Source organism: Caenorhabditis briggsae (assembly GCF_000004555.2).
Source record: "Caenorhabditis briggsae complete genome, chrX, whole genome shotgun sequence".
Taxonomy (NCBI): domain Eukaryota; kingdom Metazoa; phylum Nematoda; class Chromadorea; order Rhabditida; family Rhabditidae; genus Caenorhabditis; species Caenorhabditis briggsae.
In genome coordinates, this window is record NC_013491.2 from 790,743 (window position 1) to 926,942 (window position 136,200).

The 136,200-nt window shown below is 37.6% G+C and overlaps 22 protein-coding genes and 2 non-coding genes across 24 annotated transcripts; 10 read left to right on the forward strand and 14 right to left on the reverse strand.

Moving 5' to 3' along the window:
- Window positions 1-83: 83 nt before the first annotated feature.
- On the reverse strand, window positions 84-1,960 carry CBG27399 (the record flags this gene model as incomplete). The annotated part of the gene is made up of 8 exons (XM_045238754.1): window positions 84-196; window positions 241-337; window positions 389-509; window positions 559-717; window positions 777-919; window positions 1,266-1,421; window positions 1,478-1,628; window positions 1,878-1,960. The coding sequence occupies 8 exons, from the start codon at window positions 1,958-1,960 to the stop codon at window positions 84-86; spliced, it is 1,023 nt and encodes a 340-aa protein (XP_045099766.1).
- Window positions 1,961-2,560: 600 nt separating this feature from the next.
- Cbr-nhx-1 lies at window positions 2,561-5,108 on the forward strand (the record flags this gene model as incomplete). Its single annotated transcript, XM_002643612.2, has 14 exons — window positions 2,561-2,651; window positions 2,761-2,883; window positions 3,022-3,159; window positions 3,211-3,321; window positions 3,370-3,449; window positions 3,515-3,669; window positions 3,732-3,833; window positions 3,898-3,999; window positions 4,045-4,160; window positions 4,204-4,329; window positions 4,379-4,455; window positions 4,506-4,595; window positions 4,794-4,853; window positions 4,944-5,108. The coding sequence occupies 14 exons, from the start codon at window positions 2,561-2,563 to the stop codon at window positions 5,106-5,108; spliced, it is 1,536 nt and encodes a 511-aa protein (XP_002643658.2).
- A 5,021-nt stretch (window positions 5,109-10,129) lies between these two features.
- Window positions 10,130-11,967, forward strand: CBG16409 (the record flags this gene model as incomplete). Its single annotated transcript, XM_002643611.1, has 8 exons — window positions 10,130-10,263; window positions 10,367-10,631; window positions 10,681-10,797; window positions 10,857-10,934; window positions 11,013-11,092; window positions 11,140-11,413; window positions 11,472-11,787; window positions 11,837-11,967. The coding sequence occupies 8 exons, from the start codon at window positions 10,130-10,132 to the stop codon at window positions 11,965-11,967; spliced, it is 1,395 nt and encodes a 464-aa protein (XP_002643657.1).
- Window positions 11,968-13,229: 1,262 nt separating this feature from the next.
- On the reverse strand, window positions 13,230-15,734 carry CBG16408 (the record flags this gene model as incomplete). The annotated part of the gene is made up of 11 exons (XM_002643610.1): window positions 13,230-13,676; window positions 13,724-13,824; window positions 13,872-14,128; window positions 14,221-14,321; window positions 14,391-14,572; window positions 14,615-14,786; window positions 14,837-15,002; window positions 15,078-15,250; window positions 15,397-15,477; window positions 15,523-15,626; window positions 15,674-15,734. 11 exons carry the CDS (start codon window positions 15,732-15,734, stop codon window positions 13,230-13,232), a joined length of 1,845 nt encoding a protein of 614 aa, XP_002643656.1.
- Window positions 15,735-22,035: 6,301 nt separating this feature from the next.
- On the forward strand, window positions 22,036-23,985 carry CBG16407 (the record flags this gene model as incomplete). Its single annotated transcript, XM_002643609.1, has 8 exons — window positions 22,036-22,113; window positions 22,288-22,419; window positions 22,463-22,621; window positions 22,669-23,002; window positions 23,062-23,263; window positions 23,310-23,474; window positions 23,526-23,667; window positions 23,719-23,985. 8 exons carry the CDS (start codon window positions 22,036-22,038, stop codon window positions 23,983-23,985), a joined length of 1,479 nt encoding a protein of 492 aa, XP_002643655.1.
- A 511-nt stretch (window positions 23,986-24,496) lies between these two features.
- Window positions 24,497-28,650, forward strand: Cbr-col-187 (the record flags this gene model as incomplete). The annotated part of the gene is made up of 4 exons (XM_002643608.2): window positions 24,497-24,694; window positions 24,743-25,205; window positions 28,295-28,399; window positions 28,448-28,650. The coding sequence occupies 4 exons, from the start codon at window positions 24,497-24,499 to the stop codon at window positions 28,648-28,650; spliced, it is 969 nt and encodes a 322-aa protein (XP_002643654.2).
- A 305-nt stretch (window positions 28,651-28,955) lies between these two features.
- CBG16405 lies at window positions 28,956-29,240 on the reverse strand (the record flags this gene model as incomplete). Its single annotated transcript, XM_002643607.1, has 2 exons — window positions 28,956-29,054; window positions 29,127-29,240. 2 exons carry the CDS (start codon window positions 29,238-29,240, stop codon window positions 28,956-28,958), a joined length of 213 nt encoding a protein of 70 aa, XP_002643653.1.
- Window positions 29,241-29,827: 587 nt separating this feature from the next.
- On the reverse strand, window positions 29,828-31,195 carry CBG16404 (the record flags this gene model as incomplete). The annotated part of the gene is made up of 8 exons (XM_045238755.1): window positions 29,828-29,899; window positions 29,977-30,038; window positions 30,093-30,182; window positions 30,260-30,329; window positions 30,599-30,729; window positions 30,776-30,840; window positions 30,885-30,957; window positions 31,144-31,195. The coding sequence occupies 8 exons, from the start codon at window positions 31,193-31,195 to the stop codon at window positions 29,828-29,830; spliced, it is 615 nt and encodes a 204-aa protein (XP_045095852.1).
- A 1,665-nt stretch (window positions 31,196-32,860) lies between these two features.
- Window positions 32,861-34,889, forward strand: CBG16402 (the record flags this gene model as incomplete). The annotated part of the gene is made up of 7 exons (XM_002643605.1): window positions 32,861-32,882; window positions 32,933-33,127; window positions 33,184-33,435; window positions 33,571-34,048; window positions 34,226-34,344; window positions 34,657-34,748; window positions 34,800-34,889. 7 exons carry the CDS (start codon window positions 32,861-32,863, stop codon window positions 34,887-34,889), a joined length of 1,248 nt encoding a protein of 415 aa, XP_002643651.1.
- Window positions 34,890-39,934: 5,045 nt separating this feature from the next.
- On the forward strand, window positions 39,935-41,129 carry CBG16401 (the record flags this gene model as incomplete). The annotated part of the gene is made up of 3 exons (XM_002643604.2): window positions 39,935-40,171; window positions 40,633-40,920; window positions 40,971-41,129. The coding sequence occupies 3 exons, from the start codon at window positions 39,935-39,937 to the stop codon at window positions 41,127-41,129; spliced, it is 684 nt and encodes a 227-aa protein (XP_002643650.2).
- A 9,407-nt stretch (window positions 41,130-50,536) lies between these two features.
- On the forward strand, window positions 50,537-52,820 carry CBG16398 (the record flags this gene model as incomplete). The annotated part of the gene is made up of 4 exons (XM_002643603.2): window positions 50,537-50,635; window positions 51,167-51,376; window positions 52,459-52,561; window positions 52,672-52,820. The coding sequence occupies 4 exons, from the start codon at window positions 50,537-50,539 to the stop codon at window positions 52,818-52,820; spliced, it is 561 nt and encodes a 186-aa protein (XP_002643649.2).
- A 552-nt stretch (window positions 52,821-53,372) lies between these two features.
- CBG16397 lies at window positions 53,373-55,551 on the reverse strand (the record flags this gene model as incomplete). Its single annotated transcript, XM_002643602.1, has 7 exons — window positions 53,373-53,549; window positions 53,873-54,005; window positions 54,051-54,181; window positions 54,470-54,547; window positions 54,987-55,073; window positions 55,120-55,355; window positions 55,416-55,551. The coding sequence occupies 7 exons, from the start codon at window positions 55,549-55,551 to the stop codon at window positions 53,373-53,375; spliced, it is 978 nt and encodes a 325-aa protein (XP_002643648.1).
- A 5,788-nt stretch (window positions 55,552-61,339) lies between these two features.
- On the reverse strand, window positions 61,340-65,514 carry CBG16396 (the record flags this gene model as incomplete). The annotated part of the gene is made up of 8 exons (XM_045238757.1): window positions 61,340-61,493; window positions 61,615-62,404; window positions 62,460-62,693; window positions 62,944-63,157; window positions 63,815-63,934; window positions 64,494-64,741; window positions 64,789-65,189; window positions 65,456-65,514. The coding sequence occupies 8 exons, from the start codon at window positions 65,512-65,514 to the stop codon at window positions 61,340-61,342; spliced, it is 2,220 nt and encodes a 739-aa protein (XP_045095853.1).
- An 8,662-nt stretch (window positions 65,515-74,176) lies between these two features.
- On the reverse strand, window positions 74,177-76,033 carry CBG16394 (the record flags this gene model as incomplete). The annotated part of the gene is made up of 9 exons (XM_045238758.1): window positions 74,177-74,245; window positions 74,293-74,463; window positions 74,518-74,637; window positions 74,788-74,842; window positions 74,923-75,080; window positions 75,129-75,212; window positions 75,260-75,426; window positions 75,510-75,621; window positions 75,875-76,033. 9 exons carry the CDS (start codon window positions 76,031-76,033, stop codon window positions 74,177-74,179), a joined length of 1,095 nt encoding a protein of 364 aa, XP_045095854.1.
- An 11,691-nt stretch (window positions 76,034-87,724) lies between these two features.
- Window positions 87,725-88,350, forward strand: CBG16393 (the record flags this gene model as incomplete). Its single annotated transcript, XM_002643599.1, has 2 exons — window positions 87,725-87,822; window positions 88,173-88,350. The coding sequence occupies 2 exons, from the start codon at window positions 87,725-87,727 to the stop codon at window positions 88,348-88,350; spliced, it is 276 nt and encodes a 91-aa protein (XP_002643645.1).
- Window positions 88,351-90,706: 2,356 nt separating this feature from the next.
- On the forward strand, window positions 90,707-93,750 carry CBG16392 (the record flags this gene model as incomplete). Its single annotated transcript, XM_045238759.1, has 7 exons — window positions 90,707-90,767; window positions 91,652-91,785; window positions 91,829-91,936; window positions 92,317-92,427; window positions 92,537-92,701; window positions 92,750-92,933; window positions 93,656-93,750. The coding sequence occupies 7 exons, from the start codon at window positions 90,707-90,709 to the stop codon at window positions 93,748-93,750; spliced, it is 858 nt and encodes a 285-aa protein (XP_045095855.1).
- A 792-nt stretch (window positions 93,751-94,542) lies between these two features.
- On the reverse strand, window positions 94,543-97,448 carry CBG16391 (the record flags this gene model as incomplete). Its single annotated transcript, XM_002643597.1, has 4 exons — window positions 94,543-94,619; window positions 94,904-95,269; window positions 95,319-95,417; window positions 96,647-97,448. The coding sequence occupies 4 exons, from the start codon at window positions 97,446-97,448 to the stop codon at window positions 94,543-94,545; spliced, it is 1,344 nt and encodes a 447-aa protein (XP_002643643.1).
- Window positions 97,449-104,361: 6,913 nt separating this feature from the next.
- CBG28967 lies at window positions 104,362-104,445 on the reverse strand. The gene is given in 2 exon segments: window positions 104,362-104,398; window positions 104,408-104,445. It is a non-coding gene (tRNA).
- Window positions 104,446-104,959: 514 nt separating this feature from the next.
- CBG27400 lies at window positions 104,960-105,163 on the reverse strand (the record flags this gene model as incomplete). The annotated part of the gene is made up of 1 exon (XM_045238760.1): window positions 104,960-105,163. The coding sequence occupies one exon, from the start codon at window positions 105,161-105,163 to the stop codon at window positions 104,960-104,962; it is 204 nt and encodes a 67-aa protein (XP_045099767.1).
- Window positions 105,164-113,411: 8,248 nt separating this feature from the next.
- Window positions 113,412-116,807, reverse strand: Cbr-sgk-1 (the record flags this gene model as incomplete). Its single annotated transcript, XM_002643596.2, has 11 exons — window positions 113,412-113,503; window positions 113,882-114,188; window positions 114,485-114,704; window positions 114,787-114,899; window positions 115,164-115,295; window positions 115,344-115,485; window positions 115,534-115,617; window positions 115,660-115,799; window positions 115,845-115,919; window positions 115,979-116,044; window positions 116,784-116,807. 11 exons carry the CDS (start codon window positions 116,805-116,807, stop codon window positions 113,412-113,414), a joined length of 1,395 nt encoding a protein of 464 aa, XP_002643642.2.
- A 431-nt stretch (window positions 116,808-117,238) lies between these two features.
- On the reverse strand, window positions 117,239-119,867 carry Cbr-ifa-3 (the record flags this gene model as incomplete). Its single annotated transcript, XM_002643595.1, has 6 exons — window positions 117,239-117,289; window positions 117,335-117,451; window positions 117,900-118,061; window positions 118,126-118,878; window positions 118,969-119,143; window positions 119,395-119,867. The coding sequence occupies 6 exons, from the start codon at window positions 119,865-119,867 to the stop codon at window positions 117,239-117,241; spliced, it is 1,731 nt and encodes a 576-aa protein (XP_002643641.1).
- A 2,607-nt stretch (window positions 119,868-122,474) lies between these two features.
- CBG16384 lies at window positions 122,475-125,040 on the reverse strand (the record flags this gene model as incomplete). The annotated part of the gene is made up of 6 exons (XM_002643594.1): window positions 122,475-122,531; window positions 122,580-122,696; window positions 123,160-123,321; window positions 123,364-124,113; window positions 124,191-124,377; window positions 124,568-125,040. The coding sequence occupies 6 exons, from the start codon at window positions 125,038-125,040 to the stop codon at window positions 122,475-122,477; spliced, it is 1,746 nt and encodes a 581-aa protein (XP_002643640.1).
- A 1,725-nt stretch (window positions 125,041-126,765) lies between these two features.
- On the reverse strand, window positions 126,766-127,216 carry CBG27401 (the record flags this gene model as incomplete). Its single annotated transcript, XM_045238762.1, has 2 exons — window positions 126,766-126,823; window positions 127,065-127,216. The coding sequence occupies 2 exons, from the start codon at window positions 127,214-127,216 to the stop codon at window positions 126,766-126,768; spliced, it is 210 nt and encodes a 69-aa protein (XP_045099768.1).
- A 6,735-nt stretch (window positions 127,217-133,951) lies between these two features.
- CBG28889 lies at window positions 133,952-134,024 on the forward strand. Its single transcript has one exon. It is a non-coding gene (tRNA).
- The last annotated feature ends 2,176 nt before the right edge of the window (window positions 134,025-136,200 follow it).

Sequence of the window (136,200 nt, forward strand, 5' to 3'; positions counted from 1 at the left end):
AAAAAGAATATTTCTGAATACCAAAAAACTTTAATTTAAAAATATTTAATTTCACAAAATCCTTTTATAAATAATAAATATGATCAAATCGGACCAATTGATCCCAAGTCCACATTTTCTCTGATCACATCGTTCTCATTGTAAAAAGTTATTCCAGGTTGCTGCGTTGCTGATAGCAAAGGCAGTGCTAGCACATCTGAAAGTGTAAAAAGTAAAAACCATATTAACCAATCAACTTACCAACTTTCCCAATTAATTCAGATCTTGCTGCCATAAATTGGATGATTCGCTCAGTTGAAATAGTGTTTACTACATTTCTTCGGTAGTATTTGTTAATCTGAAATTTCATGTTTTGCGCGTACAGAACCGTTCGAATTATCAAGTTTACTGTCAAACCGCTCTGTTGAACTGTCGTTGGCATCAATTGAATATCAATCAAGGCAAGCGCCACTTGCGATGGATCCATGGCAAAGCTCGCATTGAATATGGTTGCCGTGTGCAATATAGACCTGAAAGAGTAGTTTGTGTTTTTGTTCTAATACTAAAGTATATACTTACTGTTGAGTTTGTCCAGGAAAATTGGAGACAACTCGATACCTGGGCGAATGACGAATATTGAAATTAAAAACTGCAGAAAAGTCGGGCGCATCAAGACAAGGCATCAAATATCGAAGGCCTGAGGAAGCGGTCACCGAGTTTCCAAATGCTATCGAGTATCTGAATAGATGAACTTTCACGTGCTTTTTTTTAAGTGTATGGGGTTCCGAAAACGCTACTTCGTTGTCCCATTTTCCAGAGTGTATTCTAAATGCTCGGGACCACCGTTTTGAAAATCCAGTTCACCCTTAAAATCGATTCGAAGGATATAGTTTTCTTTAGATGTCAGGTTCGAAATTGGAATATATGCTTGAACTCCGGTCTGAAACAAATATAATTAGAATTGCCAATCAACGTGTTGTACTGAAATAAAAAATTGAACGTGGCTGATAGTCTCACAATTACAACTACAGTAGTAACCTCAACAGATGCTTTCATTTTCAGAGTTATTTTCGTTCTTTTACAACTGCTTTTCGTCTATTTACTAGCTCTTTCTCCCCAAAAACTCAAATGATGGAATGTTTGAATGGTGAAACAATTGAGAGAAAAAAAATTCTGAAATCTAAATAATTTTTAGATTGCGTTTTGTTTTAATTTTAGATAGAAAACGTTTCTCTTCCACACTTCCATCTTTTGGTATCGGGATAATATGAAAAATGAGAACTCACCGATTTATCATAAGCTCCTGCAGTGGGACTACTTGTTGTTCCATTTGAGTCTTCCAGGGTTATGGAAGATATTTTGATTTTTTCACCTCGATGAAAGAAAAGTTGCTGCGTTACATCCCGAGCGACAAAATTCATTCGGATGCTTCCTGTGTATTCCTGGAAGATGTACTTTCGGAATATTTCAAGTTATCCGTGAATACAGAAGTTATTACCCGACTCATTGCACTTGGTGTTGAATTGAATTCCAAGAACACGTTATAATCAGATGGTACTGTGATATATGGGATTGTGCTGGGAACATTGTTGCTGGGAAGCACCGTTTTGTTCAAAAGTGAGCCAAAAACGACAAAGACATAAATGATGCTGCAAGCTGGTTGTTTCATGTGTTGGGAAATTCATTTTTTTTAATTGTCAATATGAAACTGGTTCGGAACTTTTGCCACATACATTATTGTATATCAATTTTTTGAATAAAAAAAATCAGAAATGTCTCGATCACAAGTAACAAAAACAAACTGAATTTATCTCTAACCTCGGAATTATCAAAAAAGAAAGTTAAAAATGATCCATTTAAAAACTAAAAAATTTTACAGTATCAAATGTTGAACTCACCAAGCAACTGCTGATAAAATCAGCCAGGTTAGCAAAAAACGTAGATTACATTCAAATCTGTGCCTTATTTTCTGCACTCGCATTTAAAAAGCTAAACATTTTTTATTTTTTCTGGCTTGCTAATTCTTTTCTATTTTTGTTGACAATGCTCTCGAGTTTGAAAAATATAATGACAATTTTCTTATCTTCACTTAGAATGAGAGGAATAGGGAAACAAATAAAAATAAACAAGGGCGCGGACAAGGGACGCGAACACGGGTATGAAAACTCGATTGATTAGTTTTGGTTGATTACTCTTCTCAAAACTGATGACCATACTCTGATACTCTATGTATCTCACCGCCTCGCCATTCATTGATATAACAACACTAATTTCTGAAAACAAAAACTATTAGTATATTGCATGCCTTGTAAAAGATAGTTTATCGCAGTGATCATATCATTTATGATTACCTTGAACTTATTGAAAGAAGAGAAGAAGAGGCAAAGCGATGACTATTTGATTGAATCTGCCGACACTCTTTTTGTCACTTTTACGAACAAAATCTAAACAAGAAAAAGAATAAGCAGCAGACATCAGAAGGTAAGAAACACGGAAGGTACGTCATCTTCATATCTTTATCACTTCCTAATTTTTGTTCATTGAAAGTTTCTATTATATTATAGTTTTCACGTCGTAAATCATGAGGTCCCTATCGGTTATGCAATGGAACAGACCGGAAACCCCGACACTTCTTGGATTATGGCTATTACTAATTGTTGGTGCAAAAATTGGTGGGTTTTGTTTCTGAACTAAATGTTTCAAAAGTTTGTGTAGTTTGGTTTGAATACAAAATGTTAGTTATTTACTCTTCAAAATAGAAAGTTCTAGAATTTTTTTCAGGTTTTCACCGAATGCCAAGAGCTAGACATTTCTTTCCTGAATCTGCAGTTTTGATTGTGTTAGGACTATTTGCTGGTTTCACAATATATGAGATGTGGACGGTTGATCTTTATTTGCATCCCGGTAAGCTTCAATTGATCTACAACTGAAAAAATCGTCACAAGCTTCTGAAAAGCTGCATGACAATACATTCAAATTACATTCAAATTACATTTACATTCAAAGTTACACGATATATTTTCTGATAATTCAAATTTCCAGATCTTTTCTTTCTTTATCTTCTACCTCCTATTGTACTCGAGGCTGGATATTTCATGCCGAACAAGGCGTTTATCAGCAATATTACAACGATTTCTCTTTTCGCCGTTGCCGGAACGGTGATTAATATCTTTTTGACAAGTATCGTTAATCTCTCTTTATCAATAGATAGTTAATATAATTATTTTGAAGGTTGTTTCATTTTTGCCTGTCAAAACTTCTATGACTTCAATATCACTATTGTGGACACTTTGTTATTTTCAACAGTAATTTCTGCAGTGGATCCGGTTGCTGTTCTATCAGGTTTGAAGCAATATCAAGAAATTATAAAGAATTCAATTTTTTTTTCAGTTTTCGAAGAAATTCATGTGAACAAACTTTTATATATCACAGTTTTCGGAGAATCATTACTTAATGATGCAGTTACAGTGGTAAGTTTTTTTTTTTGAATTGAGATTGTCCACAGTTATTTTCAGCTATGTTTTTATTTTTCCAGGTCCTTTATCACTCGTTCCATTCCATGGTCCGTATCGGACAAGCTCACTTAATCTATCAAGATTATACAATGTCCATGATGAATTTTTTCCTTGTCTCAGGAGGTGGTATTCTTGTTGGAGTAGTTTTCGCAGTTCTAGCAGCGCTTGGAGTGAAGTAAGTGGCTCTCTGCTGTAGTTAGTCTTCATTTACAGGGACCTAACTGTGCGAAATTTAAGATGGAGTGCCAATGTGTCAGTTTTGCAGCCTATCATTTGTATTACAGTGCCATACATGGCTTATCTGTGCTCTGAAATTGTGCATGTTTCTGGAATTTTGGGGTAAGATATTTTTCAAAATACTGAAAATGCAAAATAGACTTGAGTTATAAAACAAGGATTACAGAATCGTTGTATGTGGTATCTGTATGAAATCCTATGTAACAGGGAGTATGGAGGAAAGGGCAGATATTACTGTGAAATACACATTGAAAACTTTATCGTCATGGTGAGAAATTGACAGGTAATTTTTCAGAAGCAATTATTTTTTCAGTTGTGAAGCAGTCATTTTTGTTTTCTTGGGATTCTCCATATTTTCCAAAGATCACACGTGGGATATTGGGTTTGCGATAGTAACGGTCATCACTTGTTTTGCTGCTCGTTTCTTAGGTTAGCACGTTAACGGTTCCGAAATTCATGATTTTGATTCCAGTAGTATTCATTCTCTCCTGGATTGCCAATAAATGGAGAATGCAAAAAATCTCACTCAGGGATCAGACAATTATGGCTTTTGGTGGGCTCCGTGGGGCGATTTGTTTTGGTTTGGTATTAACAATAGGTGAAAATGGAACCTCGGCCAAAAAAAAACTTTGTTGTAAAACTTTCAGATGGTGAAGTGGTCCCCGCAAAGCCAATCATGATCTCCACAACTTTAATTGTGATAGTTTTCACTGTATTCATTCAGGTAGACTGGTAAACTTTGAGAATTTGCAAGAATTTGGTATTTTTTCACAGGGAACAATGATTAAACCACTGGTTTCTTTTTTGAATGTCAAGATAGATAGTGCATATGACAAATCATTGTTTGAGAGCTGTATGGAACATGTGAGTACTTGGGGGAAAACAGAAACTTCGATTTCAATGGTGTCAAAAGAGCGATTTTTGGCATGCATGAAAATCTACCTCACATTAAAAAAATCGAATTGTTCTGCTGAGGCTTGTTAACCCGCGTTTATCATATTTTAATATTTTAAATATTCTTTTTATTGACCAAACCATTTCCAAAAAAAAAATATTTTACAGTGTTTTGAAGACGCTATGTGTGGTGTCGAGGCAATCATTGGAACCCATGGGCAATACTATGTAAGTTTGTTTTTTTCCACCTGTTTCAAAACGCTCTGCCTTTTATGTCGTTCCCAATGTATCTTTCAAGTTATAATAGATTCTTTTCAGTGGAAGAACAAAGTTGACAAATGGAACACACAATTTCTTGAACCCGCACTGACTAGACAAGACATGAATCGAGGGAGGAGGTTGGTGAAAAAGCTGACGGATATGACAACTGACGAGCAGCGAGTTGCACTGTTGCATGATGACGTGGTGGAGCTGGATCCGTAGGTGGAGAAGGGGCTTTAGGTGGTTTGTTTTTTAATAACGTTTTATTGTTAATAAAGTTCATAAAATCGTTTGTTGGACTGTCTGGGGGAAACATATAACAAAAGAAAAAGGTTACGAAATTGAATCGAATTTCCAACTCTGCAAAAATTATTTGGTTTTTTTAAACTCACCTTTCAGATCTAGAACACAAATTCTAGAACATTCCTTTAAAATGTCTAGCCTTTTGAACAGCCGAGGAAGTTGGAATGATGTTGACTTTTCAGTTACGTCGACAGCATTGCAAACTACCTCAGATGTTATTTTCAGACAGTACGGCTGAATATATAGCAAGGGGAAGAAAGGAAATAGCATTCAAGGGAGAAATGAACGAGCTAAAAGATCAGAAGAAGAAGAAGGCTCCGCCCACAAATTCTCTCCTCCTTCTTTTTTCTTCTTTTTTTTCTAGACTGATGCATTGTGTGTCACGGCCCTATCTCAAAACCAGACAGTCTGCACTTTCTCTCGCAAATATTAGAACGCCTCGAGAGAACGAACGAACGCGCAGCTATTTTTTATCTGTGTTTTTCGTCTCTTTCTCGGCCCTTCGTACAATTCTTCGATGAATCAGACATGAGAAACAGGGAAATGGATTGTACATCAAAATGAGAATCGAGAGAAACAGAATAATGGAAGGGATGACTGATTGTACTATACTAGTCGCTGCGTCAGTAATAGAGAAAAAAACTTGTTCGAAATAACCTTTCTTGAGAGGAAGTAGTAAAAAGTGCAAGTTGAGGGTTCTTGCACTGTTTCAATGACCAACGGGGTCTTTGGTCTTGTCAGAGGTATTTATACTACTACTAGAAGATCGTCAACTTATACTCGGAGTCAGTAAGTTGGAAAATCGGGGTGTTGGATGGTTCTGAGCTCGAATGAGGAGCTCCGACCAATCTAGCTATCTTCAGCCTCCTTCTCCAAGCTCCGCCTTTTCTAATTCTGCATCGCTCCACCCCCTCCCTCATCACTCTCAAAAGCCACGCCTTTTTTTCTGAAGATTAAGCCAATTTCAGACCGCATAAAATCAGACAGAAGATGTTTGCACAGTTTTCTTAAGTTTATCTAAACTTTTGAGAAAGTGCAAAAGGGCTAGCCCAGTAAAAGCAAGAGGAGGATTCGGAAAAGGTTATTCAAACGAAAACACAATGGGTGGTCACCATCGAAATTTTAAATATATAGAAGAAACTATATACTTGAACCAATTAGGTTTTTTAATACGGGAAAATTGGATTCGGTGGTAAAGAAACGCAATATCAACGTTCGGAGATAAATTATCATGCCGGTGGTTTTGTTTAATATTTTCAAGTCATAAAAGGTATAACAATCAAAAAGGTAGTAAGATGTTTAGTACGGAATTTGGAGATTAAAAACAAAAAAATTTGGCTTGTATTTTTGGTGCCAGGCACTATAATTTTTGTTATAGGACAGAAAAATGCACCTGTAGCCTTTGAAACAGCACACATGTACATGTTTTGTTGAATGTGTCACTTAAAACTGGATCAGCGTATCATATTTGATGATTTAAAAAACATCAGCTTCAGTGAGAAATTAAATCTCATATCTGGATAATTCGAGCCATTTTATCCACTTGTTGTTTTTCATTTCAGATGCACTTCCACTTCCTCTAAATCTTCTTTTTTCATCATCATCTATCTTCTCATTCAGAGCGCCAGGATGCACTTTGGAACGCACACACGGCGGTGGTGCCAGTCTCCAATCATACCAAATGTTCAACGAAGAGAGAAGAGAGGACTTGCGGCTCCGCGAGCCCAAAGTGCAACTGAGGAAGAAAGAAAGAGAGAGAGAGAGAGAGAGAGAGAGAGAGAGAGAGAGAGAGAGAGAGAGACAAGGGAGTGAAGGAATTTTCGAGGAGCAAAATGGTCGGCGCGGCGACACGCACGTCAGCGCCCCCGGCCAGGCGTGCTAGGCGGTAACATGAAAAGTGAAAGTGCACTCTGTTTCTCTGCGTCTAATGAAGAGTGCGTGCATGGCTGTAACTGGTATTCTGAGCAAGACCTCATCCATGTGCACTCATTTCGGAAGTGGCTTTCGCCTCCGGCCTCTAAAATAGCACTGGGGGTGGCTTAAAAAACAAAGAACAACACATTTCAGCTGTCTGAGCCGTATATCTGAATTTGTAGTTGAGAAAGCAATATTCAGAAAAAACACCAGCCAATCGCTCTGAAGTTTGGTTTCTTTGAAGTACTACAAAACTTGTAACAGAACGCCACCCGGTTCTTGAACTTCAAGTTCAATTATCTTGATTCCCATGAAAAATATCAAAATTTCGTCTACAGACGAACTTTTTATCATATGTGCTTACATTTTTGTAGTTCACATATTTTTGATTTCTCTTACAGAAGTTCAGATAGTCGAGCTCGAAATACAAGTCTAGGATTCCGTTCTGTTGTAATTCTTATGGTAATTTGATAATGTGTTTCATTTTATGGAAAATAAATTCAAAATGGAAGGGAAAATTAAAGTTTTTTTTTGAAAATGAGCATAAATACACGTGTAAATGAAACTCAGTCCGGATTTTTGTGAATATCAAATGCTATAGCTTTTAAGAATAAGTAGTAAACTACGGTTTCAATTTGTGAAATTCGTAAAAATTACTAGCACAACTATTGTTCTTACAATTCCGTTATCAATTTTTTGCTGAGCATTTTGTAGTCAATTACGACTTGAGTTTGATTACAAGAAACAAAATGTTTCGTGTAAACATAATGTAGTAGAAGAGGTAAACAGCCAAACTGATAATTCAGGTTTAAAATGTAGTAGTTTATTGCTAAATCTAAAATTGCACCTGGGCTGTAATAGGATGTCTCAAGTTGCACAATAATTTTTCGAAGAGGAATACTTGATTTTTATAAAATCATATTTGGAACTATTTAAAACTCTGAAAAGTTCTCTGAGGTTTCAAATTTTTTTAGATCATAGCTTTGGGAAAAAAGGTTTCAATGAATTCAATATTCAGAACAACACTAGCCAATCGCTCTGAAGTTTGGTTTCTTTGAAGTACTACAAAACTTGTAACAGAACGCCACCCGTTTCTTGAACTTCAAGTTCAATTATCTTGATTCCCATGAAAAATATCAAATTTTCGTCTACAGACGAACTTTTTATCATATGTGGTTACATTTTTGTAGTTCACATATTTTTGATTTCTCTTACAAAAGTTCAGATAATCGAGCTCGAAATTCAAGTCTAGGATTCCGTTCTGTTGTAATTCTTATGGTAATTTGATGATGTGTTTCATTTTTCCAGACTTCTGAAAATGTTGGTTAAAGTCTGCTTTTTGCTCATTTTTTCGTCATTCAACAGATCTGTTTGATCTCGATTTGAAAGTTCAAGGAATCAAGTACACTTTGAGATGTGCTGCTTCATAATCAAACATCATCTGTACTTGCTGCTCTTTTTTCCAAAAATTCTCTTGAGATCATAAGCTTTTATCAGGAACCAATTCGTAAATTTTCCTAATTTTGGAAGTGCAGCTGAATCCAGATCTTGAAGATTATGAAAATCCACGTAAGTCCATATACACTATTTCGAAGTACACAGGTTTTGGACTGGAAAAAAGATTTCAGCCGTCTTGATGTTTGATGTTTGATTAAAAGATGGGAAAAGAAATCAGGTGGATGAAATTGTGTGTTATTTTCAGAAAATGGGAAAAATGTACAGATGAGTATTGTTTTTAAGGTTGTTGTTCAAATGGATGAGGATCGATCTATTAGTTAACCACAAAGAGAAGAATTTAGAATTGTGTGGACGATTTTTTTTTGTCCGAAAAGAGTCAGAAAGTTTTTCAAAGACTAGTAAAGAAATGTGATTGAAGTTACAGCATTGCAGAAGGATTAGTGAGAGTGTTTTCCATAAAAGTGAAGGTTAAAATAGAGAACATTTTTCTCTACCAGATGATATTGTTTTTCTCTACAATCGACGTGATTTAATTTAACAATTAGGGTGGTGATGTATAAAATAATGAGGTGGAAGTGGATTTTAATCATTTCAAATTGTTTTTTTTTGTTTCGGAATATTAAAGTACTTCTGGTCGTCCAAGATGAAAAGAAACAGTTGGTTTGGATTGTTTCATGAACATGTAAGTTCTAAAAACTCAAAAACAAAAATTGACTAGAGCGAGATTCTGGAAAAAGTAATAAAAACAATATAATAGTATACCAAAAGATTTTTAAAAAATTCTGTGATTTTCCCCTGACACCTCTTTAGATATTCTAACTTGTTCAGTGTTTGATCTCACCAGAAAGCTTTCTTGTAGGCTACACAGTTCAAAGCATACCAAAGACACCGAGCGGGGATTTAAAACCCGGGTTAAATTAGATTAGAATCTTTTTTGTTTTCACTTCTAGCACCGAATAGTCGATTCGTCCTGTTGTTCTTCGTTCCGGAGTATTCAGTTGTCAGGATTGGGGATGCGTCTTCACGTTCTCCAAAGAAGTAAAAGAAGCAGCAGAAGAAGAATTGGTGGCCTAAATGTAACTGCCGCTTCCTCACCTCCCTCGTTTTCATCCGAATCGCCACAGTACGGGGAGGGATATGCTTGTTTCTGTATGCCCATCTCGCCCATTTCACCTCTTTTCCCTCATCTAGTCTTCCTTCCTCCCACCTCAATGACCCATTTCACTCGGATTCGACCACTTGGATTCTCCCTCACTTTTTTCCTTCCGTACACCTCGGAAACTTTCGCCTCTCCCGAATTCTCCAGAATCCTCCTCTACTAAAGACTGGAAAAACACTGAATAGACTGGAAACAGTCGAAATTAAGTAGCAAGACATCAAATCCTATGCCATGATCCTCCCCTATCCTGCCATTCTCCTCTCCTTTCATTTCCTAGGAAACCCGTTTGATAACGAGAACCTCCGTGTGTCTCTGTGTGTATTCGAATTCGGCGGCAGTCACTCACTTTGGCATCTCAACCCTCCTATCGTTACTTTCCCATACTTTTGACATTTTACAGATTTCAATCATGGGTTCCATTGACCTGAAAGAGGAGAACAATAATAATGTGATTCTGAAAGAGCATCAGGAGGGTGTTGCGGTGAAGACGAAGCACAAAGGATTCAAGGAGAAAACTTTTGTAGTTCGAGAGTCGTTATTAACGTGAGTTGTATTCAATTTCGGAAGATTCCAATCTTTGATTCTCAGCATCACTTTATTTTTACTATATATCCTTAACACAAGTATTCTATTATTTCTTCTCCAGAACCGAGTTCCGAAATGGTAACATGAAAATCGTATACAACTGTTTCACTGCAGTATTCTTGCTTTTTTTCCTTCGAGCCCTAGTTGATGACATCCTCGTGCAAAAAATGCCATTACACCATACCTGGTTGATCTGGTGGAACTTTGAAAAGTTTTTCTCAACAATGGCAGTCTGGACCGGTATGTTTTTGAGCACTATCGGCGTTTACTTCGCCTACCAACACTGGTCCACAATCCCTTCAAAAAACACCAATTTGCCTTCGAATGTGAGTCTTTAAAATTTTTGGCATTTCTCTAGAATTATGGTTTTTTCAGATGCCATTTGTCGCCACATATCTTACTTACCTAACTGCATTTTTCTATTTTCCACTTAAGTTTCTTTACGAATCAAATCTTAATTGCGCATGCTCTTTCATCATCACATGTGAGACGGTAAGTGGAAAGGAACTATGGCAATTAGAGAGGAATAAGGCTAATTAATTTGTTTCCAGACAAGGATCGCAATGAAAGTACATTCTTTTATTAGAGAGAACTGGTCGAGAGCAATGATAAGGAAGAGTGGGGGAACGGTGAGGGAATGAGGATTTGGATCTGGAATTTTTTATCAAAACGTTTGAAAAGCATTTCCGACCATGATTCATTTTTAGATCAATGCTTGGCCAACTCTTGAGCAATTCCTTTACTACCAATTTTGCCCATCTTTCATCTACAGAGATAGCTACCCCAGGTAATTGCTTTCTCTTCAAGTTTAATCTTATTTTCAAAAACTTCCAGAACCGAAAAACGAGACATGAAAGCTGCCGGTCTCTATTTCTTAGAGTGCCTAGCTATCATTGAATTTGTTAACCTTACCTACACACAATGGGTTTTCCCTTGGCTTCATGTCCAGGATTATACTTCTCTTAGCCTGTCCACCATTGCACTGTCTCTATTTACGGGAATCATTCCTGGAATCATTTGCCTCATCACTCTTTTTTATGGACTTTTACATTGTTGGCTGAACTGTTTTTCCGAGATGATGCAGTTTGCTGATAGACAGTTTTATTTGGTAAATTTTTCTAGTACAAGTTGCTAAAGTAGTTCAATAAAATCATAAACTATTTCAGAACTGGTGGAACTCTTCTAACATGGCCGAGTACTATAGAAACTGGAACCTAGTAGTCCACGATTGGCTTTACGCATACGTTTTTCGTGATTTGGCTGCATATTATCCGGGACGAAAAGGACAGAAGGCCGCTCAAATGGCTGTATTCTTTCTTTCCGCTGTATTTCACGAATACTGGTTTGGTGTGGCTTTCAGATGTTTCTACCCTGTTATGTTTGTACTTTACTTTATCTTTGGTGGCATCTTTTTCGCAGTTTCACGTCTTATTACAAACCGTTCCGCTTGGAACACAGCGCTCTGGTTCAACCTCTTGATTGGTAAGTGAACAATCTTTTTGCCTTTTATCCAAAACATGTCGATTTTCAGGAACCGGAATGTTCATCGCATTCTACGGACAAGAATGGTACGCTCGACGTGGACATTGTGCCCCATATTCCAATGCAGTTGTTGATTTGTTGTTCCCAAGACATTGGAATTGTCAACCGCCAATCTCATAAATTATACTAAAACAAATTTGAAACGGGAATCGTGCATTTTTAAAATGTTTTGTATTCAGCATCAACGAATTAGTTTTCACATAACTTGTTTTTTTTGTAAATAAATGTTAGAATAAATCAACCTTCTCGACTCTTCCAATTATACCGGACAACTCTAAATTGACTTGATGTTCTAATAGCCAAATGAAACTAGAATCTGAATTCGTCATATTTTCCCACTTAATAGCTAGTCAATACTATTAATTGACTTCCAAAGAAATCTGGATCCGGTAGAAAACTAATTGAAGGTGGAGAAGATGTTCCGATCCCAGTAAACACATCGTTTTTTTTTCTTGTGAAAAATAACGAATTGGAAGGGAGTTTTAAAGGAAAACTTAAAATTTATTAACGTCCACCAATAATCATTTAATTCATTAGTAGCAAGCAAAACTTGCGCTTAATCCCATCATTTTTGTTTCCATTTATTTTTAATTTAGTTCTACGATTTTCGCAAACGTCTAATATTAAATAAAAACATCGTTTCCAAAAAACTCAGTGTCACAATTCGTTTTTTTTCCACATCAAGCGAAACTAGCAGAAAATTGTGTCGATTGTTTCATAAGTGGAATTTTTCAGATATTGGACGAGTCCCAACAGGTTTTTCAAAGTTAAACGTTTCTCGACACTGGCTATGTGCATTTCAAAATTTTTCCCGTTCTTGAATCATTATTTCTCTTTCTTCTCTTTGAAAACTAGTGGAAACAACAAAAAATTGGTTTTCTACAACTTCATTGGCTTTTTGTTAGTTCTGCTGCTTTGAAAGATCTGTAAATACAAAATATAACAATTTTCGGATTAATTTCCCAATAAAACAGAAAAATGTTCTACTTTGAAGTCGAGAAAGGCTCGTGAAAACGCAAATCAGTGTTTTTATAATTCCCACACGTCCCCAATGCACGTCAAGTGCGCACTGGCGCGTTCGCGGATGCTTTGCGCGTTTTGCGCACACGTGGTATCGAAGAAAGCAGTTTTATGAATTTCAGACTCACTTGAAACTATTCGGAGCAATAACCACGGAATAGACCGAAAACTCTTGAAATCAGAGGAAATTACTTATGAGAGCAAGAATCCTGACAAAAATAGAATTTCTTTATCGAATTTGAACATATCTACAAGCAAATTATTACATAAACATTGGGATCTGAACACGTAAAAAGCACTAGTTATGGCGGGTGAACTCAAAAAACTTCACAAAGATACAATCATAAGTTTCGTATAGTTTCCTAAAGCTTTGAAGACTGTTTCTGAGCTTTGTTGATGACCGACTTCATATCAATCAATGCTTTTTGCAGCTCTTTGGCAAACTTTTTCGAGCTAGTCGATCCATAGCTTTTGAACGTAGAGATCATGAAATGTAGTTCAGTTTCTTGTGGATTGTAGCAGATTCCATAACAGTCTAGAGCAGAAGGTCCAAAGCACATTTGGATGAAATGGCGAGTTGGGACTTGACTGGTGGACACTTGGAAATGGTTCAGTTGTTGATAGATGTTCGATCCAAAAATTTCCGGAGTTGGGAGATTATTTTCAGATGCGATCAACTTCCAAGCCAACAAGTGTCTATCCATTCCAGATGCATTCATACAGTCCAATGTATACTTTTTGTGGGTGTTTGTAGCATGAATGAGGGCATCGTGGATTTCATTGACCGGTCGCGGAGGCTTAGATACCATCTGGAAGCAGAAATTTGAATTTTTACGCAGAGAAAATCAGGTCATACCTGTCTGACAAATAAGGCTGCGGCGCTGCTTGGAGATCGAATGTTTTCCGTTCGGCCCTCGGTGAACTTTCGAAGTGTTGCTGTTTCATAAGTGGGAGGAACTGAAAGAAAATTACTTTAAAAAACCATGGAACGAAATGAAATTTACGGGAAGAATGAATTCTATAAAATGCTAGCTGATAAGCCATCTGAATGAAAGAATCTGGAGAAATTTTCGCAGATTTCGGGAAATTCTTTCCATATGGCTTGAAAGTGAATGCAACGATGTCCAAGTCATTGGCAGTGTGATCCATGTTTTTGGAGCTTTTTGCGATTCTCTGGTTGATTTCTGCTGTGGTAGTGAGAGGCAAATGTTGAACTTTGGAGCTAGAGGATGGTCCGTCTTTATAGAAAGCGTTAGCGTCGCTGAAAAAACAAAAAGATAAGGGATTCGATGAACAAATATTCGAGCATTTTTTCATAAGAGTGTAGAGCAATAAATCGTAAGCTTCACTTACAATTGATCACAAATATAATCCATAAGAGCTCCAACCGGTGGTCCTTCAGCAGGAGTGTGCTCGTAGGTCATTCCTGTGTATCCATTGGTTCCAATAACAAACTGAAATTGAAGTTATGTGTTTTGGATAGTTTCTCACATCATTCAGTTGTAAATGCAAAGATGTTTTACCTGTATAGTTTTATCGAACCATCTATTACACGAATTGACCTTTGAGCCACCTCCATGAAGTGCCTGTCGGCTCTGTTCGTCTTTTTCAGTATACCCCACTGGTGGATCACTGGACTTGTCCAGACAAACAACAAATAGCGCTTTCTCGACAGCTTCCAGGGATTCAGCATTCTTGTTGTCTTCTGAAGTAAACTATCAATTCTGGAAGAATATGTTGAACTAACTTTTCAAAGATGAATACACTATGGCCCATTTGTCACGTCCATCGGAAGACACTATTCCCACTGGGTGCGGATTTGGAGTTTCACTCTCTGAGACAACTTCTCGCAGTTGTTCAGTGATAGCTGAGATCGACAGTGGTTTTTCATTGCTGTCAAGAATTTGGACACGGAAAAGCTGAAAATTTCAGTATTCATACATTTGTAATCAAACAATTGTTTTCTCACATGTCCATTTCTGATCACCACAATGTGTTGCAACTTTTCTTTGTAGTCACATCCATATTTGATCTCATCAACTCCAATTTTCGGTACTCTGGTGGTTCCAAACAGAAATTTGTACTGACTCATATCTAGTGGAGATTTTCCAGACATGTCAGGCTTCAGTTGATCGCTGAAATACGAATTTCTGAGATTGAAAGCACAGAAAAAATATTGATTGAAAGCACAGAAAAAAAAAAGAACTAACTTTTTAGCAAGAAGGTAAAATTTGATAGCCGCTTGACTGATTTTCGCAGCATATTCCAATTGTCCTTCCGGAGTGTTAAAATCGAATTTCGGGAACATGACTCCTGGAGATGTGACAACGGGCAGAGGGGTGCGAGCAGCAAGGTAAGCAATGTTAAGCCACCAAGGAGTGAGCTGTAAGATTAAAATTTTAGGATTTTTTTGAAGTAACATGACCGGAACATCATATAGAAAACAGGTTTCAAAATTTGGGATATGATTTTGAGATATGTTTAATTATTTTTCGATTATCAACTGAATTAGTTTTATTTTTGACTTACCCAGTTTGGAAGCTCGTTCGCTCTCTTTTCCAAAAGTGCCTGAAGTTTTGACAGATCCTTAACCACGAAGTCGTGTACAATCTGAATTTTTTCTCGATTTTTCATCGCATTTATTTAAAAACTAACATGTTTGGTTTCCTCGAATTCCTTTTTCGACTGTAATGCTTCTGCGAAATCCAAAAAATGCGTAAGTGTCTTTTCTGGCTTTGGTGCGGGGAGTTTGGGCAAATCTGAATCATAATTTATATAATTTGGAAAACGTATTGAAAGTGGTTACCAGAAGATTGCCGAATAGTCGCATGACTACTTGCAAGCGCGTTGACGCTCTGCTTCATCATTTGCTGAAAATAGGTTTGGTTGATTGTGAACGGAAAAGAAAGAGGTTTGAGATTTTCTGCAGAATTTTCGAAACTAAATATATACATTTGGTGATAAGAAGATGGTGAATGGAAAGAAAATATTGATGGGGGAAGACCGAAATTCTTATCACTTCGTGTATACAGAAAAGAGAGACTACACTACAAAGTAGTCCTTTTTTATTTCAATGGTCATTTTTTGTTTGGTACAGTGTAACCAAACTTACTGAAAACTGAGGCCGCATGATTGTGCCGCATTTCAGCATCCTTACTTGAGTCTTCTTACTGTAATATACATTTTTGAGATATTTATAGGTAAGCGGTGTTCAAGGAAAAAGGACCAAAGTGTTTAGGAAACCGAGCGCCTAGCAATTGGCACGAGGTCATATGGAAAGCGAAATGTTGGTGTGTTTCGGGGAGAGTAGGGTCTCGCAAACAGCAGACCGAGAAGACCAGGCGGGAACGGGAGGAAAACAGGGAAAAGAAAGTTAACTTATTTTCTACTGGTGTCGTTTGTATTGTGGTATCCGAAGAAACAAGAGAAAGAAAGAGTGGACGCGGACGGGGAAAGAGAAAGGCGAGAAGAAGGACACAAACAATGTTTCCGCTCGTAGCCAAATGGTTTCGGGTTAATGAGGAAGCGGCATGGCAAAAATAGATAGATGGACAAGTGGTGTAGAATGGCAGCAAGCGCTTTTCAACAATTCTGTTTTAACAGTTGAATCGGGTAATCAAATTCTCGAATTTCGTTCGGTTTTTTGAAACTCTGAAAAATATTTGAAATAGAGAACAGGAAACAATTTAAAACAGACAGATTTTTGACATGAAAGTGACTACTGGTTTCAAGTTATTATTTTTTTTTAATCAAGAAAGTAATTAAAACTACAACCCACAAAAGTTAGGAAAGTTCCGACCTCGATTTCTAAAATAAAAGATTTTTTCTCAAAATGTATGATTTTTTTATATATCTTTATAGTAAATTTTTGATTTTTGAAATCAGCATGTCAAAATCATCTAGAGGGAGAAGCTCACCTATTTGAAGGTCCCTTGTCATATAGAAGTTTGAATGAAATCTCCCTAAAAGATTCGAGTTGAAAATTCGCAAAAAATCTAACTTGCTGCCACGCGAGAACCCAAACATGGCTCGAAGACTCACTCATATGGAAATTCATAGAAGAAAAACGGAAACTCGACATGCATTTATTGAGCTCGACCGCAAAATGCTCAAAAAAGAATTCGCCAAAAAATTGAAGCTTTTTTTCTTGTGTCGAAGGAAACAAGAAGAAAACCAATTTCCTCCGACAACTGCGGGGTTTATATCTTATTGGGAACTTTTTAAAATTTGAAGCAATCAAAAGTGCAAGAGTGTGTACTATAAACAAAGAGAGATAAGATAATTGAAAAAAAAGACTATTCTGCAAGTTATAAATAACATTTCGAAAATGCCGGAGAAATCATCGTGTCATAAGAATTGGTCATGTTTGATAAGATAAGTGTGTCTACATAGTAGCGTATTATTACTTTTCATCGTTGTGAAAAAAGACAGACTTCAGACGATACGACGTAAACAAGACCATTGTGGTGTACTTGCATGTTGGTGAGTGTGCATTGATAGAAGCTAATTCGAATTTAGTGTGCTCTTCTTTGGGAACAGAAAAGGAAGAGGAAAAAAGTGAAGCGGGGGCTGAGAGTTTCGTGGAATGATAGATGGAAGGTGAAAGCTATTACGGAAGTTTAGGAAATGAATTTTTAAGCAGCATAGAAAACTTAGGAGAAAACAATTTTCTGTTTTTTTTTATTGATGACTCATGGGGTGTTGTGGAAAAAGATATGGTTTTTGAGATTTAATTTTTCACTCGCTCTGAAAAATTTCGGAGGCTTTTCAGTTGTTTTTCGAATCAATGTTCTATAGGTTCTATAAAACTGCTGAAAGCAAAACAAATATGTGTAAAAAATTTGAATCAGTTTCATCCAGGTGAATGTACTAACTGAAAATATCATGATGATATCATGAAATTCGGATTAAGAGGCACTTGTCAAAAATTTTAGTTTCATGGTGTGAAGACTCTAAGACATTCTGACATTAGGACACATTAAGACATTCTGATATAATAATGATCCTGTCAGAATTAGAGAAGAAAAAATGGCAACCTCGAAAAAAGGAAAAAAAAATTAATCCCACCTATAATTTCAAAACCCAATTGAAATTATGAAAAGTCAACAATATATTGGTTTTTCTAACCTTCAATTTCTTGCGACCGAGTTTTCTAATTGGTTTTTTCCCCCGAGGTTACACCAATATATTTTCTCTTTTTTCATGTTGCATTTGACGTCTTCTGACTTGAAGGAAACATTTATTTTTTGACCTTTTACCTATTTTTGAGAATTTCATCTACTTCCACTAGGCTAGTTTTCCTCTAAATCTTCTTATCAAGCTTCACCTGATTGATAGCACTTAGCAGATTTTATAGCTTGACCCATCCGACAAAGAACAACAAATGTGAAATGGAGAAAAGAGCATCATCATATCACTCTCTTTCCCACCTCTGTTATTTTACACACCAATTCGACACATATCTAACTCCGAGTGCCTAATGTTTCTTCTTCCTGGTGAGATTTGACCTCCAACTTGCGCAACTCGTAGCTCCGTTTTTTGTTACAAAAAGTCATTTATTGCAATACGGGGTGGTGTAGTGATGGAGTTGATCCATTTATCCCCCCGCTGCGCATACCCTGAGTCAAATTCCACCACTCTCAACAGCCGGTGACAGATCCCACCACCATTTGCTCACCAGACTTTCACCACTACCACCCTTACTTTTCTAGGACAATCCATCCCACCAATTTCTCGTTTATTACCGCGAAGAGTCAGTTCCTCTTTTCGTGTCTGCTCATTCTACTCGTTCTATCTTCCTAAATGGTGAAACTGGACAATTAAGCAATTTGTAACCTCTTGGGCCAATCTAGATTCTATTCATTTTGTTCCTCTCTCTTTTTCATTTGACAAAACGAATTGGTTCGTGAAAACGAGACTTCTGAACGCAAAATTAAATTTTTGAAAAAAGTAAAAAATTTTAATTTGGAGTCATGTTTAATTTTTTGCATTCACCGGTTCCAAACGTTGCTCTAAAAAGATAATTCGTTCTCTCATATGATCTCAAACCAATCAAACAACAGCTCACGTGTTCGAATAAAAAAAAATGATTCAATCGAAAAATAAAAGATTCTTATCGTGATCGCATACTTTACACATATCCATTCAATATTACTCACTTCTATCCAAGTGTAACATTGGTGTCGGGTGTTGGCAATCAGTTGAAATAGAGGTTGTGAATTTTTGAGAAACAATGTTGTGATAATTTTCAGTTCGATGTTTTCATACTTAAACGTGAAAAAACAGGTGTCTTGCAGGAATCGGCAAAAAGCTGAAAATAGAAACTTTCAACAAATTCAGTGAACGCAACATTTTCAATTTAGGTCTGATTCACACTCTCTAAAGTTTTCAAAGTAATACAATTTTATATATTTCATTGACCGGATTGACTGTATATCTTAGTTTTTGGATTTCGAAACGTCAGAAGCTTTATGATTTCTAAAGCTTTCTGTGCAAACAATTTCAAAAATATTCCCTGACCAGTAGGCAAGGTAATTTTTCTTTCTGTCCCATCGTTCTGTCAGTGACAAACTAAGAAACATTTTTCTCATCTCATTGGCTTTTTGAACTACTGTAGTTCAGTTTTGCGTAGTTTTTGCAAAGATCATTTGAGTTCCAACGAATTTTTTAATTTTCAAGTTTGCAAGAATGTATTTTGATTAGAACATATCAGTCTGATTTATCAATGTCAATTTTTTTAAAAAATTTAATTGGGGTTACAATTCATATCTTATATTCGAGTGGGTGGAGTCTACAAACGTCATTGGACCACATTTTCTACAACTGATACTACATTATTCAAGTTCCCGAAACACATTTCTTCCCGTCTTAAAATGGGACAAAAAAAGTAGTCACCCACACTTTTCTCCAGGTAAATTACAATTTTTCGAGATATGCACGTAGAGCCCCGCCTCCTCAAGCCCGCTCAGTCTGGCTCCCCCAAATCCGGAATTCTAATTTCATTATCCTTTTTTCTCGTCGCCTTTACTTGTGCATTTTTTCAGCTCAACATGGTCCCTACTTGATTTTCCTCTTCATTGAATTTTCGCGTTGCTTTCTTCCGTTTTTCTTATGCGAATTTTCTAAAAATGGGCGGTAAAAAAAAATAAGTTGTGTCAGAAGTTCATTGAGCCGTCTCAAGATTTCACTTCTTTCCTTCACCCTTCTCGACTCGGAGGATGAATTTTTGACTCATTCATCACCAAGAGACGAACCCTCGGAACAGTCTTCTTTTTCTATTTTTGGTTTCTCTTTTATCGTTTCATCTTTTAGTTCAATTTTTTCACTATCCTTTTTTCGGCTCTATTCTAGTTTAGAGGTCCCAAAAAAGAATAGAGGTCCCAAAAAAGAATAGAGGTCCGAAAAAAAATTAGAGGTCCCAAAATAAAATAGAGGTCCCAAAAAAAAATTAGAGGTCCCAAAAAAGTTTAGTGGTCCCAAGAAAAAATAGTGGTCCAAAACTTAAAAATGCACAGATACCGGAATAATGTACTAAAATTTGAATTGTGTAAGAATTTAAAGTTTTGAGGTCTTATAGCAAAATAATTGTTGATGATATATTTTATACTTCTAATAGGCTTAGGAATGCATATTTTTTGACAATTATCTAAGCCTGAGAGACAGCATAATCACGGTGTGATTACTGTATTGCCCAAATTTTCCTCATATGTAAATTGGGGTTCATCGGCAAGATGCGAGAGAATTGGAGCTAAAATTGTTAGGAGTAGTCTTGTCATCCTATAAGACCCTAAAACTCAAACTACTCGCACAGTTCAAATACTAGTACCATATTCCAACATCTGCGCGTTTTTCGTATTTTGGACCTCTATTTTTTCTTGGGACCTCTAAACTTTTTTGAGACCTCTAATTTTTTTTCGGACCTCTATTTTATTTTGAGACCTCTAATTTTTTTTCGGACCTCTAAATTTTTTTGGGACCTCTAAACTAGAAAAGAGCCCTTTTTTCTTCTCCTCGGCTCTGCTCCACCTTGTTGTAAATTAAAACTGAAATGTGCAATTGCACCATTTTTCTCATTTTGCGCACATGTGTGCCATTTTAAGAGTCCTCTACCCATCTCTTCCTCTTTGAACTCGCGTCGGCACTACGCCATCAGAGATGAGAATAGGTTCCTCTTCGCTTTCTATGACACTCAATACGTACTTTTATGATGGCACCTATTCCTCAACCCATCGTCACCAGCGCCGTCGGGGTTGTTCTCGAGTTTCCACAGACTTTCCTCTTTTACCCCATATCCTCTTTTTGACGCCTGGTATTTGTATTTGAAGCGATGGATATATCCCCAGAAGCATAATCGGAGAAAATAATGTATGTTCTTGTTATTCTTTGTTGCGCCGAAATAAAACGCGCTTTTTAGCTCTTTTTAAAAACATACTTGATTTGTATTGCATCGATGCGTAGAGATTTTATATTTGAAAAACAAGACAAGGTTTTTGAATTTTAACATTATATTTATTTTATTACAGTAACCAAAATGCTCAATTCTCTAGAATAGATGTATTTCGGGACATATTTTTTGAATACCAAAAAAAGACATGCTTCTGATTGAGGCTAAGAGTCGAATAACACGCATGAGTTAAAATGATCAGGATAAAAAATCTTCTGTTCAATTGTTAAGTCATTTCAAAACAACTGTTAAGTCATTTCAAACTATCCTAATTGCTTGCTCTTCCCTTCCATTCCATGTTGCACTTTTAACAATAAGTGCGTTTCAATGGGTAATTGGGTCATATCCGTAACTAATACTTGTCGACAAAACTACTTCTATTATTCGCGTAACGCCTTCTTCTACGTCTTGTTCAACTTTTCTTCTACCCGTCTTCTATTTCTTACGGGCTCCCCAGAGACCAATGGGGTTCTTCTTCTATGTCATCGTCCTTTTGGAGTTTGCAACAAAGTGGAAACAAGATAGATGAAGGCAATGTCAAAGTTTGGTTTTTCATCAAAGTGACACATCATGGAGAAACAATTTTTCCTATTGAAACTTGAAATGAGGAATCTTGATAACACGGTTTTTTGTTCATGTTCCCACATTCTTCTTCTTGCTTCCACATTTTTATATTTTGAAAACAGAAACTATTATTCGAAGTAATTTTCAGGTAACTCCATGCGATGAGAAAGACGGTTATCTGGTTACTGTTGTTGTGTGCTTTTGCACACGGGTCACGGCATGCTGAGGAAGATGAACAGGTACTGTAGGCCATTATATTTTTTTGTTATAGTTGCCGAAAAATTGTTCAGAATTTATTCAGAATGCTACTGTAATGACGAATTGAAAAAAAAATGTGAAAAAATTCTCGATTTTCAAGAGTACAGAAACCACTCTAGCTTAACTTTGCCGAAAAACTTCTTATCTCTCTTCAGATGCTAATCCGCCACTTCACCAAAGAGGGAGAAATCGCGACGATGAACCAGTTGCGCGAGACCATCGGTCCGTTTCGTGACCCACTTCACTTCAGGCACATGAACTACTCAACATTGACGGATCACATTCATGTAAGCTCTCTTTGGAGTCTTAGAGTACACGGTTTTGTTTCAGAACCTTCACAGAAAATATCCAAATCTGACACATATTTATTCGGCTGGTCAGTCAGTAGAAGGAAGAGAGTTGTGGGTTTTTGTGGTGTCCAGGTATCCGAAAGAGCACAGAAAGTTGATTCCGGAATTCAAGTATGTGGCAAATATGCATGGAAATGAGGTTAGCCTACATTTTCGTGTTAATCTATGATTTATTTTCCTTAATAGGTCACTGGACGTGTCTTCCTTGTCTCCCTAGCTGAAACTTTGCTTCAAAACTATAACACCAATTTATGGATCCACCAACTTGTTGACAGCACTAGAATTCATTTGATGCCATCCATGAATCCAGACGGGTATGAGCATGCGTCAGAAGGAGATTCATCTGGAATCACCGGACGTCAAAATGCTAATGGAAAGGATTTGAATCGAAACTTTCCAAGTCGTTTTCCCAATTATTTTCCGACAAGTGATATTCAACCCGAAACAATCGCTGTAATGAATTGGACTCGCCAAATTCCTTTCGTTCTATCAGCTAATCTGCACGGTGGCACGACTCTTGGTTAGTTGTTTTTTCCAGTTATCACAACTTGCAGTTATTCTAACCAAACATAATTTCAGTGAATTACCCATTCGATGACTATCCAACACGTACTAGACAAGCACATTACGCTCCATCACCCGACAATGCACTTTTCGTCCGGTTGGCTTACTCGTATGCACGAGGTCACGAGCGTATGTGGAAAGAGGGGCCGAGGTGTTTGGATGACGATTTGAATGTTGCTGTGGATCCTCAAAATGGTATCATCAATGGAGCGGACTGGTAAAAAATTAATTACAAGATATTACTGTATTCAAGTTTTTTTCAGGTACATTGTTTCTGGAGGAATGCAAGACTGGAACTATTTGAACACTAATTGCTTTGAGCTGACTGTTGAGATGAACTGTGAGAAATTTCCAAAAACTGCAAAGTTGGTAAAGCTGTGGGAAGAGAACAAATACGCATTGCTCAAGTTTATTTCACTAGTTCATGAGTATGTCTTGAAATCGCTTTAGATTTGAATGAAACAATATGAATGTTACAGAGCTATCCACGGTCTTGTCATTGACGCTGAAACTGGAGAAGGGATTGTAAATGCCACTGTTAGTATTGATGAGAAGGCCAAGATTGTTGTGAGTTACGGAGATGGAGAATTTTGGCGCCTTGCAAATCGAGGTACTTATGAGGTGAGTTGAAATGAAAATTCCATGTTTCCGGCCTCATTCGAATATTTCTAGTTAACTTTCGACCACAGTGACTACTATCCAATCACCCGTACCGTCCACGTCACACCACAAAACCGATCTCCGTACATTGAAGTCCCTCTCCAACGCATCGTTCCGCGTGCCAAGCCAACACGCATCCCAATCAAGCCCGCTAACAAAGACGAGTACAATGTGGACCCCTACAGTAACAAGGATCTCCGTATTATCACAATGTCTGCAGTGTGCCACCAATTCTCATCACTTGTAATTCTTGCCGTCATTCTGAACCGTGTTTTGTAAACTTTTTCATTTCTAAACTAAACTTTCTTTTCTTGCTTTTCTATGACCCCTTTTTTCCGATTTTCCAAATATTTAACATCATCCATGATGTTTTCTTTTTCGTCTAAATTCTCATTCCCTCAGCTTCAAAATTGTGAGCAGCTCTTTTGCTTGTTTTTCTATCAATATCATGTTACTTTGATGATGATGTGTCTGACGCAATAATGGACACTTTCAAAGTTTCATTTCGATTTGATATGATTTCTGAAATAAAGTTTGGTATTCAAAAAGCTACAAAAACATAGATAGGCAGAATTTCCATGTAAAGAAATTCCAAACAGGCTGTTGCGTAAAATACAAATCTCACAAATTTTCCCTTTTTAACTTAGGAAGATCAACTAAACAAAAAGAGTAATAAGCTGCCAAAATCTCAAAAAAGACACGAAAAAAGAAATAATGACGTAATGGCAGGAAAACTATGCCAAGTCGTATATAGTAAATCTGCAGCGGATTACAAAGAAAAAAATCTTCGATGACAGTGTTTGCCAGTGTGAAACAATTTTGTCATACCGTGGAAATGCCATCTTCTCTCACAAATTCCCTATACTTCGTGTTTTTCCCATTTTTCGCACTAGTCGTTGTTTTATATGGACTGTTTTATTCTATAACAATATATCGAGAACTGAATGACCTATCTGTGATAGTGAGAAAAAATGTAGCTGAGTTTACGGTATATTTTATAGACATTTCCGGCAAAAAAAAAACAGCTTTTTGTTAGGTTACTACGAACATTGCCTGGGACCAAATTATGGAGGTCAGTGAAGAACATTTTTCAAGCATCAGGAAGAGAAGTGTCACAAAAAAGTCGGTTTTCATAGAAAGGATCTTTAGAAACACACTCCAATCAAATTTACCGCCCTGGTGCGTTTGTGAACCTCTTGTTCCAAGATGTCCACCAGGCCCACCAGGACCTCCTGGGTGTAGAGGAGACGTTGGAATGCCAGGACAGCCAGGACGACGTGGAATCAACAACTTTGAAACGCTTCCCGCCAAGAAATGCGTTTTCAGAGAACGCTTAGCCTGTATAATGTGTCCAAGAGGGCCTCCAGGACGGAGAGGAATAATGGGGCTGGAAGGAGAAAAGGGGTTGCCTGGAAAACGAGGACTGCCCGGATCTATACTAGGAACCATCAAAATATTGCGTGGCTTACCAGGAGAACCAGGAGAACCAGGAAGACCAGGTTGGTATTTTCTTTGAACAGTTTTTGTGACTCTGAAATTAAATTCACAAAGTTTCTTGATGTTTAAACTTTTTTGTGGAGAATTCTATCATTTTGTTTTTAAGAAGTTCAGTATTTTCTTAGTTTCGTCTGAGAAAAACGTCGGTATACAGTGCGTTGCAAATTTATACGGCCACTCATGTCTTGGATCATAACTTTTGAACCGTTGAAGTTATCTATCTAATTTTTTGATAATTGGATTTGGAATTACAAATTACATTTCGTGGCCAATTTTTGTGATGAAAACTTGAAAATTATTCGAGTTATCTGAAAAAGTCTGAAAATACGCCATTTGCAACCGTTGCAAATTTATACGGCCACTCCAAAGATCGGGTAGATCATGACCTCCAGGAAAGACATATGGGTCTGCTTTTGATTATGTATCATTATAAGCACTGTGAAAAACTGTTTTCATCATGTATGTTTTTTTTCTGTTACCTTGACATTATGCCCGTGGTCGTTTGCTGATTGATGCTGGAAAAGCTTCAATCCGTGCGTTTAGATAAGCTGGAAGGATCGAAAAAAACCAATTTAAAGTAACTAAATTATTCAAACTGTTTATTTATCCAATTCTCCCTGATCTGGAAGCCAGAAAACCAGCAAAAAACGGCTGAATCAGTTCAAACCTTGAACTCAAGAGATCCATTCTAGTCCCTCCGAACGCTTTGAAGCCGTGTCTTGATATGATACGGTAGTTGAACCTTGGTGCCTGCATTTAAAAAGTTTGGACAGTTGATGAAGATTATAAAAACATCAAAAGAACAGCCGTGCGCCCTGATCCGAGGCTTTCCAACGGTCACAAAGTACGTCATCTCGACATCTCCCGTGAAAATATGGGAACGGACTGGAAGAAAAAGAAAAAAAAGAAAGCTAAAGCTTTAAATCGATTTCCAAAATCATTCACCTCGCTTTTTTTTTCATCAGAGAAAACAATTTGAGAATGGTAAGAGCTTCTTATCTTCTCACAGTCGGTTCCGATATTCTATCGGGAGTTGTCGAGACGACGTACTTTGTGACCGTCGGAAAGCCTTGGATCAGAGCGCACGGCTGTTCTTTTGATGTTTTTATCATCTTCACGAACTGTCCAAACTTTATACATGCAGGCACCAAGGTTGAACTACCGTATCATATCAAGACGCGGCTTCAAAGCGCCTGGAGGGACAAGAATGGATCTCTTGAGTTCAACATTTGAACTGATCCAGCCGTTTTTCGCTGGTTTTTTGGCTTCCAGATCAGGAAAAATAGGATAAATAAACAGTTTGAATATTTAGGTTACTTTTAATTGGCTTTTTCGATCCTTCCAGCTTATCTGAACGCGCCAATTGAAGCTTTTTCAGCATCAATCAGCAAACAATCAATGGAATAATGCCAAGGTTACAGAAAAAAGAACATACATGATGAAAACAGTTTTTCACAGTGCTTATAATGATACATAATCAAAATCAGACCCATATGTCTTTCCTGGAGGTCATGATCTACCCGATCTTTGGAGTGGCCGTATAAATTTGCAACGGTTGCAAATGGCGTATCTTCAGAATTTTTCAGATAACTCGAACAGTTTTCAGGTTTCCTCACAAAAATTGGCCAATAGATGTAATTTCTGATTGGCCAATAGATGTAATTCTTCGTTTTTTTCCTCCCAATTTTCCTCAAATTTTCTCTTTTTCTCAATTTTCGTGGTAATTGAAATTTTTCTCATTTCTTTTCATAATTTTCTAGATCATTGATTGAAGGAAACAATCAAATTAGCGATTTACCAACGAAATTCGAAAATCCCAAAAATTGGCCCAAAATGAGCTATTTTCTATCGAAAATTGTTTGAACAGGCAATAAAACATTACAGAAACTATAAAACTAATTTTTTTTCAATTAGTTACCACGAAAATTTGAGCAAAAACGATGAGAAACGAAGGAAAACTAAGAAAATCCTAAAAATAAAATTTGCGAGCAATGACGTCATTAGTCCATGTACGTGGCCGAGGTGGGGGGTTTTCTCATCTATGGGAAAATTTCGCAAATTTCACAGCTTTTCGCAAATCCCATTTTTCTCCTTTTTCCTTCGTTTTTCGTCATTTTTGCTCAAATGTTTGTGGTAATTAATCGAAACAATTAATTTTATAATATTTGTAATGTTTTATTGTCTGTTCAAACAATTTTCGAATGAAAATAGCTCATTTTGGGCCAATTTTTGGGATTTTCGAATTTCGTTGGTAAATCGCTAATTTGTGATTGTTTCCTTCAATCAATGATCTAGAAAATTATGGAAAGAAATAAGAAAAGTTTCAATTACCACGAAAATTGAGGAAAATTAAGAAAAATTGGAAAATTGAGGAAAATTGGGGAAAAAGGAATATTGAGCAACAAAGGGAAATGAAATAGAATTGAGGAAAATTGGTATTGAGGAAAGTATCGGCTGGGTTTTAATCCTAAATTAAGCATTAAGAACCTGAGTTTGTAAAACTTGTCAAGCTTATTTTACAGTTCTCCATTTTCAAAAAGAACTATGTACCAATGAGAAGTGAACAATTTCTGTCGTCCGAAATTCTCAGATGCCGAAACACTGAAATTCTGAGATTTCGAAGTTCTGAAATTGGCAATTTTCAGATTCTCCGATTCTGAAGTTCCGAAATTTTCAGATCCCGCTCTGAAATTCAGGAATTCAGAAACTCCCTCAAAAAAAAATTGTACCCCCGAATCACAAGCGTTGTACCCCCAAATGAAGTGGGTTGTACCTCCGAATCATCGATAGCTTGTACCCTCGAATCGTTGTACCCCCAAATTATAGTACCTACGAATTTTGTACCCCCGAATCACCAATTTTGTACCCCTAAATTAGTTGTACCCCCTTGTACCCCCGAATCATTGTACCCCCCGAATTTTTTGCCCTGTATTTTAAGTTCACTAGAAAATGTGGACCACTAAAGTAAATTACTTGCACTTTTTTGAACAAACGTAAATTGATTCAAATTCCAATCGGCTCGAAAATACCGCAGTGTTTTGACTAATGAAAATCCCTCCATTTTTTTGAACCAATACGTCAATAATTTCAGGAGAACCTGGAACGCCTGGGGAAGACGGAAAGGATGGTAGAAATGGATACAAATTGAAACCGGAACGAATTTTCCCCGGACCACCAGGACCAACAGGTCCCAGAGGTGCGCCATCTTCTCTGCAGAACTTTTCTCCAAATAAGATTTGTTAAGGTCCACCCGGAAGACAAGGACTACCCGGAGACAATGGATTACCAGGTCCTATGGGACCTCCGGGCTTCCGAGGCGAGAACGGACGGAGAGGACGTCCAGGAGAGCCTGGAAGACCTGGTAGACACGGAAGACCGGGTGGAGATTCTTCATACTGTCCGTGTCCGGCGCGATCTATGACTATCCGTGATTTTAAGAAGGTTTAAGTTAATTAGATGTTTAAAAAGTTATCTCAATTTTTTTAATGATTCTCCCATTTTATATAAATAAATTGTATATCTCCAGAAGTTTACTTTGAGACTAGTCTGTTTTTTTTTCTGAATCATTCAGGCAAGAAAAAAAATAATCTCAGAATTAGAATGCAAGATTTTTTTTGAATGGGAAGATATTCTAGGAATATCATCCAAATTTGAATTTTTTCCTTTCTGATTTGAATCATTTCAATATGTGCAAATTAATGTTAACAGAAAACATTTATCATATGATCAAGAAAAACGATTCATCCGAAGATTTATTTGCTACGGTAGAATTCCGATAATGGCAGATCATAGTTCTCCTCAAATACTCCAGCTCGTCGTTTTGCTTGCCGTGCGCTGGCCAAGGCTTGGAACTAAAAAATCGAATGTCAATGAATTTCTGCTTCAGTTTTTTTTTCGAAAGAACTTTCTAATCCTCCACTTACCAAATCAACCGGTTTCCGCTCCTTGTAAAGACTGTAGACTGGAAAATGGGCATTGACAGCGGAGGTGAGAGCGATGAGGATGGCAAGCATGGCGACCAGCACAGAAAACTGCATCTTGAAGTTAAGATGTGGAGAAGCTCAACTGGGCTGAATTGTGCCTTTTTGTTTTTTGCGTGATGCTTATATACTTTTTTTCAAGGGGGCTATTAGGAATTCGTAAAAAAACGCCAACCAAAATATACAACAAAGACGGATGCATAATTTCTAGAATCAGACTGAGAAAAAAGAAAAAATCAGACTAAAAATAATTGTGAATTCAGTTACGAAGAAAGTAGAATTTGGAATAAAAACCTGAAAAACAGAATGGCTTACTCAGAAAATCAAATTCGGGCTGTGAATGTCTGGTTTCAGACAATGAGGTCGTTTAGGGGCGTTAGTTCACATCTAGGATTGTTTGAAGACGAAACCCCAAGATCAGATTACCACTCAGGCTTTCTAGGAGCGACTGACGTGGGAAACCGTGGGAAATATGGTTCTGAGTTCATGGATAGCTTATTTCGCTCTGAGCTTTTTTTTCCTCGCACTGATTTGAATCAAACTCGTGATTTCAAAAGTTGGATGATGCAAAAAACGTTTTATTCGAAAAAAAATTAAATACAGTCACAGACAAGCGAGAAATAAAATGGAAGAAGACGAAAAACTCAAATCTCAAAACATGAACGCCCGAAGAACATTCGGTTGAAGGCGGACGGAATTCCCTGGGCGGCAAAGTTCTGAATAATTCAATTTCTTGTTAGTGAGCCCATTTTCTTTTCTTCCCCCTTTTCCAGACTTTTTAAGTCCCACCTACCTCGGGAGGCGGAATTGTATAGATGGTTCTGTAGCACACGGCTGGAATGTTATCAGGACCAACTGGAAAAATTTATGAAATGATTATTGGTCAGAATTCGGTTATTTTCTACAAACCCATTCTCTCTGAAAGTCGTCTCAATGATCGGTCTCGTCGGCGAGACTCTGGGGCTGGAATGTGCTGTGAAATCCAATTGTTCTCAATTTCTATAGAAGCAATTATTTTTCCAGTAATTCAAGGTTTTTTCTTTAGTTGTTGTTTTTTTTCGGCGAGCATAACGTACCTCTTTGCTGGGTTTTGTCAACAGTTGTCTCCAAAGCGGTCCTTCGACTTCTACGCGTTGCGTTCACAACCTGGAATTTTGTTACGAATTGAACTGAGTACTGGAAACCCTCAATTGTTATTTAGTTCTCACTACATTGCTGCCTAGTGTTCCATGGACTACAAAAACGACTAAAAATATTTTGGGCTTTCCACGAAGTACACAATTCCACGAGTCTCACTTTCGTGTTTACACTTTTTCGATTTATAAAATGAAGCCCTACAAAAACAGTTCATTGGTGTGAGAAATGTGTGGGGAAACCTACGAAATTTCAAAAATCTATGATTACAAATGACGCACCTGTTGCGATATATTCGGAGTTTCTGTCATCCGTTTTTGGCTTGGAGCTCTGATGCGGTTTGGTGACTTGGCACCAGCAGTTGGGCTCTTTGGACTTTCGTTTAGTAGCTGACGGATGGCAAGACATGAGTCTATGAAAATTGAGAAAAATCACTATAGAGAAGGAATGGGATTTACCGAGTAATTGATAGTTGATAACTGTGCCAAAGAATGAGTTTTTGCGTTTGCATAGAGGACAGTTTCTGGAATATGAAAATTCTCTGAAAATTGTTGAATGGGGGCTTACACAAGTTTAGTTTGGCACTTCAAGCAAATTGAGTGACCACAAAATCCGACACACGGACGATGAGAGTTATCATCTGGAAAAAAAATGGAAAAAAAAACATCAAAAAATTTTAAATTTAACCCTCGTTCTCAGTATTCGAGGAGCTGTACATTATACAAAAGTTCATTTCCTGGATCATGAAATAACTCTATCCTGAGTTGAGTCACTGCTTATTCACTTTCAGTAGTCGATAAACATCATAATAGAGAAAAAAACTTACCATAATCCTCCAAACAAGTGGGACATCTTGAGAAGTCAACATTCGACAGCATCTCTATCCGGGTGGAAATGAATATATCTTCTCTTCTCGCTTAGCCACGGAGCCCCTAAAATCACCAATAGCAACACGAGCTCAACAAAACATTTGTGTGTCTGTGGCTTTGACAGAAACGACACGTCATGAGAAACCTCACAAAGGAGGAATCCCTGTCAAACAGCTGATTCTTTGATCGATCGCATGGATATAGAAATTTTTCGTTGTATTATTTCGATTTTGCAAGTACGCCGAATGGTCGCGCAAGGGATTAAAATTGGGATTTAGAGGATAAGATTTGGTTATTTTTGTGTTTTCCCAAATTTCGAGCTTGTCTTTTTTTGGCTTGGAGTGGAACTAGGCATCGTAGACTACTGATGTCATAAAAAATTCTGTATAATGATGGGAAGTAGGATGAGGAACTGGAAATAAAACTTAAAAGCAGGAACAATTTTATAGCGGAACTCGTATAGGTATTCAGTGGTCTCCACAGTCTATCAAAACAACGAATTGCGTCACGTAATCTGACAAGAGATAAAGCTTCATCTGTTCCGGGAAAACCTTTCTAGGTTAACGACCATTCGATGCCTGAAGGTTTTAAAAAAAGCATTTAAGAGTTATTAAAATTGTATTAGTCATTATTCACACATAACAATTCTGGTCTATTAATTTTTTGTTTCAGATGGCACAAACTAGTCTTTAGACATGCCGAGATGTATAACTCGTGGCTTTGAAATGATTCATAAGTTTTCATTCTAAATTTGGCGTAAAATGCTTGATAATTCAAACAACCATTCCCGTAATTTTGGAATAGTTTTCTCAGTCTATCTGTAAGGCTTGAACAAAAAAAATTCAGAAAATTCGACAACTGCTAATTTTCATTTTGAAAAACTTCTCAATAAATGTATTGGAAGACTAGCTCTCAATGAGGAGTTGATACAAGAACGAATTAAAAAAATCTAGATGCATTCTAAGAAAACAGGATGAATGGATTATTAAAATTCTCTATACCACAAACTTTGACTATGCAAAAAATAGTTTTGCTAAAAATTTTGAAAACTGCAATCTCTTCCAAAAATGGCAGACGAATATTCCTTTGGGACTGATAGAATTGGTAGCAATCGAACTGATCAGGTTTCTATATTATATGTTTCGATGCTCATCCTAGTCAGTTTTTGATCGGAACACCCTAGACACTTTCTGCTAACATGTTTTACGGGTGGTCTATCCCTGCATGTTTCAATGATCATGGAACCAAGTTGTTTGCATGTCAAGGATGTTTTAACACCAAACTCTCACAGTTCCCTTTGGAAAACTCAAAACCATTTCTCGAATGAAAAATCTTCATCTTTTACCACCAATATTTCTATTTCAGTCTTTTGGTGAACTGCCATAGACACTTGGCAGCGGGCATTGACATGCCTTTGTTGACTCGTCGACGAAGAGAAAAAAGAAAGGAGATGGGCATTGCAAACAACAAATAATAGTGAAGTTTGTTAGGATCATCTCATGGCTTACCTTTAACTTTACCTTTGAGTTTTTTCTGAAGAGTCATCCACTCCCCGCCCATTTTCTAAATATATGTTGTAGAAGAGATCTCACTCAAAATCTAGTTTTACGAAATAGTTTGGTACCACTATAAAAGCAAAATTTCATTTCGGAGTAGCTCATATCTTGGCTGACAATGTTCACTACTCTACTCTTAGGTAACATGCAGCTTTTCAGTTTCAAAATTTAATCGGCTTCTGATTTTCAGTTTGTCTTTCTGCATTCTCCGTTCACTGTCAGAACGCCTACGGTAACATATATGGCTATGACACTAGTAACACTGGAAACTCAAACAATGGTCCTTTCTTGGTACAAAATCCGAATTATCAATTTTTGAACGATCAACTTGCCAACGAATACTCGCAAACCTATCTAGAAGAGCTTAGAAATTACGAGCAATCTTGTAAGTGCATTTTTTCATTAGCGTTTTTAAGAACAAAAATTTATTGATTTTTCCAGCTGGATCATCAGCGAACGGAGGAATTGTCACTAGCTCCTCTAGTGTTCCAGCTAATGGTTACTACACCGGACCAGCACTATCCAACGATCAGCAAAATCAAGTGAACTATCAACAAATTGTGCAAAGAAACCCATCCAGCAGTGGATCGTACTCGTCTAGTGGAAATATTTATGGTTACAACTATAACTCCGGCAGCAACGCGGGAAGAACATCAGGGTCAACCCAGTACAATAATAATGTGCAGTACTCAGGTAGATAATTACCAAAGATTTCTACTGATTTGAATTAAAAAATGTTTGTGAAATATTGAATCAATTTTCAATTTTTAAACGTTCTTCCGGGAAATCAATAAAAATGAAAAATATTCATAATTCGTGTACTTCCAGCCCCCAGCACCGCTCAACCATACGTGTATCCATTCGGACAGTACGCTCCAGCCGGCTCTTCCAGCTCGAACCCAGTGCTTCGTGATCAGGCTTCCAACACATTCAGCTCCACAGCTTCCCCATACACTTCCACATCTGTGACCAACAACCTTGGAACTGGTAACATTCCGACCGGAAGAACATATACCCTTTTCGATCAGCCACAAAATTCTCAAGTAGGATATACCAGTGCTTCCGACCTGAAAACCACCAGACTTCGTGACCAGCCTCCACCAGCCACATTGAACCTCCGCGGAACCGGACCACTCCCAGGACCAACTCTCAACGGTCAAAATGCCAACACTCAATTGTTCCGTGATGCTGGATCGAATGATATTTACTATGGCAATGCTAACCGCAACGGACAGACAACCTACAGGTTCTCTAGCAGATTTTTTGATGTTGCTGGAAATAACACTGAAATGTATTATCCATATCGGTGAGTGGCAGAAAAATGCACTCACCGTAAACCCATATTTTTGATTTCAAGTTTTCTAAAAAATTTTGGAACACATCCCGTCCAAAAAAGTTCAACCTTTGTTCATTAGATTTGGTCAAATCCGACAACTATATTTCGATGTGAAATTTCCAAAAGATTACTTTATTTTAATTATAGTACCTCTACTCAATGGCAAACTGGATCATATGGAACACCATCCGGGACCAACGTCGGCTTATCTGGAAATGGTGTCCAATTCGATCAACGAGTATCTTCTACCACAATGAGCCCAAACGGTAGATAAAGAACATCTGGTCACCGATTAACTTTTGAGTAATTTTTGACACCCACAACAGTTATTGCCACGTGTTTGCCATTGCTTTCCTCCCATCACATCATAAATCTCTCACCGCCTACACCTCTTTTTTTATCTCCTCTAAAATCTTTTCCCTTATACACTGTGCTACACGTTTATTTGTCTTTTCAACTTTCCGCTTTTCGTTGTCCTCGTCTGTTTTGTAAATAAACTCCGTCGCCCTCCTACCCGAATTAACAAGAGAGTAAACACCTCTTCAAACATGTCAGAAAAAACTGTAAGCTTTTTTTAGCGAGATGCGCCCTTTCCGATCCCTACTGGTGCCAAGAATATGTGCAAATCTATTTAAGTTCCCGTCAACAATATGAGGGAGTTTCCACACAGGTACCGAAAAATTTTCGAGAACCAGAATATCCATAATATTTTTGTCTCCAGGCCGCATGCCCATCTCTGATCGCATCTCTTGCTGAAAGCTACAACGGTTGTTGCACTGCTGTTCGAGCTGCTGGATGCCAAATGTCATAAATATGTGGAATAATTGGTTTTGAGTCCTCAATATTACTTTTCAAATTTTTGTGGTTGCCGGTCTTTTTTATTATGTGTGCGTGTGTGTGTACGAAAACGTTGTGATGTATATAACGGAATAATGGAGAATGAATCATTCCATTTTTTGAACTCATCTTCAGTATAAATATTTGGATTTCAAAGTTTGGGAGGCATTTCGAAATTCCTACTGAACAGTTTTATTTCAAATTTGTCACTTGGATTACTTTAATGTAGTTTTTAATCGCAGATTTTTCAGATTTTCCAGAAAAATCTAAAAAACGCCAATTTCAATAACTTCTTTCCATTTCTATAAATCTCATATAATTTTGAGAAGAAAACTTATTGCCAACTTATTTAACTTCGGAATACGTTTTCTCGGTTCATTTTATATTTCAAAAAACGGATGAAATTGATTTTTGTTCGACAAACGTTTTCCAATTTTCATTTCAATTCTTGTTTTCCTTTTGTTGTTTGGTTACTGTTCCCATGTTATTGTTTCCAGGTTACTGTTTCCATGTCGTCTTTTCAGTTTTCACTTCATTTTGCCACTTTTCTCCACTTCAACCAACTTTCACACAATCCACGTCATTTCCGTTTCACGTGTAAAGAATAGTTCACCTCCCACTTTTCCCCGTAAATCATCGGATTATCCGTTTTCTCCTCATCATGCAACAAATTATGGTCATCACAACCTTTTCTTGTGTCTTTCAGAGTTTGTGACTGTTACTTTCGAAGACAACTGATTTCCATTATACCCTACACTTCTAGCCAATTTGCCCAAAAATGAAGACCATCTGAAAAGTGTTTTGCATAGGATGAGTCACGTTTGTTCTCTGTAAATTGTACGTGTTTAGTCTGTCACTGCCCTTTTCGCGCAGCAGACATTTGATTTCGGTCACCATACAAATACCCGCTTCTTCGGCCGGGTCTTTCTTCCAAAACTTTGTACACTGTCGCCTTATTCACACTTATTTCATACTGTCCAGTCAGTGTTTGCCCAAGTAGCCAGTGGGATTCTTATCAAAAGCGACTGAAACTTCTAACCAGTCAAAGAAATAAAAATAAATTAGAATAGTTCAGTTGCACCTGTCTGGAATACTAACGCACTTTGGAAAAATTCAAAGTTTTTACGTTTTTAGTACAAGAATTGTTCAAGCCCTAGGAAATTTCTCTCATTTGTTTTTCAACTTATTCAATGTTTTGGTTTGAGGAATGTCTTCCTGACTGTTTTTCAAAAATTTTTTATAGTAGCTTTCAAAAAGTATTGCATGCTGAAATGTGTACGTTACCTTTCTTCAACACGATTCATCTGCTAAGATATTCTTATCCAAAATAACCTTATCAGCTAAATAAACGCATAGAAACTAAATGTTTGATTTATTCTACCTGTAATCAGCGTATTGTAAAAACTTTTTGTATCCTATAGTATTCAGAGTTTATGGAAACCTGTAGTTTGTGCTCTCTAAACTCGCAAAAAACCTATTCTGACCTTTTGTGCCAGTTCGAATAAATTTTCAGCGTAATCTCAAATTGCACCATGCTCTGACATTTTGTGTTTTCTGTGTGTCTGTCACAGAGTGACATATAAAACATTTCTCATTTCTTATCAGCTCCTTCCCACCCCAGAGTTGTACCACCCGTGGTCAATCAGAATGTGCACATTCCGATTCATATCTCTACTTTTCTCTCTGCACCTCATTTTAACAATTGTGTGTACTGCGTGTGTTCACTGAGGTCCTTGTGTGACAGTTGCTCTGGTCCGTGCATCTTCTTTCTAATGTTCGCCAATTCACGTCAATTTCATCTTACGCAATTTGACTTCTTCTTCCTCTTCTATTTGTCCTATCCGTTTCTTCAATGTTCATATCATCGAAGTAACATGAAACTTAGGTTGCTTGACTGTCTTACACAACCTTTAGTCTTTTTGCCAACTCGATTTTTCTTTTTTCCAAAATTTCTTCTTATTTTCCTCATCTTCTTTCTCTGTTAAGTCTATTGTGAGAAATCCAACACCTTTAGAAATGTTTTCTTTTTTCGTCCTTCTACAAAATTTCTAACGAATCCTGTTGTCCTTCTGACTATATGTATAGCCGATGATCTTTAATTTCACGCAACACTGACACCGTACAGGAAGCGTAACAGTGGAGAAGATCACTTTGTTAGCCAGAAAACTTTTTAAATTCAATTTTTTTCTCAGTTCAGCTGCAGGTATAAAAGAAATATCTTGTAGCAGAATGATGTACAAAATCACTGGAGGCCAATTGACCCTCAATCATGTTGGGATCAGTGTAAAAATGACAACATTTTTGCGTTTATTTATCTCTTTGGCCTCACCTCGCCGCCCGGATAGACGAAAGAATCTTCCAATGGCTTCTTTTTCATTCACTACTAATTTTTTTACTAAATTTTCCTCTGAAGGAATTCGGCAGATTTCAAAGAACCACTATATCAAGTCAGAATTGGTTGCTCCGGTTGGTTTTGATTTTTTGTTTCGGATTTTCGAAATTTTTGTTCTTTCGGTTTCTTTGTTTATGTTTAGTCAAATTTGGAACAGTAGAGCACGTAATCATAATTCAAAATAATGTGCTAGAATGTCTAAAATTTGATGAGTTTTGAAATCTAGCTACAAAGTTTTCGATAAAGTCTCATTCTATTTTCGCCACACAATTTCAAATTAAGATACTAGAACATTTCAAAAACATAATATTACTTTTTAAAATTCGAAAAGTGCATAAACAACAGAAAGGGTCGTTTTCCAATTCGCCTTCTCCTTCCGCTTCCGTCTCAAATTACTTAGTTCCTACCTACAACTGTGAATTGAGGTAAAGTAGCCGGAACCCTCCGAAGGGCTCTCTCGCGCCGCTCGCGGTCTCACTGTGTTGACGTGAGTGGTAGATCTAAATGAAAATAGATTGTGGAGCCAGAAAGAGAAGTAGAGACGAGAGAGTGCACACGATTTGATGATGAATTGACCTCCAATTATTATTTGCTAAACTGTCATTTTGGGGGAGACATCATGAACGACGAAGATGGCAGAGGCGGAAAAGAAGGAAAACCAGGTTTCTCGGTTTCTTTTCACATCTTCTCAGTATTTATAACGTTCTCGGTTTTCATATCATTTTCAATTTTATTTTTCATTTTTTACTTCCTCCCCCTTTTTCTTTTTCTCGTTTTTGTTTTTCTTTCAATTCGCGGTTTTTTTCATTGTCAGTCACCACTGCTGGGAGTCGATGAGGCAGAGGCGGACCAAGACAACATATGCATTTTATTGTTTGCTCTATATTCATGCAGTGGAACACAACAAAATTATTGCGAAACGAGAATTTTGTTCATAACCACAAAAACAAGCTCTCCCAGACTTTTTGACATGTTTCAAACCACGAAATGACGAGAGTTGACGATTGTTATGACAACCATTGGCACCCCTTTCTCCTTTTTTCCCTTTTTTTTCGTTTCTCATATCCATTTTTCTCGGTGCTCTCAATTTCCACCTCTTGGAACGAGCACAAATAAACAAACATTATCAGGGCAAGAAGATTGAGAAAATCCATGAGATGTATCACACACTCAGTCTCAATCACTTGAAAAATTTCTCACTCAAATCATTTTTTTCCCGAACACTATTTGAATTTATTTTCTTCCATCGACTTATCACTAAAGCTCTTTGATCAAGGTTGAAGTTGAAGTACTAACAGGTTCTATTTGACATTTTGACAAACAGCCTCGGAGTTATGGACTTACTAACTATGTACGTTGAAGAGAAACTTTATCAATTTTTTGATCAGAGAGTGAAGTAGTGAGTTTTCCATTTGCTTCATAATGTTTCAACAGATGTAAATAGTTCCGAAATTTTCTCCAGATTCCAAGGTCGGTGATTTTTAGGTTTTCGGTTGTTTATACTTTTGATATTCTCAAGTTCTCATACTCCGAGAATTGACTCTAAAACTTAAGAGTTATTAATTTCAGGAGTTTTCAATTTTTCAATCGACTGAAAAGTATAAAAGATTTTGCGTCATACCATTAGAAATTATTCCGAACAACTCTTTCCCTCATGAATCTTGTCATCACCATATCTGTGAAAGTTATGACGCAATATGAGAAATTTAGCAAGTTTTTTCTTCTCTATATTATCATCAATGATTTCCAAACGTTCGCTATCTTTGATAGCTAGCCAATTTTCATCTTCTCATCTTCTCAGTTTTACTGTGTCCTTCTGATTCCTCCAATTAATTTGGTTTTCCGATTCAACAAGGACATATCAATTGATAATTGGCTTTTTTGCCTTGATAGATAGTTTTCTGGAGTGTCAGAAATGTCAAAAAAGTGGTGTTCTATGAATTGGAATGAAATGCACTCTTTGGCACCTTCCGGTCATGTGACGAAAGTTGGTCAAAGGTTAAGCGTAGTTTTTTGGCATTTTTGAAGCACACAAGACTTTCGACTTCTTCAGAATTTCTTCATAGTACGCATGAAACGTAGAACCAAGTATCGTTCGCTTTTTGTCTGAACAAACACAAAACATATCCAAGTTTTGGTTTCTTCTGGTCCACTCTCATCCTCAAACACACAAATGCATCTCCTTTTGTGATTGATATCCTTTTTGCTTTTTCTCAAAAAAAAAACTTTCACCCCACAAACATTTTGCGTCCATTTTGTTCCGCCGGTCTCATCCCCTCGCTCTCGTATCAATTCTATTCCACCACACCGCTAATTTCCCTTCCCGTACGCTCCACTCCTAATTAATCGCATCTTTCGCTTCCTCCTCCCAAAAAATTTTTGTCTGTCCCGAATCTGAATACATTTATTTTAATTTCTTCCCTGATCTCAAATTTCCAATCTATTTTTTTTTGAGCTGGAATGAAAAATGAAACAAAAAGAAGAAAAATGAGGCAACTTTTTCACAGAACTTTATATCTTCCACGACATATAAACCAGACATAAACCATACCACTCCTCTTCCTTTTGTTTCTGTTTCTTCTTTCTGTTGTTATCCAGAATTTTCAATTCAAATGGATTAATTTCAGATGATGGATACCATTGACTACAAATCTAAAATGTCTGAACTCGAAACGCAACTTCACATCTCTCACGAAAAACTGTTGGTCCGCGAAAACGTGATTTCACAGTTGGAAGAGGAGATCAAAGGCAAAGAACGGTTGATTTTCGAGCAAAGTCATCTCATCAACATTCTTGAAAATGAATCAGCATCTCAAACGCAGTTACAGGCAATTCGATGTGACAACAACAATAAATATGATACGGTGAGAAATTTTAGTCGCTTTGTTAAGTTTAGAGATCTTTGTACGAACTCAAAATTTTAACTTCAAGTTTTAATTTTCAGAAATATTTTTCTAGTCGAAGATATTACTGAATACCATAAACTTTTTTTTTCAATATTCTCCTGTATTCTGCCGATTCCCTTAATTCTTATTAAGAGTTTTCTATAACAGAGTTACAGAATACAGCAAACATTTAGAAAACAGCATTCGAAAAATTATGTAAACTCTCATTTGAAATTCATGAAAGCAATGGATTTCAACATATTCTTTTCACCAAACACGCATTTTTTCAAACACATCCCTACATTAGAGTAGCGCATCTAATACAGATTTCGCTGAAATCGTGTAATCTCTAGGCTGCCGTATGTATTTATTTGAAAACAAAACTTCTGAATAACCCCGATATCCACATACTTCTTTATCTTCACAAAAACTTTTTCTAGGACTCCATCAACAGCGAGAGCGAGATCACAGTAATTGAGCGCGAAATCGTTGCGTCCAGCAGTTCGACATCACCGTGTTCCTCAGAAAAAAGCGGAAGCAGCGGTGGCGGCATCATGACTTCATCTTCCCTCTTCCGCACCTCGGATCGTGACCTTTTCCGATGCGACAAATCATCGTGCAAATGCGAATCGAAACTCGAGCAAGCAATGGTTGATCGAGAAAGACTCGAGCTTCAAAATGAGCAGCTCTTGAAGCAATGGGAAGAAGCGTTGGAGTACGTTTCAAGTGTAAGTCATTTGTCGCTCATTATTCATTCTGCGATTTCTTCATTTTTCAGGTTCAGCGTCAATTGCAAGAAGAATTGAAACGAAATGGACAATTGAAAAACGAGATGAATCAGAGAGCCAAAGAAGAAGTTTTTGAAATTCCAAGAAATGTACTTCATCTCATGTCATTCATCATTTTGGTATTTGGTTACTTGCTTTACCGTCTTTAAAGAGGCCCATCTGGAATCTAGGAGTTCTTTTAGCTGTCCGAGAAAAGTTTACAATGCCATATTAGGAAGGAAATAATCCTTTTTTATGTACAAAGAAATATTATATTGACTAAAATATGACTATAATTACGAGTGGTATGTTGAATGACAATGATTTGATGAAACATGAGGAACCGATTTTTTTTCTAATTTTGTTTTGTGTAATTTGCTATTGGTGTCATTTGCTTCATTTTCAATTCAATAAAATTTGGGAGAAACAGATGTTTTCAATTTCAAACGAGAAACGAATTATATCTTTTTTCTTTTCCCGGGATCTTTTAAAAACTCTATGGGGGTGGAAACAAGAGAAAAATAGATAACTTGCTCCTGTTCGCTGCTCCATTTATCATGAGTCCTATTGATGAGTTGGTGGGAAATGACAGAATTTATTGTGTCGTGTTTTTTTTTCTTGTTCATTATTTTTTCGATCCTTCCATTTTTTGTGCTTCTCTCTAGACCTAGACTATAGGTCAAACGACAAATGTCAGGGAGGGGAATCCGGGTAAAGAGAGAAAGGAAGAGCAGAAGACAAAACGGAAAGGCAACGAAGAAGAGGAGCATCGGGGCATATGTTTTATAACAATTCGTGTTTCTCCCCGCCAGGTCGTGGGACGCTTCGCTTACCTGCCCAGGTTTCACATTCGTCGGGGTTTGCATGTCTTCTTCTTCTTCTTTTTTTTTTCCTCATTCTTCTCTTCTTTTTTCACGAGCTGCTCCTGTCCGTGTTAAGTGTGAAGAGTTGTGTGCCATCATTTTGATAACTTCTTGACGAGAGGACAGACGAACCCTCACAAGGATGTGAAGGAGTTCAAGGATATCCTTTTTTGGGTATTAACGAGTGACAAAACGGTCAAAAATAAACCCGCTAGAAACATAGGATCCTTTTTTAGAATGGGGCGGTACAATATACTTCGTAGAGATTCACATCTCTAGATTTCTTTTTTACAAAACCTGCTTTCATTCCCAACACGTTCAACAGCAATACGTTTGCTATTACAGTAGGCTATCTTCAAAACTCTTTGTCTCGTATTTTCAAATCACATATTTTTTCTGTTTTTTAAACTACGGTAGCCAAGCTCCGTAAAAATTTTCGATAACTTTCATTTCCAAGATTTCTCTATTCTTTCCGAAACAACGCAGAAACTACCGATTTTTGGCTCCTGAAAATATCATAATTTCCAGGAGTACATTCCTTTCCAATATATCATCAATTTTTCATGTCCACCTTTTTTCCGTTTTCAAGTTTTGCTCGTAGAAAGTTATGAAAGAGATGTTTTCGAATCCTCCAGAACTCTGAATTCTGGACCACGGATCAAAAAACTTCTAAGATATTTCCAGATTCATTGGGAAAAAATTTCGAAAAAAAAGGATACATTTTGTTTGTTCTGAATATTTACTCTGCCCTTCCAATAAGAACTCTCTAGGCATTTTTTGTGGTTAGCTTCCCCACCTTCTTCTGAAGTGTTTCGTCCCCTCACCTATCTTGTCAAGAGGTCCCTATTTCATTTCATCTTCTTCTTGCGAAAGGGCGATAAAATAACGTCATGCATCACAAATCGGGGTGTTGATATATTTTTGGGATCAGGCTTATTTTTAGTTTTCAAAGGTATGGAGCAAACGACACCTTTGTGAAAAATTAGAAGTCTCAGCGGTTATAGTATTTGGTTTCTGATTTTCTCCAACGCACAAGGTGAAATTGTGCAGTTCCGTTCTTTCACCCCCTTCTCACATTCCTTCTGAAAGCTATCCGAACGCGACCCGAGAGCAGCTCAAAAAAGAGAGAGGTCTTGTCTTCTTCCCTTCGATCGCGGGTGGCATGACTTCCACTTGTTCTTCTCTCTGTCAAACTTTCCTTCTTCACTCTTGGATTTATTTCATCACTAGTTCTTACTCTTGATTTCTCGGTTTGATTGAAAAGACTGTGTTGAGACAAGAAGCTATTAGGCAAATTGGACAAATTTGGGGGATTCGGAGGCCGATAGTAAAAAAACCAAGTAAAGGGCCAACGGAAATGTATGATGGTGGGATGGAGGGAGAAAGAGAAGGCGTGTTCTAGATAAGGCCTGGGGGGTCAAGATTTGTGTTCTTGATGAAATGAAAAACTAACTAAAAGAGAAAGAGGACATGAGAGGACATGAGAATCTTTTTCTTCCTTTTTTCCAATAAATCTTTTTTCTACAGTATGCCCTCAATTAATCTGATTGAATGAAGCTTCACGAGCACTTCCTCTGCTTTTCATCGACTTTTCACTATAGTGGAATAGTGGTGGTGTTGAAAACCCAATTTCCGTTTTTTAGCGCCTCCTGACATTTTGCCTTCCTCCGGCACAGATGACAATTATTGGTTTCAAATGACCTATAAAATATCATATGCTGTTCTCGAAGCACTAATGTGCACGGGTGGAGAATATACACCAATTATGGGGTTTTTTCTATTTTCCTCTTCTTTTTGCTTTTTCTTTCAAGTTTCAAAATAACTATACCTATATTTTCTAAATGTACGCTTTTGAACTTTTGAAACTGATTAAAAATTTCTATTTCCCCCAATATAAATTACATTTCAGTATTCATTTGAAACAAACTCAAGAAGACTCCATGGCTACTTTAACAGCTGTCTAACAAACCAATCTTAAGGAAAAAATGTTGTTTGGGTGAGTTATGAAATTTTAACGTGCAATCTATAGGTTACTGTATTTCAAATTGACCACAACTCGTTTTGCTGAATGCTTTACTATTCTATTCGCTTGTAGTTCCTACTTGAACTCTTTCTTTTTTCCGTAGCTAGTGCACTCCACTTTTCAACTAGCCATTTATTTATTATTCATTTTTCAATTTAGACGGGCCACTGAATAGACCGAGAAATAGGGACAAAGCTTAAACAATAACAACAAGGCCGCTGAAGGAAAAATCATTCCACTCTCACATTGGTTTTCGCAACTTTATTTTCTACCCCTAGACCACTCACCATACGTTCTAATTAGGAAAGCTTCAAGAGAGTATTGTATGAAAAAGTTAGTGAAAAATCCAATGTAATCCTAAAACTTAAACATTTCAATTTTTTTTGAGCTGAAAAAGAACATAAATATTTCCGTGACAAATTCCAAGTCTCTTCTGGTTGGTCCCTGACATTCAAAGTTTTGAGAACCCCAACAAATGTTCAGTTCATTCTTTTTCTTCAGCATTTGTCATTGTTAAAAACGCAGAAAAAGAAGAAATACTCAAAACTTCTATTTTACTTCCACTTGCTCTTTCGAATATTTGGTCTTCTTCCTTTTTCTCCCTCAGTTTTGTCGGAAAAAAAAAACTTAAAAAATTCTATTGCCCTCCAAGAGGGCGTGAGCAAGGAACCAACAAAAAAACCAAAAAGATAACCGAACAGAACAAAATGGACCGAAAATTTTACTCCAGGGGGAAGTTTCTGAAACTTCTAGCAATTTTCATGTATTTTCATATTTTCATGCTTTCCTCGTCATTCTCACATGCTTTTTCTTACAATGGTCTATTCATATAGTGATGGTGGTGTCCACCCTCCCCGAATTTTTTTGTGTTGATGGGAGGGGTTCGGGGTTTTTCTTTCTCATCAACGACATATTTTTCCATCTCATCCATCCTTCATACTTCTTTTTTCTTTTGTGCTCCGCCTTCTTTTTTCAATTGTTTACGTGTTCTTCTTTTTTTTTCTTTTTTCTCCAGATGGGCTTTCACTTACCGACGTCGTCGTCACCATTTGTTAAGTTTGTTACATCGAGTCCTGTGTTACTTCGCTTTCCTTCACGTTTCCCATTTTTCCTCAAATTTCTAGAACTCGTAGCCACGTGGTTTTGAATTCATCATTCTATTGGTAGAGTTTCTGGGTTAGAATGATATTATGCTGAGCTTTATCAATAAGACTCATCAATCATAAAAGCTTGCACTAAACAGTTGGAGCATAAATGCCCCTTCCTTTGATATTTTTGAAAATACTTCTGTGCTTTCAATTCCCCATCCGTTCTCTGTTGAGATCTTGATAGTCGGAATGTTGCAAAATTTCGAATTCCTTTATCCAAGTTGCCGCATCCACTTCAAATTCCAATTTTTCAAACCAAGTTTCAAAGTTTTCTAACTCAAAAAGCTTCGCTCGGAAACTGAAAAATGGACTACACTACTCGGTTTCCGTCTCAATAAGTGGGTCCCTAGTCACTATTTGTCAGAAGTTGAGAAGACATTGGAATTCATTTCTCTTCTTTGGTGGTGTCGTCCCATTTTCGTGTGTATTCCTTTTTCATTTTCTTCTCTAGTCACTCAAACATTTCAAACTTCAAAGTTCAACAGGGCCAGCTTCAGTGATTGCGATCATTGCGCATAATGAGTCTATTGGTTTTCTACTACTTTCTTCTTCTTTCAATCTTTTTTGTTTATCAGACAGAGTGAAGATTTATGACAATTTGATAGAAACACATGTTTTTATCATATCAGCTGTCAGGAGAGACTAGGTCTTGGTTTTTTACATAAGATTCTCGGTTTTCAAAACCGATTGAAACTACACACTCCGAAAAAATCTGTGATTTTTGGCTTTAAGAAATAGGGATTTAGGAAAAATGTAACATTTTCGACTGTACTGCTCAAGCAAGTGAAAGCTGTTTTCCCTATTCGGCGTTTAATAAAACCCCGAAAATGATTCAGCAAAGAAATCTCAACAGTTTTATAGTTTGACTATTTTTGGTGTCTAATAGCTTGAATTAAATTGGGAGCCGGAAAATTTGGTGTTTTTGGTGGAGCGAGAATTTGAATTTTAACGTTTTTCTAACTTCTCGAGGGACTTGATTGAATTTTTTAAAGATATAGATACGTATCTTTAAAGACGGTGTCCATATTCTGTTGAAGTTTATGAAGAAAGGTGAACTTCCGGACATTTTTTTGGGCAGTTCCACTCCCACTAAACCAGTAAACCGAGAAAATTTATGTTCAACACTTTTCAAGTATTTCAAAAGTTTTCACATTTAGAATCAGGTAATAAAATCCAATGTTCTGACCTTATATTTTTGGTACCTCAAAATTGAAGCACAGCTATTACTTCCTGACTCAATTAACTGCAAAGAACTTTAATCAGACTTTTTTGTTAAACTCGTTATGTTGCATCACTATGATTTTTGAATTCTAGTGTTTCAGGGTTTAATGATGTGTGTCCTGTAAAACTCCTTCTCAATTTCTCGTTCATATTTTTTGAAAGCAAACAATATCACAAGATTTCCTTTGATCCACGTCATTGGAGAAGGGGAGTGACTTCCGGAGCAGCAATCTTTCCCACTATTATCCTTCTGTGCTCTTCGTGAAACAAGCATCCCGTGTATTCTCAAAATATGATCTGCTTCTATCTCTGTTGTATTGGGTTTGCTGCGATGCTGAGAAGAGAGTGGTTGGATGGACTCCATATGTTTCTACTTTATCTCAGTTTTTCAATTCCATGTTCCAATTTCAATTTACTACGTGTCCATTGACGTCAATTCAATTCATCTATTTGCTTCTTTTTTCTATTTTCTCTTATCCAAACCTTCTCATCTTCTTCTTCTTCTTCTGTGACTGACATCAAGTTGGATATAGATAGGCGATCTAGACACTTAATTTTCAAACTAGTCATCCTGTTTTCTTGAAACAAGAACAAAATCCATGTCAACGTGTCGCGTGTTCAAAGGTCCGCTCCTTACGTAAACAAGTTTAATAGTTTTGGTTTTTTGTGACAATTTTCTCGTAGAGCCCGCCCGTTTGGCTCTCTTGTCAAGATGTTTTCGGCGTTGTAGATCTTATCGACCAACTTTTCTGTTAAATCTTATTTTCAAAAAAGATGCATTTCTCTAAAAAGCTCTTTTTTCCAAAATGTTATATCATGCCCAAATGTCAAAAATACAGCAGATGTGTTTTAGACTCTCGAGTTTTTTATTAGCAACGTGTAATCTCTAACTTTAAGTTAAAAAATGCTTTGTTACAGCTTGCTTTCCAGTTTTCCCCAATTTCACGTAAACAAAACCTACAAAACCTCCACGCAAAAAAGCAAAGCGCAGTAAATCCGATTGTCATCCCCGATCTTTTCAAAAACTTTAAATAAATTTTCCAATTTTCCCACTCTTCATTTTATTTCATATACCATAGCTAGAATGATGTATCTCAATATTTTTTTTCTTGGTTAAACCCATTATTCAACACTCTCACTAATTCATATCATCTTTCAGAGCTCGAATTTACGTAATTCTACCCGTCTTTGTCTCTTTATTTCAAGATCGCATGTCTTTTTGACCTGTTGCTGTCTATGGGTGTCGGATTAATAAACTAGATCGGATAGTCGGGTGAGAGTGACTTGAGCTTTTTGAGATTTTCATAAGGCGCAGATGAATTTCTATCGAAAAAGGCCTTGCAATTATGATTTTGAAACGATGTTCTACAGAAACCAGAAAAAAACGGGATGAAACTATTTCAACCACCAGACTGATAGTTCAATCCAGATCACTTTTTCTACTACTTTGCTCTTTTTTCTTCAATTCTTCCTCCTCTTTTCTTTCTTTTAGCCTTCTCAATTCCCCCTCCTTCCTCCCACCAAATCAGATTAGTTGATCGAATGTTTCTCCATTATACCTACTATTTTCCTGTGTTTTTTCCTCCTGATCCTAATTGCATTGAAAGCCCGCATTCAATCTACTGTGTCCTTCGCTTCTTGTAGAGCACACATGCATTCTTGTGTTTTTTCTTTGCTTTTTCAGCCACTTTTCTGGGGTCCCCAATTTCTTTCCATTGTTTTTTGTTTCTCGATCCCCAGGAAGTCAAGAAGTCAAGAATAGAGAGCCTCTTTTTTCTCAGTCCTATTTTATCCTCGATTGACAGCTCATTTTCATCACTTCTCTTCTTCTTCTTTTTCCTTTGCCCAACTGGAAAAAACCCAACTATCTTGCGGAGCCATCTGAAGGAGATTGAGTATGGTTTTGGCAGTAGCGCGTGAGCAAAAAAAATGAGGTGATCTCATGGTGGACAATCAAGACGCGAACCACTTTATATTCATGACGGGGGAACCGCTTCACGGGCGGGTTTAGCGCCCACATCCCCCTTCGATTCTTCTTAAATACACTCCTAATTTTTTGGAGCTCCCTTTCCTTTCCATTCTTCCTCAGGTCTCATTCCCACCACCCGAACCAAAAATACCCGCAAAAATGTATTCAACTGGAAATCGCATTTTTCCTGTTATGATTGATTTCAGCTACTATTCAAACACAAAATATAGCTTTGATTCTGACACGAGCAGGTAATGTTACATCGTGAGAAGTTTTGAGAGATTGTACAAATAACTATACGTCTACTGAACACTCTAGATTTCTGAATTTCTCTTGTTGTTTAATTTCTTGTTAGAAATGAAAAACCAAGAATGACCATACACCAAATCTCAGGATGAAACCTTGACCTTGCTTCCCCTAATTTTAGTAATTCAATTTTCTCTCTTCTTTTCCGTGTGTTTCTTTTTTGTGTCTACAAACACGTCAACTAATTGTTAGATTTGTACTACTAAGAAACTCTATGTCAGCGGTTTTTCGCTGATGTGTTTTGCTCAGAACTCGATTCTCTGTTTTATTACAGGTTGACTGTAGAAATATGATCAGTTATAGCTTGCTGCTGAAAGATCAAAATTCTATTTTGAGATAGGAATAGTAAAATGCGCAGGTGGTAATTAAATCTATACACTTTTTCAGATAAAAATGATTTCGAAGAAAAATCGTTTTTTTTTTGGTTTCAGCCTTCTCATATGAATCTAAGTTTTATTCGAAACAGTTTATAAATTATAAACGGTTTTCTGCTGGAAAAATGAGAATCAGCGATGAAAAATAAAACAAATACTCTCATAAGTTTGTTTCAAGTTTGATTTGCATGGAAACTTTTTTAACAGTGACGCAAATCAATTCAAATACTGTACATCACTGAAAGAAGAGTTTAATAGTTTTATTTTCCAAATAGAAAATCCGCTACGGTTTGATTCATAATAATTTTTAAGGTAGACTAATAGTGAAGATTGTCAACTTAAACAAAAACCCTGCACAAAAACTTCTAACAGGAACTATCTTTGTCTGAACCCAATGGGGTTATTCAGTGAAGAAGCAAGTCAGCAAAATTGATTCTTTCCGAATAACCCCATAAGTTACTATACAGAAGTAGTGAAAATTCATTGGCTTAGGTCACCCCGTATTTTGACGTGGACAACCACTACTCAAAAAAACTTTGACGCACATAAATTTGCTCCGCTTATTTTTTATTTCTATATAAGGTCATCGAAATAATTCTGATATTAAGCTCAGTTTTTTTTTACAGAGGAACGAACATTTACAGAAACGTAATATCTTACATTTTCTCGTATATTGAAATCAAATAATTTCAAACTATGGTCCCTCTTTCCACATTTTTGTCACAAAATTTGTCACCACTAATATTATGAGAACATCCAGAGGCAATTCATTAAGATCTCTTCTGGAAGCTGATCGTAAAACATACAACACTTCGTGGTTTTCATCACAGAATAGGATGCATATGTGTCCCTCAGCTAGTCTTCATCATCATGTTTCATCTTCTTTTTTTCTAGTTCTTTTTCTTCTTCTTTTTCTTCTTTTTTCTTCCATTCGCTGCTCCTTCTCATATTATTTGCACCGCCACTTTCCAATTCCACCTTCAGCTTCTGAAACCTAGATATCCTCCTCGCAATATGCTGCATTCCCTTCTTCATGTTTTCTGTCTTCTTCGATGTTTTTGCATCTGTCAAACTCACTCAGTTTGCTCTTGTTTTCCAACCATTGAATCTAGATTGATTCTAGCTTCAGATGTCAAGGAACAAGTAATATAGAATCTGGAGTTTTCTGATACTATTTTGGTTTTATAAGGACAAACCGGGCCAAAGGTTCCAAAATCTTAATCTCTGCTTTCACCTCCAAGAACTTATAGAACCTTCCAAACATTGAGCTAAATGTATTCCTTGGTCTTTTTATACCACCTGCCTAACTAAACAATGAAATGGAATCCCTAATGAAAAAATCTGAAATAAAGAAGAATGATGGGTGCGGCTCCATATCCCCACACGCCTTCTGCCCAAGCAAAACAAATAGAATGATTGCGACGAAAAGTCGCACTTGGTCAAAAACTAGGGAGGTCCCTCACACCCTCGCTCTTGCTCCACCCTCCCCTTGCTTCTCTTTTTCTAATATAGGTAATTAAGTAATGAGGTCTAACTTTTCTAATCTATTCAAACTTATTTGCTGGTTAGTTTCCCGTTTGTTTTCTTGTACTTACCAAAGTATATCCTAGTTTTGAAGTATACATTCTCAAGATTTCATTAAACGTTTGCCAATTTTCAGTGAATGTCAGTCAATGCCCTGCGTGCCTAAGCCCCAACAACGGTCGCCAAATGCTTCCTTCAATCCGGCACATGCACAGTATGCATGCTGCTTCCAACAATTGCACTCGAATGTAAGTTTAATATATGCCTCAGACATATTCTTACTATTTTTAAATTCAACAAACCCACAGCTAAAAATGCTGCAATTCGAATTTCCTTTAATGAGAAAATTTTGAATTTGAAACATTTTATATTATAAATCAAACTCATTCTTTCTTTGTTGACTTCTCCTCGCTGATATTCACTGGAAAAAGTCATGTTTGTTTTTCCGTCCTCTGTTTCTTCCTCTTCTCTTTTCCTTGCTTCCTTTCTAGCAAAATTAAAGTTCTCGCCTCTTTTTCCACCCTCTTCCGACCTGTCTTTTACGTAGTCAAGATCAGGAAGTATGACACGATGCTCTTTGTATAAATTCTAAAAGGAAGAAGGAAGAGAGAATAGATACAGCGAATTTTGTGACGTTGACAAGATCTTCCTAAATAATTCCTAATTGCATGTCCGATTGTTTTTGTGCCGGGATCTTCTCGAATGAAAAAAAAACACCGAGACGAAGCAACTCAATCCTTCACGAACAACTTTCTTCAATGGCACCTAACAAATTTCAGACGGGAGCTGTGCTCATCGCCATTTTCCACATTATTCTATGCAGCGGTATTTTCACGTGGCTTGTAAAATGCATTGGAACAGAAAAATCAAAGATCGAGCTTGCCGCTGAACTCTTCCTCGCTACACTGTGCCTTATTGCTGCCATTATTCTTCTCCTCGGACTGAAACTTGAAAGTCGCAAACTTCTCACTGGTTATGTTCTTGCTCAGGTAAGTCCAAACTCCAATAAACTAAAAATTATTCAATCTTAGAGAACTTAAAGTAATGAAATTCCAGAAAAATTGAACGAGTTGTTAGTTGCTTCCTCGTGAGAAATAATCATGTTAATAAAGTTTTATTAATTTGTTAAGGGTGTTTCCCGAAGTTGCCTGATCAGAAGTTCAGGATTGGACTAGACACTGAAAAAAAAGTTGCTATATTCTAGAATAGGACAATTTTTAAAGAAAAAACCAGCTTCAATCATCTATATAATTTTAATTGGGCACCTTTGGGAAAAGTAATTGATAGGTTTTTCCTTTTCGGTCTGTAAATTCCCCAGTATACTAAACAGAAACAGAGCTTAATTTATGTATTCAGAAACGTTGAGACAAACTTTTTTCAACGTTATTGAATCTACATGCACCCGGTTAAGCATAATAAAAAAGCTGTCTAAAACTAGCTAAAAATAATTTCTTTTTAATCTTTACAAGGCTCTCCAAAATTATTAAAGTTACTGTTTCAGTAAAAAAATGGTCAATTTGACAGTCTGAAAAACTATTCGCTATATGTCCATTCGGTCTGAAAAACCCAGGGAAATCGAAACAAATCTGAAAACTTTATTTTTGTGATTGAAACAGTTTTTGTATAGTCACTTTCTAGTGAACTACATCAGAAAATACCTCAAAATGTCAAAATTACTACTGAAGAAAAGACAGATTGCGGTTTCCCACAATCTGTCTATCTTGCAAGCAATTCTACAAAACGTTGATGATTACAAAAATAGAGTTTTAATTCAATGTTGCATTCGTATTTTTCAGACCAAATGGGCCAAAAATACAGGGCTGGGCGAAAAATGACTTCCTTAAAAAATCGGAAAAAAGTTTTTTTTCAATTTGTGGGTCCGGAAAAAATCGGAAAATTAATTATTTTTAATTAAAATGGTCATTTGAGACAGAATTTCGACATGTTTTCAAAATCTAGAATAAATGAAAATTTAGAGATTTTAGAAATTTTATAAGGGACTAAATATAAAAGTGTAGGTGAATAATATTATTCAACTGTGTTCTACAATTGTTACATCAATAAATTTCAGACACTTCTCGTTGGCCTTTTATTTGTACTTTTCCTCGCTCTCATCATGGGCATCAAGCCAGGAATCCTCGATGACCCAGATCAAAACGGATACAACTCGTTAGGTGAGCAAAATATTGTAAACTCAAACAGTATTCATCTCAAGATGTTTGTACAAGTCGAATACCATTTTTGAGTTCTTCAGCTCCCAAAAACGCATTTTTTCGTGTTTCAGAAGAAGAGCTCTTAATAGTCTTGGAAATTTTTATCTCACTCGCCGTTGTCATCATCGAAGTCTGGTTCCTGACTATTGTGCTCAAATCCTACTCTTTCTTCACCGACAAATACAATTATACCGGAGGGGATCGTGAGGACAATGTTTAATCTAACACCATCATGATTATTGTTTTGCATAGTGTGATATTTTTTCCTTCCATTTTACATGTACATTGTTCTTCTTTTCGAACACTCATGGCCCTAAAACTAACCCTTCTCAAAAATCTCCAATTTTCTCAACTGTTCCCGTCATGCCCATTATACTATATTTATTTCATCATCCGAAGAAAAATTATTTTTTTTGTAATAAAAAACGGAAATGAACGTGCCGACAGAACAAAAATACGAGTAAATAGATAAAAGTACAAAGCAGAAGGTCCACGTGCGGCGTAGATGAGAAAAAAACGAGAACGTTCGAAACAGAACTGGTGGGACAACCAAAATATAGAGAGAATTATCAGAAGTGGATGGTAATTACACATCTACAGTTTATAAGATTTTCAAGACAAAGTTTTTAAACCAAAAAGTTACAGTATGTTTTGAAAAAGTCAGGGAATGGGGGGAGTTGGGCGTAGAGAGAGAAAAAGAGAGTGAAATAAGCAAGAATCGAGTAACTGAATGAAGAATGTTCTAGATAAGTATCAGTGACAGGAGTGACATTTATGCAGAAGGGACGGGTGGGAGATGTGGCTGAGTGACGGACATGCGGCGTGGACGATCGGCTTCTTCCATTGAGCTTGAGAGTGTTCTCTGGCGTTCCATGCCTGGAATTGCGACTCCCGAGAGAACTCCGCATCCTTTGCAGAGAAGGATGAGAGAGCGAGCAAGCTTGTCAGGCTGAAAAAGGATACAGTTCACTGTAGAGGAAATAAATTTTACTTGAAATAGATATCTGTTCTGAGCGGGTCCGCCAGGTTTCAAACAGACCAAGATGTGATTCCCACTAAACCCAACAAATTTGAATTGAGTTTTGAGTACACACAATCCAATGTTTAGTCGTTTTCCATTAAAAAAACTTCTCAACAAGCTAGTAACGGATGTCAGCACTTCTAACTACGTATCTCTCAAAAAACTTTTTTTGAATAGTCACTAAATTCTATCAAAACAATTATAGTTGGATATTACTACAGATTTCGAAAATCATTGAAAAAATCACGTACCGCCTCTTGCATGACATCAGCGACATTGTCGACGACGAGAAGAGTGGTTTTCTTCTTGTTCATGCTTTTGTGAGTAGTGTAGACAGTGTGGAGGTGAGAAGCTTTGGATCCAGTAACCAAGAGCGCATCGACACTGAAATTATGAATTGTCTGAAATTGATTTTACGAATTCGCTCACGTTTCAAGCTTAGTTCCAATAGTGGAAGAGAGGTCAGTTCTCTTGGTGAACGCGACAAGGTACTTGGACAGATTCTTGGCGTTCAAAGTCTGCTTGAGCTCCTCAAGATACTCAGCGCGCGATTTGGATTCCTGAAATGAAATGAATCCTTGTTATTATGATTTTTTTGGTTTTCTAGACTATAAAAAATCATAAATATTAAGTACACCACTATCATTTTGTTTTGGAAAAGTTTTTCAAATCAGAGGAGTGATGCTAGGAATCTATTATGCTAAAGGTGACCACGGAAAATAAATCATTGGCAATAAATCAGTCTGGCTAGAATAACCCGTTATTTTTGTTAGATGCAATACTCACATCACCCTGAAATTTCGGAGGTTAGTATCAGATACTGTAATTCGTGAAACATTTCAACTTACTCCTCCAAATTTGTGGGCCAACAAGTAGTCCCAGGCTCCATCTGACATGATGGAGTTCTCCAAGCGCATGTTCATGACCTGGAAAATTTTTTTGAATTTTCAATTTTTTAGGCGGACTAGAATTGTTATCTGCAACACAAAACCTTTTATGTGGAATTCTAGTAATGGAAACTCTTCCTATAATTTTTGTTGTATCCGAGACAGTTTTTAGTAGTTTTCGTCTGGACGTAATCAAATTTTTGACTCTTTTGTCAAAAAAGAATATACGCACTCCCATTTCTGTCGCCCCCTTTTTTCTTTTCATCTCTTTTTTCCCACCACCCCTCGGGCTCCGTGCTCATTGCTCGTCAAAATGACGTAGGCCATAGCGAATTGCCTCGGCTCAACTTCAGATCAATTATCATTTTGTTACACATAAGAAGATTCTGATGTCGGAGGGTGAGCATGGATCTAATGACAAATTGAAAGATCAGATTCTTCCTGCAGGTTTTTCTTACAATACATTCTCAGGCCTCACCTTCTCTTTGCAGTACTCGATGATTCCAGCGGTAGTCGAGGTGCAGTGGACCAAGATGATTCCCATGATGCGATTTGGGTGTCCCATCTGAAACGCAAAAACAATTCTTTTTTTTGAAGTGTATGAAACTCACAGCGAACCGGCAGATGATGTTGGCTCCAACGCCCTCACCGAAAGCGATGGCCGACTTGACCTCGAACTTGTCCAGTACAGCATTGAGGTCGTCTCCGATTCCGTCAAGAGTCGGGAAGTCTCCGAAATAGTCGGCAGAATTGTCCTCTTGTCCAGGAACACAGACGTGAAGGAAAATCGCCTTCTCCTTGACGGCAGCCATAGATGGATGGTTGACGAACCGAACGAAGCTCTTGTCTGAAGATAAAATATACAGTCTTGTGTCTTATTTTCTCACGGTTAGTTTATTGAACTCACGGTTAGTTCCGATGTCATGGACAGTGAGGATGATAGTTTTTCCTCCGCGTTCCTCAAGATTGCCTTGAACGTAAACGTGAAGTACTCCACAGTTCGCCGCCTGGACAACAACCATTTGAAGATTATCGTCGGACATGATTCCTGGAAATTTCCAATTTATCCGAGTGAACTCAACGAGAATTGCTTTTTTTCAAACTTAAAAGACAAAAGTTGACAAAGGAAGTGTGTGAGGAAGAAGGAAAAAATCGAATTTCATAGATATAGAGGGACACAGAGAGAGAAAGAGCGCGGGAGAAGCAGATGGAGCAAAAAGAAACAAGCGAAAGGAAAAGAATAAGAAGAAGAACAACGAGAAGAAGGAAAAGAAGCAAGGAAGATGCGGGAAAGATGAGGAAAACAAGGAGAGCGAAATGGGTGGCCGCTTTGGGAGTGTCTTCCAAAAGACGACGGGGTACTCTTCGTCTGGTCACGTGTCCCTCTTTCTCTCTCTAAACAACACATCAAAAAATATTTTGTGTATGTGTGTCAAGAGAGCAAAAATTACCAGTTGGGTTCGTTTTCTTACTTGAGCTGGACGAGTAAGCTAGGGGTACTGGAGACTGGGGCCTGGTTGAATTGTGAAGATATAAGTATCGTACAGAGCAGTTTTCTTTTTTAGAACTCTCTGGAGCGAGTCAAATAAGTATCAAACAATGAACTTTTCAAAATCTCACTGTGGAAAAGTCGAAAAAAGCAGTTGGGGATATATCACAAGAAAATTTAGCGTGGATGTATCGCTGAGGCTCAAACACAATAAAATACTGAATTTTGGACAAATATATGCAAAAAGCATACCAATTGTTTCGCAGGTTCTCTACATAACAAAAAGTCATGTGCCCGGATTGTGAGAACTTATTCTATGACCTCACCCACATCATTTTTCTGATCTATTTGATTTTATAGTTTTCTATCGGACATCAGAGACCGTTTGTTGATGTTCTACTAATTGAGATAAGAAGTGCATTTCAATGCTTTTTTATTGTTGATACAACAGAAACCACCAGTTATTTACTTAATTTGAAATAAACACCAACAAAGACAACACTGTTTTCAGGAGGTAATGAAAGAAAAAGAGGAAAAAGCTCAATGAGATTTTTCTTTTATTTCGAAACTTCTAGAGGAAGTGCTGTTATTTACTAGAAACAAATCCGAGGGGGAAAGAAAACTGTGTGGATAGCAGAAGCCAAAAAAAACTGATAACCTTCCTTTGGTTGCTTCTTCTTTAGCAGAAAAGCAAACAAAACATGTGTTGAAATTGGCCATTGGCACGTTTCCCAGAGAAACACGAGTTGGTGAGAAGGTGGTAAACATTTGCGTTTTGGGGTAGTAGGCTGACTTGGGGGAACGTAGCACATGACACGTTAAGAAAGCGTAAAAACCACCTAGTTTATCATTTTTTGTTCTCTAGGCTTCCGACGAACATGAGGAAAACAGGCCGACAGGGGGACGAGAAAACGCTCATCTTGCTCTCTTTCTTTAAAAAAAATCACAAAACGATCTCATGTTTTTGTGCCCTCTGACAACTGCACGCCAAGGAACCAAGGATTTGAAAAACGAAGTCGTCATGGTGCACTCAACACACTTAGACTCACAATGTCACGCAACCACCACAAACCCTCCAATTATGAAAGAAAGAGGAAGCCAAAATGGGAAAAATGTCACGTTTTCGTATTGTGTAGGAAGGACTGCTACAGCTTTTCAAGAGGGAGAATGTTTTCTTTGTTGGAATGACTGAAAGAAAAACAAAAAATTTTGAAATTAAAATTAGAAATACTCTGTTTGCTAGTTAAGTGATTTGAGATTGAGCCCTGAGATTGAGCAAAAAATTACTTTTCTCTGACTGTAGAAAAAATGTATTTATAAGGATATGTACAGTATGCTCAATCAAATTGTTGATACTATTTTTCAGGGGTCGTAAAAACAAAAAATTAAATAACAGAAAACTTCTGCTCTGTTTTTTCTTTCCCACTTCCCATAAATATTCCAGTCAAAAAATATATAGTCGTCGAGCCTTGGCATAAACACAAGTAGCCTTGCCGAGCAGTAGTCACGAGAAAATCAACCATGAATCTATTCAGAAAAAGCTATTTTTGGTGAGAATTTTTTTTCGAGAACCAGAAGATATCGGAAGATAGAGGAAATTATATTGGCAGGAAAAGAAACTTGGCACAATAGATTGGATAAAAACTGCAATGAGCCTAGAGCTGTTGTGAGGACTGAAATAGATGTTGTTGGTGAATCATGGGACGCAAACATTATTATTTTTGGAATAAATCGGTATGAGGAAAGAAAACGAAGCGACGAACTTTAAACTTTTTTCCAATTTATTTTATGGCGGGATACTGCTAATGGAAATTGAATTTCCAAAATAGAATCAGTGAGGAGGAGTGGGAGCGGTTGGTCTAAAATAATAAAAACAAGAAAAGGATTTCGAAGCACTTGAAATATTTTCCGGAGGTTTTCTTTAGCAAACGTACATGTTAACGTTAGGATTTCGGCTTAGGACGTTTTTTACTCCTTCCTGCAGCGAAACAACAAAAAACATTGTGCTCTTTGAGCTCCGACTGAGGAAAAAAGTAACCAAGATACTCGGAGCCAGTAACTGCCTATAACCACACTACACTAAAACCGCCAAACGATCGTTCGGGCGAAAGAAAGACAGAGAATAGGAAAAGAATGGAGAGAAGAAGTAGGGCCGCCCGCAGAAAGCCACGGGCAACACTGGACGGGTGGAGAAGAAGGCGGCGGAGAAGCTCGGAGCGGTGGTGGACGGACGAGGCAATGAGCAACGGCACTGGCTTGGGGCACTCATTCAGTATTTCGAAACACACACACAGAAGAGAGCGCGTTGTGGACACGCTATACACGATTAGTGTCTCGGACCCTCTTCTCTCTAGTTTCAACCCAAGATTTGAAGAAGCAAACGCCGCGTACAAGTGACCGTGAAGTTTGTAGAAAGTAAGAATGAACAACTTGTTCTAGTTAAGCGAGAAAGAGGGGAGAGAAAAAAGGACGGTAACGGTCAAAGGGCTGCCTTTGGCTATAAGTACATTTCAGGGAATGTCGAAGCTAAAGTTTTTTCAAACTCGATTCTAATAGACCTGAGACTTGCGATCTATCATTCTAAAGGTTTTCGGGTTTCATAATTTTCTGATCAAACGGAAGAGTATGTTAAAATGAGCAATTTGAATAGCGAAACGAAAATTCGATTTGATCTAGAGTATTGAATGTTGAGCTGATGAGAAGAACAATGATCAATCAGAGAATCGAGTTCACACTGAGTAGCGAAATGAGTTCCGAGTATACGGTATTTTTCCTAAACAAATAGGATAGAATTATTTTTGATCCTGCTGACTAAATAACCAAGGCACGCAAGGAAGAACAGGGACAATAAGACTTTTGAACAAAAGCAAATTTCTATATTTTGCAATAAAATTTTGTAGCGAAATAATAAGACATGCACTTTGAAATCTCAAGAATCTCAGATCGTGGTGTGTCTAGACTTTTTTCTTTTTGAAATAAAAAGAATCTTAGAATTTTGAGATTTCTGATGTTTACCTTTTTCAGTAAAGAGGCTGAATATAGGGTAATTGAGAGCAACCAATATGTGCTTTCAAAGAAAGTGCATAATGATTCAAAGAAAATCTCATTTTTGAGGTAATTGAAAATAGTGATAGAAAAGTAAAACGGAATGGCTGAAAACTCGTTTCGTATGCTTTCAAATCTTCTACAATAACTAACTGGCACGTGTGGTTTCTCTGTAAATATTTTATTCATTCCAGTGTATTCGCTGAATGTATTTTTCTCAAATATCATGTCTGAATGTCACTCAAAGACAAACAAACTGCCCAAAAGCTCAAGGACCACAGGGTTCATAAAAAGAATTAGAAATTCATGAGGAACTGGTGGCAGGGTCAATCGAAAAGATACTTCTGGACTTCTTCCCATCTATTTCTTTCATCTTTTTTTCCGGTATTCACGTTTTATTCTTGTTTTCCAATCATCCGGAAAACGGAAATATGGAATGAAAAAGAGAACCCAAATAATGGAGCAGGGATTCACAATTCTTGTAAACAGGAAACACAATTGGAGCAATATTCTCGTGAAGAGTGCAAACATAATATTGAAAATTTGTCTGCTGTGGTCGAATTCTCTGAATAAAACGATAAAAAATATAGTAAAAGTGTTTTGAATGTTTTTTTATTTGTTTGTCAAGGTTAATCGAGAAATCACGTCATTTTGAAAAATCTGTATTCCGTTCAACAAACGTCACAAAATGAGGTAACTGACAAGATATCATCAGACTGATATAAATTGCAACTATCTGCACAAGCAATCCAAAAACAATGACAGAAACATTCCCGAACAGTTTGAACCATAAACTTACTAACGGGAAAAGAAAAAATATCGTAAAACCTGTATTGGGATGGGTCTTTAAGTAGAAGAGTCTTCCGAGAAAAGCATAGAAAAATGTAAGCGGCCCTATAATAGAGTGGCCCCTTTTTAAAATGTGTTTTTCGAAACTGAATACTTCTGTACATTTTCATTGAAGATTATTTTGGGAATTCCATACTTTCACAAAAAATTGTTGAAGTAGTCTTTCTTGCAAACACTTTGTTTATAAAAGAATTTTCCGGTGGTCTATTGGAGCAATAGAAAAACCCGTCTTTCTGATACAGGTATCACGGCAATAAAGAGAATAATAAGGACAAGAATGTCCTATATCGTTAGGCGATGTGGTTCTTACGTTGGAGACGGTTATCTAAAAGAGATAATTAAGCTAGTATAAATATGTTCATCAATCAATTTTAAACGTTTCATAATTTGAATCTCCGACCAGCTGGTGAAAACGATTTTGGTTTTGTAAGTTTCAAATGTAATTCATGTCTGGTTTCTGATAGTGCAAAAAAAAATACAAATTACATTTTATTGAACCGACATTAGTTACAAATACAATTTAAATTATTATGTATTGAGAGCAGTGTCGTCAATATAAATACTTTCATTTTTGTGGGAGGGGAATACAACTTCCAATATTAATATGGTCTTCAAGTTGAAGGATTTAATTCGGTGGATTATATGATGAGAAGGATCACGAATGTCGCAAAAAAGAGTTGAAAAACTGAAGGTCAAAAAAAAATTCAAACATACTAGAATGATGATATCAAAAATGTATGATGAGAAAGGGGAAAGATTTGGAGCACATCGCGAAAATGAGCATTTTCGATTTTTCGACAGTCCATCTGAACAACAAAAAAAATTTGGAAAACAACAGTTTCGATCTAGTAACGGTGGTTCGTTTCTTTTTTTTTTTGAGTGGTTTTGTGATTATGTACTTTTTTTGGTTTTTTACAGAGATGATGTTTGTTGGGTGGGCTGCTGAGCAGTACAAAAACTGTGAGCCTACAAGAAACAAAAGAAAATGAGTAACAAGTGATGATGAGGGTTTTGAGTTGTGAAATTAAAAAAAGAAAAGGTGTTTAAGGGTGTGACAGAGGCGTTTTCATCTAGTGGGTGAACTGTCCTGCTGCTATCAGGTTGCAACTACGCTCTAATCGATACTGAAATAAATTGAATCTAGTCTGAAAGTTTTCTATGTAATTTTTGTGGCTGCTTTGGTCAGCCAGTTCAACAAATGTGAGAGGTTTTTAGCAAAGAATAAATTTGATGGATTCTTCGATCGAGTGAAGTCTGAAACCTAAACAGTCAGGAAGGTTTTTTTTCGAAAATGTTTGGACGTTCGGTAGAAAAGAGAGCAAATTTTAAATCCGATACGTCTTTTTTTTGGGTTGGGATGGATAAGATAACGAGAAAATGGTAAGCTAGGAAAAGAAATTGTGACTAGTTTTGCAAGAAAAAAATTGTGAGAAGAGGAATTCGAGCATCTAATCCCATTGGATAGAGCTTTTCTTGGCTGCCTTGGCCGCTGCAAGCTGGTTTCGCTCTTCTTGTCGCTTCTCAGTGGATACTGTAGCTTTTTTGCCAAGAGCATTTTCGACCATACGACGTGCGACGGTGGCAGTGGTTTGCTGTTTCTTCCTGAAAAAGCGAGGATTACTCATGTCAGAACTTCATTTTTGATGTCAGAATTTCATGACTGAAAGTTCAAAAGTTGCCTCAGTAGGACTATAAAATCTCAATTTAACCACATCAAACTCACTTTGGAATCCCGAGACTAGATGCATGCTGCTTCGCAGAGTCCTGAACCGTCTTTGGAGAATCCGCAAGACTTCTGAATCGGAGCCAGTCGTGCTTCGAAAGCGCCAAACAGTTTTTGGCCCGGTTCACACTTTCAAAAACCGCAAAAACAACTTTTCGCTCCATCCACATCACTTTGCAGTCTCCATTTCCGCTAGTCTCCATTGCTTTAACGACATCTTCTTGCATTTTGTAGTCTGGAACTCCATAAATTTCCAGTACATGCGGTAGGAATGTTGAATCCCAATCAGTGATTCTTGGCGACTGCGACAGCGGAGTCTTGGTCATGGCGGCTTTCTTGACTTCCTCTTTCTTTTTGTCTTTGAGCAGATTTTCCATACGAACTGTCAAATCATCATCATCGGCAGTCTCCCAGTCGTCCAATACGCTCATCGTGATTGGCTCTTGTGATTTCGCTTTATCCAAACTTTCCTGATCGAGACAAAACAAGTTTCTGGCTACTGGCTTCTTGGGGGCGTAGATCTTTTCCGCACGATTAATGATCTCCTTTCTGTTGGTGAACAAATTGGAGATGACGTCCAAGGCAAGCTTCTGACTCTCCGACTCGAGTTCTTGGTCAGAAAGACGAGGGACCTTTATCGGTGCTGAAGGTGCTGGGATCTTCTTTGTAGAGGTTAGACGTTCCGGTACAGTGACTGGAACGATGACAGGGACAGTTGAAATTTCAGGTGGTGGGAGTGGCTTGAAGGTGTCAAGGAGAAGTGGGAGCAAGTCTCGATCGGTATCGTAATCTGGAAAACATGAATACACTATTTCTTACATTCAATTCATTCACGATCTTCTTACCGAATCGAGTGTTCAGACTGCTATCTGGATAGAACTCCGACTCTGGTTGGGCGATAGCCGACGATGACTGTGGTGCGTAGTCGACGAAAGCTGAGCCGTAGTTTTGGTTTTCTTGGAAACCAAGGTGTGAGGGGAATGCCGGATACGCGTTTACACCAATGGCTCGGGTGGGTGGTTTGTGGACAACCTCACTCAATTTCTTCTGGAGAAGTGCGTCCGAGTTGGGGGTGAGCACTGAAATACAATAAGAAATTAAGACATGTTTAGACTCATGACTCGATTTTAACTTATGAAGAAATTATGTGATAGTGATTTTTAGGCAGGGGGTATGTGTAGTGTCTAGCATTTCGTCACAATATTATTTAAGAGTGAGCAATAAATTTAAGTAAAAATCTTTTGAATATAGGTTCACGTTAAATCCTGAATTAGAATTTTCATCAAAAAAGAGATGCTAGTTCCACTCATACCCCCGATCATCACTTACGAGGCGTAAATCCAGCTGGATCCTGAGAATTAGTCTGCAAGTAGAGTGGTGATGTCTTCGACACTGGCGACAGAATGTTAGAAGTGTTCTGTGGCTGGTGTTGCGACTCCGATGACTTTTGAGCTCTGGCAGCGGTGAGCTTCTGCGCGTACGCCGGACGCGATGACGGTGGAGATGATGCTTTTTGGCTGCGATGGGAAAATGTAGTAGTCGGCTGAAAATTTTGTTCGATATTTTGAGCTGAAAACAGGAAACCAAATCAATGAGCAAGCGGAATCACAAATCTATGTGGGAACACAATGGCAGCGTCAAACAGAAAGTGCGAGGAACAATGAAAATAACAAAAAAAAGCCTGCGGGTGATTTTTGTTTTCTCCCTTTTCTGGCTCTTGTATTTTCATTATTATTTCAGAAATGATTTTGTCACGTTCTCTTCACTTTTGAAGTTTCTAATTTTCTATTCATTCCCCTAGATTTCTATAACTACTAGAGTGACGCAAAATCCGTCAAGAACCAGATGTGTTACTTTTGTTTTCTTTGTTTTCTAATTTTTTCGTACACCCCCGCAGCTAAAAACTGAGAAAAAAAAAAGAAAAAAGTGGTCGACACCTGATGGTGGAATCGGCAAAAAAATGAAGTGATACCGAGCAAATACACAGACGCACACATGCATTCGGCCGACCAAGGTGATTCAAAACTCCAAAAATCGATAATCGTTGGTGCTGGCAGAACGAGTATGTGTGTCTCTCTGTGTATGAGTGCGTGTGTGCGTTGGCAATAAGAAAGAGACTTCCCTTCTATCTCTATTCGCGTAGAGGTCATTCTAATCCCCCTATTGTTTTCTAAGACATTGCCCCCCTACCAAAACCTACCCTCGAATCACTGTCGTCTTGGTATTCCGTTGTGTCAGTAGTGCCGGTATGGAGGAACATGTCGATATCATCAGTGATCTGGTAGCGCGGCGTCGGCTTGTGGTTGTTGATCAGTTCAACCTGAAACACTTATTTTCAAGATTTCCATATATTTCTGGAGACGAGATTCCCATCTGTAGTATATAGCTTTCGTGGTTCAGCTGGGAACAACAAAAGGGACATAACCCCCTATTCAAGACAAAATATTTTGGCGACAAAGCCTGCCCCTTTTCTATTTTTGTTGTTGTATCAGTCTCGGAGCACACACAACACAGAGGGCTCAAAAAATGGAGACCTTGTTTACCAGGGCAGGCCGACGGACCTAGGACAGTAGTGGTACAATGTAGAGAATAACTAAACTGCGAAACCACGAGGAGGAAAACGAACTAGGAGTCTGGGTCTAGAAAAAAACATTTTCGGTGTGTACCCCCTGTGCTTTTCCTCTTCTCCTCTTTTCAAATGACAACAACAAAATATTAGATTGTGAACGAGAGAAATAGGGAAAAAACGGCTGCTAACTAAACAAACTTTTGGCGCCGTGCCAAGATTTTTGACGTCACTAGAAAAGCTGACATTACAGCTGTCTGATTGATACACCCAGAATAACGGAGTAACTACAAAGATCTAACAAAAAAATTACCTCCAAATCCTCAGCGTTATTGGTGGATGCTGTTTGAGCACAAGAATGAAATGAAAACGTTGGAGACATTGTTTCAAATCTATCAGGATCTCCAAACGATTCTTCGTCATCACCATCGTTGCCATGTTGGTAATTATGATGGTCTTCCCCTTGAAGTGTTGAGATGGGTCCCAAAAAGCTGAGATTATTATATCCTGAAGAGTCAAACGTTGAAGAAGATGGGAAGCAGACTTCGGACGAAAGATAGTCTGAAAACACTGAGTTCGCTACATAATCCATTTCTTTGAACCCTCACCTAGCTGTGGATGTGATTGAAGCTGTGACAACATTGCCTGGCTATGTGGCTGTTTTTGCTGCTGATGCTGAGCATGATATCCAGTAGAAATCAACGGAAGCGGTGACATATTTAACGCCTGGTACAGTTCCTCGTCCGAAATCGAAACTCTCGGCTGTGGCGGTGGTGCCAAACCGGGAGGAGGCATCATGGTGATGTGGTGGTGTTGGAGTGGTGGTGCTACTGGTGGCGCTGGTGTTGGTCCAACGTCTTCAGTGACTCCATCAAAGTTTAAGTTTGGCGGTGGTTGATACCATCCTCCCATAGACCCGTAAAACATGGGATTAGATAGTCCGGTGGCACCACTTTCCGACTGATAGTACTGCGATTGTCCTGCGACTTGTCCCCAGGTGTCGTCGACTCTGAAAAACAAGACATTATTTCAAAAATCCGACTATTCGAAGTATTAGAAACTTTATAAAATTAATAATATAAAGTTTCGAAATAGATGTTAGAAAACCTCTTGAATCTAGGTGACCAAGTTCTTAAATAAGCAATTTTTCTCGGTAGATGAGATTTCGAGAATGGGCAAGCGATTGTTTATGTTTCTAGAAATATGACTACCCTGGAACTGTTTGCTATGGCAAATATATTTGTCAAAACATTCATGGATTCTTGAATGACTCACCCTTGAAGAACTGGTGGTTGCTGAACCAGGTTTGAGTTATAACCGTATCCAGTCATCATCTTTCCAGCCAAATCCAAAAGCCAGAAGCAAATCCAACCAATCCGCGGGGAAAGGTGTCCAAACGGTTAATCTAACCACCAGAGTTTAGAGGAGTCTGACGACTACCTGAAATAAAAACGTTTTTAGTTCAGAGGTTTGAAAGCATTTGGTGTGAGGACACAAAAACGAAAATGAAAATATAAAAAGTGAGGATGTGATGAGAGCAAAGAGAGAAGAAGAAGAAAGAGAAGTTGGAAGAAAGAAAAAAGACATAGTATTCTTAACAGCACAGCAACCTAGAAACTGAGGTTTTTGAAGTGTTCAGTTTTGATATGGTGTTTTGAACGTTTCACTTTTGCTGGAAATACTTTGAAAACCTGTATTGTAAAAGTGAAACTTTGATTCTCCCGAATCGAAAGAGGAATTTCAGAATAAAACAAAACAAAAACACTCTCTCCCACCAACAGGTACTAGTTTTGGCTTAGTTAGTTAGTTAGTTAACAAGACAGAGAGAAAAACGAGCGCGTGCGACGAGAAAGGAAGAGGTGGACCTCCTAGGGATGGCGAGCGGGGCGGGCGCGCAAAGAAAATTACATTTGAAAGGTGTTTATATAGGAATTACATGTACATGCAGCGACTAACTATTTCGCAATTCTCTCCGGTGTGCTGTATGGTGATGATGGAACAGGAAAGAGACTCGGAGAGAAAGAAGCGCGAAAAAAACTGAGATATAAAGCAATCGAGAGATAGGCGCGGGAAAAAAAGAAAGAAGTTGGTTTTCAGGGGGTGGGCCTATTCGAGAAAAGAGATAGGAGTCTTTCACTTGCACACTAACTCAATGACATTGACAAAAACACTGAGAGTGTGAGCACCTGATGGACATCAGGGGCATATCCGATGGATAAAAATACACTTAGCTTCTGGGGGCTTCAGGTTTTTCGAATCTGCGTACTACACTCTGGGCGCCATTCAAAAATTGCGAGACACCTGCCTACTGAAGGTCATTAGCTGTTAGGAAGTAGTTGGAGGCAACAAGGGATGTCAAATCTTGTAGAGGGCAAGCCCCCCCCCCCCTCTCTCTCTCTCTCTCTCTCTCTCTCTCTCTCTATCTGTTTCCCGGGAAGCTGGTGCCTCCCGAGCGGGCGGTCTTGGGTGGACGTAGGGACGAACGTGGGTGCGTTTGTGTGGGTAGAAGAAGAGGAAGCGAGAGATTGAGATTGGTGGACCCTCCCCTACTTCTCTCACAACTATGATGATGCAAGATGACCCTTCTCCTCTCTTCCAAATGTTGCGCGCTATGTAAAGAGGTGGAGAACGAGCAGTGGACATTGTGAGACGACGAGACGATATAGAAACGAGACGATGGGTGTTGGTGGGTGGTGGTTGTGGTGGACAATGGCAGAAAAAAAGACGAAGGAGATGGACATCGCGTGGAAAGGGTGACAAGGAAGTGCAGCTGTTGAAATTGGAGCCTCTCGAGAAATATGTGAATTCCAGAACAGTTCATGAGAACTTTATTCTAAAGGGAATCTTGTGCACTTTACTGTTTATTCAATTTCCTTTTTAGAAACCCCAAAAAGTACGTGTCCAGCCTCTGAGACATGTTAAAACCAGAGAACCCCATCTATTTTTGGTTGAATCTCTCCTGTTTCTTTTTTCACTTTGTTTCCGGTAAAGGGCAAAAGCGTTAGACTAATGTTATGGTAGTTCAAAGACGTGACCAGAGAGTTCCAGGAAAAGGACAAAAGAAAGTATGCATGGAATATATTATTAGTGGAGTTCTCACTGAAAAGGGAGTACAAGACGGATGCTTCTGTGATCCTTTGGCTCAAATCCAACAACGGATTAGGGAATGAGAAAAAGGGATACTTGGATTTCAAAAAGGAAGAGAGCACTTTGTTTGATTGTATTGCATAATCTGCATTAGATTATAAGAACAATTTTTCGACTACATATTTAAAATTTTTCGATTAAATAGACTTTCAAACGTTGTGGTTTCTGACATTATTCAGAAAAGAGACGGTACTTCTAGATCAAACAAAAACAAACGTTCACTGGGCAATTCCTATTAGTGCAGATATTTTTGTTTTGATAAGAAAGCACTGGAAATGCACGAGTTTGCTGAAAGAGAACAAAGCACTCCTTGTTTTTTCAAAAAAACAATTTTCAAAAAAAAATAACAAAATATAGATAATTGCAGCAATGTGGAAAATGAAATTCCCTAATTAGCCGAAAGATTGGAATTCAGTAATTTACACTTTTTTAGGTTTCTATTCCAAAACTAATCTAGAGAGGTTAATTTCAAACTGTTATGAACTTTAAAGAAGCTTGTTTTTGAATGGTCAATTTAGGCTAATACGCTGAATTTTACGACCTAAATCGTTGGATCATAAAAACTTTTTTAAACAACTTAGCAGGACTAGAAGTTCAAATCGAGGACATTCGGTTGTTAAGACATCACGCTCCCTGCCTTATATTTTATTTTGAGTTTTCCGGGAGGCAATTTTTATAAATATTTTTGCCCTACAAACTCAAAGGGCACAAGGACAAACGGGTGTTAAAAAACAAAAAAAAGACTAGTGAAAATCTTTGGTGGTAGAAGATAAAGAAGAAGAAAAGTGGTGAGAAAATGAGAAGAACAAGTAGAAAAAGAGTAGGAGGTGGAAAAAAAAGAGGACAAGGTGGGACAAGAAGAAAAAGAAGAAGAGAAGAATGGAGAAATTGGTGGAATGAGTGAGATAGACGAAGAGAAGTATGAAGGTACGTGTGTACAGTGTTGTGTTTGTGTGCCTTTTTGCCTGTCTGCGTGCTTGTGAGTATGTGTTGGGTATGTGTCTGTGACATACCGTGCCGAGGGGTTGTTCTAGGCCCACACTCCAAAAACAGGCGGTAACACAACTGATTATGTTGAATTAAGCCTAGCTGACTGTGAAAATCATTTTAAGGGGAAATAAAGCAATACAAAATGAAGGGAAACGACAGAAAGTTTGAAGTTTTTACGAGTGACCAATAAAGACCTGAAATGAAAAGATAAGAAGTTAGGGACGGTCAGAAAAATTAATTGCCATTCAACAGATTGCAGGTTGTGTGGAATCGGTTGTCGGAAAATCTAAGGATCTATCTAGATCTTCATTCTCATGATTAGCCAGGAATCGCATTGATTTTCAAATTTTCTCAGCTTAATTCTTCAAAAACCGACGAGAGTGCGGTGCATAGATAGTTGCCTAAAGTTCTAAAATTTCGGAATAACTATTCAAGGAGCTTTTGGTGAATCAATTTTTATCAAATGATCAATATCTCTCCCCACTCAAAAAGCAACAAAAACACTCACCAAAAACACACACACAACCTCGTCTATGTATTTGCGATGGGGTCCCTTTGTTCACAAAAGTCCGTCCAACGATCGCTATGACGTCAGCTATTGTTTAATTGTATGTGCATATACCGCAGTTGGCTAAATGAGACAAGAGCGAGAGTGAACTGATGGATAATGTGTTGAGAGTGCTTCTATTCACTCTCATAGGTAGGGATTATAATGGGCGGGGCTTCTAGAAAAATAAAGAGAATGTGTTGTGTATCGTTAAGCATACGATTGGATGTTGTGCTCAGATAACGTTTGCAGAAAAAAAAACAGATAATCGAAGTCTTGCTAGGATGAGATTACTGTAAGTGACTCGAACATTTTAGTGCTGGAAGTTGAAAAAGTGAGAAATGTTCTGTTTCTTAATTTCGTCACTAAAAAGTATTGCTCATGCGGAATGAATAATTGTTTATGGAGGCGTTTTGTTAATGAACGCTTGCAATTAAATTGTATGACGGGATAAATCACTGATCGATTATTAGTGATCATTTCATGGTCAAATGAAGCTAAAAGCATTGACGAAAACAATTACCCTTTCTGGCATGGGTTCCTTATTGTTACTAAACATGGTCTTGCGAAAAAGCAAAATTTGAAAATTTGGTTTCTTGGGTTCCGTTCAATTGAACCTCTTTAGTAGGAAATAATTGGTAGTAATGTAAAAACAGTGCAAATCTGAAAGTGATCCGTTATCTGTTTCATTTCTTTGCAATTGGATTTAGTGAAATCCCAGAAGGAGTAGCTAAAATAGAAAACCTGACAAGCTTGCAAGGTAATAAAGTTCAGTATACCATAGGCAACGAATGCCATTTCGACACCCGTTGCCCTCCCGCCGTAAGCGGCCAAGTAGTGATAAATTTGAAACCTTTGTGCCGCCGCTGCCGCCCGTTTTGTTTAATGTATATATCTATAATTCTCTTTTTCAATTCTTTCTTTTTAAAGTTTGCTATTCCATCCGACAATTGCTATCCTGTACCTTGTGTGTTCTCTTTTTTTCTCATTCTCTGGAATAGAAAGAAAAAATGAAAAAGAGAGAATGAAAATGTGGACTCATTTTGATTCAAAATAACTACTTCATTATTGTTTTGTTCCCATAAAATAGTGAAAAGCAGAGAGCAAACATACATATCTACTGAATCTACGTGTTCAAACACTAAGATTTTCAAAACAACCCAAAACAATTGCAGAAAAAAGAAACACTAACTATGACAAGATGACCAATACGAAATTTCTCGAAAAAGTTAACCTGTTATCAGTTGTGGTGTAAAACATAAAGGCAGGTTGGTTAATTTGCTGTAAAAGACTACACAAGAAAAAAAACGTCATGAGTGAAAACAATGTGTCTAAAAAAAAGAATAGAGAAAAGTGGTTGCAATTTGGAGAATCTTTTTAGGCGCGACAGGACAATGGGCCTTTTTTCTTTCTATCGTGAAACAGTCTTTCTCGAGAATCATCACAGTACAGTACCTCCCAAAATAACTTTAATTATCACGCTCTATGTTAGGTCATTTCAAATATGGATCATGCCAAAAACCAATGAAATTCTACTAGATGAGAAAAATGAAAAAAACTGATCCGGAACAACAAGCTCCAAAATGTGTTTTAGTATCCGCCGAAAAACTAAATATATAATGGTAGTATTCGTCGCCTAACACATTGTGGACTCCAAGAGCATCTCGTATTTTCCGCCGATTCCGTGCGACCTACTTTCGCTGTCTCCTAGCACCACCTTGCAACTGACGTTTTGGACGAGACAAAAAACAAAACAGATTGAGAAAAAAGAGAGTATCAAAGTTTGAAAATAATGTGATGTGTTTTGGGGGCCAGCGTCACCTGGCACCAATGTATTTTCGATAGAGCAAGTACTAACGGGACATTCAAAGTGCACGCCCAAGAAATTAGGTGTACTTTCGAGAAGAGAGAGAGAGAGAAAGCCAAATGGGTATTTGTTAGTGCACAGAATAGGCAAGAGAGAGGTGGGCCAAGTGACCAATCGGTCTAATCGAATATGAAGAGAATAAAGGAAGAGGATGAGGGTCCGAAAAGTGAAAGGAAGGGGACCTCACAGTGTATGTCCAAGAAAAGAAGCTCACTTGGGAATACCCAAAAGATTCAATGAGGGAATCGAGGGGCGTAGAAAAGTTGACAAAGACAAGTGGAAGAGAATGGGTAGCGTTGGCCAAAGAGTACTGGTGATTGTGGCAAATGAAGCAAAAGTTGGAAAACCTATGGGAAACAAAGTAGTAACGATGAGTAATGAAGAACTGGGTAAAAAATGCAAGAAAGTCGTTTGAAGATTAGGAAGGATCGTTTGAGCTGCAATTTGATAATTAAAGTCAAAGATTTGACAAGATTTCCGCCTGCTATATATTGCAAAAGTTTTACAGCTACACCCAAGTATTAGGTTGGCGGGAAAGTCTTTGTCACTTTTTCAATAGTTTATTTCTCAAAGAAAAAATAACCGAATAATTAATTATATTGTCCATCATTATCAACAACATGTCTCCAACGTTCCCTCAATTTATGGATTCCATTGCGGTAGAATCCAGCCGGGCGTGAGGCAAAGTATTGTTTGAGTGCCGCTTCGACCGCTCCACGGGAATTGAAGCTTCTTCCTTCGAAGGCACGTGTCATATCGCCAAATAACCAATAGTCGGAAGGAGCAAGATCAGGAGAATACGGGGGGTGAGGGAGAACATTCCATCCATATCCCATCAGCTCCTGCTTCACTTGTTTCGAAACATGTGGGCGAGCGTTATCATGTTGATAGTACACTTTCTTGTCTTTCAGGGCCGAACGGTCGACTGCTTTCTTGAGGTTTCGTAGTTGAGTAGTGTAGAGGTCTCCAGTTATTGTTTTGCCCTCGGGCAGAAGTTCCCAGTAGATGGGGCCGTCCACTCCCCACCACACAGAGAGCATAACTTTTTTCGGATGAAGGCCGGGTTTGGGGACATCCTGTGGGCTCTCTCCTTCTCCAACCCACTGGGATTTCCTGTGGTGATTATCGTAGAAGACCCACTTCTCATCTCCGGTTATTAGCCGGTCCAGCCATCGATCGCCCGCGTGGAGAGTGAGAAGAGTAATCGAATCGTCGACTCGGCGGTCAAGGTTGGCTTGAGTCAGGTGATGAGGTATGAATCGACCAAAAAGTTTTCTCATTCCAAGAGACTTCAAACCTTCAAGGACTGTGCTATGGTGAACTCCGAATGTGACAGCTAGTTCACGGCTAGATTGAAATGGATCCGATTGCAATGCGTGCTTCAGCTTGTCCAAATCCAACTCACGGGGTCTCCCAGAGCGATCCTTTTCATCGAGCGAGAAGTCATCTTTTTCGAAACGATGGAACCAATTGCGAATAGTATTGTAGTGAGGGGCATGTGTGTTGTACACATTCTTCAAGAAAGTTTCCGAATCCTTCATCGTGGTGTGAGATAGGAAGAGGTAAATCAAAACATGTCTGATGTGAATAGCAGTGGGAACAAACATATCGTTTCAATTACAGATGAGGAGCAGGGAAGGAAATGGGGACTTGTTTATATGGAAGGTTCTTATCACCTTGTTATTCACTAGAGTCGATATCATACACAGCCTCCATATACGAGAACAGTGATTAAACAAACAGAGTGACAAAGACTTTCCCGCCAACCTAATAATTTCGTAATGACACCTGTTGTCTTTGACAGTTTTGAACTCAAAGTATTTTGAGCTTGTCAACTTATCATTTTGTAAACGCGAAGAAATCCATCTTTAGGGCATAAAGAGATGGACAATTCGAAAAAAAACGGAAACCAATGTTATAAAACTTTCGAGGCTTTGCAGAATTGTTTCATGACATCGTAGGTTTTGCAAAAACCGGTAAATAAAGCTATGCAGACTCTATCATATCAGTTTAATAAGAAAAATAAAGAATGAGAACTTCTGTTTCAACATATCTAAACTTGCTCAGAATGTTTTATTTTTTATGCTCAAAATCGATTCTGAAATCAGTAATCACTGAAAAACATTTTGTCAAAACTTTCCAAAAAGTCGCGAATGTTTGATACTAACTTGCTCAGAATTATTCTGATTTTGGCAGAATACGGTGCAAGAAAGAATTCAAAGTTTGATGTTTGTTATCAATTACGCGGCTGAATTGAGACTTACAAAATGATCTGTACAAAATTCAATATATTTGGGTCACTTGTCTTTAGTAATTAAATCAATCAGTAGCCAAAGTTTGATAGAATTCTTGATTGGTGAAATAAAGTCAATTTTCATCTTTCTTCTTTATCAAAAAGTATCATTTTAATATCTTTAATCCTTTTTCAGTTCATAGTGTGAAATAAGTAAGAAGGCCTTGAAGAGGTTAGGATAGAAAAAGTAAGGATAGAAACACGGGAGGCAATGAAAGGCATTTATGATAACCTGCCGACAGGCGACCGACTGTTGCGGGTTGGTGAGAGAAAGGAGATGAAAAACGAGGAGACGCACGAAATTGACTCACGGTGGCCCTCCCGTATGTGTGTGAGAGAATGTGGCGCCCGCAGTCTAGTTCCGATAGCATTCGGAGGCTGCTGCTGCAGTGCGCGGATAGATACATGACTGTTCTGACGCAAGTGAAAACGGCCCCGCCGAGAAGAAGAGGGGACAGAAAAAAAGAGACAGAAACTATATATGCATGTAGCGAAAACGATGGCAACGACATCCGACGGTATCTGGAGAAAGAAGGAATTCGATTGTTCTTTGGATTTTTTGAAAATCGAAGGAAATTTTAGAAGATTCCTGAAATAACGGTTATCGGCAATCAAATTAATCCGATCTCTGAAATATCTATTACCGCATCCAATATGTCAAAAATCCAATAGAAAATTATGAACAATGACTGGAGAACACAACTTTCTAGATGAGTTCACACTGTAACAAACAAGGGAATATCATTTTACAGTAATACGGTGATTGCGTCCTGGGTTTCCAAAATTTCTTAATAGATTTCAAATGCAATTTATTTTTTTGTTCTAGGATGTACTAGGTGTTTTAGATTATGTGTACTTTGCTTTTCAGATATTACAAAAACTGAGTATCTCAAAGATGAACCGTAATTATTACAAAAAAAAGTGCACTTTGCAACTTGTCTATATTTCGAAACCAAAGGCAATCGGAATGACCATTCATACTCCTATGTCCTCTTCTTTTTCCAACTGAAACTAAACTTTCTGTAGTTTTAGAAACATCACAATTTCAAACAGTGATAAGACGATTATGTAAATTATTCACTTAAAAATTGTTGCATGCTTTATTTGAACATTTTTGATACAAACACATTTACATAGAATACCCGCAAAAGTTTACGCATGAGGGGTCATATAATTGCTGCAATCTTGACTGTTCTTTGGGGTTCTGATGAAGGGGCAAGCCTGAAAATTCAGATTTTATTTCAATAATAATACGAATATGGTCCTACCGGATCTGGGCAAGCCAATGGCAGGAGAGGAACCGACATGTTGGATACTGTAGACTTGGATCCAACAGGCTGAAGGATATTGTTCCAGAGGTAGGTGCTCACAAGACCGTGTCCCCATTGGGAGAAGTGGAAGCAGTCAGGGGCAAAAAACTTTTGTGTTGGTTTGCCGTTCTGGAAAGTGTGTATACCAAGCTAAAAACCTTAAAATATTTTTGAAATACGAACCTCCATTGGTGGGATAAGAGTATCTTGGAACATTGGTTGCACAACATAGGTGAAATCGTCCTTCTCGAAAGTTCCTGCAGTTTCGAAAGCTTTCTCGTACTTGTTATAGTCGTAGCAAGCCTGCAAGGCAAGGTAATCGACACTAATAAACTTTTCTGGTTTTCCCTTAATTTCTGGACTACATTTCTGCCGTTTTTTGATTATTTCTGTGACTTTTGTACATATTTTAATCATAGAAACATCACTACTTCCGCTCCTTCCCTCTCCTACCTGTCGAATGTCCGCATCAGTGAAGTTCTTGTTGCTCTCGCACCCGCACTCATCGCTGCAAACACAAACGATCATTTGTTTATATACCGATAAATAGTTTTTTTTTTTCTCTTAAGACTAAAAACTGCAACATACTGGTGCAAACGTTGGCAGAACCAGTGACCGGTATCAGTTTGACGTAGCATTTCGAGATGCAACATTCCAGTGACAGATACGATCACTCGGGGCACGTTGTCATATATGATTTGGACGGCTTGACTGATATTCTGAGCGCAGTTGTATGGGGAGTCCTCCTGAATTATATACATCTTATTTTTAGAACATCATTTTTTTGAGTATACCACTGGCTTCCTACAGTAACCACAGATGTCATTTCCACCAATAAAAATGTTCAACAGTTTCCAGTCTTCCTTCATATTTACCACCTAAAACAGCTGAATCTAAAAATACGTTCTTTCTCTCACTAAAAAACCTCAGTGTGCTGTTGAAGCAGTGACACTAATTGTCGAGCCTGTCCCGGAAGGTCCTTTGCGTTGGCGCCGGGCATGGCGACGTTGAGGCGAGCAATTTCCCAAACATTCGGCGAGCCAATTCCATTAGAGTATCCAAAGATGTCCGGGTTGTACTTTTTGAGAATATCTGAATGAATAAGGAAGTGTATCTAATCAGATGAACCTTTGGGGAGAAATCAGATTAGTAAGGAGAGGAGAGTTCTCGTTTACTTGGAATAGTGACGTGCTCGTCGAGTGACTTATCGCCTCCGGCTTGGAATGCAAGACCTCGATATTGAAGAACAACTGCCACAGGGTCCTCGGCACCAGCTCCATTGGCTGCCTAAAATACATTTGGTCTATTGGAGTCAAAAAATAACTAAAGCGAGAGTTCTGAACCAAATGTCTACGAATTCAGTATTTATTCCATATCATGAAAAGGTTGTTTTGTAAAGTACACCTATCAAAAATTCAGTAACGTTCTTCTTGGGACCATGTGCTTTTACTACATTATTCTGAAGCACCTACTTTTTCTAATGGGTCCTCTTTTGACACAAAGAACCTCTGGCAGACAAAAAGTGAAATACCACACTCACAGTTAATGAATCTCCAAGAGCCATGATCACTTTGATATCTGCTGGTCTTACAGAGTTCACATTGGTCGGGACCTTCTTACTCTTCTTCATCAAGTCAACATCACAGGAATATCCCGGAGCTCCAATATCGGGAAGTGTGGCGAGCACATACAGTGCCATACAAGAAATCACTGAGGAAAATACTGGTTGTTTGATTGTGAGCGTTGGGAAACTTACCAAAAATTTTCCTCCACATCGTGCCGATTCAACTGACAACTGAGTTTGCGAAAACCGTAGGATCTGCTCTTATCAGGCATTCGCTACACGTGTTGGTATTGCGTTATCAGTTAATGATCACGTGTGCTGAAAAAAATAGAAAAAGTGATGGGTGGCTCGTCATTTTCATGGTAGTGGTTGTTCGGGAAGTGGTTAAGGTTTAGAGTTCTATTTGGAAGTGAATTTGGTTTTGTTGTCGTTCATACAATGCGTTCAATGTGGATTAGACCCACTCTTCCCTCTAGATTTCGTGAGTTTCGAAAAACTTAAAATTTAAAAAAAAAACTGTCACTGATGTGCGATTGAGAATATCATAATCCCGGCCATTTTTCAATGTCTCCAGAACTTTCGGTATCAGAGTATAACCTAAATTTCATAGTTAAATTCATAAGGATACACCACCTGTCACTTTTCTTTGGCAGCAACTGATATTGACATGGTATTTAGCATAACTACAAATAAGTCTGATACGGTTCAAAAAAGGAAGTTCCAGGTCTCTCTACTTTCTTCTCAAAAAACAGGTTTGAGTTTATTTCCAACAATTTCATTTTTTATTATCTCTATTTTTAACAAACGCGACAGTTTCCAGAATGTATAAATTAGATGAATTATTTTATTTTATTTTGATTATATTTCAACAACGACAGGATGGTTCTCAAGCTTATCTGTATTACTAATTCTTCGAAGTTTGTAGCTTACTGTGACTAGAATAATTGCAAAACGATCAAGATGTCACTTCCTCTTATCACTGATAGCTTCATAAGTAGCAGAGTGGTCATTTGTTCTCCGATAAGGAACGAAATGTGCAAAAAAAATTTTTCTGATAACAAATCAAGTTTTGAATCACCTGGAAAACGTTTGGTTTTTTCTGCGTTCATAACTATTGGACCCGATAAAGTCTTTAGAATGATTCTGAAAACATTTCATTCCATTTCGAATAAGCGAAGTATTTCAAACTTTTCTGGAAGTTCTCGAATCGGTCACGTGGTCCTTTGCACTAGGTATTGTTATTTGCTCTGTTATTTGCAGCAAATTTCTTTAATTTGATAGAAGATCATTTCAAAGGTCTCATCGGAACAACAAAATTCGTTTTTAATTTCGCCATAATCCACCCACTCATATTACTTCGAGCAACGGCGGATGGATATTTGTTTCAAGGAGAGGAGACCTCCTACGTCACTTTCCCCCCGTCTTTTTTTTGAGTGAACTTTGGCTCGTTTCAAGTGGAGGACTCTTTCAGAAAATGATATGCTTATAACACCGCCATCGTCGAAATGTTTCAGCTGTGTCTAAATTCGTTAACGTCATATCTGTTCTGAGAAAATGAATATTTCAACTGATTCTTTTCGCCAAATATTATACGTCCTTCCTCTTGCTCTTTCTTTTCTATTTCTTATTTTCTGATTTTTCTACAAATGAAATCATTTTGGTGAGTTATCAACCAATGTGTCATCACAAATGGTCTAGACAAATATGCAAACTGGAATACCTAATTTTTTAAAAACAAAGCCTAAAGATCGGATCAAAGTGGAACACTGATGAGCTCCGCAATAGTTGAATTTGGTGACGTTGTTTGTTTGAGCGAGAAGAAAAAGCAAAATTATCCGATTCTTGAATTATTCTATTTGCATGAATAAGTGGTATAATAGCTTGGGATGATCCCGCGGATTTCATTAAACCTACTTGTGTTTGAAAATAATGTAAAACATCACAAAATAGTAAAAAATAGAAGATGATGTTCGAGCTGTTTGAATGAAAAGAGGAAACAACTTTCAGAATTTATCACAGAGTTTCCTAACACACACACACCCACACACAGTGAACATTTCAACCTAAAATGAAATGGACTTACAAAACGGATGAAAATCTATAAATTCCGAAAAAATGACTTACAAAACTGCCAACATATTTAGTAAGTTTCATAATGTAGTTTTCATACCGTACAATATGTATAATACGGCATTTTTGATAGGAGAACTCCCTGGAGTTTGAAGGGCGTCCTTCTTGAGACATCTTTTACAGTATGCGTTTTTATTAGAGAACTTGAATTGGGAGCATCATACATATTTTGGGTGTCCTTTGATTTAGGTGTTTTAAGTAATCTTAAAGTCATCTAAAGTCATCTTGGAGTCATTTTTTAAAGTCATTTTGGAAAGTTCTTTTTCAATATTTGGAAAAACTGAAAGAGCATAAAAGCACTCAGAATTGCCAAACTTTAGTCATAAAGTTCTACTCACTGGAAAAATTCCCATTTGGCCCGAAAATACTAATTGAAAGTTGTTTGCTGGTGCCAAACCCTTTTAGAGAACAGAAGCGCCAGAGTCGCCCGTGCTAAAATTTTAAGAGGTGAACAATTACATTAGTTTTGTTTGGAAACTTTGAAAAAAACAAAAACTCATTTTTACTTTTTTCTGATTATTTTTATTCCTCAATTTTGAGCGACGAATTTCAAATGTCATCATCATCATTCGTAAAATCGGTCACTAAATCTAACGGTGGTTGTTTTCACATTTATCTCCGATTCGAACGTTTTATGACTCAGTAGACATCATTTAGCTGTATTTGAAATCAGACACCAGGTCGGGTCTGTAGAGGGGTCATCTTGGGGAGTGTTGGATCCCCCGTGACGGCTCCAGAGAAACAAGCTACCTCCTTGTCTCGTAAAATAGGGGAAAGTGCATCGGTAACAGGGGAACTAGTTATGTCTGTAGCGAGGAGTGGGACGACGAGCGGGCAGATAAGCGGTGTGGAAACAATAATAACAACAGTAGTATCAGTGACCCATTTATTGAGCGGTATATATTTAATAAAGAGAATATATCGTCAATAAGAGGTTTCCTTGGAGTCGGGCTGGCTTGGAGACGGACGAGAAGGACATCACTGATCACTCAATAGTTGAAGGGGCAAAAAGCCTTGGGCAACAAAAACCCTTCTCCTACCGGTGACAAGCTTATCGCTTCTCATAGACAAAGTTCCCAATAGCACACGCTTCCTAGTGGTCACGATGAGAGCACTGAAAGGAAAACACTCATGAAACAGGTCACAGAACTGGCCGTTAGTCTATTCAGAAGTAAATCTATATCAACTCACATCATTAGCGGTTTCCGATAGTCCAATAAGGCCGGTAAGGCGATCGGCGATCGCCGGAGGTCTTATAGTATTGGAATAGTAGGAATAATGATGAGTAACGAGATTGACGGACTTGCAAACTGAAGGAAAACGTCACGGAACAGCACTAACTACTAGACTAGAATTAGACTGCGTAAGACACAGTTAATCTGCGTAAGACTCAGTTAATCTGAGTAAAAATAGGCCAGTAAACCCGTTTCGAGTGTGTGTGCGCCTTTAACCCCTTCGTGGCGAGACCTCAACGATAGGGCGCGCTTGCACGAAAAGAGAGAAAATTGGCGGGAATTTGAATATGAGAAAGCAATAAAAGACTAATAAACAAAGGAAAATAAAGAGAATAAAGTAGGAAATAGGAAGATTTCTGAGGAGTAAGCACAGTGGGCTGGGCCTAGAAGTCCTCAGAATATCTTAAAGTTGTTGCGTCGGTGAATAGCCACGTGGACTCGACAACAGGGTCGCCTAGCCAGGAAATGAATTCTTCTCAGAATTCAGCTCTAAGCTACTTTTGTTTTGTGTCATTGTTTTTCTATCGTCATAACTATCCGCAAAACATCGTCGATCACTTTGTAGGAGGTCCCTTTCTGACAGATTTCTATGCAGGAAACACCAATCTTCCAAAACTAGTTGTTTGTCAATTCACTTTCAGTCGACACCTCTTCATTTTGTTTCAGATTTATTCAAAAAAAGGAATTCTTTTTTGTTCCAGTCTATCCGTGCTTTTTTGAAAATCTTAATCCCGTTTTGCATTTCCACCAGCGTTCGTTTCTCTTCTGATGTTAGATATCAACTGATAAGAATTCGTACCTGATGATTACCGATGCAAAAAGCTTTTTTCAAGAATTCGCAGTATAAGTAATTACATATCTTTGCCTTTGGGGAAGAGAAAAATATGCCTACCATCTTCCGAACGCTTGTCAATCATAGAAAAATGTGATAGTGAACCTATCAATTAAAGCACGCTAATCATTTTTGATCTCTGAAGTCAATAACAATAAATCATCATTTTGTTTCCTTTTCCCCAATCTAGAAGTGTTCCAGTTACGCATACAAGAACAGGTGGAGGGGAACTGGAAATTCTTTTTATTAGGGCCGTCGTAAATATTTCTCGTCATATTTCCGATTTTTCAATGTTTTTTGCACATCAGAAAAGGTTTTTCCAGTCATTTTCAAAATTAATTAGAACTCAAAAGTTCTGAATGGCAATAATGTTTCTATTCTAAAAAATATAGTTCACTATTAATAGGGATGAGAGAAGAGACAATGAAAAAATAAGCTTTTCCTATTTTTATTCCCTATTTTCTGTTTCATCTGCTCAAGACACACACACAGGCATCAGGAAATGCCAATTGAATCATTTTCAAGTTTCTTGAACCCAGGGAGGCATCCCGATGTTTTCTTCTATATCCTTCTTCATTCATATTTCAACGATTTAGTTAGTTTCTTCACCCTCTCGGCATTTTTTTCCAAAAAGGTCAATGTCAAGCCAGATAGAAAAACAAGGTATCACGTTAGTTCTGAAACGTGTTCTGACGTTGGCGTAGGAGAAGGAAACACTCACAAAAATCACCTGTGTTTGTTCTGTTCGGGTCGGTCGGTCGGTACGTTCGTTGAGTTTTTCAAAAAATGCCAGCAAAACACTATTTTGGAAAGAAAACATGTGAAAAGATGCAAAATTTAATGAGGACGCATGCGACTGGTGATGTTTCTGATATAGTAAGATTTAACTAACAAGACCAACCAATCTTCAAAAAACGTTTTTTCTCTTACTGTAGACTGTCTGCATCCGACGTTCAATCTTTGATGACTGAACGTCTGTCTAGATGATTGTTACTGTTCTTTGAAGTTCGAAGAATCGAACGACTCCAGACATCTTGCCCAGCATTTTTGAAGCGGAAGTTGTTCTTTTTTGGAAATTGCTTCTAGCTTTTGAAGATTAATAATTATAGATAACTAAAACCTAGAACAATTCTGTGGAATCCCCACAAAAAGCTATATAACTGACAGATTGAACTCAGCAATAGCTTCAAAGACAAAATTTCTGTAGTTATCAAAAATACGCCTGATATGTTTGGAAATCGGAAAATTAACTAAAATTTTCGTTATTATCACTAATAAAAACAGAAAAGCAAAAATTCAGAAGATATTTGTTTAAAAGTATATAGCAAATTGCTGAGACCTGGGTCCTAATTTTTCCAAAAAAACCCATCACTCTTATTCTGATGTTCTCTTTCAAATTCAGAACATTCAAAGAGCCATAATTACTGTAGTTTGAATTAATCCATGGATTTTAACATTTTCTATATATTTACTGGAATCTCGATTCATTCAAATGATACCAAATCATTCGGATCATTGATTATTGAAATTTTAATGCTTCTTATTCAGAAATCCGTTTCATATAAATTTAATAATTCCCATTGCGAGCTCTTACTCCTAACTTCATTTTCAAAATATGATTCATTCACCAACCGAACTCGAAACGTTTATTTCAAAATGACTCATGTCATTGGAAACAACACTATCTTACCTACACCTACCCGCTTTTGAGGTTAGTTGCGTCATAAAAGAGAAGATCTAGTATTTTTGGCGTCAATTGTTACTTGTTCTTCCACTAACTGTCGAAATCGAGACCAACACCATTTTACCACAAAGTCACGTCATACAGTGTACTTTTCCCGGTGGTTTTCGTTTTGAAATCATCATGCCCGATAGTACTATGGTGTATTGGCTCATTGGCTTCCTAGTACTATTTTTGCCATATGTTCTTTGTGGGTTTTTCGCTTTCTGTAAAACTAGTTTTTTGGAAACTGTGGTATGTTTGCACTTGCTCATACCTCCCGTGGAACTTTCACGTAAGACTTACGGTTAACACAGAAGAGGAGAAAAAAGATAGGAACGTGATGCCTACTACACCCGGGCCAGCACGGCAAACACATGGTGGAAAACTGGAAGTCTTTTCATTGAGATTTTTTAGATGAAGGCGCGGTTTCTATTTGCACAATCCCGCATAATACTGCCGGTTTTAATTCTTGACTCATGTGGTGTTCAAAAGTGAGGTCCTCGGATCATTCCATTACATTTTGTCGTCCGCTTTTTGCTTTTTTTTCTACCACCCATTACCAGCTAGCTTATTTTCATCAAATGAGGCGGAATTTATTTAACAGGAAGTTAAAATTATGATGTTATCAGATAACCTTCAAATGTAGAAACTCTAGACTCGACACATTTTCTTAAAAACATTCCCTTACTTTTCTTCCTCTTTCAATCATTCCAGGTATTATTCCAAAAAAATAGTGTGGAATTAATCCTTCATTAAAAGATCTATTTATCCGTGTCCGTCTCCTCCTGTTATTTATTGTTCGTGGGGACACGTCTTACGTAGATGGGGTCTTTTGGGCTTTTTCTGGACAATGGGATACACATTGAATGAAAGTTTCAAAGGCCATTTTTAAGAAGTTTGAAGGGCTCACCAATGTTTGTGTGTGTAACCGTGTTTTTTTCTTCCGATGATGACCATCACCCCTAAAACGTCATGTTTCTCTGATTTCCCTGTTTCCCCGACCAAGCTCGGAGAACACAAACAGCTGATGCAAAAGCTCCAAAAAAGAACACCGGCTGCTGTTTTATTATATTTACCAAAGATATCAAGAAAATGCAATAGCGAAATCAGTGATTTTGTAGTCTAATTTTTAGTATAGCCTCAAAATGGAACGTTTAGTGAAGGACTCGAGTAAAAAATATTTTTGCGTGTCACCGTGGAGGAAAAAGTAAAAATGGCGCTTGTTTGTGCCTTCACCATTATTTCGCCCGATGAGGTCTGGCAAGTGTTATTTACAACAATGACTAGGACCAAACTTGCCTCATTGTAAGATTCAGAACAATTATGAAAAAAAATAACAGAATAGATGGATGGCTCTGGAATAGATCTTCATCTCATTCTTCGCCGTGCCTCCGGAACACATTTGCTCTAATTTCGCACGTAGGAATAGTAGGTGTAAAATGCTGAAAATGACGTACATTTTTTAATAGGATCAAGGAAAACGGCAAGAGGGAGAAGGGGAGAGAAGAGAATAAGTTTCAGCTGCCGTGGCGTCCAAATATTAGATATTAGTATATAAATTGGCATGTGTGTTACCCCCAAGTTGGACTATAATTTTTTTATTCACTTCACTTTAATTTCTGGTCTGCCTCTCATTTGGTCTTTTTTGTCTAGATATAGAGAAAATGTACTAAATATAGAGAAAATGAGAAGAGCACTCTACTTCAAAACTCGTTTCATTTAGAGAACACCCTAGACGATGTGTTTCGTCGTGTGTCCTCTTTACTCCCGTTTTAATCTTCTAGTCTTCCGCTTCTTAGAATGTTGACAAGTTTTGGAAACGAGGATGTTGTCTCAAAAGGTTTCGTAATAGGGAGGGGCGACCCCCAAACATTATATTTGAAGTTTTTGCCCGACGTCTTCATGAGCCTTTTGGTTCTTCTCGTTCTTAGACCTTGAGATTCTAGAATCCTTTTTTTTTGCTATATATTTTTGTTCTGTCTAATCTGATAATTCTAGGGGTTTTGCGATTTAGATTATCTCTAGTTGCGACAGTTGAAAATGAAAAAATGGTAAGTCTCATCTCATCTTAGTTTTGTGAGAAAATCCATGATTGACCAAGAGATCTTTGTTTTGAAAAACATTAAAATAAATTTTGAAAAACTGTTGAACAGGTAAATAAAGTATGATCTTCAGTTTTAATTCAGGAAAAAAGTTTTTAAAAAGTGTTTTATTTGTTTAAAAAGATACCATACCGTATAAAAATTAGATTTTGGATTGCAGACAAAACTTTGAAGCGGCTCCCAGAAACTAAGGTAACATTGATTGTTTACATATGAATCTTTTTTGTGATAAAACAGATCCAGGACGAGCCAATGCCCTAAATCATCTTAGCCAAACAGGAGGCAGAAACTCGTGCACAGATTTTGGAAAAATAACTGAATTAAATCTACCACACAATCCTAGTAAAATCTTGGCAAAGAATAACAATATTTTAAACAAATATTAAACTGTAGCTTCAGAAAACAAATTTTTAAGCATTATTCTAAAACCGACGCTCTTGAATCTATATCCAGTTTTATGTATATTCAAATTGTAGTTTCCAACCTTGCAATCCTTTTTACGTAGCTCCAATTTTAACATTTTCCAAAGACCTCCAACATTATTATTAGGTTTATCTCCTACTCACTAACGCTGGGGTATTTTTCCTGGGGTGTCCTCCTCACATGATTACTCAATACTATAATAGGAACAATTCCACGGAGAGTAAACCTTGTATTGCGTCACACATCTTTATTTTTTGACTCATTTGTTGCTGGCATCCCATTCATCTCCGTTGTTTTCAGCCGTTGACGAAACAGTAGAGGGGTAATTCAGTTGAAAATGTAGGCGGAGCTTGACGTTTCATTTTCGATAGTCGCAGTAAATCGAATTATGTTCTAGTGGGGCCTTGAAACAATGCGATAAAAGAGGACATTTGATTTTGTATAAAAGTGGATTGGAATGGGCGCAAAACCACCAATCTTATTGTTTTCGCCTCTTTTTTATTCATTCTCCAATTTTCATTTCCTTGAGCGAGCCGAGATTTTTTGTCCATCCTAGCAAATACTTCCGGATAAAATTTGAAAATGCCTGTGTTCCTGTTAGAAATGCAGGTTCCAACTGACAGTGAGCATTTACATATCCAGCTGAATTTCACCCACTCATTTTTGTAAACAAGTCCCCGCAATCAAAACTGACACATCAGGTATTTATGTCAGAAAAACGCAAGACTATGATATCAATTGAGCTTGTCTAAAAAAACAGATTATGACATCAGAACAGATAGTTACCGTATACTCAGAAAGCTGCAATTAAGTCTAGAAGAGTATAACACTAGAAATGATTACTGTTTTTGTAATTTGCATTCATTTTTCTATAAATTTGCACCAACGTCCTACTTCCTTTTTTATTCAAATTTGAGCATAGGTGGTCGTACCAGGAGCAAGATATCAAACTCCCTCAGAGACATTCAATACTAGTATATATGTGACTTTTTGCAATTTGCCACCTTTTAAGTGGTAACTGGATATGATATCCTTTACGGTGGCAGTCTCAAGTGTAATTTTTAATATCTATTTTTGTCTACGAAGAACACTGTGTAGAAGGAATTTTGAAATTCCAAAAATTTTAGGTTAGATTCGAAATTCCGAAAATTCCATTTCGTAAGAAAGAGAAAAAAAATGGGAGGAGTCGTTTTTTTTGGCGAAACGGAAAAAGAATTAATTATATAAAGGTCTTTCAAGATATCTAAATAGAAACACACATTAGATGTGTGCCGTCTGAGAAGTTCATTGAAGCATGGTAGTCCTTCGATCTCTATTCCTTGTCTCCGCTCATCTACTTGAGCTCAAAAAAAAAACGAATGGAATTAAGAGTGCTCCATTCCATCCGCGACTTTTTCAGCCTTCTGCTTCTTTTTCTTCGTTTTTCTCCCACATTCCATTTTCTTCCATCCAACATCATCGCGTTTCTTTTGAGCTTTTATGCTCTACACGATAACTTCCGGGGGCACTAAGCATGTCTAAGTTCTTGGTTTCTCGTTTATTACGATCACGTTTTGCTCATTTATTAGTAGACTTCGAGGATCTTTTGCTCCTCACTATTCTCATAATAATTATTCCATAAATACTCTGAACATGAAGAACACAAGCTATTTTTCTTCAACGTCAGAGGTTTTTTCTCTATTGAAGAGTTTTGGTTCCTAATTATTTTTTTTAGAGAAATACTAAAGCAAAAATGGGAGTAGGATAATCTTAAAGGTTTTTGGTTCTTTAACTTTGTTGCGTTTCATCAAAAACAAGTACAAGAACAATCATGTGAGACGGCTTCGGTTTAGGATGACCTCCTCGTTCTAGAGATTACGGTAAAACGTGTGCTCCACAGATTTCGAATAGTAGAACTCTTCTTTTTTCGAAAAATATCAACATCATCGTCACTGGTGGAAGATCAGAATTTTAAAATCAAATGTGTTCTTTTTTCAAAAGTTGTTTTGCTGTTTTTCGAATATCTCAAAAAAAGTGTTGCGAAAATCCACGCGCATAAAAATGGTTGAGTAGTGATGTATTATTCGATATTTTTCTATATCATAGTCGCCTTAAAACTCAAAACAAAACTTTTCCATATGCGAAATCCACAAAACACGCTCTCGAACATCTGTTCCTTTTTCCTGTTTAATGATTTCTCAAAAGATGATCCCATCTTTTCCGGTTCTATTTCATAGTGATGAGTAGACGCATATACGGTTTTAAGTAATAATTAACACTTACTGAATATCGGATAATCCCTATCAATCGGTTCCGAATGTGGAAAATAAATGATGTCACTTATCATAATATGAGAAATGAGAAAAAAGAGTTGTACACTAACATGATTGTCTCACGAACTCACTCGGAAATCAATCAAAAACAAAAAAAAACGTAGGAAGAAAAAGAAAACATGGTTTTTTTGTCCTTAGAACTTTTGGTTTTTTCAGTCTCAACTAGATTTCACTGTCAGCATTGTTTCATTAAATTATTGCACCTGCGCAAACTCAAAGCGATTTTTGACGTGTCGTTATTAGGTTTTCGAGCAAGCATTTCCATTTTTTTTTGAGTACCTCACAAGGAGACAGAGGTTTTCTGGTTTTTTTGAACTCCAACAAGAGGTGTTATTCTATGCTACTGATAAGAGAGAAGTCTAAATGCTCTCCGAATTTCCAGGGCAAAGTCTAACGTTTTCGTCGCTATCAGAGCAGTGTTGGCTGGCCATTGCGTTTTATAAGCTCTACCATCCCTCAAATCAGCTCATCTATCTTCAACTTGGCGATGAAATAGGGAGGAGGAGAAATAAAAAAATGTTCTCGCCTGTGATTGAGTGTCTTCTCATTCATTCGGTTAAAAAATCACTGATACTGTCATTCTTCACCAACACGAAAAAAAACCAAGAAAGGGGGTTTCCCGGTTCTTTTCCCTTTCCCTCGTCAATGTTACAATCACACAACTACCTCTTATTTTCTTTTTTTTTCCTCCCATCCCTTTACTCCGCCCACCGAGATGGAGACCATAGACGTCTTCTCTTTTGGGCGCCTCCCCTTCTCATTCATCCACTGCTTCTCGCAGACGGGAGCGGCGGCCAAGGGGTGATGGCGCCGCGATGCTTTAAATTGGGAGAGGTGAAAAGATCGTGTGCCACGTCATAAAGTTAGTCCTCCACTTCATTTTCGACCTACACGGTCATTTCTTTAATACACATCCCTCTTTTCTGCACATCCCCCTCAATTCGTCATTATTTGTTTGTTCATTGAGTAGTGCTCTTCTTACCGCCACCGCTTCTCAATTTTATGACCTCCATTCATTTGAAAGGCCCTTTTCAAAACACTTTTTTGTTTCAGTGTCAAATATCTCAACATGAGGGTACTCACTTTCTTGTTCGTCACTCTTGTCGCCCTCGCCACTGTTATGCAAGCCCAACGCTACGATCGGGCCATCTACGAGGCACTTCTGAAGTGAGTTTGATCATCAGATTTTGAAAATACAGAATTCTAATCCTGTAGTTTGTACTTTTAAAGGGAGTTCAAAAGTCGGGGGATTCCAATTGTGCAGATTGTTTTCAAATTGAGTTTTAAAATGCGACTAAAATAGGAATCACTGGAATCCTGAATTAGTTAAGAGCACACAGAATTCGTTAATTACTTTTTTCTCCTATTCCCATTCAGTTTATTTCATTTTCCAGACAAATCAAGAACAGTAGTGGTGACTTAAAGACCAAAAAGTACAAACCTAATATGCCATATTAAAGAGTCTAACTAGATATCCGATTTCCATCAATCAAAATCTAATCCGTGTATATTTCCAGCGACTTGGAACGGGAATTCGTCGAGCGCGACTTGGCGGAACGTGTGCTCGCTAAACGAGAGCTCTCTCGACAGGACCGAATGGAACTTACTGATCGTGTGCGTCGAGCGTCGGAAAAGAAGTCGTATCCACGCAACTGCTACTTCTCGCCAATTCAATGCCTTTTCACGCGGAACTAGAGGCCACACTGGAATTATTCAAACAATCCACCATCTACCATCTTCCTTTTCTTCTTCAACGTCTTCTAGCTACCATCTCGCTCTCTTCAAAAAAATGTCATAACTTGTGATCAAAGAGTCATTCCCATTTCTCTTCCCACCCCAAAAAAGGTTCCATTCCATGTTTTTTCCTACTTCCCGTTTCTCATTGTTTCCCACTCCCCGAAAACATGCTCGTCATATTTCTGATCATCCACCATCACCGCCACCCACCCACTATTCTACTCCAGAAAAACCATCCGATCTCGTCTTGCGGCAGACGCATTGCAAATTTGCGGGTCGCAAAACCCTATTTTGTCAACCAAACCTTTTTCAATTTGTGTTCCGAATTTCAATTTTCGAGCCAAAATGAAACCTGTATCTGCATATACCAAGTACATTTTCGAATCCTATTTTATACGTCGTCTCACAAATTAACACCCAGAAAAGCACAGACACAAACAAACTTCCCTTATCTATCTAGTTCCGTGTAGACTCCATTTTCTGATTAAAATCATCTGTTTCTCAATGAACCCCCAAACGCACACGCACACACGCACAACTTACCCTTTTTTAGTGATTCCTTTTATTCTCAACCTATCCCAACCATTTTTTTTCCATCTCATTTTTTTATCTTGTCGTTAATTCATCTGAAACAAAAAAGTCTTCTTTTTATAAATTGCATGAGAAAGCCATTTTTTGAAATCTGGAGAAAAATGAGACACTAAAAATACGATCGTTAATAATAAATTGTTGATTAAAAGCATCTGATAATGATCATGATTATTGTATAAGCTACATAGAGTAAGATGTTGCTGTTTTATATTCGAAAACATATGAAACAAACAACTGATAAGAATTTTTCGAAAAAAAATTATCTTCCTTCTTTCTTTTGTTGGCCACTTCTTCTCGAAATACACAAAACATTTCAAAAGTGTAATCGGGTTGCGAATCTATTGTACTGCCTTCGCCTTACGGCTAATTTCCATTTCCTGGTACCAATTCCTCAAATGGCAATTGAGAGAGAAAGCTTCTATTCTTTGTTCTCGAATCAATGTCAGTCATGTTACACAAGTTTACCCTTTTGTTGGGCCCACGAACTGAGAAGAGGGATGACACCTGGGCAATTGCTTCACAAAAAAAGGAAGGAGAGGGGTTCGTACTGATAAGAACTCATCATCTAGCACTTTCCTTGTCTGACATGAATGTTGTGCGAGAAATTAGTCCGAGAAATTATATCTGGTGAATCAGAAACCAAGTGGACCGAACGAACGAAGAACATGTGAAATAGGAAGGCAGGAGATAGTTTACGTAGACAGAAGATAAATATCTTGCGGAGTAATGTTTTGTTTTTGATTCAAAATCATGGAATGTTTACATCTATCCAACACACAACAATCATCATGAAATTTTATACTTGATTCTCATTTTGCAGATTTCGTGGAGATAATTTTTCTCGAGGCGATGTTTTGAAAACCTCAGCTCACGTGGCCAAAAGACTCATCGTCAATGTGTTGTATTTTGTTTTCCACGTGTTTTCATACTGGGGACCAATCTATTTCATTTTTGCTGTTTCATTGCATTTTGATGATGTTTACAACGGAATTTTATAGTGTTTGGTCACTTTTTCCGGTTATTTTCGGAGTTCTTCAATCTTTTTTTAGAAAAAAAAAATGTTTGTATCAAAAAATAATATAAAACAACATTGTATAAAATGTGGGCTTTCAAGAGGGACACAGGTTACCGCATTTTTGAATTATCTTCAAATTGAGAAGAAGGGATTTCCAAAAAATGTTTTTCTTTATGCCTGTCACTGCCAAAAATCACCCTCATTTACATTTTTTTCTCTCCTTCCAAACTTGCAGTATCATTGAACAGTTATCAGTTTTCTATCTTTTTTCTTTTCTCTTTTATATTGACTGTTTTTGATTGAACACAACAGAAGGTGATGCGCTCTCATGCGATGCAAAGAAGAGATAGGACCGTGCGTGTGCCTCGCAGATGTTGCATTCCTCCTTTCTTTCTCGACAGTCTTGACGTTTCCAATTTATCGATTTTTCGCAAAAAAATTTTTTCTGAGACTTTTCTGAGTCTTATTTTAGATTCTTTTTGAAGGTACAACGTTTCTCAGATGTTTTTGAAAGTTCAATGTTCCTGAAAATCAACTGTCTCCTTAACTTCAGTTACTCGTGATTTCTTCTTGGAAAAATCAAATTTTTTGTGGCATCTCCTGTTCTAAACGAACAGCTTCATTCCACTATTTCAAAAATCTTTCTCGGAATTTCTATGCAATTTTCTATGTTCCGTTTCTATTTATCCACTTCATTACAGCAACACTATGAGTGTGACCGACAAATTGAAAGAGGGCGGCAGACAAATCACAGCTGGCGGGTCCGCAGGTAAGAGCAACAGATACGTGCTTGTGTTTGTGGGGTCAATCCGAAATAAAGAATAACGATGAAACAACAAATGTCTCTCGTCACACGAAATACGGGGTGTCGTTTTTATCACCTTCATAACGAACGAATTACGTTAGAATTCTTGAGTACACTAGTTTTGCGTGTTCTTGAGTGATTGTTACAGCAAGTAACCTCAGCTTTTGTTAAGACGGTTTGATACATTAGATTAGAAAATCGTAGATTAATTGAGAGGTCACGTCATAGAGCTATAACAATGGACGGTTTTTGAAAAATAGGTATTTTCCACAGTTTCAAAACATTAACGAATTGATTTAAGCCTCCAAAGACCACTTTTTCAATTAGACCGATTGATAAATAAGACAATTTTCATAGACTTTAAGGCGTCCGGGAACAGAAAATGGGGTCAATCTATAAACATCGCGACTGTACGGCATGGAAGAAATTATTCGAAAATTTTAGCCGCGTGATGTTCACATTATGATAAAACCAAATTTTATTCTGTAGATCACAATTGTTTGGTCCAGTTGTTTTTGCAAGTATTGCGACCAAGAGGAACGGAAATAGACGAACATAGAAAATTAGGATCATTCTAAACTCTAAAACAAAAACATACGAACATCCGGGGAGAAAACGTCATGACTGAGCAGTGAAAAAACCCGAGAATAGCAAAACATGCATAGTTATTCTAGTTTTTAAGGGACCCTCTGACAGAACATAGTTAAAAGAAATCTGAAAAAATCTTAACTGGTAAAAATTTTCTACTAAACAAACAACCACATATCTGTCAGTGGGACCATCAATTTTTGGTTTTTAGATATGGTTCATGAGATTAAAACGTAATTTATCCAATCTAATTTTTTCAGGGCTCGTCGAAGTATGTCTTATGTACCCATTGGATGTTATAAAGACCCGTCTTCAATTGGGACAACAAGACAAGGGAATGATGGATTGTGTGGTGAAGACACTGAAAAATGAGGGAATTGGTGGATTCTATAAGGTAATCTACAACTTTTCGATACCAAAAAAACCTTGTTTTCTAGGGTATCCTTCCACCAATTCTTGCGGAAACTCCAAAAAGAGCAACCAAGTTCTTTACCTTTGAGCAGTACAAAATCGCTTTCACACACTCTGAAATTCCCATGCCAGTGGTGAGTTTGAACTTTTGAACTTTCCTTTGTGTCTATTTTCATTAAGAAAGTAAAAATAAAAGAAAATTGAGATCTTCCACATCGAACCGTGTTGAGATTTGCCCCGTCTTATCATATCATCAAAGTTTTCTTTTTTTCCGTAAACAGATTTTCGGATACAGGAAAAAGCATACGGTAGATTATGATCTGGTTTGATACAGAGAAAGTGCTCTTAACTGTTCTTTGCTGTTTCAAAACACAGTGACAAGACCTCCGCTAAGCCATTTTTTTTATCGAGTGTGAGCTTCTCTTATCGTAGCAGTTTCTCGGCATTGAAACAGTATTATCTGCTGGCAGGGACTTATGACATGGAATATGACTCTCTCTTGTTTTTTTTTCAGACGATGTCATTTGCCGGACTCTTTTCGGGACTCACCGAGGCCATTGTTATCTGTCCATTCGAGGTGGTAAAAGTGAGACTGCAAGCAGACAGGAAATCAAGCGTCAAAGAGGTAAACTTTGATTTTCGAGCATTTGTTCTTGAACATATCTACGGGAATGGAAAAAAAGAAAACTGAGGAAAGGAATAAGGATACAAATAATTAATCTTCGGTGTTCCAGCAAAGATCCACGGCGGCAATGGCTAGGGAAATCTATAAAACGGAAGGGTTCGGAACCAGTGGTCTCTACCGCGGACTGGGAGCTACTCTTGGCAGACATGGTGCTTGGAATATGGTCTACTTTGGTCTCTACCACAGTTGCAAAGAAATCATTCCGGATGCAAAAGTTTGAAATCTCCACATCGAACAAAAACTTATAAAGACGAATTTACAGCAAAACCCATCAGCAAATCTGATTGGACGAATTGCATTAGGATTCACCGCCGGATCTCTGCATCTGTTTTCAACATTCCATTCGACGTGGCCAAAAGTAGAATTCAAGGACCACAACCTGATCCGTTGTCGAGAAAGTATAGCGGAACTTTGCAAACCATTTCACTGGTGTACAAGGAAGAAGGGTAATTATTACTTGATTCTTGTGAAATAACATGTACTAGAAGTTCTGTCAAAATTTCTCTAAAAAAGGAAAAAAGAAACATCTGAAATAATTAATCCAATCAAAATCCAAGCGAAAAACTATAGAAGTTATAACATCCGAATGATGAAATACCTCTAAATGTAAAATTCCAGTTTTAGTTTTTTTGCAGAAGTGTGCTCAGTATTACTCTAGTCTGACTGCGATGCGCATTACCCGCAAAAATTCAGTATGAAAAGCATCGTTGGACATATAGCGGAAACTAATTTTTCTGAATAAATGCATGACCCTTTGATACCGTATCTCGAAAATTTTCTATGTTTGCCTATTTTTCCTACTTTCCCGCGTTTTTTCGTGAATTTTCGCCTGATTCTCATCAATCTTTGATTAGATTCCTTATCAAATAGAAAAGAGAGGAAAAATACAATAATTTTGAAATACAGTATCAAGCACCCATTAATTCTGTAAAATTAAAGCCTTCGAAGTTGATCGAATGATGCCTCTGACTGTAACTGTTTTGCTACAACGCGCGTCGTCGGAAAACTAGATTATTAGTGACTTAAAACTTTACTGCAATTCGTTTAATCCAAAAAATTGAAATTTTGCTGCTAGTAGTGTCTATATTTTATTGAGTTCGATTTCTGAAAAAAGAATCTTTTCCAAATTTTCCAACAACATTTTTCAGATTTGGTGCTCTCTACAAAGGACTCCTCCCAAAAGTGATGAGACTTGGCCCTGGAGGAGCTGTCATGCTCATTGTCTACGATGAAGTGTACGCTTGGCTCAAGAAGAATACTTAATTAATCGACATCCACAAATTCTATCCATTCCCATTGAGACAAATTTTATTTCAGAATTCTGTTGAGTATCAAAAATGTGTGTTTCAAGTACAGTAAAGCAGGTATACGGAAAAAATAAAATTTGGGCGAATTTTCAACAATTGCAGAACATTTGAAATGTATACGGTAATTTAAACGATTCGCGTTTCACAGAAAAAACTACTTTGAAATGAACTAAAATACTAACAATTGGAAAAGACAGGACAGAAGAAGAGAAGATGAGATTCGTTCGGAAAGAAAGGATAGATCGCAAAGAAAACGTTGGCATAATCTTGAAAGATATGCAGGGTTACAGTTGAAATGGTACTCCAAAAGGGAAGCTAAGCTAAATATGACAGGAGATCTTTCTGAAGAAAGTATAGAAGAAAAAAATGAAGAGCTTTGAAAAAAATGGTATAGAGAATTGAAAAAAGAAAAAGATTATGTAAATGGAGTCATTGAATGAATGAAGACGCAGAGTATCGTAAAAAATAGTTTTGCTCAATTTTTGAGCCTTAGTTTCAGAGAAAAAAAGTAGAAGAAGTAGTTGTGATTTTAGAAATCGCGAAAGCAATGGAAAAGAAAAATTAAAAACGTCATAATGACGAATGGGTAAAATTTATACAGTTCCAAAAGGTAAGATTCGTTTTTCGGAAAGAAGTGATTTCGTTGAAGTGAATAAAACTGAAAGAGCTCATAGATAAATTTGGGAATTTGTAAAATCAGAGATTAAAGGAAAAGTTAGGAAGGAAAATTATGAAAACGGGTTGATGCTTAGAGAATCTCGTAAGTCTTTGGAAGGAACAAATTGTAAACGTTGTGGAAGCTCCCTTCAAGGCGCATGTTGGATTCTGAAAACCCTTGTTTTTTTTTCAAAATAAAACATCTAGAGTGATACAAGATTCAAAAGTATTCGGACGGAAGGTTTTTAGGTCCATCCCAGAAGAGAGGTCCCATGATGAAATCATCGAGCCGTCGATCATGAAAGTGGTCCCAACCTTGTTCGGAAATTATAAGGCATATTGATTCGAAAATTTCTAGAGAAAGTCATTCAAAAATAAGCTCAAAGTTTTTATAATTCTACTCTATTATGTTCTTCCTGTCATATAATAGAACTAGAAAGTCAATCTCTTACCGAAATATCCAGTCATTCCAAACTCCGGCAATTTGAACTTCTTCATGACTTCCACATCGATCGCATTCATCTCGCGATACTGGTCCACTAGTGCACGTAGGTGAGCAGTGTCATCATCATCACCCGCTGGTGAAGAGAGCATATTTGCATTTTCATCCAAATAACACACCATTACATATTTTAAATGAACTGCTGGCAGCTTACCAGCAGTATGAATGTTATTTCGTGCCAAATGGAGTTTAATCACTTCCAACGCTTTTTCGACTGCCACCATATCGACGCAATTTGTGGCACCAAGTGGTGGGTCCCCGAGACGGACGGTGTCAACTTTAATATCAATGTAAGAAGTTCCTTTCTCTAGATCGCCTGCAGAAAAATTTTTGCGAAAATTTACAATTTGATGAAATGAACTTACAACTTCCTTTTTTGCCAACGAGACAGTTTTCATGAATACAGACTGTTGGGACAACGTCATTGAAATCTCCCTCGACTCTCTCACCAGTGCAGCTTTTCACTGAAAAATGCGGTTCTTTTATCTTTACTAGGGAATGGTCAGAACTTACCTCGCGATCGAGAAATACCAGAGGTTCCATCAAAAAGAAAGTCATTCCTTGGTTGCAAAACAGTTTTCAAATTTTGCTAGATGGCCCGGAGAGCCGAGATATTTGTGTTCCAGAATCGACCAATAAAGCATGTAAATTTCAACTTTTCATCACGAGCTCCCTCCTCCACTCCCCTCTCACAAACACCGGTTTCTTAACCGCCACCGTTCATCATTGCAAAGCGTTTCTCCGGTGGCCGAGGGGTGCGCGCGCTTGTCTGGTAATCTTGTTTTGCGGGTTCGAACCTACCTTCTTTTAAACTTTTTGTTTTTGAATTTTTTGGCCATTCATCTGTTTTTCACTTCTTATTGTGATTTGGGTATCCATAAAAAGTTACCCTAGAATTTTGAAGAATTTAAAATTTTTTCGAATTTTCGAGGTTTTTCAGGACCAACATTATCGAAAAAGTGGATTTTTTGGTCAAAAATCTTCTCAATATTGCTGAAATGAATCAGTCTTTGCACTTCCTCGCTGTGTGTGAAATACCGTCTTCCGTTTTCCATTCTTACGGTCATTTTTTCTAGCAGAAGATAAAAAAAAGGAAATCGGAAATCTGGAAATTAGAATACAATTTTCTCATATAACTCGACGTATTCCGTACCGAAGTTCTGAAAAATTTATCTGAATGCTTGATGTCTATCAGTAGCTGCAGCAATGAATTTTTCGATAATGTTGGTCCTGAAAAACCTCGAAAATTCGAAAAAAATTTAAAGTTCTTCAAAATTCAAGGGTAGCTTTTTATGGATACCCAAATCACAATAAGAAGTGAAAAACTGATAAATGGCCAAAAAATTCAAAAACAAAAAGTTTAAAAGAAGGTGGGTTCGAACCCGCAAAACAAGATTACCAGACAAACGCGCGCACCCCTCGGCCACCGGAGAAACGCTTTACAATGATGAACGGTGGCGGTTAAGAAACCGGTGTTTGTGAGAGGGGAGTGGAGGAGGGAGCTCGTGATGAAAAGTTGAAATTTACATGCTTTATTGGTCGATTTTAAACCACAAATATCCCGGGCCATTTAGCAAAATTTGAAAACTGTTTTGGACCCAGGGAATGACCTTCTTTTCGATGGAACCACTGGTATGTCTCGATCGCGAGGTAAGTTCTGATCATTCCCTAGTTAGTAATTGAGAAAACGCACTAGTTTTGCTGTTTTTCCCGCGATTGTTCTTGCTCCTGAACCCAATGTAGATCGGTGGGTCATATTTCACCTTCAAGCTTATGTTGAACAATCCCACCTTGAGTTTTGGATCCGGCTCGAGAGTTTTCAGAATGTCAATCTTGCGAGCCAAGAAGTATTTGTATGCGCTGGCGATCTCCACAATATACTTAATGTGACGTGGCTTGATGAATCCATGAACACGGACGTCGTCTAGGTAACAGACATCCTCCTTCTCCATTGCATGGGTTTGTCGAACTTCAATCACCGGTTTGTTTTGTTTGTGAGATTCAAAAGTAAGTGGTTGATCCTCAATTTTCAAAGCTTCATTGACACATTGACAGTTAGCAAAGTTGAAAACAGCAGCATCGAGCAATCGCTCCCAGAAGAGAACATGCTCAGCGTCAGCCATAACTGATGGGTAGAGGTCAGTCATGAGAGACAGAAGTGTTTGGTATTGTTTCAAACGATGGAACGGGTGGTCCTTGTTCACAACGATCTCGACGAAAAACTGGAAAACTGTGGGACGAAGAGAGAACAACTCTCGCTGCTTCTCCATTGCCAATGGATGCTTGATTTTGTGGTTTCTCAAAATATCCTCAGCGGCCTCCGGATTTTGAGCAGCAATCAATCTCATCAAATCGTGATGTGAGGCATAGTCAGTTTCCTGGATCATGTCTACGTTCAAATCCCGATTGAAGGCATCGTGTTGTTGTGAAAGCTCTAGCATCTCGTGCTCAACGCTATCCACTGCAATACTATTTTTGTAAGTTTTTTGATGCATACTTAAAAAGCACTCAAACGAGACCTAGGCCGAACCTTATGCTTTTTTCCAGATTCTATACTTTTTGACCCAGGTATAATACATATGTAAATATTAGGTTGGCGGGAAAGTCTTTGTCACTCTGTTTGTTTAATCACTGTTCTCGTATATGGAGGCTGTGTATGATATCGACTCTAGTGAATAACAAGGTGATAAGAACCTTCCATATAAACAAGTCCCCATTTCCTTCCCTGCTCCTCATCTGTAATTGAAACGATATGTTTGTTCCCACTGCTATTCACATCAGACATGTTTTGATTTACCTCTTCCTATCTCACACCACGATGAAGGATTCGGAAACTTTCTTGAAGAATGTGTACAACACACATGCCCCTCACTACAATACTATTCGCAATTGGTTCCATCGTTTCGAAAAAGATGACTTCTCGCTCGATGAAAAGGATCGCTCTGGGAGACCCCGTGAGTTGGATTTGGACAAGCTGAAGCACGCATTGCAATCGGATCCATTTCAATCTAGCCGTGAACTAGCTGTCACATTCGGAGTTCACCATAGCACAGTCCTTGAAGGTTTGAAGTCTCTTGGAATGAGAAAACTTTTTGGTCGATTCATACCTCATCACCTGACTCAAGCCAACCTTGACCGCCGAGTCGACGATTCGATTACTCTTCTCACTCTCCACGCGGGCGATCGATGGCTGGACCGGCTAATAACCGGAGATGAGAAGTGGGTCTTCTACGATAATCCCCACAGGAAATCCCAGTGGGTTGGAGAAGGAGAGAGCCCACAGGATGTCCCCAAACCCGACCTTCATCCGAAAAAAGTTATGCTCTCTGTGTGGTGGGGAGTGGACGGCCCCATCTACTGGGAACTTCTGCCCGAGGGCAAAACAATAACTGGAGACCTCTACACTACTCAACTACGAAACCTCAAGAAAGCAGTCGACCGTTCGGCCCTGAAAGACAAGAAAGTGTACTATCAACATGATAACGCTCGCCCACATGTTTCGAAACAAGTGAAGCAGGAGCTGATGGGATATGGATGGAATGTTCTCCCTCACCCCCCGTATTCTCCTGATCTTGCTCCTTCCGATATTGGTTATTTGGCGATATGACACGTGCCTTCGAAGGAAGAAGCTTCAATTCCCGTGGAGCGGTCGAAGCGGCACTCAAACAATACTTTGCCTCACGCCCGGCTGGATTCTACCGCAATGGAATCCATAAATTGAGGGAACGTTGGAGACATGTTGTTGATAATGATGGACAATATAATTAATTATTCGGTTATTTTTTCTTTGAGAAATAAACTATTGAAAAAGTGACAAAGACTTTCCCGCCAACCTAATATGATAGGAGAGCCGGCCTCTAGACCAGGCCACTTATTTCAGGAATGCATAAATGCATTGTCAGTGCCAGAAAATGAATTTTTTCAGGTTTTACTTATGGCAGTCACGGCTGCTTATCAGGAGGACTGATACTGTTTTTCAATGTTTCAATCCCCCGACATACCTGCCATTTGAAGGTTCATGATGACAGAATGAAGCCAAGCCTGGAAAACGATTTTTGTTTGAAATGAAGAATAAATATCGGAGACGCATCAGAAAAACGCCACAAAAAACGGAAAAAAAAGGTAGTCATGGATCTATATGCATATTCATGTCCATATGAAAAGCGTATAAAAAATCGGGATGACAGCTAAACCATTTGTGTCGTCGCTTTCTTTCTCGACCACAAATAATACGAAAAAAGCTATGATATCAAGTGATTTTTTTCTGAGAAAAAAAACGAGAATGGCTTGAAAAAAAGGAAGGGACATGTGTGATTTGGAGAAAAGAAAAAGGAAAATTCGAAATTTCATTGGCTCTGATTCATTGGGCTCTGCAGAGGAGGCGCCCGCCCGTCTTATTAGCTTTTGGTACACATGTCGAAAAACGGAAGAGCCGAAAAAAAAACGGAAGCAAAAAAAACGAAATCAATTTTTTCTATGACTGAAAAATATCAAAACTTGGTTTGTGGTAACTAACGCTAGATGTGGAAAACCGAATAAGTAAAATTCAAATAGAACACAGAGGGAATCTCCATAAAATTAGAAACGAGGCACCTGTGTTTCGTCGGTTCCAAGGCCGTTTTTGTTCGCGGTATTCACTTTATGTTCTGGTATAGAAAGGTTTGAAACAGATCGGTATCTCGGAGAAAAATTTAATAATTTCGGTTTTTTCTTCAAATCAGAGCAAAGTGATTATGAAGACCCGAAACATGGCTCAAGCTGCAAAAAATTAGATGGCCGGCCGGGCGCCTTCCTGTCAAAGAACACTGACAGCTGCCCAATAGAACTCAAGTCGTAAACAAAAAAAAGAAATGTGGGACACCCAGTAGTAGGCGTGCAAAATAAAGCTTCTGTGTAAAAAAAAAGCGACCAGGGCATCTGCGTTGCTTCACTTTTTTTCGAACCTCCTGGTCAACATATTTTTGCAACAATTGGGAAAGTGAAATATTTCAAAACAGGAGTTAAGGATCCAAAATAGCTTATATTTTTCCAGCTTTCAGCAATTTTTGTGTTTGATATGATAGTCGAAAACAAAGCTGTTTCTTTCGGTTGTAATTTTCAATATGATGCACGGTTTGGTCCTCCAGTCACTCACGACTCTTTTCTGTTACTCCTACCATACTCAGTAAGAACCATGATCAAACATCAGACCAGGCAGTCGCAGAAAAATGTTGCGAAAAATTCACAATACTGGTTTGAACTGAGCCAATTTGGGCTGATGAAATATTTCACAGATTAGACGCAAAATAAAAAATTTTTTATACTTTCTAATGCTGAGAAACTCTCACGTTGATCTCACGATATTTTTGACACATGACCTAATTTTAGTTCATAACCTATGAGAAAACCAAGACGTATCATCGAAGAGTGGCATTCTGAGTAAAGCATACAAGATTTGTATGATTGTGACCTGACAATTTTCAGCTTGCACCACTTTTGGAACTGATTGACAGTTATTTTTTTTTTGGTACAAACTCCTCAGTGCTCTTTTCAAGAATTTTCGAGTAAGTATTTTGGATAACAAATGAGAATGAGTTCAAATGTTTGCTTGTAAGAGAGAGCAAAAAAGAGAGAGAGAGCAAAATGTGCACCCCCTTCCTATATATGTCTCCGTTCTACTCATTGCTTTCAATCTTTGTATTCTTCCTTTTTTGCTTTTTCTCTCTTCAAATCTTCTCCTGCTCCGATGCGACACAGAGAAAGAGCATTTGTGCTTTTCTTCTTATGCATCGGTAAGAGGACAGAATTGGGAAGGAGGAAGAGCGCAAAAAAAACCCGAGCTCACAATTCTTCCTACGCGCCGTGGCGCCGTGAGGAAGCTGCTCATCTTATAATCGATAGACGAGCCGCACGAAGAAGCATCAGAGAAAACTGGAAGTGAAGAGACCATATCGAAAAGGAGCTGACACCGGGCGCGCCCCTGAGCGTTTCTTGAAGAGGAGCCGCGGCAAAAACTGGCTGAATCGAGGTACACGCTTGGGCAAAGAAAAACCAGAAGACGTTGACGAGCAGAAAAAAGAATGAGTGGCGAGGAAGAGTAGAGCCAATTTTTTATTGCTTCATGAGAATTTAAAAGAGATTATTTTAAAACAATGAAGAAAAATAGTAAACGTAGAAAGAATCACCTAAAAGAGGTTCACTACTTCGCAAAAAATACGAAAAATAATTCAGAACCCTATTTTCGGTTTTCCTCTCGTAAAAGCTATGACCAGGAAAGGAGAAAACAAGCCGCCCAGACAGAAAATATATGGGTGGGAAGCCGTAAACAAAAAACAACTTCTCCTGCTTTTTAGTCGCAAAAAGCTTCTTAGAACGATGCTCCTCATCTTCTTGACAATTCATGCCTTTGCGCCTTTGTGTCGAAAAAACATTTGGGGACGTGGCTATTACGTTTCATGGACTCGCATCGGAAGAAGGATGGGAAAAACCGGGGCCAATTTCCGAAAGGGATGTTTCAATGGCTGTTTCGAATAATTTATTGTTTTGTGTGCACCCAAAAAAAAGTGAAAGAGATGGAAGGAGGGGCGGTGCCAGGTGGAGATAGACATAAAACAACAAGCGGAGAATTGAAGGAAGCGGTAAATGAAAGAATGTAGGAATATGTCAGAGAGCAAAAAATGGAAGAAGAAAGGAAGACACGCGTCTCGGGGAAGCTAATTGGAATATAGAATGAATCTTCTATACGTGGAGGTTTAGACAATGGAGACAACGAAAAACGGATTACGAGTTGTTTTGACTACCGGGGACTCCCACGAGCAGACTACGAGTCACAAAGATCAATGGACGCGCTGAAAATGTTGTGTTTTTTTCGGGAAGCTAGTGTGGCTGGTAAAAAAAGAAGACAATTACTAGGCGGGGTCAGAATGCTTGGAGGTGGCGAATGATGGATAACCGATGACGTGAAAGGAACTCGATAGGTTTGGCACTTCCTATCTGCCTTAAGAGAAAAGCACATAAACATGTCTTCTGTCTGCACGAAAATATGACTGGAGAATAGAATCGGGACACTCAAAGGGAAACATAGCAACTAAAAGGACGAGCTTGAAAATTATAAAAACAGACAGACGGCTACTGTAGAACTGAAAACACTGACTCCAAAAGTATGGTTGTATTCCTTTTAAAATTCAAAAACATTAAAAATGGCAAGACATAAAAAACATGTTTTCTAGATATTTTGCTTAGTACATGAGGAAACAATCAGCGCCACTGCCGGGTGAGCTACTCGGGTGCAAAGCAGACTGCCAACCAATGGCCTGCATATTCTCGGCGTGATTTTGTTCCATAAACTGACCCCAAACTATTCGCTGCCTCACCTCCATTAACAAACTTTCTTGGTTTTGCTGGAAATTCAAAAGTGTAATTTCAATGGTTTTGCTGATAGCTGGAAGCTCGGAAGCGGTTTATGCGAAAAAAAAACCCTATAAAAAACCCGATACTTTCAGAATAACTCCAAAATACGTGGTTACAACCTCAAACCCTTCCAAATTGTGTTCGAGAAGAGACCAGAGAAAAAGACAACATTATGTTCAAAGAGGCATTGAATGCTGATCTTGATGATGCTCTTGATTTTTTTTTTCTTGCTGCAGAGCTTGTATGAGAGAAGAAGAATTGCCTCTGGGCTGCTCGGAATCGAATAGATGTGACTCTCTTGTAAGAATGTGTATTGAAAAAGGGGGAATGCATTCAGTTGGAATTATGCGCATGCTGAATGTGAATATAAAAAGTAAAAAATATAGGAAGTGTTCCAAGTAGATTTCTAGCGCCTTTTTTATGATCAGCGGCATTCTCAAAGGGATTTCAAAAATTAAAAGATAAAGCAATGATATAAACATTTTCGGGAGAAATCATTGGGGATGAAGACGGAGGAAAAAACGCAACACGGAATCATCTTCGAATCGTGTTGGAGACACCCGTTCAATGACACGAAGAGGTGTTGTCAAGGTTGATCTTCTTCTCTTCACTTGAGTGATTGTTTTTGAACAAATCTGGTAGACGTCGAACAGGAATTTGATTTTCAATCTATCTCTGTTTCTCGGCCAGTGGTTTGTGTTCTTGTGGCCAACAAGCACTGTCCATCGAAAGAAAGGTATTAATTAGGAAAGACGGAAATCAAGAGGAACTTTTAATAAGAAAACGCATCGGAAGTCACCGTGGATAAAGATCCCAAAACAAAAACTACCGTAACCTGTACACAGTTTTATTTTCCCAGAGTTACTTCGATATTCACTGGTTACGACATACTTACTGGTTTGAAAATGGTAATCCTTTCATGCTTTCTTAGAGACGTGTTTGGGGTTATTCAAGGCTTTGTATTGATGCTACCCGGATTCTAGCTAATAGAGATACTATGAGTGATTTACTACTGTCATTTTTTGAAGGATTAAAAGGACGGGTTAGCCCCGAACATCCCACTGGTGTTTACTTAATTTCTAAAAGGTGAAAGGTTTGAATAAACTTGTCAAAAACACAAACAGAGCCGTGAAACCTTTCTCATCAAGCCAGTAATTTTCTTCGCCTAGAGTCAACGCCCCCTTCATAGAAAGCTCAAAAAACTGAAAGATAAAAAAGTGGTTGTGTTTCGAATTTTTTGTTCTTGGTGAAGTATTTAGAATTTGAGAGGACAGTGAATTAGTTGAAACATTTTCTGCAAAAAGGAAATGAGATGTGTGCACGACACGACACAAAAAATGCATTTCGAAAGGGACAGCGTCTTCTATCGATAATTATGTGCATTCCAAATTCCAAATGAAAAAGCTAATTCGAGCTTCACTCCTTTCAGTTTTGATCACGCGGAGGCAATTTTTTTTTAACCAAAAATTTTTGTATCCATCTAATGAAACAAGGTCGAAAACAAAAAATGAGGGAGCCAGCAATGAACCAGATGCCTGGAGTATAGAAGAGGAGTAAGCTCACAAACATCCAATACATGTGATAAACAATTCCAATTGGCACTAGAAAAAATAATAAGATTGTGATATACATTAATATACCCAGAAACGTTTAAACCTTTCTTCAGTCGGTCCTGAGAAAAAATCTAAAAGGGATATTTTGAAGGTTTTCAGAATTCAGACTAGAGAATCTGGAGCATTAAAAGTTGCATGTTGTCAAGAAATAGAGCTGAAAGTATTTAGATATTTTATAAAAAAATTATATCTGAAACTTCATATGAACAAATGTTCTGTCCAAAATATAAAATGTTGAACCATAATTTCTTCGAAGGGTTAGTTTTTTGAGCCAGAATCTTGAAATTCGAAAAAAAAATCACACGAAAAGTATTATTTATTATCTGTTAGCAAAACTATAATGAATCAAATGCTGAACCCAGATTCGCTTGCTACTATTGACCCCATCCAAAAAAGCAAAAAGAATTCCGTCGAGCCGGATTCGAACCAGCGACCTAAGGATAACCACTGACTCTACAGTCCTCCGCTCTACCAACTGAGCTATCGACGGCACACACGCTTCGTCTCTATTCTTGTAGACATAGTGGCCAAGAGACCAAGACAGGGAGAAGAGAAGAACAAGGGACGCACACATACAAACACACACTCGTTTCTCTAGTACACTCCGAGTGTGTATTTGACCCTGCGAGAGAGGGTTCTCTCTTTCTCTCGTGTAGTGTTTTAAACTAATATAACTAGCTTTGAACACTCCGCGCTGTTCACAAACCCTGTTCGAATACCCACTCCATAAAATGTCCTAGTCTTCGTAGGGAATAGTTTTCGGCTCTGCGACACTGAAACAACTTTTTGAAAAGCGTAAATATACAAGTTTTTAAGAAGGATAATTTCATTGAATACAGAAATGAAGTTTACAGAATTTTAATGATTCCGTGGATACATCATTATGTATAGATAATGTTACAATAATTTTTGAATAGAGGGGAATACTTGAAAAGAAAAACAGTGGTAGATGGGCTGGATAGGTAAAATGAAAAGAGTGAAGCATTCAGATGATTTGAGCGGCTTCAGATAAACTTTTCGAGAGCAAAGAATCCGACGATTATGCAAGCAACGACCACGACAAGGGCAGCCAACTCCTTTCCAGTGTTCTTGTGAGCCGTTTGGAACTCTTTTTGAATCTCTTCTGGGCTAATGGCCACAGCAACGAAGGCTTTCTTTCCCTTCTTGGCCTGGGCAGCAGTTGGAACAACTTTGTTGAGAATCGGCATGATGGCAAATGTTCGAGTGGAGTCTGAAACAGTATTTGTTGAAAAAAGAGACGATATATTAAGAAGAAGAGCAAGGGAAAGGAGAACCGCACTGCCAGCCAAAAAATAAGAGAATGCATGCAAGAAGAAACTGTTTGATGAGACGTCAACAACAATAAAGAGCCTACAAGGGGGTGGAGAAAGATCGACCAAAAAATTCCAACACATGCACACAGTGACAGTCACTCAAATTTGCATGCACAGTATAGATTTTATGAGTGAGAAAAAGAGGAGAACAATGGAAGATATAGAAGATATACAGGTGGGAAGGGGTTATGATGACGTGGTAGTAGCGAGGACCATTCCCAGAGGAGGAGTTGAACGATCAATAGAGCGTTTCATAAGAAATTTTTTGGGAAATACATAATAGACAAGGAAGGTTGAGAGTGTAGAGATAAGATACTCGAGTAGACACTGGAACATAAAATGTTTTCAATTTAGCAGGGCGCGAAAGATTACATTCGGGTCAAGCGACAAAGCCAGAAAAGTATTGGAACCCTACATGCGCCACCAGAGAAGTGAGCATGTAGAAACACGTTTATTGGAAATTTAATTGAATACTTGGCCTACTCATACCTTTTTTCCGAAATGCGACCTAATATCTGATCAGAGAAAATGTCAAAAAACCAAAACTAAATGAATAAATTCAGTATTTTGTTTGAAAATCTACAGTACCCGTAAAACTAAAGTTACGCGAAATACTTATCGACTTTTGAGTAGACTGGTTGCTCGATTAAGTAACGTTTCCCATATTTTGAATATGTTCTGGCTAATTCATATATCTTATAGTTTACCAGGAAATGTAAAAAAGTTCAGCCTTAGTTTTCACCTATAAGATGTGTTTTCTACGCACATACGTTCATAAAACTACGATAGTTTTGATGTATATTGTAATACGCTCTGCAGAAAAAAGGCAAATGGTTTGCTTTGTTTTTCAGTGGTTGTGGAATAAAATTAACTCTTATTAGAAATGGGACAGTATTTTTGATATACACATACAACAAGATCGATACGCTAACTCCAGAAAAAAATGAAATCGGCTATTAATCTCACATTGCTTTACTTGTAGCGTCGGTAGGCAAAAAACTATGCAACCTGTCAAGGCTGGAATTATTTTTCTCTTGAGATGTTACTGCCAAAACATAATATTTGAAAAGAAGAGACGGGCAGAATCATCTCTAATTTCACAGATTGAGTAGGCTTCTATTAGAAAATTTAGCTCAAAGGGGGGTCATACTATTAGAGGTTTTTAAATTCATATTTTCAGCTCCATCACATTCGAAACGATTACAAAACTCCGTTACGTCCTCTCACTGTCCCGAAACAAATTCGGCGCAAATCTGGAAAAATTCAGACGATAAATTCTGGAAGCTGTCGGAAAAGACAATCAGAAAGCTGGAAAACAATTGGACATTCATTTCGATGAGCCAAAAATGGATAGAAAGAATTCCACGTGGTTCGCGTATAAATTCAGAATCTGACACTTACAAAAAAAGCTTCCAGGACCTCTGTATGCTTCTATTTGACTCGTGAGAATGCAATTCTGGATTATAAACAAATCACGGCGCTCATCTCCCCTTCAAATGGTCATATCTCAAAACTCCATCACATTTTCAAAGTACAGAATGTTGATGCTTGCTTTCCGAAGACGTCCACATCGTCTTCTGAATCCACAGCACCAATTGATATTCCATTGAATACTCTGATCTTAATTGGAGTCGTTGGATTATTGATTATTGCACTAATTAGGCTTTTAATTTTCGTTTGCTGTCTCTCCAAGTATCAGAGATATCTGAAACAGAAAACCAAGAGAATGAGAAGCTCATCGAGGGCTGGAAGCTATTATAAATCGCCGAATTTGATTCCACCTTCATTACCAGGATACATGTAAGTATAGTATTTTGGGGATAGTGGTCAGAGAATTTTGGAATCTAAAAATTCTCAATAGCTTTGAAGAAATCCCGAAATTTTTCGAAATCCATTACCTACAGTACCAGCAATAATCTACCATTAAACCTGTATTAGAAGGGCCCTCCAAGAGGTGCTTGAAAAAATAGAAGTGATCCCTGTAATAGAAGGGCCCTCCAAGAGGTGCTTGAAAAAATAGAAGTAATCCCTGTAATAGAAGGGCCCCCATAATAGAAGGGCCCATACAAAAACTTATTTTTCAATTGATTTTTAACCACTTTCATGATTGTGGAACTCGGCTGTCAAGTTTCCAATCACTTTGAAAATTTTCGAGTGTATAATACAGGCCTGGATTGAAAACTTTGCATACACGGAACTTTTTAAAAATTCCTAGTATTTCAGCTATTCGCCAATTTCTGAAATACAGTTTTTTCGCGATTTCAGTACTAAAACGGGTGTCTTTCAGAACTCGGCAAATATCTGAAAAACTAGGAATTTTATAAAATTCTGTGAATGCAAAGTTTCCAATCTATGTCCGTTTCACATCCTTCAAAATTTTCAAAGTGATTGGAAACTTGAAAAACCGAGCTCCATACTCTTGAAAAATGGCCAAACTGACCGAAGAAAAGGGGCGATAAGTAAATTGGTATGAGACATTAAGAACTCATTAAATTAAGCATACAAGATTTTTTCCTATATACTATATATGATAACTCTTTCTTGTATCTGTTTTGCTAAGAACTAAAAGGGATTCTGAAATAACGAACAGAAATGTGAAAAAAATGAATTCAAGGAACCGAGACAAATGTCAGCTTTCAATTTGAGATATACTGAAGCTGAGCTAAATTCTACTCAAGGTTCTAGCGGCTTAAATTTATAAAAATGACCAGGATTTGACCAGCATCCGGAGGTTTTTTGACAATTCGAAATCATCCACGCCCTACACGCATTATTGGAGAGTTCGAAGCACTTCATTATTTTCATTTCATCAGTAAAGTGTTCATAATTCATTCAATGGGACATAAAACCGTTTAAAATTGGGCCTGAACCAAATTCAACAGCCTGATATCAGATTTTAAAGGCCTATGGGTTGATGCGAATTTCGTCAAGAAGTTCCTGCCAATTAATTATAAATATCTGTGTTTTCTGACAATGACATGCCCGAGGAACAATTGAAAACAATTGAAAGAAACAATTGAAAGAATATTTGACACCTAGAGCAATTCTCCGCACTTACCCTTCTAAGCCATATCCGTGTTATCTGAAGAAAATCCGGTCTACCTCAGAAATATGGAAAGTCTATGCAGTTTTTTCTAATGTTTCTCGACTTTCGAAAAACAGCATAGACTCGAATCTCGCAGTTGAAATTTCCTATAAAACCTTTCGCTCAAAACCTAGGCGTCCTTTGATGGTTCCTGAAACCGAAAATAGTTTCAAACTCCACTTTCTTTTTCATTTTATTTTTATTCGAATCAGTTCTTATTTAGAATTAAAACTGTCTTTTCATACAAACAAGAAACCAAAAAATCACAGTATTGATTAAGAAAAAAAAAAAGAAATCAAAGTGAATACCTTACATACAAGTGATCATTATTAATATTGTATACAAATAAAGAACATTGTCAATTTACACGTGATTTCTAAAAAAAAAAGAAAGAACAATTATTCAGAAAGCTATGAACGATAATCCTTCACCGGTGTCACACGATTTCGTTGCCTCCATTTGCCACCGCTTCGTAGTTTTTGTCGTTGACATATCGCTTCTTTTTCACACTGTAAGCTCCATTATACCTTTTTCTTGACAATGGTTTTCTTCTGCAAAATTTCGCTCATAATGTAAGTATAATTTCTGTTGCTGTGCAGCTGAAATCAGGCGTGTGTTGTTCGCATTCAAGTGCAAAAAAGCGATCAGTTATTCATTTGGTTTTTGAAGAGCAGAAAAAGATTTTGAACTTTTCTTAAACTTAATGGGACGTCAAAAATTTTGATTGTTGTTAGACAGACTCTTTTGCGATTTTTCTTAAACGTGGGGGACATGAAAAAACAATTTTCTCCAAATTCGGTTTGTATGTGCCCCTCGAGGATTACTTGTGGCGGTGAGGATTGAGGGTGCGCCGCCGTTACCGACTGAGCCACGCGAGCGAAGAGAATGGTAAACATAAGGGTGAGGACTACAGCTGTATGCAGAGTGACATTAAGCGTTGTACACCGTTACGGTAGAATGCATACCCTGGCCTTAAAAATCCCCCGTAACATCTCCTGTCTCCAACCTTTAAAAGCTCTTTCGGTTTTTGAATTGAACTGTCAGTTGGAAAACTCAAATAAAGCAAATATAAAAAACAGAAACCTTTGCAACTCAACAGAAAAACCAGCCACAGTAAAACATTATGATTAGTGTTTCAGCTGTTAAAACAATCTATCTAGAGATTTTATGAATTCAGAGGGGAGACTTTCCAGCTTTTAGGGTGAATAACATCATGAACGTTACTACGTTTTTCAAAAGTTTAGCAGTCTTCAAGATTAATTTTTGTAGTTCAGTATCGAATGTAGTCAGTTAGCAGAGATTGAGTTACAGATTATAAAGATTTTGTTACAGGTTATGCAGATTCTAAATGTAAGTTGGAATCAGCGAAATTCTCATGAAACCCATTTTTTGCTATCACTTCTTCTTTCAAAATCGCATTTTTGTGACGTTTTTGATTTCCTGTTTTCTCTACTTCCGTTTGGGATGTCTTTCCTAATTTCCTATATTTTGATTGCAAAAACAAACAAATCGTTTTGCACCGAAAACTCATCAAATCCACATCAATTTTTTCTCTCTCAAAAAATACGAAAATGTTTGTTTTTATCCGCATTCAGATGTCGGGACCCGTTTAGCCATCTGGCTCTAATTATCCTTCATTTGATGGATGATAGTTTGTGTTTTTGTTTTTTTTTCTATGGAACGAGAAATATAAAATGCAGACCCACCTAATCTTTCGATGATCCAGTATTACCAACATCACTTCTCTCGCCACAAATACGCCAATAATCCTGTAATATTAGGTTGGCCGGAAAGTAACTGTCCATTTTTTTATTCGTGAATAACACAAAAACAAGAACCATCCAAGATTGACAGGATGCACCGTCGTGGTCCTCGACATGTTGACAACATTCAGGCAACTTCCCGGACGTTTTTTTCTCATCGACAGTGTAAAATTATTTTCCCTCCAGTTGAATATTTCCGAATAGCCAATAATAAAAGGGTCAAGTCTGGAGTTTAAGGAAAGTGAAGGGTCGTCCATCCAAAGCGGCTCAGGACTAAATTGACTTTTCTTAAATAAAGCGAGATCCTATGTTCCACGGAAAATTAAGTAAGACCTGGGCCTCTTTAGCTGGACGGTTCTTCTTCATGCCCCCTTAAAATGCTGATTTCGCCCTTCCATTATTGGTTATTAAGAGATATGCAACGTCATCTGGAGGGAAATAGTTCAACACTGTAGATGAGCTAAAATCCTGACTGAAAAAATACTTTGAGTCGCGTCCAGCGGGCTTTTGGAGAGATGGTATCCACAAGTTACCTGAATGTTGTCAACATGTCATGGACCGCGACGGTGCATACTGTCAATCTTGGATAACTCTTGCTTTTGTGTTATTCATGAATCAAAAAATGGACAGTTACTTTCCGGCCAACCTAATAATAAAGCATTTGATTTCTATGAAAAAGTAAGGAAGTGCTTAGTAGGATAAGAAAAAAACTCACATCCAGACTACAAACAGAAAAACGAGAATCGTGGATTGTACTGTGTATGGCCAGATTTCATCTAACGGCACGTCTATCTCATTGTCACTGCTTCCCGTTTCATTGAAGAAATAGGGTGCCTCGGAGGCGGACGGAGAAGGAGAAGACGAAATCCTGAAAACTAAGAAGATGAAAATGAAACATGTTCGGACGCGCTTTTAGGGAGAAAGAAAGCAGGTGAAATGAAACTGACAAAGAAAAGAAATAAAAAAGAATGCAATTAAAGTGAAAAAAATATGGGACAAATCCTAGCAACCATCTTTCTTTTTCTTTGAGGAGAATCGGGGAAGAAGAGCAAGTAAAAAAAGAAAAAGGATGAAAGAAAATAAGGAAAATGGTAATTTGAAACGCTTTCAAGGAAGATACAGGAAGTTGGTTTTTTTTCCTTCTAAACTTTTTCAACAAAAAAGAAGAATCAAACGAAACGTGTCAGAACCTAGACACATCCAGAGAATGCAGTGTATATATTTGAAATTGGGTGTTAAAGAAAGAAGAGGGAAGCAATTTGGTAAAAAGGGGGGGGGGGGATATAGGGTATAAAGTGCTTAGAATTTGTTAACTCAAAGAGGAGATATGAGTGAACCATGTTGTTGAAATGAACAACTTTATGATAGGTTATGAAAAAAAATTGGAGGGAAAATGTGGTTTTCGTACTTGTACTTCATCAGATGGAACATTGTAGGAAACAGATTTTGGTATCTCGTATATATAATAGAATTCAAACAAATTTTGAAATTTACAAAGTATTGAGTTTTTCAAATACAAAACTTGGTAACAAGAACTTTCTGAACTTTTTATGAACTTTTAATAGGGTGAGGAATGGTTTGGTTAAACTTATTAAAATCGGTCTAGTAGAGAAATAATTATCGTTGGATTCCTTTAAAGTTTCTATATTTTCTTTCCCTTAAAGTTTCTAGATTTTCCAAATAAAACTTCAGACATGTTTTTATTGTTGACAATTTTGTACCGTTTTAATGACGTTCATCGTTTCATTCAATTTTTGATATTTTTATATTCAAAAAAAACTTACTAAAAACGTTTGAAAAAATGGAAACAAATTGAGAGACGCTAAAAATTATTTTTCAGCAATGCGTCTTTAAATAGTTCTCTGGCCACAAGGTTCATCACCGACCGAGCAGAACAACGTTACATTTCGCAGAAGGCGGTTTGAAAACAAATATTACAATCACAATGTTAATAGCAAAAATTGCTTGTTTAGTTGCAACTCAATCAAAAATTTCAGTTGTTTGAAAACGGTTCATCTACACGAATTCCAATCTATGCTAAAAAATAAAAAATCAGTATTGATATCATGAAGAATCTAAACCACCGAAACTAAGGAAAACGAATGTGTAAGAATAGGAAAAAAGATAAGCCAGTCTAAGCTACACATGCTTCTAAAGTGACCAGACGCAGGTGGCCAGGAGAGGTGATTAGCATGGAGATCGAGTGAAATGTGAACCGAGAAGTAAGTTGAAAGGAAGGAGAGAAAAAGAAATTGAGAATTCTAGGGTAAACTCTTTCATTTATCCATACTGGGGTGTGGCGTCATGAGTTCACACCCAGGAGGTTCTCACACCTCACCCCTTTTTGTCTTTGGTTGTGAATATGAAAAACTCGCATTGTCTCTTTCTTTTTGTTTTTTTTTTCGCCGCCCTGTGCTCTCTGCGTCTCATTGGTATTTCACCGACATTCTTCAATTTCCAATGGAATGTTCATGGGTTTTCTGGAATGGCTGGGAATGGATATATGAGAAAAGTGAAAAATAAAAAGCAAAAGCCAAAAAAGGAAGGAAGAAAGACATAGGTGCAGATAACTTTGAGCATAGAGGTAATCAGCAAAAAGTACATGTTTTCTAGTACATGCTAAATTAATTTTTACTATAGGTTCCCAAGATAATGACTAAGCTTGCTAGAGCTAGGCATAGTCAACTGACTTTTTTGTTACAATAACTGAAACTCGTAGACAATGACTGCTATAGGTGTTCCGGTCGGAAATTGAATCTTCCCAACAACGAAAAACAGATACTACTATACTAGCGCATGAAGAGAATTCAGTATATTTCTCCCTCTTCAAAAAGGTCAACCTAGTTTTCTGATCACTTTGACTTGGCGATGGGTAACTGACTTCATTTCTTCTGGATCCGTGGTGTCAAGTTTAAGTATGCGTATGCATTATAAAGCGTCTCTCCTTGAGCTCACTGATCATGTTTCTATTGTCCGTGAGAAGAAAAAAAGGATAGACCAAACAATTTTGAAAAGTCGAAAAGCAGGAATATTTGAATCTTTTAGTAATTTTCAAAGACCAGGGATTTTATTTCAATAGGTGAGGAGGAAATGTGAGCATACAACAAACAAAATTAGAAGAAGAAGAAGAAAAATGGAAGCAAGAAAAAATAAAGAATAAAAAGAAGTTATTGTGGTAACAAGTATATTTATAAGGTGGGATTTTAGAGACAAATAGGTTGCAGATTAAATAAAGAGAAATTAAAAAAAAAAGAAATGCGGTTCCAGTATGAACTCAAACCAACACGCGATTAGTGTCGACGAACGTGAAGTTCTCAAAGTCATGGTCACGGTGAGTGACGGCCAATTGTTGAGGTGCGAGAGAAGCTGAAAGAATGAGGAATAAGGGGGCTGGGTTTCCGAAATTTGAGTGGTGTTTCCATTGCATTACTGGGGCGAAAAGAAGGGGAGAAGGCTACTAGAAAATTGTGTGGATATGCGCAGGCAAGGTCTAATTAGTAGTGTATGTGTGTGTAGGTGAGAGAAAGAGTAGGAGCTCTATGAACTTATATGTATAAATATGAAGTTTATGTTTGTGAAAAGGGTTTCTGTGGATATGTTTGCGTGTTGAGCTCACCCTAGATAAATGATATAATTATTTGAATTAAATTTGCGGATGAAAACTTTACTTCTTCACAAACTAGAAACGTTCCGTTGCAATCGTATCACTGAATTTGAAAAAAAAACCCTTTTTTGTTCTCTTACCAGGATCAATTTGAATTTCCACAAATTCCTTGGAAATGTTAGAAATATCCATTGCGTTTTTGACTTTCGGAATAAATGGCGCCTTCAACTCTCGATTCAACAACTTATCCCAGTCTACTGGTAAGAAGAAGGGATGATCTTGAATGTCGCGGAAATCGTTCTTGTGTCCCAAACGTTTCGAACGATCTTTTTGAAGGAGCCCAGTGATAAGCTCAGTGCATGGTACAGAGATAGTATGCTTGAGACGGAGTGGTTGGTTGATAATCTTGTCATACATCTCGTTGTGATCTTTTGAATAGAATGGAGGCTGGAAAAAGGTCATCGGTTTTGGGGCAAAATGTATAAAATAATAGATCAAGTTAAGACTGATTGGTTTTTGAAAAATTGAGTTAGGTCAGATATTACGAGTAAATTAGAAAAAACTTAATAAATCAATTTGAAAACTTTTGATTGATAACATTTCTTATCTTGTCAATATGTTCTGGCTTTTTTTCGTTTTTTTCTATATGGAAATATTTTATAATACCACACCAGGCTTCAATTTCCCACGGACCACCAACAGGTGAAGAAAAAACTACTCGAGTCTAGTGAAAGATCGCATACCAATCCGAAAATCATCTCATAGAGCACAGATCCCAAACACCACCAGTCCACTGTTTTGTCATATGGCTTTTTGAGAATAATCTCGGGAGCCAGGTATTCTGGAGTTCCACAGAATGTTGACGTCGTCTTGCTACCTTGCATATCCTCTTTGCAGAGACCGAAATCGGTAAGGACTAGATATCCTTTGTCATCAAGAAGCAGATTTTCCGGTTTCAAGTCCCTTAAATATGACGTGTTAAAAAATGTAATCAATTTTTCTGCTATTCATAAATAGTCTTCGTTAAAAACGGATTTGCATTTACCTGTAAATAATATTCTTCTCGTGAAGATATCCCAAAGCGCAGGCGATTTCTGCAGCATAAAATCGGCTTCTAGATTCAGTGAAGTGCTTTTCGCGTTGTAGATGAGAGAATAACTGAAAAATTACGTTAGGTGATCAAAAAAATGAAGGATAAGGGACAGGAAAGTTTATATGGTTTTTCGGGACGACCGTATGCAAAAGTAGTTGCTACGGTACCGCTTCCATATATCGATCGGCTGCGTAAATAGCGCCACAATAGCTCAGCTGGCGACGCGATACCTCCAACGAAAAGATTAGAAAAACAATGCATGTTGATATTTTGAAAATTCAGTCAGCTGTTGTGGACGTAACACTGATGATCTATCACGTGATACTTACTTCTCCACCATTCAAATGGTCCAAAACAAAATACAGTTTCTCCTTGTTCTGGAACGAGAAATGAAGGGACACCAGGAATGGGTGCTTGAAATTGTTGATAAGAACATTTCGCTCCGCCATTACATGTTTGACCTGTCAAATAATCTATTTTAAGTAGTTTCACTCGTCGTCGAACGATACTTCATTTTTCTTTCTGATGTGCTCTTTGGAGAGCACCTTCATCGCATAGATTTTCTTAGTCTCCTTATGGCGTACTTGATAGACTCTTCCGAAGCTGCCCTTTCCAATGGTGGTCAAGAAATCAAAGTCGTTAGCGGTGGCACTGAAATTTAATCACGGCAATAACAATATTATGAAATCATTCCCTCACGTCTTCCTCTCACTAGGTCCCAGATCCACAGTATTATCATCGTCATCTGGAGCCTCAATATGGAAGAATCGACAAACATCCTCGCTACAAAAATAGATGACACGTTTCAACGTTTAATCTGATTACCTTTTTGTTTGATTATCAACTAAATGCTGACACACGTCCTGGATCCATAGTCGTCGTTTCTCAAAGAACGTCTTCTTGGATTGCAACAATTTCTTTTTTGGGAAAATCGTAAACTTCTCGGGAACCATGTCTTTGACATCCTAAAACTGCTTTCCGTATTTTTGCGCGTCCAGAAAACGGCTCACCGTCAAGAAAAATTTCTCATATTCTTCATAAACTTTTTGCATTATTGGACCATCCCCAATACGCACCGCATAGACCTGAAATGAATAAGAGAAGAGTTTTATAAATGTTTCGAAGAGAAAAGGTTTAAACTCACTACGGTTTTCTTGTCGTCCCCCATGACCAGCTTACAGGAGACTTCATCCTTCCTGACCATTCTTGATTCTGAATAAGTTTCAAAGAGTGAATAGGAAAGAAAGAGTTTGGCAGAGCGAAGAATCGATCGACTGTTTCCGGGATGCAGCAAATCACGACTTTCACCTTTCTTATCAGTACCGTTGCTTTTGACTCTATATTGAGAGTCGAGTGAGTGAATAAGCACTTTTTTGACAGGAAACACAAGTTAAAATAGAGCTGACAGGGGAAGAAAGTTATGTGTTTCACCTGCCAACTTTTTTTCGGAAAAAATATATTGGATCGTGAGAGCTCTGGGGCCGTATTCATGAACATTTACCTTTGTAAATCATTTACTCTCAAAAATCAACTGAAAAACGTGAAAATTTAAGATAAATCATTTACTTTTTGGTAAATACCCCTCTTTTTGACTTTTGATACAAATGTGATGAATGGATAGAGCATTCAATTTTTTTTAAAGTAGTTGAGAAATTCTAGTTCACAGTCGTTTTCCTATCTAAAAAAACAGCAAAATAATTTACAAACGAGAAAAAGATTTTCAGTACATTTTCACGCTTCCATTTACCTTTTGGTAAATAATTCCGTTGATTTTTTGAGAGTAAATGATTTACAAAAGTGAATTTCATAAATACGGCCCCTGGTTGATAGAAAAGCCATTTGAAATCCAAACTAAAAGAATACGAAATTCGATTTAAACAATATTAGCCAGAATGCATTATTTCGCTTCTACTCACCAAACAAGATTAAAATTCTAGAAAAAGGGACTTACCCGAATAATAAAGACTGCCCATATTTTATATCGTGTAGGTTGTTCCTTTGAAAACGAGCAAATGACAAGTAAGGTCTCTTTCTCGTGTGTGCTAGGTTGATAACGAAATATTGGACCTTCTCTTCTTATCAGGGTTTAAGCCAACCCCCCGTCTGATTATGTTTGCTCTCGATCACGTTATCATATTGATCTCTCTACTCTCGTCCATCTAGGCGTAAGAAAAAAGTTAATGATCTTCAGAAAAAGTGTCTATTAAGCATATTTATTGGAGTATAAAGAAAGAGAAATGAATATGTAAGCGTTGACAATTGGTATTGTTCACAGTTCAAAGTTTCAAATTATAAAAAAACAAATGCAGGCTGGCAGGACAGGGATTGGATGTTTTAGATTTCTGGTACAAAAAGAAGAAAAATAGTTTTTATTATAGCTCAAGCAGGAAAAGCTAGATTGAATTTAGGAAGTGGTTGTCTGTTGGCTTTGACGTTGGATGTGGGTTGCGCGCTCCTGAAACATAAAAAAATAGAATTTTCATAAAGATTGCTTTCTTACCTCTCCTTTATTGTTGTAAAGGATAGTTTGTACGTTGGCTCCAACACCGAAAGTATCATCTCCCTCGAAAACAAGAACGTCTGGTGGATTGGCGATTCCGTTTCCGCGGGCGAAGATCTGAAAATAGCAGTGTAACATTTTTCGATGAGTCCAAAAAAAATTGATCGTAAGCTTGCGTAAATTCAATTTTTTAAAATAAATTCTGAGAATTGCCCTTATTCGGAATTCACACAGCATAAGTTCAGTTTCTAATAAATTTCCGATCAATCCGAATAATCCCGTAAGTTTTAAGTTTCCTCTATTTGAATGGTTTATCAGCTCTTCTTTTCGCTTGTACATTTTTTTTTCTCCATTTACCGACCCCATACACCAAGTCATTACAAAAGAAACGACTAGAATGACCTTGCCACACCCACCCACACAATCATACCATACGCATCAGCCTGGTTTTTGTTAACATTAATGTTTTCTAAACTATGATAATTAGAAAACATCTAGAGGAAACTGTGAAAGGGTTTTGGAGATATTTGGAGAATCCAGAAGTAGGTTCTAAAACAGGACATACCTTAACAGATTGGAATGGATGGAGCACATAATCAGATGGGAAGGTGAAGACGATCTCACGCTTTCCATCGATCTTTCTCTTCAACTTCCAGTCTCCCAATGGTTCTTCCTTAGCTCTGTGGGTGTTCTCCAGAATGACGAACTTTCCTTCTGGGGAGGTTTCCTGAAAAAAAATCAAATGAATAGCCTTGAGGTAAGCTTTAATGCTTAAAGTTTTAATACACTACCTTGATTGCGACATGTCCCTTGGCAGATCTTTGGTAAGATGTTCTGCTGGAGTGTTCTCCCTTCACAACTCTCATCGTCTCGGTATCACCAACTTCATTGATAGCAGAGGTACGAACAACTTGCTCGACCAATTGACGGAGTCCATTGTTGTCGCTTTCTCCATCCAACATTTTCCTGTACACCTTGAGCTCTCCATCCAAAGTTTGTTTGGTGTCAAGAAGCATCTGGAGCTCAACCATGAGAGCTTGACATTCCTCACGGAGTTTGCGGATTTGAGCATCTTTATCGTTGAGGGCAGCTTCATAAGATCTCTGGTCATCTTCAAGTTGATAGTTGAGATCCTCAATTTGTTTCTCGAGCAGAACGTTTCTAGCTTCAAGGTCGGAAAGCTTTCCACGGAGCTCTGAAGTCTGGTTGCGAAGTCTCTTGACCTCTTCCTTTTGGTAATTGTTCTCAGCATTTTGTCTATTCGATTGAGTGTTGATCTCTTGAACTCTCAATTGGTACCAGGATTCCAACTCGCTCTTGTTTCCATTCATCATCTGTTCATACTCTGCACGAATATCACGAATTGCATTAGCCAACTCGTTCTTGAAGAATTCTCTGTTCTCGTTGGTGGTATCACGGGCAGCCATGGCTTGGAGGTCCTTCAGTTCAGAGTCGAATCCTCTCTTCATGAAGTCGATCTCTTCTAACAAAGTCTTGACTCTGTTCTGGTTGTCAATGCGAAGAAGGGTCTCTTGGTCGAGTTGCTGAAACATTCAGATGAGTGAATGGGTCAACGTAATGTAAAAACAAATGTAAAAAGCAAACATTCTAAAATGAACTTACAACTCTGACACGTTGAAGTTCAGCTTGGAGTCTAGCATTTTCTTTTCTGAGACGTGCAATTTCTTCCTCCAGAAGGGCATACGTCTCTTCAGAAGGTTAATTTCGGCTTCCAGTCCGGAAAGTGTTACGAGGAGCTCATCAATCTTTAGGCGATCCTCGGCACGTCCGCTGTTGGCTTCCTCCCACCTGAAAACCATAATTTAAGTCATAAGACAATGAGACCGACAATAGTCATAAAGCTACTGAAAATTCTGAATCTTTTTTTGAAACGAAAAAAATTCTCTGCATTGACAATTCAATATTACTATTCAAATATACCTCTAAAAACGTAAGAATCGAATTTCGAATTTCAAAATTTTTCTTCACTCGTTCGAAAGTCTGAAACGCGCCTTAGAAACGAAATAAAGAGAAAGTGTTTGAAAATCTTTACAACTCACTTCTTACGGAACTCATCCAACTGATCTTGTAACTTGCGGATCTCTCTTTCAGCCTCTTCCTTGTCCTTTCCAGTCTGTTTCACAACTGTCTGTGCAGTTGTGATCTCCAGCTCATACATCACTTTGACAGATCCGGTGCTCTTTCCGAATCTACCTTGGAGCATTTGCAAATCAGCTCCCAACTTTCTGTTCTGTGCCTCCAAAAATCTGACCTTCTCGATGTATCCAGCAAGACGGTCGTTCAACTCCATAATCTCTTTTTTCTCACGTTCACGGTTGTCACGAATTGTTGAAGCGGCATTCTGACCGTATGGAGAGAGGCCACTGGCTACTGATGACGATGACATCTCAGTAACGATTTTGAGAACACGGTTTCCGGATCCTGGGGTTCCATAGTTCTGAGTGCTGGATGTGACAGTTCTGTTGAAAGATGGTCTGGATGTGATTGAGCTACGGTAGGTGTCGTCGGACATATTTGCTGGAACACAAACTTTTATTGTCAAAATGGTAAAATAATTGTTTGAAAATTATTTGAAAGTAATTCTCAAAGTGAAAGAATTACAGAAATCTAAAGTACCAAAGTACCTAGGCACACCCATTGATTTAAGCCACACCTATTGGTGAGAGAAACTTGAAATTTGGAAACTGGAAGACATGAAAAAACATAAGTAACGTCTTCTCAAAAAAAGAATACGACCTCTTATACTCAAATGAGAAGGTGTATACTGAAGGACCGGGAGGGGCAGAAGATAGGCAGGCGCATTTCTCAGTGTGTGGGTGAGAGAGAAGATGATGGAAGGGTGCGGTTTTCTTCAATTTATCGTTTTTTCTTAGCCCCTCTGTCACTCCGTTATCCGTTCTCAATCCCGCCCATCAGTGATGGAATTGGAATTGCAAAAGTGATGGTGGAAGACGGAGAAAAAGAAGAAGACGGATGGACATGTTCCCGATGTGAATAATTGTTCTACCAGAAAAGGGCGTCGTTATTAGGAGTAGATGGACAAAATGAGTCAGTTTGAAAAATGATTGGGTGTGGTTGTGATGGATGACTTTCTTTATGTATTCTCCCTAGCAGTTCATTATCTTTTTTGTATTCAAATTTGGGAAGATTCTCAACGATCTAATATAAATCAAGGTGACTAATTGATAGATAAGGTGATACATATCGCAGAATTCTAACCGATCACTCAATGGAATTGGAAGCGATGATACAAACACGATGAGACAGTTTTGGGGACAATTTCGGAAGAAAAAGAACAATCAGTGATCAAATCGCCCGGGGAGGGAGACTTCAAAGAAAACCGACAGCAGTTTGGTTTCATCATTTTTAGTTATTACTCCCTAATTTGAGAAAAGGAATGTTTGGTCAGAAACTGGTTCTGTTAGAAACGGAACGGTTGCAGAACTCCGAAGATTGGAAGGAAGTTTTGTAACAAATAACAATGACGTAAGACGTTTTTAAAGCTTGTAAAGAATCTAAATGAGCACGTGAAAGAAAAACTTCTTGAAGGGGATGTACGATGAAAATTTTTATTGCATTTAAATGTGCAGAAAAGAATGTAGATTAACATAAAAACCAAGAATTAATTAAAAAAAAATTTCCTTAATCGAGAAAAATGCATCGAAAATAGGATGAAAGCCCTCAGGGACGAGCTTTTTCCGCTAGTTTTTCTAGGCTATCCGGTGAGTAAGAGCGCGGAAACCTTGAAAAACCTGAAAAAAACCTGAAAAAAAAACACTGTACATCAAAACATGTTTTGAATTCGCACGCTTTTACTCACCGGGTGGCCTAGGAAAACAAGCGAAAAAGCTCGTCACTAATGGCTTTCATCCTATTTTTCGATGTATTTTTCTCGATGAAGGAATTTTTAATTTTTTCTTTATTTTTATGTTAATCTATATGCTTTTCTGCACATTTCAGTACAATAAAAATTTTCACCGTAAACCACTTTTAATTACCTAAATTAGGGTTGCTTTGAAATTCTCCTTTGGTGTATGTTTTAACAATTTCCTATTTTTTACATAAATTCCAAACCGCTTTCAAAACAAGTTTGGAATAGAGAGCAATCTCAAAAAATGAATGATTTTCGAGAATTTTTCAGTGAATGTATGTTCATCGATTTTTTTTTTCAAACTTAATTTATTCAAGTTCATTCAATTTTTAAACGATTCTCTTTTTTTGTAATCCGCTCTCTTTCCAAAACCATTTTCTTTTTCACAGATTCAAACGAAGAAAAAAACTGTAGTGTAAGACCGGATAACAGGATTAGAAGCGAGACGAGATCGTTAATTCGAGAAGATTGAGAAGGTTATCTGCAGCAGTCCCTCCGAGAAAGACAGCATCAGCATCCAACGGGGGGCCTAATGGGACGAATAAATGTTATTGTACGTCTCACATCCCAAATCAGTTCTTCTTTTCTTTTCACCGGCCAACCAGAGAAAAGACGACGATTCTCGGAGAAGAAATCAGAATAACGGAAGCCATCAATTCTCACATTGTGTTTTCATATCTCGGGTCACGCACAGCAGTTGAATAGGCGGCATTCGGGTGGACGATTGTGAACGATTACTTTTCTAATACATCATATTTTGATGCGAGATGGGAATAAAGGAAAACACCAAGAAAAGATACCAACGAGAATATAGATAATATAATTAATATACTTTCATGCTATAGTTGGTCAATGTTATGCACATTTCTGAGAAAAATTAGAATACAATGTCAGAGGCATTATTGCAAAGGCACAGAATTTAAAGAAAACCGTGATTGTGTCGAATGTGGTGGATATGAAATACAATTGGTGAAGAACATAATCAAACAAATAATAAAAAACATCCGATTGATAATGTAATAGCGTAAATTGGACTTAATAAATAATCAATATCCGCACATCAAGTCTAACTAAATTTTGCTGCTGTTGTTATTTTAATAGAGAGATGGTTGGAATCATGATAATGAATATAAATTATGAACACTATATTTTTAAAATTAAAATTTAAATTTTGTGGAACAAATTTCCTAAACAGCGGTGAATTATCAGTCATTCTTACTATCATAAAATAATGAAACAACTTTACATCTAGCTTTGAGACGTCGTTGTCTGTTGGCTTTGACGTTGACTTTCAGTGGCGCGCTTCTGCAACGTTTAATTATCAAGCTTGGTCTCAAAAAGGACAAATCGTACCTCTCCTTTATTATTGTACAAAATAGTTTGAATGTTTGCTCCAACGCCAAAATTATCTTCTCCTTCAAAAACAAGAGTATCTGGAAGACTGGCCACACCGTGTCCACGGGCGAAAATCTAAAAACGGTTGGTACTTAATGCTTCAAAACCAGTTTCAAATGAGAATTTTTGATTTATTTGTCTTTTGACGTAACCTCCAGATTTATCAGTTCTTTCTGGATACTGATTTTTCATTAGATTGTTTAGACTCGGGTCAAAATATTTAAATGCTGCCTTATACAAAGACCAAGTGTTTTTTTTTCATTTTTCCTCTTAGTATTGGCGTTGTTGTTTATCACTTGTTCTATTTTTTATCATCCTCCCATCGCCCGACCCCTCGGCCCGTAATTACGAAAAAGTAGTCGAATGACCTTGCCACACCCAAACACAATCGACGCATTAGATTATCATTTCGACGCAAGAATAGAGACAACAACACATCTCTTCTCCAAAAAAAAACCAATTCAAAAATGTTTTATGCTGGACAGGTTTAAGTTTCTTGGACAACTAAGAAATCCGCATAATGCAAAAGGTGACATACCTTGACAGTTTTAGACGGTTGAAGAATATAATCGGAAGGGAATGTAAAGACGATCTCGCGTTTCCCATCGATTTTTCTTTTCAGTTTCCAGTCACCAAGGGGCTCTTCTTTGGATGTGTTAGTGTTTCGAAGGATCACAAATTTCCCATCAGCACAGGATTCCTTGAACATTAAATTTGTAAAAAAACGAAGCAAAAATTTTACCTCAATGCTCACGTTGCCCTTCGCAGATCTTTGATAAGATTTTTTACTCGAATGTTCTCCTTTGATCACTCTCATGGTTTCAGTATCCGCTACTTCAGTGATAGCCGAAGTACGAACAACACGCTCAACCAACTGTTTCAATCCCTCTGTATCTGGCCCATCTAGAATCTGTCGGTATACTTTAATCTCTCCATCCAGGTTCTGCTTCGCATCCAGTAACATTTGAAGGTCCACCATAAGAGCTTGGCATTCCTCACGGAGTTTGCGGATCTGAGCATCCTTATCGTTGAGGGCGGCCTCATAAGATCTCTGGTCATCTTCAAGTTGATAGTTAAGGTCCTCAATTTGTTTCTCCAGCAGAATGTTTCTAGCTTCAAGGTCGGAAAGCTTTCCGCGGAGCTCTGAAATCTGGTTACGAAGTCTCTTGACCTCTTCCTTTTGGTAATTGTTCTCAGCATTTTGTCTATTCGATTGAGTGTTGATCTCTTGAACTCTCAATTGGTACCAGGACTCACACTCGTTCTTGCTTCCGTTCATCATTTGATCATACTCGGCACGGATATCACGAATCGCGTTGGCCAACTCGTTCTTAAAGATTTCCCTGTTCTCGTTAGTGGTATCACGAACAGCCATTGCTTGGAGGTCTTTCAGTTCAGAGTCGAATCCTCTTCTCATGAAGTCAATCTCTTCTAACAAAGTTTTTACTCTGTTCTGGTTGTCAATGCGAAGAAGAGTCTCTTGGTCAAGTTGCTGAAATATTCGGATGAGTAACAAGTAGACTGACATTTTGGAAAATAAGGGTCTAAATTATGCTGGATTGAACTCACAACTCGAACACGTTGAAGTTCAGCTTGGAGTCTAGCATTTTCTTTTCTGAGCCAAGCGATTTCTTCATCCAGAAGGGCAATACGTCTTTTTAGAAGGTTGATTTCGGCTTCAAGTTCGGAAAAAGTTACGAGAAGCTCATCAATTTTTAGGCGATCCTCAGCACGTCCGCTGTTGGCTTCCGCCCACCTGAAAAACATAATTTGAGTCCAAAAAATGGAAGTTGAGTCATAAGAAAACAAGTCAGACAGTTAGTTGCGTTAGACAAAAACAGGACTTATTCGATATTAACATTCAAGTTATTCGATATTAACATTCAAGTATCGAAATTTTTGAAAAACAATAAAAGGTTATAATGTGAAACATTCTTACTACTCACTTTTTACGGAACTCATCCAATTGATCTTGTAACTGTCTAATTTCTTTTCCAGCTGCTTCCTTGTCTTTTTCCGTCTGTTTAACAACTGTCTGTGCAGTTGTGATCTCTAGCTCATACATCACCTTGACAGATCCAGTTCTCTTTCCAAATCTTCCTTGAAGCATTCGCAAATCAGCTTCCAACCTTCTGTTCTGACCTTCCAAGAATCGGCCCTTTTCAATGTATCCAGCAAGACGGTCGTTCAACTCCATAATCTCTTTTTTCTCACGTTCACGGTTGTCACGAATTGTTGAAGCAGCATTCTGGCCGTATGGAGAGAGGCCACTGGCTACTGATGACGACGACATCTCAGTGACGATTTTGAGAACACGGCTTCCAGATCCTGGGGTTCCATAGTTCTGAGTGCTGGATGTAGAAAGTCTGTTAAATGATGGTCGAGAAGTTATGGAACTACGGTAGGTGTCCTCCGACATGCTCACTGTAATTTTATTAAAAATAATTAGATGTGTTGTAAAAAAGTCAGAACTAGAAGTCAAAATATCGAAGCAATCATTTACATATTCAAATAAATTGAGATGTTTACTTTTAATACTTCTTTATTAATAATGACATTTTCAATAGAACTGAAAAACCAGAATGAGAAATTATATTCAAATTCTGAATATGAATGTATGATCATACGTGATAGAATCGAATGACACAAATCGAGGTGACTAATTGACAGATATGGGGCATATATCGGCGGAATCACCAGGTGGATTTATTCAAATGATGCAGGGAGGAAGAGGTAAACATGATAAGAATTTATCGGAATAGTGGAAAAGATATGAGTTTTCAAAATTCCAAATTCGTCAATCAGAGATTGAGAAACGAAAACTTACGAAATTGTACTAAATGGTTCTGAAATTTACCTGAAGGCTTTTTTGGGATCGCAGAGCGATCCCCATTTATTGAATTGAAGAAAGGAAATGTTTTATATTTATTTAATGGGGTTATTCAGAGAGAAGCAAATCAGCAAATTGCTTATTTTTTCTTTATGCAGAAAACCAGCAATTTGCTGGGGCCGATTGCTGAGGTTTTCTAGGCCGTGTCTTATCCTCGTGGAGCTACACGACCAGTCTAAGCGAGACCCAAGCAGGGAACTCCATGCGCCTTCAATTTTTGGGCTCCTTAATCGCTGGCCGTGTGAACAAGCCTGATTTGCTTCTCTCTGAATAACCCCATAAAGGAGGCGAGACAACTAAAATTTTGGGGAACAGTTCGGAGAACGAAATCGCGCTGAGCATGTGCATGTCGGCAGCCGGTAGCGGCGCTGTACCTAAGATCTATTCATTGCGAGTTCACGTTTCTCAAGAAAAATATTCTTTTGTCTGCTTTTATAGTTGCTCTTCGAATATTAGAACATTATATGTAGTTCTAATATGTGGTCCGTTATCAGTTGCGACCATACTGCCAAAACCATACTACCTAATCCGCGTATTCATAGATTTTCATAAAATTTGAATTGTTTCCGAGAAAAAACTGCACACAGCACATTATTCGTTCTAGAATAAGATTTTCGTTCTCTGTGTTATACCTTGTCTGGATGCATACAAACTCCACCTGCTTCATATCATCATCAATGTACAAAACTTTTCTTGAAGTTCTATTTGAAAATCATTTTAAGGGCATAGATTATATTGCTCAAACTATTTTTTGAAAATTAATGATAAAGCATGTAGAAAGGAAGGAATCAAATAAAGAGAGAATGTAAAATAATAGGAGGCTTTTTGTAGAATTAATGTGATAGGGATCATACCGAAACACTTTTTAAAATCACAGTTATCAAAAAAGGAAAATCTACACGAAAACGCAAAATTGCAGAGATACGAAAACAGTTGGGAAATTAGAAAAACGGGGATTTGTTGTATGATGTTTTCTTACGATTATGATGTTACTTTAAAAACATGAGAATGATAGAAAATGAGGGAATATTTTTTAAGTTAGGTTTTATGGGTTTCGTTTGATATTTGAAATTTAACCAGAGCCGGCTTCAGATTCACATTAAGATAAGAAAATCGAGATTAAGAAGAAAATGCAGAATGGGTGATAGGCCTTTGGAATGAGAATAAAAAGCGACCAAATCGAGGAGAAAATGTGTCTATGATTTGTTGTAGTTTTGGCATCTTGAGTGGCACGTAGATGAGATCCGGGGCCGATTATAGTTGTTTGGAGCGGAGAATTTTTGCAACATCTGTGTCCTCGCGGTAGAACATGCTAAAATACATATAATTATTGCACATATGTCATACTTTTGAGTTTGCTATAGTTTGTGATATAAGTTGTTTCATCTTTTCCTATATCAAAAACTAACGTCGTTTCAGTATTAATTCAAAATTCAATTCAGAATTTGTTGTTTTACTTGACCCTTTTAGTTCTAACCATCCATCTCGCATATACTTTTTGTCACACATCATCTCGTCATACGTAAAACAACTAATTTCCGCGGGGCACTTACCATCGTCTAGTTGGCGGACGTGGTGGTGGTTCCTCGAATTCTTCCTTCTTGGTCTCGGTCGTGGTATTTTTCTCCTCCCCATTATTTTCTTCTTTGCAAAGTTGCTCAATGAGCTGTATATGGCGTTGGCGACGAGCCTGGGCGTTCTCCATTTTTTGACGCGTTTTGGCGGCTTTCTGGAATAGTGTAAAAGTTGAGGAATTAAACATTGGAATTAGAATGTTGAGAAAAATGACGGCAGTTTGAGGCAACGACGTGCAGGTGAAAGATTTCTTTTACGATGTTTCATCAAAAAAGAAGGAAATAGTAGCAGCTGATCTCAACACCTCATCGTTTCTTAGTCCATTCAATTTTATGATGTTCAGCGAATCATTTTTTATGGAGAGGAACGGGACGAACAAGTACCGTATCCAATTAATTGACGGGGGTCGGGTGGTCACAAAAATAAGAAAATAAGATGTCATTTGGTTTTGTTCTTAATGCAGTTTTTCCCTCCGAAATATAAAAAAGACACCTTGGTGACAACACAGACCGTTTTATTGTTGTTTTAGTGCCCAAGAGGTATCAAGGACTTCTAGCAATCAGACCAGTTACGTCATCTGACGGAAAAAATGACTGATTTAATTAGCCCAATGACAAAATTTCGTAAAATGTTCCAGAACTTGTTTGATTAAATTTTTTTTCGAGAAAAAAAGTTTGCAACCGGTTTTGATTTTGGTCAGCAATGAATACTTTCCAGTTTTGTACAACTCAAAATTTTTCTTAAGTTCGAAATGAAAATTGGAAACCTAGTTGTGATTGAAACCAAAGAAAGAAACCTAAGAAAGAGGTGAAACCCTTGCCTGCCCAAACAATCACTTTTTTTTCATTATTCTACAGAAAAAAAATAGAGGAAAACGTTCAATTTCCTTGGGAACTACTTGTGGGGTGGCACTGATTTGCAGGGTGGTTTGCAAAAAAACATTCAGGAACATCCTATTGGGACGATTGAATTTGGGCAGAGTGCTCATGAGAAACGCCCGCCAGAAAAGTGAGGTCATCGAACGAAACCGAGGAATGAAAATGAATTTTTCTTGGAAATCGAGAAAGTTTTGGTGAATGAGTTTGAGATTGTAATGTGAGTACTTGCACCAGTATAAACAAACAAAGCACAAGATGAAAAAAAAATTGGAAGAGGAGGAGGAGGAGGGAAAGGGGCGGAGCTCACGACGTTCTCAATGTTTTTTAAACAAAGTCTACGGCTCGGAATGTTTTTTACCATCAATCATATGAGCAGAAATTCCAGAGAATTTTCTAGAGATAAACTGTCAGATCAAATCAAGGAGAGAAGAGGAAGATTGGAAAATTGAGGAAAAGGGAAACCAGATCGTTTCGAGTTTTGGTTTGATGAATTTGCAGACACTAGGGAAAGTTGGAAAAATTCAATCAACTAACAACTGCACAGAATCGGCAGCAGTTTAGAGTTTTATTAACGAATTTGCTCTCGTCCCCTTTTTTCAGCGCTAAACTAACAAGAGTTTTTTGGTCACTTGTTTGCAACCATTCCCAAAATTCATTGTTTGACAAGGGCCGATACTGCCAAAACTAAAAATAGAGCATGGAAAACGCATGAAAAGAGCTGGCGGCGGTAGTTGCACTTTCTCCCTCTATTTTACTATGAACTCATTCCGTAGAACATCCAAAACTCTCATACATTTCTAATCTGAGGGAAAAGTTTTCTTTTTTGCAAGAAAAGGAATGTACAAAGAAGTAAAAAACCCAATGAAAGTTATATTCACAAAGTAAAATATAAGAAGTAGTATTTCAGTTTAGAGCGCAGAAGTAATGGTGGTAATTTTGAGCAGGATAGAAGGAAAATTGAGGAGAGCTTTGGCGAATAATGAAGGAAACCGAGTGACGCATGAAATTGGCGAAAGGTTTCGGCATGTTCTTCCTGATCAAGTTGGTAATTCATCAAAATCTGTGGAATGCTGGCGGAGCGTTTCTCTTGACGCATAATTTTTTGATGATTGAAGGAAGAACATGAACACAAAAGCTTTTAGAAAAATGACTCATTACTGTTTTTTTTTTCTAATTTTTTTTTCAAATGTCACTTCTCGTCTTTAGAAACTTTTTTCATCATTTCCGGGGTCTTCAATTTTGAATTAGAATCTTTTCATACAAATAAATTAATTAATTCACTAAAAAATGAACTCAATCGGAACAGATTATTGCGCACACAGGAAAGAAGTGACAATAAGGTCCATTATTTTGTTGATGGAAAAGAAAATGGATAGTTGCAGTCTCGAAAAAAAGAGACAACGAAGAACACCATTACCACACGTTGCAAATTCCTTTCCCAGGGGCCTTTTAAAGGGTCTAAACCATTTTATGTGGCGGGGAACGTGACCTTTATCGTTGACCACGTGGAAAAATAGATACAAGGAAAATTTGGCAAACGTGACAGTGTCGAGAAATCGAACCGCACGTCATCTCTATGGACACCAGTTTCTTTAACAACTGGTAAAGTCAAGTTAAATGTTCAAGGTTTCTGGAAAGAAAATGAAATAGTGGAACAGACCACACAAAACAACACTTTTATGGTTGTTTTCAAATGCGTAACAATAAGATTACTGTATTTGGTTGAAAAATAAAAGAAAATGGATGAGGAGGACTGCTGACAAGAAAATTTAGAGAAAATTGCAGGCTATGGAAATAGCATTTACAGATTTCCTTTTTTCGTCTCTCGTGGTGTTGTCTTTTCAGAAAATAAGAGCCAATTTTGTTTTCGGATGTTTGTAGGTTTTTTTCTTAGAGCAAGAGAGGATCTCAATATATTTTTAAGGGCTTTCTAAGGAAATTTTTTGGAACATCAGGAATGCAGACATTGGCATATAGTCTTTTGAGCACTAACTCTTTTTTGTAATCAAAAAATAAAATAACATGAAAAAGTACATTCTTGGTCTCGGTCAACTCCAAAAAAATCGGTCAACTTGATCCAATTAAAAAGTGGAGAAGGATTGGCTTTTCAACAAAAAGTTATCAGAGTTCTGTGGTTTTATAGATTTTTAAATACACAACGTGTGAAAGTTCAGATTTTTAATACACTAGGAGTGTAAAAACATGTTTCAAAAGGTTAGAACGTAAATTAAAAAATTGATAAATTTGACTATTTTTAGAACTCTACAGTAACCCTAGTGTGATATACCTACATACTCCCAATTTTTTAAACAGAGTTCGACAACTCACCTTCACCGCTTTGCGTGCCATTGCCACCAAATGCTTCCTACCGGTAGATTGTTTAAGAATGTTGTTCTGATAGTTACTTTTCCCGGTGTCACGATTTCGTAAAACTTTTGACCGTGTAGCAGAAGTAGTAGCAGTATGTGAGGAAGTAGAAGACTGCGGAGAATAAGAGGTAGTTGTGGTGGTGTCCAGTCCCTACAATACTACTAGTTTCATATTGTCGACGGTTTATTCGCACGTTCCGCTGTTTTTTTTTTTTGGTTTTGACAGAAGGAACAAAAGAAAGAAATAGTTGGATTATTAGGCACTTTTATAAAATATGATGTAAAATGTTGTGCTTCATAAGAAAAGAGAAGCGCAAATTAATCCGTCTCAGACTCAAATATCACAATCCATATTCTTTTAAAAATGCAAAATTTTACCAATCCGATTCCACTATCGTCGAGCTCGCTGTTGGAATCTTCGTTTTTATCCATTAATGAAGCGAATTTCATTGAAAGCACTGCCTAAATGGATTTGTGGTCGTTGGTGTGGGTCATAGAGAATGGATTAGAGTACGGGGGTCGAGAGCGAGAGCAAAAAAAACGGAAAAAGGATGGAGGACGCGTATGAAAGAGTGGGGTGTATTCTAATCGGTTGAAATGATGATGTTGGATGGATGCGGATGAAAAAAGAAGCTGAATGTTACTAAAAAAAGAAAAATAAGGGCTGGCCAAAAAAGGAAGGTGACACCCGGAGAGCATTTATAACCAGATTTCAAACTCTTTGGGGAAGGGAAATGAGTAAACAAAAACAGTAAAAACAAATTGTCAAAATGCGCATACTTGCAATAAAATCAATAGAAGTGCAAATTGTTCAGGTCATTTTTTTTCTAATTAGAGATTTAAGAAAGCTCAACAATAGCACAGGAACTGCAATCAAGACTACATCACGATATCCAAATTCCTTTGAATGAACAAAATTAGAACGTTCACATGATCGATGTTTATGACGAACTCTGTAATTTGAGAAATAAGAGCTAGCAACTCGCATTTTGAATTATATAAACAATAGTAAATCATGATGAACACTTTGGGAAAAGAAATTGTAGGTATTCGCAATCGGAAGTGAACTGATTAAAATCCTAGAAAAAATATTTTTGAGAATAGTCTGAGAAACAACTTCGACTAAATTTAGAAGCTGAGGTTCGGAGGCTAGAAGTCTATCAGAATCGCATCAAAATCCCAACTCCAGCCGTGTGAAAAAAGATAGGATAATTGAACAGTTTTTAGGTAACCATTTCTCTTAGATAGATGAAAAATTCATTGTATGCTTTTTATCCCATTGTAAAATTAGTCAATTTTTATGTTTGCAAACCAAATATTTAATTTCACACTTAATAAAATCATATTTGAAACCTTCTATTTATTCAAAAATGCGGATGGATTATGTTAGAACTTTTTCTCACTTCCTCCTCCCAGAATTCTCATCTAAGATATGTGAGAATTAGAAAATTTTGTGTTCTAGTCTCGGATTTTATTTCCTCTCCATCTTATGAATCCAACTATTTTTCTCTAAACAAATACACAGAAACACACGAAAAAATGAACATCCTCTGTTTAATTTTCTTCCCTTGATTTGATGTTGTGGTGGAATTCGTTTCGGAATGAGCGAATATTTGGGGTCACCAGAAGAAGAAAAAAGAAGAAGAAACCGAGTAGAAGGATATGTTATGCTAGTGCGCTAGATATCTTTTTCGCGCATCGAAATTGAATGTCTTGGAAGGCCAAGAAGACTATTTTCTTTTCCTCTCCTATATCTATTTTCTGTCTAAAAGAGAGATGATGAAACACAAACCAGAGTACTTGGAAGGAGGGCCCATCCAAAAGTCTTTGGAAGCTTTCGTGAAGATTAACAAAAGTGCAGATGAGAGTCTGAGAGAAAAGAGAAAAGACACATGTAGGTAACAAAAGAAAAAAACGCATACTCTCGTCTGCAAGAGTGCATGTGTAAAAAGGATGTTATTTTTTTTCTGACACCATTACTTTCAGATCATTGAACACGAGAGAAGCGTCCCAAGACATGCGTCCACTTGTTGAGAATCATTGAAGGTGTAATAGAAAACAATTAAAAAGACAGGCAGTCAAAAAAACTAGATAAGGTTATCAAAATAAGCTTTTTTTCTCAAAGTTCAGAATCGTAGAAAATGTCACAATCAACGAAAATCAACAAAATTTATTTCCGTTCTAGATTCATATACGAATTAAATTTCAAAAAGTGATTAGAAAATATAAAAGATTATTAAATAAATGTGTCATTAGTCGTTAATATTTTATTATAAATTAGAATGAATTTTCAGGATAAAATACTAAAACGCAACATGCTTAGTCTGAGAACAAAAACAAAAACTGCGTGTGATTTTTCCAAACGCGCTATATGAAAAAACCTAGGTGCGAAATGGGTTGCAAATTATATTTTCCAAGTGACTTTTATCTGATGGCGGGAGATTTTTGGGTAAACTCAATTGGAGAAACAACTTGCAAGAAATTTTACCTACGGGAGAGTTAAAAGCGAAGTTTTAAGGATTTGAGCAATCTGTATACATACAGAAACACAGTTTTTAGCTACAGTTAGGTGGTACTGTTGTTTTTCAGAGTAAAAGATAAGGAACTTTTTTGAACAGTTTCAAAGGCTCAGCTAAACTGAACAAACCATCACATATAATGCCCAATATGGAATGTGGAAAAATGAGACAATGAGGGCCCGTTGTTCAGATGTCTCTGTCTACATTCTATTTGCTTCTCTAAACGTGAAATGCAAACAAAATGAGTTCGCTTTTTTTCGCCTATTGCGGTCGGTTCGGTGCAGGCGGTCACACAAATTGAGAATTGTGCGATGGAAAAAAGAGTTGAACAGATAAAGAGAGTTTAGGTGAACAGACGAAAAATCTCTTCCTATCATTTTTTTTTCCCAACAGAAACTCATGTATGCACAAAAAGAGAAAAAGGGAAGTTTTATTTATAATGTATAAGGTGTGAAAATGTCTGGAAACACCAGAAAGAGTTTGAAAATTGAAGCAGAAAAAAAACGAGGTCAGGAAGAAGACACAAAAGAAGTGTAATAATATTGATGAGTGTTTGATTGGATATCTGATCAAAATAGTTCATGTACGTGTCATCAATCATTTTCCGAGAATAGTGAGGATATGATATACTAGACGATGGTGATACTGGTGCTAAATTTCATGGATATTTGGATAGGCATATTCAAAATCTGAAAATTAAAAATTCTAATAAAGCATTAACCTTTTCTAATCCATCCAAAAGACCTAAAAGCTATTTTTTAGATTTCGGCGAGTCAAAAAACTCAACAATCAGGTTTCTGGGTCCAAATTTGAAGAACCGTCAAACTGTTTGTGTTAACAATTATGCTACTACTGAATTGCAAACAAAACTAAAATCGACTTAATTTCAGAAACACGAAGGATTCAAACTATAAAATTGTGAAGTTGAGAATTTCCTTTAAAATGTTTCAACATGTTCCTTTTCCTTTCCCTCCTTTCTATTTTTTTCTTGCAAAGCAGCTCTCTCCTTATTCTTTGTTTCTCTGGCGCCTCCACATGTCGGCACTCTCTCTGCTCAGGGCCTTTTTTTTATACGGAAACTGCCCCTTTCTCTCTCACCGATCTCGTGGTGTAGTGGTTATCACATCTGTCTAACACACAGAAGGCCGGCGGTTCGAGCCCGCCCGAGATCAGATGTTTTTTATACTTATTAACGGACTTGAGTAACGTTACTCGCATCATTGACTTTCTTTTCGAAATCCAAAACGATGGATTAGTAAAAAACGGAAAAACCTTATAACGATATTTCAACTTGACCATTTAAAGCTGTCAGATTCTATTTCTGAAAATAATCGACTGTAAAACGAATGGCAACTGTCTCTTTAAATGGAATTTTCCTATTTAGTTGCCTGGTGCATCTACCCTCCAACTCCTTCTAAAGGTTCCCTCTAACCACGCAACGACACTCCGCTATCCCGCTCGGCGCGCGCACAGTTTAAATTTAGTTTTGAGTGATTGCGAGCTTGGATTTAGCTCGTAGTTTTTGAGAGACTCTTTTAAGGATTTCAAGTGAGTTTGCTTGAAGTCTAAGCTTTTATTTGGTGTTTCTTTCTAAATTGTTCATAATAAACCGATTTTGTTACATTTCTTGTTGATTTTCTTCTATTTTATCACAGGAACCTGATACCCCGGACATACCGCGGGCAATTTGGGGGCCGAACCGTTTTGTTTATCCGTTTATCCGTTCTTTTACTCTTTTTTCGTTGTTTTTGCATCAATTCTCCCCAGAGTTTGAAGGAACCAGTGAGAGGATTGTTGTGAAAATTAATAAAGACCCTTTTTCGTTGTTTTTGCATCAATTCTCCCCAGAGTTTGAAGGAACCAGTGAGAGGAGTGTTGTGAAAATTAATAAAGAGCCTTTTTCGTTGTTTTGCATCAATTCTCCCCAGAGTTTGAAGGAACCAGTGAGAGGATTGTTGTGAAAATTAATAAAGACCCTTTTTCGTTGTTTTGCATCAATTCTCCCCAGAGTTTGAAGGAACCAGTGAGAGGATTGTTGTGAAAATTAATAAAGACCCTTTTTCGTTGTTTTTGCATCAATTCTCCCCAGAGTTTGAAGGAACCAGTGAGAGGAGTGTTGTGAAAATTAATAAAGAGCCTTTTTCGTTGTTTTGCATCAATTCTCCCCAGAGTTTGAAGGAACCAGTGAGAGGATTGTTGTGAAAATTAATAAAGACCCTTTTTCGTTGTTTTGCATCAATTCTCCCCAGAGTTTGAAGGAACCAGTGAGAGGATTGTTGTGAAAATTAATAAAGACCCTTTTTCGTTGTTTTTGCATCAATTCTCCCCAGAGTTTGAAGGAACCAGTGAGAGGATTGTTGTGAAAATTAATAAAGACCCTTTTTCGTTGTTTTTGCATCAATTCTCCCCAGAGTTTGAAGGAACCAGTGAGAGGATTGTTGTGAAAATTAATAAAGACCCTTTTTCGTTGTTTTTGCATCAATTCTCCCCAGAGTTTGAAGAAACCAGTGAGAGGATTGTTGTGAAAATTAATAAAGACCCTTTTTCGTTGTTTTGCATCAATTCTCCCCAGAGTTTGAAGGAACCAGTGAGAGGAGTGTTGTGAAAATTAATAAAGAGCCTTTTTCGTTGTTTTTGCATCAATTCTCCCCAGAGTTTGAAGGAACCAGTGAGAGGATTGTTGTGAAAATTAATAAAGACCCTTTTTCGTTGTTTTTGCATCAATTCTCCCCAGAGTTTGAAGAAACCAGTGAGAGGATTGTTGTGAAAATTAATAAAGACCCTTTTTCGTTGTTTTGCATCAATTCTCCCCAGAGTTTGAAGGAACCAGTGAGAGGAGTGTTGTGAAAATTAATAAAGACCCTTTTTCGTTGTTTTGCATCAATTCTCCCCAGAGTTTGAAGGAACCAGTGAGAGGATTGTTGTGAAAATTAATAAAGAGCCTTTTTCGTTGTTTTTGCATCAATTCTCCCCAGAGTTTGAAGGAACCAGTGAGAGGATTGTTGTGAAAATTAATAAAGACCCTTTTTCGTTGTTTTTGCATCAATTCTCCCCAGAGTTTGAAGGAACCAGTGAGAGGATTGTTGTGAAAATTAATAAAGACCCTTTTTCGTTGTTTTTGCATCAATTCTCCCCAGAGTTTGAAGGAACCAGTGAGAGGATTGTTGTGAAAATTAATAAAGACCCTTTTTCGTTGTTTTTGCATCAATTCTCCCCAGAGTTTGAAGGAACCAGTGAGAGGATTGTTGTGAAAATTAATAAAGACCCTTTTTCGTTGTTTTGCATCAATTCTCCCCAGAGTTTGAAGGAACCAGTGAGAGGAGTGTTGTGAAAATTAATAAAGAGCCT